This window comes from Leptosomus discolor, chromosome 7 (genome assembly GCF_034619465.1).
Source record: "Leptosomus discolor isolate bLepDis1 chromosome 7, bLepDis1.hap2, whole genome shotgun sequence".
Lineage (NCBI taxonomy): Eukaryota > Metazoa > Chordata > Aves > Leptosomiformes > Leptosomidae > Leptosomus > Leptosomus discolor.
In genome coordinates this window covers 35,945,651-36,089,829 of record NC_141397.1, presented here as the reverse complement: position 1 = coordinate 36,089,829, position 144,179 = coordinate 35,945,651, and the positions used below count along the sequence as shown (strand labels likewise).

The following is a 144,179-nucleotide window of genomic DNA, read 5'->3' as shown; positions in this document are numbered from 1 at the left end:
ATTACAGAACTGATTGACAGTGGACTATTTCCTCCTTCGACACCATAAAAGCTGCTTTGTGGTTGTTCCTGAGTCCTGCCTGTGTTGGCTTACACATGGGGTAAACAAATGTAAGATCTGTTTACAAAATAACCCCCATTCATATGAGAGACCCCCTTTAGGGACCACAAAAAGAGGCAATTGCCCTGGAGACTACTGGCAAACAGATTTCTCTGAACTACCTCGGGAAGAGGGATATCGGTATCTGCTGGTTTTAGTCGACACCTTTTCAGGGTGGCCTGAAGCCTTGCCCTGTTGCACCAACAAAGCTAGCGGAGTAGCAAAAGTCTTGTTAAAAGAAATAATACCCAGATTCGGAGTTCCATTGGGAATGTCATCAGATAGAGGACCTCATTTTATAGTAGAGGTTGTGCAGAATCTGTCTGAAGTAAAGGTAATTAAGTGGGACCTACACACCCCATGGAGACCACAATCTAGCGGCAAGGTGGAAAGAATGAATCAGAGCCTAAAGGGACAAATTAGTAAAATTTGCCAAGAAACATCACTTAAATGGTCAGAGGCTCTCCCCTTAGCCTTATTGAGAATAAGAATTCAACCAAATTATAAGGAGAAGGTGAGCCCCCATGAAATCTTATACAGAAGACCCTGCCAAATAACTGTGTTCCTGGAGACAGTCATATATTGGGAAACCATGGTATGAGGGAATACGTAACGTCTTTGGGAAGGGTACTGTCATCTTTGCATAGATTTGTTGTGTCAGCTTCCCCAGCCACCTTGGAACTTCCAGCGCATCCCTATCATCCAGGAGCCTCGGTATACATCTGGACCTGGGGCAACGAACCTCTTAAAGAAAAGTTGGAAAGGACCATTCCAAGTAACTATAGTTGCAATATGCGTTTTGTGTTGTCTTACGATTCAGTGTGTCCCACTAATTACTCAATGTTTAATTGGAATAAAAGGGAGCCTCAGACAAGGTAAGAAATCTTATTACTATAAGTAACTGTAGAGTGAGACTCCCAAGAAAATTCTTGGAAGTCTCAAAGGGGGGAATTGTTGAAAGACAGTTACAAATTTAAACAGCTTGGGCAGCTGGTGCAAATCTCAGCAATTGACTACATCCTTATTGCTGAAGCTGCCTCTTAAGTCCTTCAAATCCAGCTGACACGGGTCAATGTGGATAAGAACCGTGGCAAACAAGGTGATGAGCCAACTCATGACCATGTAAGGAAGAAAAGTCAAAAGTTCGAAGTTCAAGGAAAGTTTCTCTCCCGAAAACCACCAGAGACCGCTACCGACCGCCAAACACCCCCATAGAAGCCCCTCAGAGACTTAAGCCACATGATTCTGACTATGTAAATATAATAATGAGTTCTGGGAAACAGAACGAATATGTATCATCATTGCGGGAAATTTAATGCATCTGTATATGACAGAGTGGTACAAGCTTTAGCTGATGTAGCATACGGCAGACATGATTGGCGGAGAGATCCTCCATGTTCCTGGCGCCGAATAAGGTAATGCCTGCTCTTTAATACATCCGCGATTAAGGAGTTTTATTCCAAATTTTGGTGACACCTGCTGTGTCCCCGATGTCCCCACAGGGTCCCTGAGGCCCCACGGGATCCCTTGTGTGTCCCCATCACTCATGTGGCAGCAGACGGGATTGGCACAAGGCCACCAAGGAGCTGCACCCCCCTCCATGTCCCCCCCCATGTCCTCATGTCCTGCTGTGTCCTCATGTCCTGCCATGTCCCCACAGCATTCCCCATGTTCCCCCAGGCACTACTGCGTCAGCAGACAAAGGCTGGCACAAGGCCACAAAGGTGCTGCAGACTTCTGAGTCCATGTCCCCCACCGTGTTCTCACATCCCACTACAGCCCCACATCCCACCGTGTCCCCACAGACTCCTTGTCCCCGCAGCATTCCCCTTATCCCCACAGCATCCTGTGTCCCCGGTCACTGACGTGGCGGAGGGCAGGGGCTGCTGCAGGGCCACCGGGGTGTTGAAGAGCTCCAGGTCCACATCCTCAACCTCCATGCCTTGGCAGGTCCCTGGCACAACCACCACCCCCGGGGCCACCGCATTCCCAGGTACATCCACATGCATCATCAGCTGGTCCAAGAGGTGGGGAGGAGACAAAGGATATGGTGGGACAGGGGGACATGGTGGGGCCCATGGGTTATGGGGTGACAAGGGCTACCTTGGCTGATATCGGGGATGAGTCAGTGTAGGGAGGTGGGTTTACTTCTGCCTCAGTGGGTTTGGGGCAAGATGAAAATGCCAGTGTCACCAGCTGCAGTCTGGAAGGCTGTGGAGCATCAGTTCAGGGGTGTTCAGCTCTACCAAAGATGAGTCTTCCCCAAATGTGCTGTGATTTGGGATTTCTTTGGGTTTGTGGTGGGGCCTAAAGGGGGTGTTATCTTTTTTTCTCCGGATGGCACCCTCGTGGCCTCAGCCCCCTGTCCTGGGTGTCCCACCATGTGTGTGAGCCAAACCGGACACTGCAAATTCTGCTCAAACACAGTCCATGATCTCGCCTTGCACAGCCCTGTTCCCTGAGAGAGGTGAAGGTGTCAGGGGGACACCGGGCTGATGCGGTTTCTTGCTCTGGAGGGGGGCACCAGCAAGGACTGAGGTGCTGGGGGTTTCCCTGGGCGCCTGCAGTGCCAAGGGCTCTGGCAGTCCCGGGAGCTGAGTGTGCCAGGCGCAGGGCCAGCAACTGAGCTGGACATTCTCCAGTGGCAGGCATTTGTATGAGGGGGGCTCAGAGGGACCCCCTCCTGCCCTGCCTCTGCAGGGGGTAGGGTCCTGGCTCCCTGCATATTGGCCTTTGCCCTGCCCTCGGATGGTCTGAACCTCCTCCCAGCCCCACAGAGCTGCTCAGCCCTGCCGGCAACTCCCGTCTCCCCGTCCCGTCCCCTCCCGACTTGCTGCTCACATGGACCAGAGGCACTGGTTCAGCTGCATCTCCTGAAAGAAAGCAAAGGACCAAGAAGGCAGAGATATGGAGAGAGAGACCTCTGCAGAGTGGAGTCCTGGGAGATACATGTCTTTGGGGGAGGTTTCTCCTGTCAGGCCAACCAGGAGAAGAGATGAAACACAGAGTGGGAAGGCTCCAGTTAGCAATAGCTCAAAGAAAGCCTGTCAGATGCCCTAGCACACTCCAGAAGGCACCAGCAGGATCCCCGGCAGGCTTCCAGAGTGCCCAGGGACAGCCCCAGTGCACCACAGAAGACAGAAGGGCCACCGGCAGGATTCAGAGAATCCACTCCGGAAGGCAGCAGGGGCCTCAGCAGAGTTCGCTAAAGCCCACTGGAAGCCCTGTCACACACCAGAAGGTGGCAAGGCCCCCGGTGGTCTTCCAGAAATCCTGCCAGAATGCCAGTGCACTCCAGAAGGCAGCAGGGTCTACTGCTGGGCTTCTGGAAAGCCTGGCAGAAGCTTCAGTGCACTCCGGAAGGCTTTGGACCTTCAAAGTCAGACTTTGGGCCTTAAAAATGATGCTCTGGGCCCTTGAAATGAGTCTTTGGACCTTAAAAGGGGTGCGTGGAACTTGTAAATTGGGGATTGTACCCTAAAAGTGAGGCAGTGGGACCCAAAAAGGAGGTTTTCAATGCCAGATTCCAAGTTTTGGACTCTAAAAATGACGCTTTGAGCCCTAAAAGAGCAGTTTGGAGCATTGAAATGAAGGTTCGGACACTCAATCTTGAATCCTCAAAATGACTGGCTGGGTTCTAAAAATGATGCTTTGGAGCCTGAAAATGAGGGTTTGGACCTAAAAATCAGACTTGGGGCCCTAAAAATAATGCTCTGGGCCCTTAAGATGACTTTTTGGACCTTAAAAGCAGGGCTTGGGACTTATAAACAGGTCCACCCTTCTCCACTTCTGCTTCTTCCATGCTCATGTAGAACAAAGAAATGCAACAGTGTACAGATTCAGTAATTCACTGGCAACGGGTATACTTTAGGGAGACCTGGCAGGGGGCGTGGCCCAATGGGGCTATGAAGTCACAGAGCCCTGCTTTGATGCGCTGTGCCATGCCAGTTGTGGGCAATGCTCTGGCAGTGGCAGCGGCAGCAGCGGCAGTGGCAGCAGCGGCAGCAGCGGCAGCAGCATGGTGCAGGCACAGGGGGCCATAGTTCTCACCCGCCTTCCCGTCCTCGTCCTCCTCCTGGTGGCCCTGCAAGCCCGGGACACCCAGTCTGCTCCAAGACGAGCGCAGGGAGCAGGTGGGCAGGCAGAGGTCCAGCACCCAGCCCCAAGCAGTGTGCCATGGCATCCACCAGCAGGTCTGTTGGGGTTGAATTTTGAGCTGGGGGGAGCTCCAGGGAGTCCTTTCTCCTGACAGCTCTGTGCCTGGTTAGTGGCCACCGCAGGTGCCTGGCAGATGTTCGCAAGATGCTCCTGAGCGGACGGGAGAGAGGAGTGCTCTGGAGTGATCACGTTTGAATTGCATTCACTGTCATTCAGATCACTGAAACATTTCATGGGAGCAGCTCTGTCCTCTGTTTGTTTACAGCTGTGGCTGCAGGCAATGGTTATCCAACTTCGAGGCTGGGATCCAGGGCTGACCCACAGGGAGATCGTGTGGGTACGTCATGGCTTTTTCCTTCTTTTGCGAGCTGCCAGCTCAAAGACCAAGTGTCAGCCAGGAGCCTCTGCAGGTGTGAGAATACAGCCCTGCATGTGTGTGCCATGTCGTTATGTGCTCCCCTTGCATGCTCTGCTATTCAGTTATGGTGATGTAGATCAGAACATGGGATGGTAACTTGTTGTGGGTGTTTGGTTACCAATATGGCCAGAAGGAGGGTTTTTCCTTGGCTGGATCCCGTGCTGGATGCCAGCTGGCATCCCAAGGCGAGTAGTCAGTCTTTATTGACTCCACAGAATAAGAACTCATTTCCAACATTTTATTCATGTGACATTTACCGTCGTACTTTCTGTTAATGTCCTTGAAGAGGAAAGTCAAAAGCCTAAATAGCCTAAATAGGGAAGTATTCCCAAAAGATATCTGAAGTGCTAAAGGACATCCTGAAAGACTCGGAGAAAGCAGCACGTGGTGTGTATTTCACTCTGGCAACCGCACGACTTGGGAAGCTGAAGTTTTAGGTTCATGTATGGACATGCTGTAGCCTACACAGCAGGAAGGGATGAGTCAGAGCCTCACTGCAGTGACACTCAATTTCACACTTTGTGTGGGCTGGTGAGCCACAGAGATGGCCCAGAACAGCGTCTGCTACCAGTTGTGGTTCAAGCTGAGTCCCAGGAGCAGCTGCTGCCCCAGCTGCTGCAGGTCAGAGCTGCTTTGCGCAGACATTGGTATGCAGATGTGAGGAAGCGGCATGTGCTGAATTTGTGAATTTGCCTGGGCTGCAGGCAGGATCAATCCCCCGGCCAGGATCGGAGCAGCCTGGGCTTCGCAGCCTGGTCCAGCCCTGCTGCTCTCCTTGATCTCTGCAGACTCTTGGTGAGCAAGAAGGTCACATGCAATCTCCTGGTTTCCCAGCAGGTCAGGTTTTGCTGTCTGTGCTTTGGTAAAGTGAAAAGAGTTGCGTGCGTAATTTTTCCTCTATGAATGACACATTGTTTGGACCGGGTGCACCCCCAAAATCCCAGGCTTTGTTTCTAAACTTATTAATGTGTTTGGAGAGTATTGCCTACTGAAGGTATTGTGCTCCTGATGAGGAACGGTTACCGCTAATTAAACTGTCCTGTTTCTTTCTAAAGAGATGGACCGTGAGACTGCGCCTAAGGAGGCCTTTCAGAAGGGAAGCAGCTACACAGTGCCAGTGCCAGGGGAAGAAAGAGAGGCAATGCAAGAAAGTGGCACGCCAGGTAACTGCTGTCCCATGGTCACTCGGTGTCACCAGTCAGAATCACTGTGTGCCTGCAGGCTCTTCCCCCAGAGCTCACTCTTGCACGTCCTGTCAGCAGCCAAACTGGGAAGCGTCAAAGAAGCCAGGAGCGGCTCTCTGAGGACGACTGTCATCTCTGCTGTGTGGCTATAGCCAGCAGCATGCCAGAGAGACACGCATGGACCTCTCTGGATATGGTTAGGGATTGCTCACCTCCCACCACACGCAGTTCCCAGCAATGTAAGAACTTTGCCCTTTTGGGAATGAGGCCATCTGAGGGCTACAACCTGGCTCTGCTCTGCACTGCTCAGGGCCAGCCTTCCCCCAGTGTGCACATCAGGGCCAGGGGCAACGAGCACATGGCACCGTGGTAGCCGGGCAATAGCCTGTGGACTGGATCCTGTCTCTCAGCCTTGGGGATGTCCTGGCGGGAAGTGCTCAGATGTCCGCTTGGAAAACAGGGGCATTACTGCTCTATCCCTGCTGTGCTCTCCTTGGATGAACCGCAGGTACCCAGCACACTGCCCTGGCCTGCAGCCTGCAGGAACAGACCGGGGTAGCGCTGGTGCAGCTGCTTGCTGGCAAGTGGGCTCTTCTCACCGAGATTAAGTGAGTCTTCTTGTCCTCTGGTGCTAAGACAGCAGAGCCAGAGGCACCAACCGCTGAAAAAAAAAAAAAGTGTCTTGACCATGTGAAACACACTGTGAGATTGTCCGTAGCACAGGGCACAGTAATGTGTGGTTTTGTCTCTTCTCCTCCAGGGGCGGATGCTAGGAAAAAGGCTGAGGCTGCTGGTCATGAGGAGCTGCGCAAGTCCTATATCCCAGTGACTGCAGCAGCCTTGGGCGTGCTGCTGCCTGGGACAGTGGTATCTTGCGTAGTCATTGTCTGGCTGAGGAAGAGAGACCCGTGAGTTAGCTCTTCGCCACAGTTATTTATTGCTGCAGCTGGCTATGAAGTATTTGCAGTTGGAGTACGCTGGAGGGCCAAGGCAGCTGCTGACCGTACTCTGTGGAGATTTGTGCTGTCAGATTTTTTAACTGGCCTCTTAATTCATATCAATGAGTGGTCTTTTCTGAATGTGTTTTGTACAGAAGGACCCAGAGCAACGAAGAAACACCGGGACAGACCAATACTGACTCTGTCTGGAAAAGTGAAGATCCAACTAGAGATAAAGGCAACGCAGAGTCAGGAGAAGCAACAAGAGCGAGGGAGGTTTCCCAAGAAAATGAGATTTTCTGTGACAGCTCCGGCCCATCACCTTGGACCATTTTGGAAGACCTCACCCAGGTGTTCAGGAACGTGAGCGCAGACCCCTCAGCTCTGCCTGCGTCTCCCAGCCCCTCTCTCACACACACCTGGGTTTCTCTGGACTCACTTCATTCTAACCCCTTCTAGCGTCCCTGCTACCAGTCCCAACAGGGATACTGTACATCAGAAGATTGCGCATCTTAGAATAAATCATGAATATATGCTGGCCAAAAGAAGTGAGCCTTTGGCTGTTTTGGCTGTTTCCTTTGCAGTATAACGTGCAGAGCTGGGACCAGTGCTGGATCTGTGAGATAAGCTGTCAGAGACCTGACTTCCTGCAAGGGATCCCCTTGTCCTGGCATCAGCCTGGTTTCCCACCTGCTGCTGACAACAAGGCTTTCATCCACCAGAATGGCAATGTGCTTGTGAGAGTTGAGATTCAAAGATATCTCCTTGGGCTGCTGCCCTGACTCAGGATGGACTGGGCAGAGGGAAGGAGGTGCTTGGAAGGACAGCTGTCCAGTGCTGAGCATGTCAGGGAGGGCTGATTGCGTGGCAGAATCTGCTGGGCTAGAGCAGTCCTCCCCACCTCAGACCTTGGGGATAACAAATAGGCAGAAATTCGGATTGGGGCTGGGTGGGAGAGGAAATGGAAAGAATGTGATCTTAGTAACCAGGCTGGCATTAAAAATGGAACGGAGTACAATGAAATAATAGTAATGCTGGGAAAAGAATGAGGTTAAGGTTTGCAGACTGTCAAGAAAGGAGAGGAACACCTTTGGAACACATCCAAAGTCACCCTGGCCGAATACAGCAGATCCTGTTAAGGCCAATGTGGAGACTGACTTGTGAGGCTCTTCTCAGAGCACGTCAGATGACACAAAGGACAGACCACACAGCCTGTCTTCTCATGACTTTGCTCTGCAGTTGTGACTGAAGGGTACAAGAGCCTCGCAGCAAAGCTTATACATCGTTCCAGGCTGCCTTGCTGGGCATTACGAGCACCTCGTCCGGGTCCCCCTCCTCCTGTGTGGAGCACCCTGTGTCACCCAGTCAGCCCGGCTGCTGACCTGAGTACCTGTGCCTCCCAAACACAGCGCTGTATGTGTGCCTGCAGGCTCTTCCCCTATTGCCCGCTATTGCACATGGTGTTAGCAGCCAAACCTGAAACTCTCAGTGTAGAGAAAGTGTTCTAGAAGACGCCAAGGATGGCTCTCTGAGGACGACTGTCGCCTCCAGTGTGTGCAGGTTACCGTCACCACTGTGCCAGGGAGATGCTGGTAACCCTCTCTGGAAGCAGTGAGGTGCTCGCCTCCCACCACACCCAGTTCACAGGAATTTCAGAACTTTGCCATTTTGGGAACGTGGCCACCTGGAGACCACAGGGCCCACGGGCCCTGCCATGGCCTGGTTCACCAGCCCTGGGCCCGAGTGCTCAGCCCCAGGGACAGCTCCACACCCAGGGTCAGAGCGGCTCCTACCGCTGCCCCCAGGTCCACCAGCCCGAGCCCTGACAGCTGGTGGTTCATGTCCGTAGGCTGGGGGAAGGCAGAGTGGCCCCCTCCCCAACAGCAGGCTCCAAGCTTTAGAGCAGGCATGCTCTGGTGGGGACAGACTGAGTGACTTTGCTGTCTGCAGGCCTTCATGGGGGTCTCATGCTCATGGACAGCACCATCTCTTTTGAAAACCCTTCATAAGTGGGGATTTCTAGACAGGGAAGTTGCTTCTCCCTCCTGGTGCGAGCCCGCACCAGGGCATTGTTGTCAGAGGACTGAGTGGGCAATGCTTCTGGCTGGATGCAGCTCCCTTGGCAGATGCTTGTGCTCGTCTCTCAACCCTGAGGTCTGACTTGTTCCTTTCCCCCGCCGCCCAAGCTGTGCTGCTGGCTTTTGGGAAATGGGGGTACCGAGGGCGGATGTTTTTACCACAGCTGGGAATTTTCCATTCAACTTGTCTGGGATTTTTTTCTTCCTGGTTCTTGCAGTAATAAGTTTTTATTTAAAAAAATATGTATTTTCTCCAACGAGACTTCACCAAGGGAAGTGCAGCATGTAGCCTTGATTACTCCTTGTGTGGATTGTACTTGTCCTCAGCCAGGCACACCGCAGGTTTCAGATGAGGAATGGGACTATTCCAGGGTGAAGTGAGCAGTCAGGATCCCAAGCCTGTTTTGTTTAAGGCAGTCAGGTGAAAACATGCGGTTAGAGCTGTCTGTGTTGCTTCCCCTTTTGATTGCAGTGCTCCCCTCTAGTTCTCTGTAACACTCGCTTCTACTACTCAACTCCATCAGGTTTAAAGTTCTGTAAACTGATGCTACGCTTTGCAACTGTTTCTGCTTGATTCTTCACAAATGTGAAAACTCCCCATTCACGTCTCTCTGTTTTCTTCTCCCCGCTGTCCTGCAGAGCCATACCTGACTGCAGGGGCTGCAGAGTTTGTGTTTTTTCCCCACGGTCAGGAAAATATGGACATGAAACAGAAACAGAAAGTGATTCTGAAAAGACCCCTTTCTCTGTGCTCCTGTTCACATTCAGTTGCCTGTTGTGGGTTCTTAAATGCTGTGAGTTACTCTGAGCCTTAGGAATCCCTTGTTGTCACCCCTGTGCTCAGGAGGTGCAGAGGAGACTCTGTTTGGGCATTGCTTATGTCAGACAAGTAACCGCAGCCCTTTCTGAAAAACAGCTCATGGATGAGTTAGTTCCTAGGCCATAACAGAAGGGTCTCTGTTTGCACCTGCAAGAGCTCAGGCGCAAACCCTGTTGATGGAAAACCTCAGAAGAAAGGGAAGATGAGAGAGAGAAGAACAGATCAGTAGAGTTACGCTGCTTTACTCTGGATGGTGTCGCACTTCCTGGCATGGTGACTCTGGCTAAGGGTGCTCTCAGGATGTTTTCTAACCATTTTCAGTGCTCACCACCAGACAGATGATGGCCCTGGGGAAAGGGCGGCACCCCCTTCTTTGTGCACCCCAGGCTCTTGTCACACTGCATAACCTCCTGCACAAACAGAAATGGCCAATGGGAGACGACTTCAAGGAGGCTGGTATGGGCATGAGGCAGATCCCAGGAGCAGACTTCATTAGTGTCATCAAGGAGGTACGTAGGGAGCAGAATGGGAGTGAACTGCTGCCACTGCCATATGTCCTTGTGTGCAGAGCCTGGGTGGTTCCAGTGGTGGAAATGGTGGTGGTTCAGCAAGGGGCACTTTCTCTTGTCTTACCCTCAGAGGATGGAAAGGTGGATGGGAAAGGGAGGGGAAAGATGTGAGAAGTGGGACATCATCTAGAGCGGGTTGTGGAAGTGAGTGTACATGTTGCCTTATGAATTCCAAAGAGAGTTGCTGCTCAGTGCTGTGGCTGCCTGGATCCTGCTGCAGACACTGAGCTGATGTCACGTTTCCCAGTGTTGGTACTCTACCTTTTCCCCCACCAGTCTCATATTTATATTCCCCTTATGCTGCCTTTCAGCCCACATCAGTGCAGCACTGCTCACCCTGAGCCTCACAGAGTACACTAGTACGGAGCTGAGGAGCATGCTCAGGTCTACATCTGTTTAGCTGTGCAGGTGTGTCCTAGGTTACAGTGTAAGATGTGCCCAAAAAAGTATTCTATTACCATCTTCAGGAGCTGTTGAGACCAGGTGGGGCGGTGCTCCCTGCCTCCCCCCTCTGGACTATCTTCTGTTAATGGGCACAACAATGCCTTATCGCATGACCCATAGATAACTCCCTCCTGGACTATCTCCTGTTAATGGCCCATCAAGGAACTGCCTCAGGACTCCCTATCTCATTGTGAGATGCTCCGCCTGGGGGGGGAAGGAGCCAAGCAGTCCATGCTAAATATAAACTGAGATCTCGAACACCCTAGCAGCCTTCTTCCACTGGATTCCCAGAGGAGTTTTTCCCCCTCCCACTGGAGTTCCAGAGGACAAGAGCTACCTACCTACCACTGGACCTTCGGAGGAAGACCAGACCCTTTTACAAGATCGCTGCTTCAACAGAACTACATCCATCACTTCAGGAGGACTGCAGCCAGCATCTTATTGGACTGCTACTGCCACCCTAACAGGGTGTCAGGTTGTATTTCTGACTCTGTCAGTGTAAACCAGTGGGTTGTTTGATTTTTTCCCTGCCTTGTGTTATATATATATATATCTATTAGTAAAGAATTGTTATTCCTATTCCCCATATCTTTGCCTGAAGGCCCCTTAATTTCAAAATTATAATAATTTGGAGGGAAGGGGGTTGCATTTTCCATTTCAAGGGAGGCTTCTGCCTTCCTCAGCAGACACCTGTCTTTCAAACCAAGACAATAGGATAGAATAGAATAGATTTCTGAGCCTTGAACTGCAACAAGCTATGTCATATCGAAGTGGCTGTCAGCAAGCCCCTGCGCTGCACTGTGCGGGTCCCATTCATTCAGTGATGTGGAGGTTGGGGCAGAGTGTACACTCAGACAGCTTGCAGATGGCACAAAACTGGGAGGAGAGGCTGCTGTGCCAGAGGGTGGCGCTGGCAACCAGAGGGGCCCGGACAGGCTGGAGAAAGGGGCTGACATGAACCGCGGGCAGTTCGACAAGGGGAAGAGCTGAGCCCTGCACCTGGGGAGGAACAAGCCCTCGAGTAGGATACGCTGGGGGATGCCCAGCTGGAAAGCAGCTGTGCAGACACCGCGGTCACGGTGGACCCTAATATGACCACTTTGGAGCCAGCCAAGTGCCCTTGGGGCAGAGAAGGTGAACTGCATCCCAGACTGCCTTCAGCAAAGTGTTGGCAGCAGGTGGAGGGAGGGTGTCCTATCCCTTGGCTGTGTCCAGCTCTGGGTCCCCAGGGCAGGAGAGATGTGGCCATACTGGAGAGACACCCCGGCCAGTGCCCCCCGGGCCCCACCCACTTTCCGTTGGGCTCTGGCTGTTGGTCAGTGGGAGCCAACGGCCACCAGGTACAGCAGGATGGAGCTGAGCAGGCACTGAGCAGTGTTGGCAGGAGGCAGGGGCTGGCCCAGCAGCACTGCCCTGGCACCAGCACCCCTCTTTGAGTCCTCGCTATTGCCGGCTGATCCACGTCCTCAGTGCACAGTGAGGGTCCTCCTGTCCTGGGCAGGATGGAACAGGCCAGCTGCTGCTGTGGCTCCAGGTGGGCTCCCCTGTGGTTTGGGGACACATGGGCATGGCTGGGCCCTGCAGCAGTGGCGTTGCTCATGCCTACTGCTCTCTGCTTTGCAGGGAGGCTCTCACAGACACTGAGCTGGTGCTGAGCACAGACGTGCAGCTGACCTGGGGCCGCAAGAGGAGCGAGAGGCGCCTCCTCCTCCTCCTCCAAGAGGAACTGCTCATTGCCAAGTTGCAGTAAGACCCTGGGACCCCAGCTGCCTTTCCCCATCCCTGGCCTTGGGATCAGGGCAAGGATACCCTGGCACCAGCCCCAGCCCCAGGACCTTGGTGCTGAATGCATCAATGTCCGTCTCAATGGCAGGTGGGAGACAGGGCTCTGCTGGCGGTACCCCAAGGAGGCCACCTCCAGCTCACTGCCTGCCTCTCCTCTCTGCAGACGTGGCACCACCGTGCGCCCACAGCTCCGCCTGGCCCTGGACCAGCTGTGGGTGGTGAGCAGCAGGACGGAGGCGGCAGGGGAGGAAGAAGAAGAGAAAGGTGGCAGTGGCAAGGGCAGCAACTCCCTCGTCCTCATCTCGCCCATCGGCTCCTGCCTTGCCCCTTTTGAGTGAGTTGTGGTGCCATGTCCCACGGCAGGGCTGGGCGGTATGGGGTGGTGCTGGTCCCCATCCTCTCTGGGGTCTGTCAGCTGCAGTCAGGGCTGGCAAGGGGCAGGAGACATTCCCAACCGTGCCCACATCATCATGTGAATGGGCTCTGTCCTCTGTGCAGAGCCTGGGCGGGGAGAGGGCAGCAGACCAGCAGAGAGAGAGGGAGGCTGGGTTGGCTGGGGAGGGGAATTGAGGGGTGGGCATGCAGGCAACGGGAACAAGAGGGTTGGGGGGCATTTCTATGTCCTGCATCCCATGGTCACCTTTTGGTCACCAGAAGGGAAGGCCAAAATGTGCTCCGTGACAGAGGGAGCCAGGGCTTGGGCAGCATCTCTGTCCTGCCCCTGTGTCCTTCCCCACAGGGCAGGGCTGTGCAGGCACCTGCCTCTCCCCACGGGCTGGGGACAGCAGGGCCCGACGCTCTTTCTCCTCTCTTTCTGCAGCACACACGCGGTGAAGGAGCTGTGGGTGGGCACGCTGCTGGGGTAAGCCAGGGGGATGCTCTGGTCACAGCCAGACAGGGGAACAGAGCTCCCCAGCTGGGGAGAGGTGCCCCCACGGCTGTGGGCAGCTCTTGGGCAGACGAGGATGAGCAGGGTCGGAAAGCCTCTTCCTCCTCTGTTTGCAGCAGGGAGAGGCAGGCAGGAAGCAGGGCTGAGTGCTTGGCAGGCAGGAGCTCTGCAGGCGGCTCTGCTCTCTATTGGGCTCTGAGGCACTACCCAGGGTGAGCTTTGGGTTCCCTTTTGCCAGAGAGCTTGGGATCCCTTTTGCTGGGTGGCTTGCGGCTCACTCTTCCTCTGTCCCTTCCTGCTGCACAGGCAACCAGAGGGAGCAAAGAGAGCCTGGGTGACCTGACTGCCATCAATCCAACTCCTAGAGAAGGATCTGAGGTGCCATCATGCCATCAGTGCCGCTCTCATCTTGGCTCTGTCCCCTGAGCACTGGTTTTCCAGCCAAGCATCACAGGCATCACTCCTCACCTTCTTCCACTCCTCTCTTGAGCAGTGGAGGACATTAGGCACCAGGAGCCTGAAGAGGCTGATCAAGGGCCAGGCAAAGGTGAGAATGGCTGCCTTTCAACTGCCTCTGGCTATGCCGGAGAGCCAGGGATCTGTGGTGAGGGCAGTGAGCTTCTGCAGGTGTGTCCCATGGTGCCACTCGGGGATCTGAGAAGGTTGGGGAGCAACCAGGAATGCTGGCACATCCTTGCTGACAGCGCTGGGAGGAAACCTGCCACGGAGGGCAGAGAGCCCAGCTCTGCCACGTTCAGGCTGCTGGTGCCAGGCGACAGCTCACCGGTGGCCCTTTCCGCTGCAGGGCTGCTCACTAAGCACAGCCTGGTTCTTGCAGGATGATCCCATGCAAGGGCCTCCACTGGTCCTTTCTGGCAAGGGAGGGGGACATTGCCACTTGGCACGTGAGTTTTGGAAGAAAGGCCGCCTCCTGCAACTAGCACATCTGCTGAGGTGGGATGCTGCTGCTGCTGACCATCACCCCGAGCAAGTTGGTCCCCATTGCTCTGCTGCAGGAGGGTGCTGAGCCCTCAGGAGCACTGGTGGTGCTGCCTGCCACACCTCTGTCCTCAGAGCCAGGTGGATGTGTCCCCGCTCCTCAGTCAGAGCTGAGATGATCTCTGTTGACTTGTCCCTTGAGTGTCACCATGCAGGTCTGGCACCCCAAGGGAGGACATCACCCGGATGAGGAAAGATACCCATTGGGCAGCAGCTGCTGAGCGTGGTTCTCTGAGGACACAGAGCCTCTGCTGCTGCACACAGCTTGGAGGAGGGCAGGGTGAGGGCTGGGCCAGGCTGTCATGGTGGCACGCCGGCTCTCGGGAGCCTCCGAGCTGGAGCCACTGAGCAGGAGCTGCTGTTCCAGCTGCCCGCTCCCTGCCTGTCCTGCCGCACCGCTCAGCACCACACTGCAGGATGGGCAGGGCAGGGCAGGGCAGGGCAGGCTCGGAGAGCGTCAGCCTGGCGGTCTCCATTGATGGGCTCTTTCTCTTTCCCTTTGCAGCAGGAAGAAGCCAGAGAGGAGGAGGAGTGGTCTGCCCTGGCCCTTTGCCCTGAGGCAGACCTCGGCCACTGCCCAGGCACCAGGGCAAGCGGGCTCTGGGTGCCAGTGGGAGCTCTTTGGCCAGCCCCTAGCACACATCTGCAGGGAGGATGGCATGCTGCCCCAGCCCATCAAGGTAAGCCAGCCTGGACTGGGATGCCCCAGCCCTGTGCCTTCTCAGAGGGGCAGTGTCCCCAGCAGAGGAACCATGGAGCTCCAGGGATAGGGGATTTGGTTCTTCACCCCCAGCACACTTCTGGTCCCAAGCCCCCTCAGGGGAGCAAGGAGCTGGGTCTGGGGCGGTACTCTGGCCACTGCTGTTGCAAGGCAGCTCCTCAGTCAAGCAACTGTCCTCCTGCCTCTCCTGCAGGAGCTCCTGGATATCCTGCACCAGGAAGGACCATCGATGGAGGGGATATTCCAGAAAGCTGCCAGCGGGACAGAACTTCTAGCAGCTGAAGGAGGCCCTGGACTGTGGCTCGGACATTGACCTGGGAAGCCAGCCGGTGCTCCTGCTTGTCATCATCAAGGTGAGTACTTCTGGCCTGCAGCTGGAAGAGCTGCTGGCTGGCCTGAAGTAACCAAAGGCTCACCTGGAGCTCTCAGCATTGCAGGGCTTGCTCCGAAGCATCCCTGGCAAGCTCCTCGTGACCGACCTCTACGAGGACTGGATGCAAGCCATGGAGAAGCCCAGCAAGCAGGAGAAGGTGGAAGAGCTGAAAGTATAAGTGTAGTCAGGAGCACTGACAGCTGGCTGAGAGCCCCTGCAAAACTGCACACCACTACCTGTCTTTTGCAAGCCTGGGGGATGGCGCTGAAAACATCTGCTTTATTGATGTTGTGTTCCTGTTCCCTCAGGGTGGCTGCCAAATTGCCTGCAGGGAATCTCCTCCTTCTCAAGCGGCCGCTGTCCCTCCTTCACCATATTGGCCACAACACGCCCGCCGGCAGGATGAGCTGCAGCAGTCTGGCCATCTGTGTTGGGCCAAATCTGCTGAGCCCAGCCAACGAGGAGCTGCTCCCACTGGAGCTGCTGCTGGAGGTGACTGAGAAGGTACGCTGCATTGACCAGCCAGCTGCAGACTTTGCAACCCATCAGAGCTCGGCTGTTCGGAGGTCCCTGGCTGGCCCCTCTCTCCAACAAATGTCAGGGGGGCGGCTGCCTGGAAGAGCAGCCCCACAGCGACAGCCTTCTGTGAGGAGGCAAGGGTCAGGAGTGGGAAAGGCTGCTTGACAGCAATTTCAGGCACCTGCACTGAAAGCAAGAGTTTCATGTGTGCAGGGGAAGGCACTGGTGGAGTTTCTGATAGACAACTGGAGGAAAATCTGTGTGGAGGAGACGGCTGGCCCTATCAGTCCACCAGCCAAGGAGTTGCCAGCCCCTGCTGAGAGTTCCACAGGTATGAGCACAGAGGAAGGGCAGGCACCCACGCACATGGAGTGAGCTGCTGAGGGCTCCAGACCTGAGATGATGCTTTTCTGTCTGAAGGCTGCCCACATGGTCAGAGTGGCTGGACTAACGCAGCAAATGCTGCTTGCTGCCAGTGTTGGGCATCTGCCCTGCGCTTGCACATCAGGCAGGTGCTTTGTGAGCACTGCTCCTACCTCAGGGTCCTTTCTGGCGGGGCTGGGCATCGCATGTTGTCCTCTCAGCCCCGCTTGTCCTGTGGCCTCTGCCTCTTGGGGCATGAAGGGTTTGCTCTGCAAGATAAGCTGTAGCCTGGGGGCCTGGGCTCTGAGTTCGGCAACCTGCTGAGGGAGGTGACCTTTTGCTAATCCTTTCCCTTCGACACAGCAGACATGGCAGAAGACAGGGCATGAAGAGGGCCAAGTAGACAACTGGTGTAGGCCTTTGGGTGGGTTTTGCTCTTGCTGTTTTTTATTATCAAGAAGTAATTTTTCTGCACGTGCTTTTGTATTCCAGATCTGTCTATAGAAGAGCAAAGTGGCCCTGCAGTCAAAGCGGAACACAAGCATCATGCAAAAGATGTCCTGGATGCACACCCACCCCCCCACCCCACCCCCCACCCCCCATCTGCTCAGTGTCCTCAAAGAAGCTGGGGGAGTTAAGGCGCTGGGGTCAGAAACAGGAGAGGTATGTCACGTCCTCAAACACTGTGACAGCATGTCTGGTGTAGGAGGGTAGTTTCTGATGAGGCCAAATAGCTGCTGTGCCTTGTCCTGGCAGCAGATCTGGTGTGTGTTTGGGTTAGCCCTCCCCCAGAACTTACATACTAAGTAAAACTGGAAAGGTTGTGTCTCAGATGCATCAGGCATGTGCTTAGTCAAACCAACCCCCTGCAGAATACCGAGAAAAAGACAGAGGGGAGTAGCTGCCAACTTCAGAGGAGTTTAGCTGGGTTCCTACTTCATGTAGCTATTTGGGGTGGAGGCGGGAGGAGTGGACCATGTGAAATGTAGATGATTCCAAAGGGTCTTCTCTGGAGAGCTAAGGTGGCAATTTGGCAAACAGTTGTTTACTACACCAGGCTGTCTCTTGCCACCTGTTAGCTCTGACATCTCTGTTGTAGGCATCTTGAGCTTTGGCTCCTGTCACCCCCAAGAGTGCAGGAGGCTCCCTGGGATGCCTGGAAGAACTGGCAAGCCTTTCAGAGGAAAGAAGGTAAAACGAGCTCGCTTTGGTAAAATAAGATGTGAATCAAGTGGGTCATGGCTTTACCTATCTGATAACACTGTGGGACAGAAAGGTTTGCAGGCTCTTCCCAGGACAAGAAGAACCAAAGAAATGGAAAGAGAAAACAGGCCTGGGGAGAGGACAGCAAAAGCCAAGCAGAAAGGAAAAAGGAGGAAGATAGAACACATTTCGGGGATCAACAATTGAAAATGTCCAGGAAGTTCCCGAAGTTCAGGAAGCCCAGGTGTGTACCAGGCTCTGCTGTCCATCTCTCACAGCTCTGGGCACTGCTCTAGGTCAGCCCAGTTGTCCTGTAGTCAATGCCAGCAATAGTTATCTCTTTGGGCCATCAACAATTCCTTATAACCTCTGTTTCCCAAAGAGAGGGGATCAAGAATCGTGCCTCTTTCTGCCTTTATGGTTTTATCAGTGCTTTCTGACTCTCTCCTTGCAGATGCCAGTTCATTTTCTCTGGCTGAGCCACTGTGCCTCCTGGGCCCCGCACTTGATGTTCACAATAAAATGATCTTTTCTCTCTTCTGACTGTGTCTGCTGTACCATGGTCTGGACTGGGTAGATGTGGTGTGGTGATGAATCGTATTGGAGGAGTTTGGGATCATCCCTTCACCCAGAGTCCTTCCCAGTGGGCATCAGGGCTGAATTCAGGTCCTTTAGGAGTCAAACTGCAGCATAGAATCGCACAGAACAGCTAGGCTGGGAGGGACCTGTGGAGATGCGACTGTTCACTCAATTCCTGCTCGGATTTTGGCTGACACATAGCTCATGCTGAGGCCTGACTTCTGCTGGCAGCAGTGCCGTGAGCTCAGAGCGAGGGCAACATGCAGGCAGGGCTCAGTGGGCAGGAAGGGCTAAAGGTCCTTAAGAGCCACCATCAGCTGCAGCTTGCTGTCCCCTGCAGCCATCATCCTTGTACAGTAACTGTGTGGCAGTTTCTTCAGAACCCCCCATCTCGTGGCAATGGTACAGCTGAACTGCCATGCTGGGTGGGAGTCCTGCGGACAGGGGGTGGGGCTGACTGTGGGTGCCCCAGGCACATCTGGTGCATCCGCCAGCGCTGGTGCCATCAACGCTGCTCCTGCCCCTGCCATGCCTGCTGGTAGAGCCACGTCCCCTGGATGTTGTGGCCACAGCAGAGGAAGAGGCAACAGCAGGAGGTAGTGAGGCCTCTGACCCAGTGGGGGACCTGGAGAAGGGGAGACAGAGGGGTGAGTGGCTGCCAGGGGTGGCCCCTCTGGTACTGGTAGGGTCCCTGGTGGGGTCACCGGTGGGGTCTCCAGTGTCCCCTGATCTCACCATGACACAGAGGCTGGTGAAGTTGACACTCCTGCTGCAGCCCAGCAGGGTCCTGTCCCGGACCAGCGAGTGGTTGAGGCTGCACCAGATGATGTGTGGGGTGGGCAGGGGACCTGCCAGATAGGGACCGAGTGGGGACACTGGGGACAGGAACGGGGACAGGTGAGGACAGGAGTGGGGACAGGGCACATGTGGGTACAGCAATGGGGACAGGGTACTGTAGGGGTGGCACTAGGGACAGGGACAAGGATGGGGACAGGACACCTTTAGGGACAGTCACAGGGACAAGGCTGGGGACAATGATGGGAACAGGGATGGGGACAGGAGAGTAATGGGGATGTGACACCTGCAGGGATGACACTGAGGTGAGGGATGGGGACAGGACACCTGTGGGGACAGGGACAGGACAGTGACAGGGACAGGGACAGGCAGGGGATGGCCCATCACCTGTGTGACCTCCATGCTACCCAGCCCCAGCTAGCTGTACCCCATGGAGCAGGCCACTACCTTGGGGACAGGATGACAGCAAGGTGACATCACTGGGGACACCCTCCCAGGGTGGTGGTGACCTCACTAGCAGCAGGAGGATGGGCACAGTGTGGGCAGGGCATATCTCCCATCTCTGCAGGAGATCGTGAGTCACGTGTAAGGGAGTTTTTGGGGTGAATTTAGGGGACTTTGAGGGTTTGGGGAGACATATTGGTGAGGAAGGCAACAGTGCCGTGGCTGGTGACTATGGTGTGAATGGGCTGGTGGGAGCCAATGGGATGTGGGGCAAAGTGGGTCACGTCCAGCCACAGGTTGTACACCTGCCCCCTCTCTGCGTTTAAACATGAGGGGTCAGGGGGCTGAATCTGGGGTGTGTGTGTCCCAGTGTCCAATCCTATGCCCCCCATGAGGATCCAAAATGGCATTTTAAAGCCCCAAACCTCACGTTGGGCCTGAAAGCCTCACCTTTGGGGTCTAAAACCTCATGCACAGACCCTGTGCTGCTTTGTGCTCAAGATGCCTTGTGAAGAGGAAAGGTCCTGTCCTCTGTCAGCCCAACAAGAATTTGGCTTAGAAGATCCAAGGAAAGGGAGCAGAGGGAAACCATGTTGTGCAGCTACGTGGGTGTGGGCCACTAGTGGAGAATGGACATAACGTGTGTCCAGTTGGTCTATTGTTTACCTGTGAGATGGCATGGTATTTCCAAACGACCTTTCTTTTAATGTAGAATGAAATTCTACCCCGCAGTGTTAGATTTGTTGTGACATAGTGGAGAAAAAAACCCAACAAACAAACCAAGAATATCACACAGAAGAGCTTATATTTCAAGGTCTGGGGACTTGCGGCCAAGCTCTGTCCTTCCCAGACAGTTCTCCTCCAATGTTTTCTCCACTTCTGCCATCAACCATGCAAGGAAGTCAGTCTCAATAGATTCACAAGAAAGAAACAAGAAAAAGCATTTTTGTATTAGCAGGAAGGGCAGCATCTTGGGAGTCATTGTCATTTTGCTGTAAACATGAGAAGATGACCACCCTCCTTAGAAGACACTCCCTTTGGAAGAGCCAGAGGAAATTTCTCAGGAGACGAGCCGCCTTAACTCCTGCCTAGGTGCTGAGGTTCCCCACCTTTATGGAGCTGGGTGAGAGCCCCTCCAACCTCAACAACCGTTCTTCAGTGAAACAACAGGAACTCTGAGTTTCTAGTGTCAACTCATGTCTCCCTTGCTCTGGTCATCCTGAACAAAGAAAAGAGCCTCTGAAAAAGTCAGAGCCTCCTGCTGTGGAGAGAGAGCAAGAGGGCAAGTGGCCACCTTGCTTCAACAAGAATGCCAGAGGATAATGGGGTGTGAGGAAGGAAAACCTCCCTCCCCATGGCAGATAAGCCAGGCTGGCCACGCTCCCAGCCCTGCGCTGCATCTGGAGGTTCGTCAGACACCACTTCCAGAGCTGCTATTAGGTACGAGGTTGTGGATTAAGTCTGGTGTGCAGGGAGGGACCAGGACTGCAGGGAACTGCGGGATGAGAGTGTTAGTGCTGAGGCAAGCACTCGGGATGCACTAAGGCAGTGTGCCCCAGACTGGGAAATACTCTTTGTCCCCATCCCCTCTGGTTTCAAGCACTGACCAGAAATAGTAACTGCAGCCACAGATGATGATCTTGTGAGCCCTGAATTCAATACCATCCATGCTGATGATCACATTGCAGAGCCCCCCTTGCTGGCAAAGCTACTTAAAGACGGTGCCAGGACTCTTGTTCCACTCCATGTGTGTGGATGACTATCCAGTGGGTGCCAAGCTATTGCCCGTGTTGGAGCCCGAGGTGTTGGAGGGTGCTTCTCCCTGAGGCGCTTAGAGGCCTTGTGCTTCCCACCCAGCATCGTCTCTGAAACCCTGTCTGTCTGAATCTGCGACATCACAGGTGCGGGGGCAGCCGGGACCGGCTGTGAGCCGCTCCACAGGCAATGGGCTCTCGCTCCACGGCTGCCCTCAGTCTTCGCTTCACCACAGCCCAGATTACACTGGAGCCTGTACCTACTCCCTGTTGATGGCTGCTCTGAGCAAAACCAGCCCTGTGATTCTCCTGCAACTCTTTAATGTTCTTTAGCCTGGGTATAAAGCCCCCCAAATGGAGGCACCACCTGCCCTTGTACCAGCTCACAGATGACGAAACTGAGATGCAGGCGAGCTAATGTCAGTGATGAAGTCACACTCTGTTGCTGCCATATCTGCTGCTAATTTGGAGGGGTGGAAGGTGCCACCCACTGCCAAGGAGAGCGGGGGCACAGGGAGCCCCATCCTGACTGTTCACTGGCTTCACTCACGGCCAACTGCTTTTCCTCAGGGCCAGGATGGAGAGCACAGCAGCGGCTGGAAAGCATCAGTACCCCAAGAGCTGCAGGGGATCATGGGGGCATTGCTGAACATGGGGTCTCTGCCCGCAGGTGCCTGAGCTGGAGAAAGCCATGGTCTGCATAAAGCAGCCGGAGCACAGGATGGGGATAATCTGGTCCATCAAGGAGAAGGGGATGAAAAAGCTGCAGGTGCTGGCCCTGTTTGGCTCCAGCTGTGGTGGGGCTGGCCCAGCTGAGAGCAGGCAACGTGTCACCATATGGCCTGGTCCCTGTCTTCAGCTGCCCCGCTTCCTCAGCCCCTCCAGCTATGGCTTGGCTGCTCTCAACCCACATGCAAGGAAGCACCTTCTACACATTTTGCAGACGGAGAGGGAGAAGCCCCAGACGAGAAGGAGGACCGGGCTGTTTCTCCTGTCAAGGCCCAGGCTGGTGGCCCTCCCCGGATGGGCCTTTTTCTTCCCTCCTATGAAAGCTGTAAATATGAGATGATCCCCAAACACCTGCCCTCCACCCATGGCAAGAAGTCAGCAGGATTAAGCCATTTGCTCCTGATAAGAGCACTGGGGTGGGAGGGGTGCCGGCTGTCTCAGATGAGGACATCAGCTTCATGGCTGGCAGGAGCATCCACGTTCATGGCTGCTGTGCCCCACTGCGAGCCTGCACCCTCATGTGAGACGTGCCAGCGCTGGATCTGTACCCTGGCAGGTGGCAGCACCCTTGGCGAGCTATGGCCAAGGCAGAGTGTCCAGGTGTTAAGGAATAGAAATACTCCTTTTAATGATTACTTATAGATGAATGATGTTGTAGAAATAAGGTTCAATGGTTATTGTGATTTTGTATACAATAGAAAAATAGAAGTAGTAAGGTGTTAGACTACTGAACCTCTGTGAGAACGCAGGTGTTCAAATAATCTTACATGATGTTGCTCATTTATCCCATGTACAGCCTTTACCACGGTTGGCTAAGACCCCAGCCTAGTTAATTAGTGATAAAGACAGATGAAGATAGATTAGATGGAACTTTTAAGTTAAGTTTTAAGCTTTAAAGATCATAAGGCTGACTTCTTAGAATTTAGAAATTGTAAAGTGGAACATCTGGAAAGGGTCTGCTGGGAGTGACTGAGAAGGAGACTGTTTAAAGATAGATGACATGATGACCTCAAAATGGGCCAATAGACAATGTGATCAAGAGCAGAACCAGGACAAGAGCGATAAGGACTAGCTGACTGGTGGGAAAACTTATGGACACTTTGTTCACCAGAAGAATAAAGAATTCAAAACATCATGGGAAAATAAAGGTGGAATTTACATGATGTAATGCTTTAAAATACCTATAGAAGGAGGGCTGGGGGCTGAAGCACATTGCCATTCACTGAGGTGGTGGCCCAACTCTGAGTTGTTAATAAAGGCAAACTAGAGAAAGATCCATTTTGTCGGAAATTTAATTTTTGTCTTTAACAGCAGGGTCACAAGCAGATTTGCTGTTCTCTCGCCTTCGCTTCTGACTGCCCCATAATGCTGGGCAGGTTTGGGTGCAACAGCAGACGCTGCTCCACTTTGCACAGTGAGTTGAAGCTGTGGTTTTTACTGTTGCCAATTCTGTTTGTTTTCCATGTAGGTGTTCTCCATCTGTGGCTGCTGTTCTCCTCTGCTTCCCTCCAGCTACAACATCAGCAATTTTCTCACTGGGAATTCTTCCAGGTAAAGTTTCCCTATGAATCATCCAGCCATCCATATACAGACCCATGTTCAAGTTTTAATGTGTTTCTATTTATCCTGCTTAAAACAAAACATCTCCAGACAGAAGTGACTGGCAGGTGCGTGAAAGACCACTTTAATCTCCTTCCCCAATCAGTGCAGATATAGGAAGTGTCGTACAAACTGGAGCATACTTAACGCAATTTGTGGGAAGTCTTGGAAAGGTGCTTTCCAAAATACTGCTGTCTGTGGGAACATTCCTTATAAATTACTTTGTAAGAGAAGGATGATGAAAAATAACATTATCTCTGTAGCTGGTATTGGGGACAATTGATAGTTGAGCTTGGGGGAAGATGGTTGCTGTTTGCTGAAGCTGGTGCAGAGGAGGCCACGAAGATGATCGGGGGGGCTGCAGCACCATCCCCTGTGAGGACAGGCTGAGAGAGTTGAGGTTGGAGAGGAAAAGGCTCTGGGGAGACCTTCTAGCGGCCTTCCAGTGCTTAAAAGGGGCCTGCAGGAAAGGTGGGGAGGGACTCTTGATTGCTGAGGGACTCTTTATCAGGGAGGGCAGCAATAGGACAAGGGGTAACGGTTTCAAACAGAAAGAAGTGAGATTTAGATTAGATATGAGGAAGAAATTCTTTCCTGTGAGGGCAGTGAGGCACTGGCACAGGTTGCTCAGAGAAGCTGTGGCTGCCCCCTCCCTGGCAGGCTGGATGGAGCTGGGAGCAACCTGCTCTAGTGGAAGGTGGGGCCCATGGTAAAGGGAGTGCAACTAGAGGATCTTTAAGGTCCCTTCCAGCCCAAACCATTCTGTGATTCTATGATTAGTTTGTCTGGGTATTTTACCGGCATTTTCCAGTGTTCTGTGCTCTTGTCAGGCTCCTCTGTTGCTCCATTTTCTCAAAACCCTTATTTATCCCCATAGTTTCAGTTACGGATTTGAATGCTGTTCATTTTCACAAGACTTTTCCTTCACGCTGTGTCTGAGAACTCCTAGGCACTCTGCCTCCATATTAGACTCGAGGGGTTTGATTTTAAACACATGACTGTGCTATAAAGATGGAGAAATGTAATTGACATGAGAGGACTTGCACTTTTCTTACACCTAAGCAGGTCCAATGCCAAGAATTTTAAGACAGTTCCTTCCTAATTCTTCTGCACTCCCTCATGTTAAAACATTCTGTAATTCTACACTTGTTGGGCACCTTTGTTCCTGCTGGCAATAGCAAAAGCTGTACCACTGGGTAAAAGACTAGCCCAAAGAAAACCATTAGGAACGCGGCTTTCCTTTCTCGTTTGCTCTTAATAGATGAGTTAAGGGGAACTTTTCCAGACCGTGAGATCAAGCAAAGCTCCTGCATACATCTCATCAGAGGATGCTACTGCAAGAAGATCATGTTGCTAAAGAGGATTCTCAGTGATTCTCAGACCTCAGCAAGACTGTTCTCAGAACTCATCAAATGTAATAATCATGCAAACAATTACAAGTTTAGGTACTTATCATTTCAGTTGAGAACATGGCCTGCTTTTGACTCTAAATTGACATCATTCTCTCTCATTCTATCCAAGAAACACTGCCCTTCTTTCTTTAAAGCTTACCTGGAACGTCTCCGACCTCGATTTGCTACTAACAATTTTCATACGCTCATTAACAAGATGCTTTAATACGCTTTCTCCCTGCTAGCAGTGTCAGCCTACAAAAATATTCTTTAAAGGTGGCTTTGCTAGAGACCATTTTTAAGGCTCTAGAAACTTGTCATGATAATAAAATGCAACAATATTTTGAAATGCCTAGTAGTATTTAGCAGAATTTCAATAAAGACAGATATTCCAAATTACACAAGTAAGTAACTCACTCAGCTAAGCTCTGATACTCCCCTCTACTGGGGTCAGAGGGGTAGGGGGTGGGGGAGAGAAGGAAAAAAGAGTCCTTTTGTTTGTGTAAACTATTAGCCTTACTCCTTGGGAGTTCTCTGCCTTTGTAAACACACAGGTTTTATCAGAAATAACAGCTCCCTAAATTGATCCTTTGTTTTAAAGGTTCAAGCTAAGCTAAGAAACAGCTAAAGCGAAAAAAGAAATACGAATGGAAGGCAATGGAGTGTCATGTTAAGGCACACGAAATAGATTACACTCTATCTCAACAGCTTCCATAAAAGTACTTCCTGAAACATTTTGAATTCTAGATTGCCTCAGACGGCAATGAAATGTTGCATAATGAAGTAAGAAGGCTGCACTGTAAGTTTCTCAGCTACCATCTCTACCTCAAGTTTGGTTTCATCTTTCAGTAAGGAAAATGAATCACTTTTATAAAGTGAATTAAACCTCACAGTAACGGAAATGAATGCAACTGTTATATAGAATTACCAACTGTAACTCAAAATCTCTGAAGTGAATTTCCAGTGCCCACACAGCAAGGGGGCGCCTGGGGAGCCTGTCCAGCAGCAGGGCTGCATCTGTGGGAGAGAAGGGAGACACTAAGTATAAGGTGTTTTAAAGCAGAGGGAAAATATTGGGCAAGGAGAGCCTGACCCCAGCTCGAAGCACCCAGGCAAGGCTCTGTGCCCTGGGGGGGTTCCCCAGCACCCCTTGGTGTGGTGGTGCCTCCCTGGGTCTCCACAAACTGGTTTGCAGCAGGTGTGGGGATGCCTGGAGCTGCCTGTGTTCCCCCCAGCCAGAAAAGGGCCGAGTGTGGCACTGGCCAGGGGGACTCAGGGTCTGTGCAGGAGGGTGCTGGGTACCTGCAAGGTTTGGGGTCTCTGGGGCTGCAGCACCCACGAGGGAATGTCTCCTAGGGGGCAGGCAGGGCTGTAGCAGCATCCTCACCTCTCTCTGCCCACAGCAAGCTGACATGGGAGAGCGGGACAGATTTCCCCATCCCTGTCATCCCCCCGGTGCTGGATGACGAGACAGAGAAGCTCATCCAGGAGAAGGACGAGGAGGTGAGTGTGGGGGAGGGCTGAGCCCCCCCGATCTCCCCCCCGCCATGTCCACAGCCCCAGTGATGGCACAGGGCCACCCTTCCTGCAGCATCCCAGCAGCTGCTGCTCCTCAGACCAGGGTGAGAGGTGTTGGAGGGACATCAGAGGGTTCCCCACCTCCCCAGCCCACAGCTCGTGGTGATCCCAATCTGCTTGGGATGCTTGACCCAAACACGTTTGCAAGGGAGCTGGTGTGGCTGGGGGGTGCCAGCACCACCCCCCTGCCGATCCCTGCTCTACTCCCTTCCAGCTGCAGCAGATGCAGGAGATGCTCCAGAAGATCTGGAAACAGATGGAGGACTCACACTAGCCTCCTCCTCCTCATGCTCCATCCTGCCCCGGCCCTGCTGTGAGACTCGGTACCAGCACTGCACACAGCACCTTAAGCTTCTGCCGTGCCTTATCCAACCAGACAGCGCCCATCTCATGGGGACAGTGAGGGGACAGGGCACCCAGCCTGGGGGTTCTCCTGTCCCAGCCAGATTGCTGGCCCGGACCCCCCTCAGCTGGGGACAGCCAAGCTTCAGCTTTCCACATTTCCCCCACAGCTGCAGGGAGGGCCACCAGCCAGCCTGCTCCCCATATCTTGTCCCTGTGTCACCTCAGGCTGCCTGCTTACAGCCTTTATGCTCAGCTTGACCCTGGCTTAAGGGAAAAGGAAAGCAGGGCGGAGTGGTCCTGGCCTCCCCGAACCCTCAGCTGCCCTGCTTTGAGGGACAGGGTTGCTCTCCCCTGGCCTTGGCTGGCACAGAAGGACAGCAGCTCCTGGGGACCACAGGTGACCAAAGGGATGGAGGGGCAGTCACCATCCTGGCCAGGGTGGCCATCAGCACACAGACGCTGGGCTGCTTCCATGCCAGTACCCGTGCAGGGAGGGACTGAAGCTTGGCAGTGTCCAGCCCTGTATCCTTGGCAGGGACCCTGTCCCCATTGTGCATCATGCCTTGGGAGCACCTCGTGTGCCTGGGTGGTGGTGAGGACCGTGGCACAGAGAGCACTGGGGAACCCCGGAGAAAGTCCCTTGAATGAGGACACCTGAATCAGAGGCTGGGTCCCCAGCCTGGCCCCACCTTCATGTTGGCCCTGTAAAGCAGTAATGACTGTTCCGCACTCGCAGGGCATCCAGACCCACAGCAACAGCACCATCCCTCCCTGGCATTTTGGCCCCTGGTGCCACTTGCTTGTCTGTGGTGTCCTTGTGTATCCCCAGGATGTCCCTGTGCCTGATGCTTCCTAGCAGAGCATCACTGCCTTCTGCTGAGAGAGGGAATAGCCCTGAAGATTTCTCTTCAATCTGTTTTCTATGGTAGAAAATCTTGTTAGCATCAGATTGCTTGTTTGCTTTTCTGCTTGGATTTGCTGCTTTCTTAAGGCTGATAACTGCTTTCATAACTTCCATGAAGAGACTCTAAAATTGTGATAAAATTAGTTTTCTTTAGCTTTTAGCATGTAGGTTCAGTTCAATGTTTTTTGTAGAAGGCAGCAACGAATAGCATGCTTTAGACTGAATGAACGACTGAGATTTTCCAAAAATGTGCAGCTTTTTCTGACAGTTACTGTTCCAGTTGTTTGTGTGTGTGTGTTTGTAGAGGATTCTGACTTCTGAAGTAGGAAGATGCTTTGTGTGAAGGAAGATGTCCATGCACTCTCATTGTAAATGCGCAATTAAAGTTAGCACTAGCACTGCTACTCCAGCGACCTTTTGCTCGTAGAAGCTCTTGTGGCTGTTGCTGCTTGTACTTCCACTGGTTTTGGCAAAGAACATCCACCACTGCAATGCCAAAGCTGCTGCAAGGACTGGACATGCCGGGGACTGCGTGCCGTGGGTTGGCTGTGGAGTTGTGAGCTTCCGTGTACTGAAGCTGGCTCACTCCATCCCATCCTCCTGCCTGTGAATGCCAAAGGTGCAGAGCTGAAACAGGCCTTTCCTCACCTGCCACGTCAGCAGCTGGATAATTTCGCGCATGAGGAAGATGGCAACTGGTCCCACCTCACCAACTTCAGTCAGAGCACTGCTGAGGCAAAGGCTGCACGGGGCTTTTAGCAACCTGGTCTAGTGGAAGGTGGGTTGGAACTAGAGGGTCTTCAAGGTCCCTTCCAACACATTCTGTGATTCTATGACTCTTCATTGACGGCTGGGCGTGCAGGGGAGTTCTCTCACCAGCAACGCACACCTAACCTGTGACAGAAACTGATTATATTGGATACACAATACATAATAAACAGGTTCTCATGCATAAACATATTAATTCCTGTAACTCATTATCATCTCTCCACCTTCATCCGGTTATGCACAGTAGGTTCTTGAATTGAGTCGAAGGGCTGCTCTGCAACCACCCACAGACCCCAGACTCAAAATGTGTGACCCCCTCAACGTCCTTGAGTCAAGGACTTTGGCTCGAACTATACTTTGGTCACAATTCAAAGACTGTTAACGAAAAGTTATAAAGGAGTAATAAATCCTATTTAGAAGACATCCTTAAACAATAACATATTATTTTTGCTCTCAACCATGAACAGACTATTAGTTAATGAACATCTGTGGTCTACATGAATTGAGACTTTACAAGATATCTTAGCAGCACTGATAATATATACAATTGATTTTTATACATTTGATATCATTCACCCCTTTTATTGAAAAGAATCTATCCATCACAGATTCTTTTTCACTTTATCCCATACAACTGTTTCCAAAATTCTTGATTCATGTTTTTCTGATTCCTTTTTCCAAAGAAAAAACTACCTTTCTCTGAAACAGTTTAAAACACACCATAAACAATATAATTATTACTCCAGAAAAGAATCCTAATAAAAACCCCAACTATAAGTTTAAAGTATAAGTTTATAAGTTTACCACAGTTATTTTCCCAAGTACTGTTCATCAAATTTCTTGTGAATCTTCAGTTTCAAAGGTCTGACTTCTCCAGACTTCCAGTTTTCTGGAGGTGCCTTCTTTACTGTGGTATAATGGACTCAGGGTTCCAATCCTTGTACTTTAACAGCAGTATATGTAGTCAATAGTACTCGATATGGCCCTTTCCACTTTTCCTGCGAAGGCTCCGAAGTCCAAGTTTTAATGTAGACCAAGTCTCCACGTTGAAACGAGTATACTGGAGTGTCCAATGCTAATGGTTTAGCTAAAACTATATGCCACCGAAGGGTTACAAGAGTTTTGCCTGGGGAAATTAAATACAATTTCAAATCTATTTTTCCTTGTATATTTACCTCTCCTGGAATTACTGGTATTTGGTACAGTTTCCCATGTAATATTTCATAAGGGCTAATTTTACTCACAGATCTTGGCTGTAATCCTGATTCTTAATAGAGCTAATGGAGGGCCTGAGTCCATTTCAGAGAGGTTTCTTGGCATATCTTGCTAATCTGTCGCTTCAAAGTTTGATTCATCCTTTCCACCCTTCCACTTGACTAAGGTCTCCATGGGGTATGTAAATCCCATTTAATACCCAAAATTTCACTTAACTGCTGAACTATTTCTGCCACAAAATGCAGGCCCCAATCAGAAGACATTCTTAGTTGTACACCAAATCTTGGTATTATTTCCTTAAGTAACAGCTTAGTTACCTCTATTGCTTTGTTGGTGCGACAAGGGAAACTTCTGGCCAACCTGAAAAAGTATCAACCAGGAGATATCTATAACCATTTTGGTTTTGGTAATTCAGAGAAATCAATCTGCCAGTAGTCTCCAGGGAAATTTCCCTGCCGAGTGGCCCCTGGAGGCAGTCTTTTCTTATTCATAGGATTATTCTTTAAACAAATGGAACATTTTGCTTTTACCTACTTTACTATCCCAGTCATCCCTACACATACAATTGAATTTTGAAGACTAGAAATTATAGCCTCATTTCCCCAGTGTTTCCTTGTGTCTTTTCCTCACAATCTCAACCATTATTTGCAGTGGTACAATAACCTGTTTTGTAGGAGTTATTAACCATCCTTCCCCATTTGTGGTTGCTTTTAATAACGATGCCAGTTGTTGATCTGCCTCACTATAGTTAGGTTTCACATTTGGGAACTATTGTTAGGTTTCAAATTTGGGAGTTCTCTTTGTTTCACTGGTATCAATGCAAGGATACTTCGTTCAGCCACCTCCTTAGCAGTTTTATCAGCCAATTTATTTCCTATATTTACTGCAGCTTGTCCAAAATGGTGTACTTTACAATGCATGACTGCTACCTTCTCAGGCTTTTGGATAGTTTGCAAAATCTGGAGGATCTCTTCTTTATACTTAATGGGTGATCCTTGGACTGACAGTAGTCCCCTTTCTTTCCAAATAGCCCCATCTGTGTGCACTACCCCAAATGCATATTTTGAATCAGTTCAAACATTTACCTTCTTTCCCTCAGCTATTTTCAGAGCTTGGCTCAATGCCACCAGCTCTGCCTTTTGGGCTGACGTGTTAATGGGCAAGGCTACAGTCTCTTTTACCTGTGTAGCTGTAACCACAGGGTATACGGCCATCCGTTTTCTGCCCGTGCAAAGCTGCTGCCATCTGTAAATAACTCTAAATCATAGTCAATTAATGGTTCATCTTTCAGATCTTGTCTGCTTGAATACACATATTCAAAGGTCTGCAGACAGTTGTGATGTAAGTGTTGAGAGTCTCTTACCTCCAAGTTCAAGAACATCGCTGGGTTGATTACTGTGGTAGTTTTAAGTTCAACATCGTCCTGTTCAAACAATACAACTTGGTACTTAAGCACATGACTCAGGGGTAACCAATGCCCCCCTTTTTGTACCAGAACAGAGACCACCATATGTGGGACGTATACTGTAACTTTTTTTGTCCCATTGATAGTTTTCTGGCTTGTTGAATTAAAAGAACAATCGCAGCTACAGCACGTAAACATCCTGGCCATCCTTTGCTCACGCTATCCAGCTGCTTGGAAAAATATCCAACAGCTGTCCTCCATGTTCCCAGTTTTTGAGTCAGCACTCCCAGAGCAAGGTGCTGCCAATCATGCACAAACAATTCAAAAGGCTTAGACAAATCAGGCAACCCCAATGTGGGTGCTGACATCAAAGCCTTTTTTTAATCTTTAAAGGCTACCTGACATTCAGAGGTCCATAGTAGGTAGGTCTTATTCAACTCCTTCAGAGTTTCATAGAGGGGATTCACCAACAGTCCGTAGTTAGGGAGCCACAATCGGCACCATCTGGCCATACCCAAAAACACCCTCAGCCCTTGTACTGGCTACAGCATTTGGCAGATTGCTTCTTTTCAGCTGGCTCTCGGCCTCTGTTGTCCCTGTGAAATCTCAAACCCAAGATAAATTAGTCTCTTTCCCTACCTGGACTTTGTTCTTTGAAACTCTACATCCTCCTTGTCCCTGAAAATTTAGTAGACTTACAGTCACTTGGAAGCACTCCTCCTGAGTTTCAGGTGCCAGTAAGATGTCATCTACATATTGTGGTATCTTCCCATCAGGATTGTCTTTCTTCCATATTTCTAGTTCCTTCGCCAACTGGTTGCTGAATATTGTTGGACTGCTTTTGAACCCTTGAGGTAGCACCATCCAAGTCAGTTGTGTTTTACGTTGGGTAGTGGGGCTTTCCCACTCAAAGGCGAATATCACCTGACTATTTTTGTCTAGAGGTATGCAGAAAAAAAAGCATCCTCGAGATCGAGTACCGTGTACTGTTTATGCTTTTCTTTTAAAGACATTAACAACATATATGGGTTGGCCACTACTGGGTAAATATCTTGAATGATCTGATTTACAGCTCTTAAATCTTGAACTAACCTATATTCTTTGCCATTCTGCTTCTTTACTGGCGAGACTGGGGTATTATATTCTGACTCATGTTCTACTAACAATCCATAATTTAGAAATTTTGTTATTCATTCCTCTAACTCCTTTCTAGCTTTAAGGTGCTGCCATTCATGCACAAACAATTCAAAAGGCTTAGACAAATCAGGCAACACTAATTCAGGTGCCAATATCAAAGCCATTTTTAAATCTTTATGCATTCACACCCAGGGAGCGTGTGCGTGCACGCACGCACACACACACGCGCACACGTACGGTGCAGACACCACGGGGTGCAGAAGGAAGGTGCAAGGCACACCCAGAGGGGGTGCACACCCACACTCCAAAACACACACCTTGAACACAGAGTGCGTTGGGCAGGGCGAAAAAACACACACACACACAGAGTGCATGCAGAGGCACAACAGCCCGCAGCGGCATCGAAGGCAGAGGGCAGCAGGGGCTCAGCGGGGCTTCCAGGTACAGGGTGCAACATTTGTTCATAGTGATTTGATGGGCAAGTTGGAAATAGCCTTTTATATGCCAAACTACATTTTTTGTAATAAGGTGTCAGTGTGTTAGTTTTTGAGCACCTAGATGCCACTAAAACGTAATGAATGAAAAATTATGGGAAGTGATGTTTGTACACACACAGACACACACACATGATCTCAGACTGCACACCAACATGAACACACACACACTGACTGCACACCAACACACATGCGCACACACAGGCGCACCAGTACACACACACAGTGCTCTGACTGCACACCAATATACACACACACACTGACTGCACAACAACGTGCTTGCACACCCTCGGAGTGCACACTCACACACAGGCTGACAGCACCCCAACACACATGCGCTGCACACCAACATGTATGCATGCGCACACACAGACACTGCATGCCAAGACACACTCACATGAGTGCGCCGAGTACTGCACATGTAGTGCACATGCACGTCACTCAGAGTGGAAGGTGTGCACATGCACACACCAAGTGCACACGCACACAGCCTGCCTGCACATGCACCAAATGCCCCCACAAGCTGCACACACTCTACCCTGTGAACGCATACAGGTGGTGTGCACGCTCACAGGCTCCCCTGTACAACACTGCATGGGTATGGGGTGCATGCACAGCGTGTGTATGTAGACGTTGAATGCACCACGCATAGTGCACACGTGGTGCATGCACATGCAGAGAGCACCACCCAAAGCAATGTGCCAGCATGGGTACTTCCAGACGTGTGCAGACACACACCTGTGTGCAACCCGTGGGTCTGCTGGACTCGTCCCACTTGCACATCACTGCTTGCCGGCCGCGACTGTGACCAGACTGGCTCTTCAACAGCCAAACAGGCGCATACTGCCTGTAGCAGTTACATTCTCTGGTGTACATTTTTTTGGAAGGACCTGGTGGCAAATGGCCGCGAAAAGCACGGTGGCACTGAGCTTTGCAAAGAGGCTGTGATACCAAGCTTGCTTTTTTCCTACTAGCTGTGAGCAGACAGTGCTCAGAGGCAGGCGCCGCTGCCTGCCGCGGGGCCTGCACGCCCTCATCCCGCAAGAAGAGCGTTCAGCAGGGATCTGTCGGGGGTGTCTGATCCCAGCTTCTGCCTATCCTCCTGCTTGGAAACTCCTCATGTTTCTGACACCCCCACCTCCACCCCCCGAGAGGCCACTGTGCCCCACACCCAGAAACAGCAGCTCTGTAACATCAGACCCAGGGCCAGGGGCACCACAGGCAGCATGACTACTGCTGGCACTACATCAGCGGCTGCACTGGAGGCAACAAGATCTCGGTTCTTGCAGCTGACATGTGCTGCTGGCAGCGATGAATTTGCTCCCCCTCCTTGTTCTTTGGCTGTGTGCCGGCCTGTGTACGGCGTGTGGGACAGCTGTGGGTAAGTGCGCCAAGGCTCTGGGAGGGAGCTCTGGCAGCCCTTATGGGGTTCATGACGGGGGGGGGGGGGGGGTGGCGCTTCTCTCCCGTGGCCACAACACAGCTTCCCAAACCCCATGTGGGAGCCTCAGCTACTTTCCAGCACCCAGGCTGCTGGCACAAGTCGTAGATGAGGCTGAAGCAGAAAGAGGGGCAGGCGGACGCATGCCCCACGAGGTTCCCTGGCCCTGTCACCCATGCAGAACCTCAGGGGGAGGGAAGACGGCTGACCTTCAACCTCAACAGCAGCAAAGCCATTGAGCAGCACACTCATGAGTTTCTTCTTACAGAGGGACCTGCGGGCTCCAGCCCATGGCATCTCACTATGGCACGCTGTGTGTTGTGGGTGGCACAGGTGCCCAGCCAGGGGCCTGGCCCTGGATCGTCAGCATCCAGAACCACTCGAAAACGGGCACAGGCTACATGTGCGGAGGGGCCTTCATCAGCCCGCAGTGGGTCCTCACAGCAGCCCACTGCTTCATCGAGGCCAGGTAAGGAGAACTAGGGAAGGGGGCTATCCCTACAGCACCAGTAGACGCCCTGTCCACAGCACCATGAGCTGCTACCATCCCAGTGCCTTGTAGTATGCCTAGTGCCTGGGCAATGGTGAGCCCAGCTGAGATACTGCTCCGGAGAAGGCTGGGCTCATGCCACCGCTTCCTAGCAGCCTCCAGCTCCACGTTCCTTGTGCTCAAGGCATGCTAGGGCAGTGGCACCCTCTGTAGTGCTGCTTTCCTCCCTGCCTTGTGAAGCAGAAGGCAGGGAACCGCTGGGCTGCTGCAGCATGTGGCTCTGCTCCCTCTGACCCCTCTCTCCATCTGCCTTCCAGGCACATCACCATGTGACTCAGCTGGGCCCTGAGGCCCAAGTGCACAATATTAAGCAGCTGATGGTTCATGAATGCTACAGTAACGTCACAGACAGGAACGACATCACCTTGCTGGAACTGGACCAGCCTTTCCAGTGCGGCTACTATGTACAGCTCGCCTGCGTGCCCAATGCCTTGCTGAGAGCGTCAGAGCTGAAGACCTGCTACATCAGTGGCTCGGGTGCCACCACGGCAAGATGTGAGTTCCCAAACAGTACTCATCCTGAGGGCAAGCTCGGCACACTGGGGAGGCAGGCTGGGCTTCCTGGCAGCAGCAGGAGAGAAAGCCAAAGTCAGGCTGCGGGGACATACGCCCATGGAGAGATGTGCCCGAGTCATTAGCTAAAGTGAGACAGAAGGGCAAGCCCGGCACAAGCCTCTGCAGGGGCAAAGGCAAGCCCTAGGGAAGGGCTTCACCCAGACAGGGGAGGAGAACTGGCAACAGAAGGGCTGCTGGCTGTTAATTCCTTTCTGTGCTCACAGCTGGAGGATTGACTGCTGTCCTGCAGGAGGCCCAGGTCTGCCTCATTGATGTCAAGCTCTGCAACAGCAGCCAGTGGTATAGAGGGGCCAACCACATCCACAACGTGTGTGCCAGCTGTCCACAGGGTGGCATCGACATCTGCCAGGTAGGAGCATGCTCCACGCCAGCCCCCAGCAGCACAGGCAGCCCTGTCACCAGCGCCCAAACGTGCCCCGGCACGTGCTGCGCCTGGCAGTCGCCCTCCCGCTGCTGGGTCCCCACCGCTGTCGGGGCTCACCTCCCCTTCCCCGTCTACAGGCCCTTGCCCAGCACTCCCCTTGTCCCAGAGCCCTGGCACTCTGCCCAGAAAGGCCACCCAGTGCTCTTGCCCCAGCCCAGAGGTCCGGATCCCGGTCCTGGAATGCCCCTCTTCCACACATCCAGGATCAGTGGGCAGAGATGAGAGAGCGCCCTACCTTGCAGGCTCACCAGCCCCTCCTGGACAAGGTCCTGCAGGCACCAGCACCTGAGCAGAGCCTTTCTGGGCAGTGGGTACAGCTCTGGCAGGTGCCGGGAGAGGAAAAGAGGCTAGCCACAGTGCTAACAGGGGCCACCCAACAACCCAGTAACGCTCTCTCTCTCCTCTGCTCTGCTGCAGGGTGACAGCAGTGGTCGTCTTGCCTGCAAAGACAACACTGACTACTTCTGGCTCGTGGGGGTGACCAGCTGGGGGAAAGGCTGCATGAGAAACAAGCGGCCTGGAGTCTACACCTCCATGCAGCACTTTTACGACTGGATCCTGGCACAGATGGGACTGCGCCCAGCAGTAAGGGCTGCTCCAACGCCACAGCCAGTCTTTACCTCAACCACTGTGCAGAGGCCAAGGCCAATGCCAACACAATCAGGCAGGTCTACACCCTGTTTGTTTCCACTCCAGAAGCTGGTGGAATTCTTTAAACTGCTGCAGGAGCTCCTGCAGTTCCTATGGGGGAAAAAAGGCTTGAGCAGCAGGAGGAACAGGATCCAGTGCAGGCTGCAGTCTAACATGGCCCTTTCCATCTGGGGCAATGCCTGCTGAACCAAAGGCAGCCTCAGTGCCAGAGGCCTGCTCTGTCCTGCCCACACTCCTCTCAGTGCACACACTTGCTGCATTCGACTTAATTCTTGAAATAAAGTCACCATTTTTCACAGCTAACCATGCTTCAGCCCAATTCAGTCTCCTGTGCAAGGCAAGAACTTCCATGCTCGGCACCTGAGGAAGGATGCTGCGGGCAGACAAGTCAGGCACAAAGGGGAAGCGTCAAACCAAAGGGCTGAAATGGTGCCTGGACAGAGGGGAGGGTGCTTGGAGCCCCCGTGGGATAGAGAAAACAGGCCTGTCGAGGCTAGCAAGAGGACAGGAGAAAATGATGTGCCACGCAGACAGCTTTGGGGACATGCATTAAGGCACACAAGCCAATGCTTAGGGCCTGGCATAATCCTTAGCTCACAGAACAGACTGTGAGAAACTCCTGAGCGTGGCAAGAGAACTAGGTGCCCATAGCAAACCGGGTGAGAAGCTGACGGGAGTTACAGTGCCATGAGGAAGAGCCGGATTTCACGGGCAGCTCAGGGGGATTGATGTGCGAGGTGGCAACTCCTCACAGGCAAGTGACAGAAGAGTTGGGGTCATTCTGCGGAGAGGAATCTGGCAGGGACACCGGTACCCAGGAAACCACATCAGAAGTCCATGGCAACCCAGCTAATGGCACCTGAAACAAAATCAGTTCACAGACGTGACAAATCTGGAAGCAAGGGGGAAAAATAACCTCCTTTTTTTGGGAGGAGACAAGGGCAGAGCAAGGGGGGAGTCAAGGAAGATGAAGCGGATGTATAAGCCTGGACAACAGAGGGAAGGGGAAGATCGAGGAGTCAGTCACACATACACACATAAGCAAAGAAAGTGCTGGTTGCTTTGTTTGACTGAGCCATGTGCCTAGTCACCACAGTGCGTCCTATCTTCTTTTTGAGAGCGCTTACAAATCCTTTGGTGTGCGGTCCTGCTCTGTACCCAGTCGGTAGTGGGTCCAGAGGCCAGGCTGCTAGCAAAGGCAGAAGGGCACAGAGGTCATGAGGACACAGCAGTGGCAAACAGCGAGTGTCTCGGGCCAGCTACTGGTGCGAGCGCTGTGCACATGTGCAATTCACTGGTGAACTTGAAGCTGGACTAGCTCACGAGCAGGAAGAGCCACAGAGCCAGAAAGACCCCAGGTATGGTCTGCAATTGCTGGCTAATTAGCTTGACATTCAGCCACGACTTTTAATTGAACTTAATTCCCATGCTAATATTGAAGGGATCCCTGAACAAGCCGTGCTTGCGAAGCTAGGGAGTGATGTGTGTGCATGTTTCACCTCTGAACATCAGTCCACATCAGCTGGCGAGGAAGACAAGGACAGGGCTGCGCTTTTTGGGTTAAGTGGGTGCTGGCAAAAGTACTGCTCTGTTGAGGTTAATCTGCTTCACCATTCGTGCCAGCAAAGTATGAGGGCATGATCCTGAATGTGATCTGGCTCTTTAGAAGCCAAACTAAGCCTCTTGTACTTGACACAGGAAGTGCAGTCACATCTCTTGGACTGAGACGGGAGAAACCACCTGGGAATGAGCATCCTCCCTATTCAGCTCCAAGTGGCAAACCTGGGAGCAATGGGGAAAAAATAACTGGGGGCAGGTCCCTTGTTTGGGAGGAGACAAGGGCATAGCAAAGGGAGAGTCATGGAAGATGAGTGGGACGTATAAGCATCGAGGATGAAGGAGGTACTTAAAAACCAGACCTTTCTGAGGAGTGGTTTCTGTTCATTGGTCTTGTTCAAAAATTTTTTGTCAATAAACTACCGAAAGCATAAATGAATTTCAGTAACAGGGAGCACTGTGTCCTTGGAGCGCACCTGTTCCTGCTCTCACCAGAGTGCTAGAGCAGAACATTCTCCTACTAGAGTTCATGTTAGAAAAAGAAGAAGAGGTGGTGGTTGTTGTTATTATTATCATCATCGTCTCTTTTCATACCAAGCCTGAGGATGGATTAAGGAAAGTGATGGGAAATAATCACCTTTTTTTCCAGTGGAAATAAGGACAACATGTGAAAATCATGGGAAATCAAACCAAACCAAACCAAACCAACAAGCATTTGTAATCTGAATTAGGAAAAAAAGGCTTTTATTGAAAAAATATGTAAAAGAAAAATAAGTATCATGTATCAACAAATCTGTCTAAATTAAATGCTGTGTACAAAACAGAAGTTACCAACAAGTAAAATGTTACACGTGCTTGGTTCCCTTCCCCTTAGTTTTACTAGTTTTGCTTCTGCCTCAAAATTTCCAAGTGATTACTGCTCCCAATTTCAAAGTTAAACAAGTATTTTCTGTAAACGTTTGGTTTATAAATACAGGAAGAAACATGTATTTGGGGATCCTGATATTCAGGCAGATGTGCCAATAAGGAATCAGCTGCCAGTGGGAAAAAACCAAACACGAGAGAAAAATGCAGGGGATTCATTGTAAATAAAGCAAACGCTACAGATCTATTTAAATGTATTTATTTGTATGCATTATTCAAAAGTCCTTCTGACTAGTTTAATAATTTAGAATCAGTAGTATTCCTAAAAACTTTACCAAATATTTACAGTGAATAAAAAATTAATCAATTAACAAGTTGGTCATGCTCTACAGGACCTTTCCTGCAGTGCTGCCATTGCGTTGTCTCTACACATCTCTGCTGTTTTGTCATTTTGACAAAATTTCAGCGAAGACATTCTAGCGTTGGTGTTTATAAACCACCTCATTAATGGGCTGGGATTGAATCTCTCCAGCCATCCACGTCATCAGATATGATAACAGTAACAACTCAGACATGGAAGATCCTTGCTAAACCATTGGCATTTTTATTCCCGCCCCCCCCCCGAAGCGCTGAAGTCCTAACTCACCAATTCTTCTGACTTTCTGGTCACTGATCAGTGGGAATTCGCGAACCAACATCAGAGATAAGAACATTATTCAATTATTCAACTGCTGGTGGAAAAGGATAACTTCCACCAAAAGTGGATCAGATTTAGGGGAAAAAAAAAAAAAAAGGGAGAACAGCTCTATGGGGTGATTTCAGGAGAACAGAGCAAGCAGTCCAGGCTCTGGGGCTCCTTTCCAAGCGGGTCGGTGGGAGCCCTGGCTGGTGGCAGCTGCTGCACTCTCCCCTCTTCTGCAGCCCACGCCCTCCCGGCCCTGGCGTTTGCTCCCCCAGCAGCTCCCGGAGCCTCGGCCCTGGCCTCCCGCTCTTCCCCAGGCTTCTCTGGCTGCCCAGAACTGCAGCCTGCAGCGGGACTTGGCTCCCACGCCCGTTCCCGGCTTGCTGTCCCAGGCAAGGCCGGCACCATGCCTGGGCTTCAGCTGTGGATTCCGCTGCCCTTTCCGAGGTGGGGCGAGACATGAGTCCTCCGGCCAAAGTCGGGGAAGCCACGCTTGGCATTGCTCCTCAGGGCTGGCTTTTGGATGTCCGGGGCTCCCCCGGGACCGCTGCGGGCAGGCTTGGGGCTGCCACTGCTGCCCACTCTGCCCTCCCCGGGCATTGGCAGGGCAGATGGACACCGGCCAGCAGGGCTGCCCGGTTGTGGTCCAACACTGAAAGGATTAGATCCGTATGTAATATGTAATGTAGATAGTCTTGCTTGTTAGGTTGTTAGGTCAGTGCTGGGTCAGCCTGCACTTTGTAATGCCATAGCAAAATCATTCTGCGTACATCAACAAAGCCTGTTGCAATCTTCCCCAGTAGCTGCCAGGGTGTTCCTCTGGCCTCTGTCTACATTCCTGTACTTTAGTTCAATTTACTCTTATCTCCTCACAAGCTCTAACCACATTTATGAGATCTCCAACCACTGTTCGGCAATTATCTCTTATCTGTTTGATTATTACAATCCAACCAGGACCAACCTGAGGCCAGGCAGTCCCATTTCCCCCTGCCTGTAGGGTTAATACCACACTCTTTTCAATGATCTTATATTGCTCGTTTGGATGGAACAACTCCCTCAATAACAGGTTAACATCAGCCCAGGATAGATTATATGCTGAACAAATAATGGAATATAATGATGCATGTTGACCTGCATCTTCCCTTAACCTAGGGGTTTGATTTCCCCACCACTGGCTGCATTGTCAGACGATCAGGGATAACAGTAGAAACCACAGGGTAAAGCCCAGCAGAAGCAGTGGGGACAGGAGAGGCAACTTGGGGGGAATCAACAAGTGATGCGGAGGGAGAAGTACAGGGTGGTGTAGAGACCGGCTCTGCAGGCACCTCGGTTAAATTACTCACAATTGCTGCAGCTAAAGTTCTTCCTTGAGGTTTTTATACTCCTTTTCAACCATCCTCTTTATGGTGGTCATATACTCAATTATCCCACATACATACCATACAATAATCCATTTGCTAAGGTTTTTCATTTTCCAACATTTTCCAGAGCATAGCCACCTTTTTAAATTTGAAGGATCCTTTGCGGGGCCATACCTCCACTCCTCTAAGTGCTGGTCAATCTTTCCAACACAATGCTATTGCTCATTTTTTCGATAGACTTGCAGTGCCACCTATTTTCCTCCAGTTTTCTAGCACCTCAGCTGACGGTATCCCCTTCTCTATGCTGGTTATTTTTTTTATGCCAAATTCATGCACCTTACACTGATCAGGCTGTGCACACCTCTCCTAGCGCACCTCCAAGATGGCACTTGAACCCACTCAGACCCAGAATACCTAGAAATTTGTAGTGGAACTTTAACACTCATTGGTCAGTGCCTGCTGTGCCCAAAGCTCCTAGGTAAACTCACCCGGTGCCAGCAGTTGGACGTTTGGAAAAGAGAGGGTCCAGCGGTGGTTGCCTATAGTCCCACATGGGTCGCTGAACTGTTGTGGAAATTGCATGTGCCAGCCACAATAGCAGGGTTCGACTCCAGGTTTCTGCTGAATCAATAAGCTGAAGAGACATTCTTCTACAAAGTCCATTTTATTAATAGTACTACAGCTCAAGCTGGGTGCCTCTGGAGAGAGACCTCAAAAAAAAAAGAAATCCCTGGGCAAATATATCCTTACAGTCTGAATTCCCCACCCCCCATGTGACAGTTCAGACCAATAGTAATATTATGGTCTGAGGTCTTCACATTCTTTATTGGGTCCCTTCATCGTCTCAAGGCGGGCCATTTCCTTTCTTATTGCTAAGGTTGCAGCTTCTGTGGATGAATGTAGCTTCCATATCTTCTGGCTTGAACTGTCTCCGGGGCCTTCTTTTGCCTGACTTGGTAAAAGTTCAACAGGCAAGGTAAAAGTTCAACATACCAAGGTAAAAGTCCACACCTTACAGCCTAAGGCTTCAGCAAATTTAGCTGCTAGTGCTAAGCAAAGCAAACCAAGTTTCACTTCAATCTGATTTTAAGTAATCGCATAATTAAATCTAAAGTTCTACAGTAAACTATTTTAATACCCAACAATGGATAAATGCTCTGGCAAAGGAATAAATAATATGGTCTCTGATATAGAAGGGATGGAGATAAGAGCAACCCAAGGACTAAAGAGCTATGAGCTGTGGAAGGTAAAGAGTTTAGGGCCAACTGCAGAATTGCCCTTGCTTTGTCAGCTCTACTGCCACGGCGTCTGGAGCAGGGAAACTGTAATTAAAAACAAAAAAGCATCATACTGGAATAAAGTAATGTGATCAACTGGGGCCAGCAGCTAATGGAATCAAAGCAGGCAGGGAAATGAGGGACCAAAACAATCAAAGACTAAAGAGCGGAGTAGCTTCTGTCTAGAAGCATTTCCCCAAAACTGAACTGAGAGAAGGTGGCCCCAAACCCTAACTAAGTGACGCACAAGTACCTGTGCCTACAACATTAAGCTTCTCCTTTCCATACTTATATTTGCTGACAATTTTGTGGAATAAGTTCTTTTTCTGAGACTAGAATGAACCTACAGACAATATAATTTTAATTAGTAGTTATAAAAATGGTACAACTGTTGCAGTATGTACTATATAACCTCCCCTTCCACTAATACAGGGCACGATTTCATGGGGAAAGTAGTGACTATTGTAGGCTCTGCGCTTCAGGGAATCTACTTGGATAAATGTACAGAAACGCAGAAAGCTGAAGAGGTATGTAAAGGACAGCTTACAAACCTCTGTAACTTCCATCAGTAGTTACGTGTTGAACCTGCATAACTCATACCTTGAGTTAGAATAGGCTGTTGTAAAGTACTGAATAAAACGTCAGTTTTCACTATTGGCACAATCAGCGATTCCGTGTAAAGAATAGGTTGGTGCGCGTATCAACATGTTTTATAAAATTTCCCGATAGGATGAGACAATGCTGATACTTCTGAGTATTTTGATTTTCTTTAATACCGAGAGCCCTGGGCTCACAGTCAAATGACATTCTGGAGGAGGCCAAGGGATAGATTTGTAAGAAATTACCTTATAAAGAAAACAGAGTTATTTAACTAACAGCTTAACATTTAATAACTGTTAAGATGCATTTGCCATAATTTCATCCTCTGGATGTATACACGGTATTACTTTCTACATTCTCCTAGGAATACATAGCAGAGCTGGGATTAGGAGCAATCTTTGCCAGAATCCTACTCTGTTGCTGAACTGTAAGCAGTATCCTTCTTGAGATCCTTTACTCTCTTTCTCTTTTTTTCCTTTCCTCTTTATCCTGTATCTCCAGAGAAGGTAGGAAGAGGCAGGAAAGAGTAGCAGGTTGTCATGTAACTCAAGATGACATCTAACTGTGCTTACAAACACAAGTGAATTTAATTTGAATGTTTCTCTTCCCCCGCCCCCAGCAACTTGTCAGTACTTGACTGTGCTACCTGATTGGAAATACATAGACATTTTTGTGGGAAGCCCTTGAAAATACCTGACCTTAATTTTAAATTGTCACCTGAAGGGAAAAGGGAAGTTAATCGACTGAGCTTCTGAAGATCCATTGTTCATACAGCTTGGACTTCCCATGCAAAGCAAGTTTCCCTTTTTGTTTGGTCTTACTGTGGATGACTTTGTTTAATACAGCATTGGGGCGACCCGGCATAGATCACTGTATTTGCTTACCTGCGCAAACTCTCCTACTCCTAGCTTTACAGAGTGGGGAAACAGTTTTAGGAAACACTGTGTTTCATGTAGTTCACGGAGTACTGATGAAAAAGTCTATTTGCCTTTAGAGAACTGCTATCAAGTCTGCTCCCAGAGTAAGCTTTGATTGCCATTGTATCTTCCAAAAATGGTTAATATTTTCAGTCTTGTGGAAGAGAGCATCAGTCGAAATGTCTACTGTTCTGTTCCAAGTTGTCTTCAAAGCTGTGTTGGAACGCCTGTGGCTTATTCAAACCTGGTATCTCTAGAATAGATGAGCGTTTGAGATGTTGAAATGGACTTAGCAAAGCCAACTGCCCTTTTTCTCCCGGCTTTCTTTTTTCTTCGTCTTGGTGTTCAGACTTGTCCCTGGTGGTTTTTAAAATAATAAAGTATGAAGCCAGATGGCCCCACTGATATCAACGGAAAAGGCTCCAAGGGAGCAATTAGCTTGAAAAGGTGGTGGGAGAAGTCTAGCAATGATGTATTGTGAAAGTAATTGTTATGAAGCTGCTGTTATCAACGTGTGCGAGTAGAAAAACAACACCAAGAAAAACAATCAGGCCTCTGAAATAAAACAAAGAAAACGGAAACTGCTTACCCAGGAGGATTTGAAATGTTGCCTATAGTTGGCTGAACTTGAAGTCAACTATAATTTTGAGAGATGGAACAGGAATGCCTTTAAGGGAGACCCAAACCCTGGCTTCTCTAGAAAGTCTGACCTGGTGTTAGGATTGGGGAGGCTGTTGCTATTAAGATGGAAATGAAGATGAATTGTAAAAGTCTGAGTGTTTGGAGAGCTCACTGGTTTTGGAAAATATCAACTAGAACATGTTTCTAGAAGATCTGCAGGAAATCAGGATTTCTCCTGTCTTTAGGAGACAAATTTAGTTAAACACATAATGTACTCCTTATTTCTACAACGTCTTTCAAAGGCAACCTATTGGAATCACTGTCTGAATAACGACAACATAAACTGACTTGATTAAATCTCCCACACCCCTTTAATGTCAACATGGCTCCCCTTCATTTAAACATTGACCAACATCCGGACACACAACCAAGTAAGTTAATATTAGCATTCAAAATGGTATCAAGGTTGAACACAAACATCGGCTTTGGCATTTACAATGTTTTGATGGCACAACTTTAAAAGTAACATCATTATCAGTATCTCATGTGGGAGATCAGCGTAGTTGCAGAAGGAAGAACTGGCACATCAAAATTTGGAATTTCAGAAGCACCAAAATTCCTGTCAAGGACCACCAGGAACAGATTTGATCACAGAATGCTTGGCACTGGCTCAGTGTGGCTTCACATCAGAAATACTGTTTAGCAGAGAAAAAAAAGTCTTCTGAGAATTTGGCAGCAAACCTAACAAGTCTGCCTGTGCAAACAATATCTGCCAGGGCATTTCTCTTTGAATACATGCTTTTTTCCTTTTTAGTGAAAGACAGGATAAATCTCTATTTCCTACAGCTCTTCTAGAAATACAGGTAGCAAACCAAATAAGAACAAACTCTTAGGCTAACACATTATTTTCCTTTGTGGGGGTTCTGTCTTTGTGGGATCCATCACCTTTGCCTTCCTTCCCTCTTATTTCCATCCATGAATTCTCACTGAACTTTGTTATCTCTGGCCTCCTTTCAAAATTTAGGTGAAATAAGCCAAGCTGAATTCAAGAGTTACAAAAGAACGTGGCAATTAAAACCTGCCCTGACAGATAGCACACTCATTTAAGTTTCTTTTACTTTGTTGTCCAAAAATTAAGCAACCCTTACATCCTAGAATCAGCCAACTTATCTCCTAAAGGCTCTAGTCTTCAAGGCATTTCATCACTAAATTTTTGCAACAGAATTACTGTTAATTAGACAAACATATGTATTTTTAAAATTTGGTAAAAAAGAAAAAATGAAAAATTTTCCCAATCTTAGTTTGAAATGTTTGAACTCTTAAGCTCTTCTTTGGTTGGTGCACAAGTGATACTACCAGTGGAAAAGTGGACAGTATCAAAAGTGTTTACAGAGCTTGGGGCAGTAGTCAAGTGCATGGGGAGGGCCCAGCTGGTATTCTCCTCAATCCTGCTGGTCATGGAAAGGCAACTGGAAAGCAACTAAAAGCAAGCAGAGATCTGACGTGCACTCTGGAGGTCTCCAAAATGCACCAAACAGCATGTGCAGGCACCCAGGTTTCAGTGACAGACCTTTGGAGGTCCACTGGCTACACATAAAGCACTGGAAGTGCCCCAGACAAAGCAGGTAGGACACAGAGGCTTCATTGCCCAAACCTATCGCTTGACCCGTAATGGTGTACCAGTAAGTTCTGCTATGCATCATGCATAACCTAACAACGTTTTTTGGTGTGCTCCAGGCATATCTGGGAGCTGTCTCAGGTGCATCAGGAGCCTATCAGGGTCTTTCTGTGCTCCCCACTGCTCTGAGTGCTTCTGAGGTGAACCAGGGCTTTTGCGTGATGTTTTGTGCACACCAGACTCTCCAAGTGCCCTCTGGTATGCCCACAGGAGCCTCTGTCAGTCTTGCCTTGTACCTAAGGGCCCTTGGAGAGCCTTTAGTGGGTCCCAGGTGCCTTTGAGTGCCTATCTCCAAAGAGAATCTTTACCATTACTCTTGCCCTAAGCCACCCACAGTCGTCTATGAAAGCCTGCTGACAGCCCTGCACCACAGCCCTCTGAGTACCTTTTAATGTGGCCCAGGAGAAGCCAAGAGCCATTTGGAGTGCATAGGGGGCATCCGATTACATTCCTCTTCTCCCCAGGGGTCTGAGAACACCTTTTCATGCACTTCTTGACACGCTGTGCAAATCTAGCACCTTCAGATGCCTTCTGGTCTGTCCACAAGGCCTCCATGTCTTTTGTGGCACCTACAGGCCCCTGGAGTGCCTTTGGTGGGCCCCAGGGTACCTCTGAGTGCCTATATATAAGCCGAAGCCTAACCCTACACCCACACCCAGTAGTCTATGGGTGCCTTCTAGTACGCAGCGTGACATTCCAGGAAGAGCCTTTCAGTATGCCCCAGCATACCGAAATGTGTTCCCCCTGTTGCATCATTGAACTACAGGGAATAGTAACAGCTGCTTTCAGCTTTCGCTGTTTCTACCTTTGTTTTGCCTTGCCTAAAAGCACCGGTCCTGAGCCTAGTCAGGTATTTGGGCCTTGCATCACTACTGTCCCCATCTGAGCAAGAGATGTTGATTGTGTTATGTCTAAATAAAGTCCTTCTTTTCAGAGTAGAACAGTCTTCTGATACCCAAACACACACTTCAGGTCTTAGACAACATTTACAAAACTAAACAGAGTGTCTGAAAAAGAGCAGAAATCTGACAGAAGGCTTCTGCTGAGCATCTGAACTAAAATTTTTTCAACCACTTCAAATGAAAAACACTTAAGAGCTCATTCCATTCAGAAAAGCAGATTTTATTTTAAACAGCAGCACATACATACAACAGTTTCAAAATATACATATTTGAAAACAAAAGACTGCACTCTGTTAACCAACTTGCTGTGGGTTATCAATTGTTACAGTTACATTTGCAACTAGGCAGAGTAACTGCATCAGAGCCTTTCTATGAGCAGGATACTCTTAGGTCTCACTGGTGTAATTGTGCAATACACTGGAACTGCTGGTAGCTCATGAAAAAAACCAATGAAAACCCACAACTTGTCAATTTACTGTCATCTGGAGGCTTCAGCTACCTGACTAAATATTTTCAATCAGGAAATGTTATTTAAAACAAATGTGGCAAATCATGAACTTCAGGGAAACACTTTATGCACAGAATATACAAACTTGAGTGGTTGTACACATTTCTGAAGCTTCCTGAACCAGGACTAATCCCAACAGAAGCAACATAGCAGCACTTTGGTAAGGGAGGATGCCAACTTTTCCTAAAACCTTTTGCTTTTGTTGATTTTTATCTTTGTTCTGCATTTAAATAAAAGTTGCTTACATTTCTGTATGCTTTAAAATACCATTGCATTACCATTTCTTCTCTTGTGTTTCACCACAGTTTAACAAGTGTCAGAATATGCTACATATAAATATCCTAACCCAGCCACCATTTATTAAGTCACTACAGAAATATTTTCTACATAAATCTATCTTTTTAAAATATAATTTAAATATAAATTTTTAATAGCAAAACCAGAACACATCATCAGAAGATTCAGCTTACACATGATTTTCAATGTGCTAGCACTCTTAATGAAGCTGCTCCAATTATGGCAAATAACATTGTTTTCTTTTGGGTTGTGTTTGGTTGGAGGGGGCGGGGTGGGGTGTGTGCAGGGCACAAGGGGCAGCAGGGAGGGGTTTGAACAAAATGTGCAAACAGGTTAAGAATAAATTGTGATCACTTCACGTCCACTGCCCCGGACCAGTAGGACTCTATCCAGACCTTCTGTCAGAACTTCCAAAAACTCCATGTCTGAAATATCATTAAGTCAAGGAATTTAGTCAGGAAAGAAACAAAATAGCTACTAGTCTCTCTTAAAAAAAAAACAACCCTCACATATAATGCAAAAATCAATGTTCAACAATTTCATCAAGGGGTTTTCCTGTGTCACCCTTTACTGTCCCATTATGCCATCCACTTGCTTGCTCGCTCTAGTGGAAGCGAAGCATAATTTGGGGGAATTTCTAGTTCTGCCCTACTCACCTAGAGAAAAGAAAAATAGAGATTTTAACATTAAGTCCAAAATCAAGGAATGCTTTACATCAATTCAATAACACACACCCCCCTCCTTCACCCCCATTAACATTGCTTAAAACTCTGTGGAATGAAAAGTCGTTTCTTTAAAGGCAAACTCAGCGCTTACCATGGTTACTAATGGTCACCCCAACAAGCAGACAATGGCACAATCACAACAATTGAACTCCTAGTTTCAAGAAATATGGAATCAATATAGCAGAGGATACAGTTTTCATCCCCTTTTCTGTTTTTAGGAGGTCCAGGCATATTCAGGAGAACTAGCTGAGCATGCTGTGATTTATTAAGCACTACTCCATTGAGCTTCACAGCGGTGTGCATTCTTCTCACATTTGACTGATTCCTAGCATGCAAATAAACATTTTTTAAGTATTGTCACGTCACGATATTTACGTATTTGAATTCTGCGTTATGGATTTGAATTTACAAATTTAATCTATACGCACATAAAACAAGCTGTTTTCATGGGCACTAGTATTTGTACACATTCAAAATAAAGTTGTGAAAATGCAACACACAGGTTTAAAAGACCTTTTTTCCTTTGAAAAGAACGTTTAACTCTGAAATTCAAGCAATTCTACGCAAATTGCCAAAATGCACAAATCTTCCAATTGTCAGCTATCTTTTACAAAGATGAAGCAAAAACTTAAATTCAACAGAAATTAAGTTTAGTCAAAACCACTGAGAATCCAGTTTATCGAATTATATAAAGAAGTAACTGGATCTGTACAAGAAATTCCAAACAAAGAAATTACAGGAATGCAAAGATTACAGTATTTCTGTGGCACAGTACAAGATTTTCCTCATGCTCCCTTGCAAACATTACAAGATTACTATAACCTTGGTGAAGAAAATTCAGAAACAGCATAGAATTTATGAAAAAATTATTAGTTTCTCATGTCATAAAAGTAAGGCAGTGAGCAATGAACCGAAATTGAGCCTCTCCCTTACATTATCAATATTAACTAATGCTCTGCTTGTTGCACCCACAAATGGAATTGTCATAAATTTGTGCGCAAGAGGAAGAAACTGCCATGACTTCAGAGGCGTCTTTTCACCTCCATTAACGGCAATCAAAATTACAGCACAAACCGAAGCCCTGTTTCAGCTCAAGTAACAGTAGAAACTAATGAGGTCTTTTTCCCCAAAAGAAAAGCGTTTAGGAGGCCAAAATTTACAAAAGGAAATGCATAACTTTGTTCTGTTACCAGAGGCCGTTTCAGGGGACTACAACACTTAATCCTAGAACCTTCCAGCAACATGAGGCCACTCTCAGATTATATAAATAAGCATGGAGCTGAGAACAGCAGCCAGATACAGGTTCATTCAAATGCAGGGGACCAAGGAAGATGGAGAATGCTGGGAGCACACATACTACTAAGTCCTGTTTTTTTACTATGAAGGGAAAAGCCATTAACAGGACACTATCAGAAGCAGCACATCTCATGTTCTATTTTCAGCCTTGACTTTGCAGGCGCAATTAGGAGGGGAAAAAAAAAAAAAAAAAAGCATTTGGCATGAAGTTTAGTGGCCAGTGGAGACCAGCCCCGATTGCTATCAATTCTCTCTTCCCCTCCCCCTCCTTCTTATTCCCATTTCACCCACAAGACACTGACATTCCAAGCAGAGTTTATCAGTCCCTCCTGGGGGATTTTCTGTCACAGCAGCCATCTGTCCCAAGAACCAACTGCACAAAAGCCACATATGGAACAAAATAATACAGTTTTTCAGAAGCAGAACAGCAGCTTGAGAAGACCAAAGAACAACTACAAAGACAGACAAGAGTGTATAGCTGAAAAGCTGTATAAATATTGAAGTAGAAACATTGTTAAACTAAAGATAAAATGCAGGGGAAATAAGGAGGGTGTAAATTTGTGATGGAGAGGGCAAGAATGCAGCACTGAAACAAAGGCTCAAACTGACTAAAGGTACACTGGGCATGAAGTGAACAGAGGCTGACTGACTTCATCTAGCCTTCAAGCACTGGCAGAACTGAAATCATACATGGCACACAAAAGTAAACTTTCTAAGTTTTCATAAGGAGCTCAATTTGTTAAACAGACCAAACAAAGATAGCACTGGGCTCTGAAAAAAGCAGAGCAGTCACAAGTCCGTTCCACCCAAGAACAAAGAGATTTAATGTTCCATTTTTGTATGCTGTCATGCCCAACGTATATCTGAACTTATGTTATTTCTACACATGCATGGGTTGGTAGGAGGGAGGCAAGAACGGGCATTTGATGAAATGTGAACAAATTCATCCTTATTGTCCAAGTAGTTATGCCACAATTTTTCCAGAACAAAACCATATTCCCTTTTTAATGTAGTTAATTAGAAAACTAAATATTACACTGGTACAAAGGAGTACTGTCAAGTTTTATGTTCTTACAGAAACTAAAATACACACTCTGTGACTTACCTTGAATGGAAAGTTGATAATATTTAGCAGAAAACAGTAACAAGTCAAAGAGTGTTTTTCAGCGATAAATCACACTACATAAAACAAAGTACAAAAGAACACACACGCTGCAAATCATGACTCAGGAAGCACGCATGCGATGTACAAGACCAAGAACCACAGCCTACATTGCTTAAGTGAAACGAAATTTAGACTTACAGATTTCCCCATTCTCTACATGGAAGGGAAGCAAATGCACAGGAAAAAAAAGTATTTATGCCATCAGGTACATTTTTAATTCAACAATATTAATATATTGTACAGGCACACCAAGTTTGAACTGTAATTTCAAAATTTAAAACCATATATAGTAGTTTTAAAATAATAATAGTCTACATCTTGCACAATTCTGAAGTAGTAATAGGAAATATTTCCAAGGTATTAACAAAAAACTCCCCTAAGAATTAGAGCATAATGCAGCCCAGAGCAAAAACGGTGCTTTAGAGCATGAGCAAGACCATGACCAGACTTTACAGAAAGCAAACTATTTTTAAGGAGCTCAGAGCAACCCACCAAACAACTCAGAATTTTAAGGTGCTGATTTTAAGTGTACCTAACTCTGCTGTCTACAAGATAAAAGATATGTTTCCTTTAGGCATTAAAATTCACTTGACATCCACAGGTTTGCTCTGGGCATGTGCAGAAACTAGTCTAGGCCATGCTTATAACTGCATTCTTCCAGAACACAGAAGAGATGCGTGCACATGCTTGAACCACAGCATGAGGAAGCAAACAAGCTGATGTCTTTCTGTCATTGGTTTTGTGTCTACTACATCAGGCTTGACACAGGCAGCAGCTCTATCTATTAAGGGACTTCTATTTAAGAAACAGACATTAAGAAATATTTCAACAGGAAATACTTAATATAACAAGACATACATATAATCACAAATTTTATATTGCTTTGATTTACAGGTTGAGGGCTCAATGTCCATTTAAAAAAAAAAAAATCCCAAACCAAAAAACCCTCCACCCCAAAACCAAAACATAAGATGAGTGCCTTGAAAGAGTCTATCTGCTTCTTTGGTACTCTCCCCACCCTCAATAAAACACCATAAATGAGACAGGAAAATGATATGCAGTAATTTGTTAGCCACAGAAAGACAGAAAAACAGAAGTTATCATTAAGCATGTTAACATATATGCTTTCTGGTACCATCCAGCAATGTTGTTTACAGCCTGAAAGTCTGCCATATTTAAACTTCATTCACAACATTCTTGTGAATAACTTTAGTTGTTGTTGTTGCACCCAAGTCCATGCTAATTTCACAAAGATGGCATTTCAGTGCAGCACACGGACAGATCGCATCTGTATTCAACTTTAAATAAACCAGAATCTCTTAAAAACCAAAACACAGAATGACAACAAAAAACCCCAACCAAACCCCACATGCTAAAAACACAGACAATCAAATATAAAACTCCAAACACCATGTGTATACTTACGGCTTCATGTTGAAAATATCTTTAAAGCCAGACACATTTGAATCTTTGTTTTTATGTTTTTCAGCCACAAACTTTTCTTTAGTCCAGGTCATGTGCACTTTTTCTGGTGCAGCAGCCACACTTGCTTTGACTGCTGGAGCTGAGCGCAAGGCAGTGTTTCTGTCATGGATCAGCTGAGCCTGGCCACAAAACAAACAATCACCCCAAGATTCAGCCAAAAAGAGCACTTGTAGATTACACATTATTAAAATTTTGAAAAGGGATTTCACAGCAGTGGAACAAAAGAGTATACAGAAAAATGCACCTTACTTGGTGAACAAGTCCCACAGTGTTTTGACTTCAGCATGAAATGAAACTGCTGGTAAAAATGTAGTTGTTTGTATTTGCAGCATTACATCTGGGCTGGGAAGTTATTTTTGCAGTGAACAGGTTGAATCCAGCCTGAGGCTACTATATGAACCCCAGGGGGTTTTTGCCAGTGAGAAACTTGGAAAGCCAGAGCTCTCATTGCTCATCAGTGACACTGCCATTTCCTCAGATATAGTCCTAAACCTTGTGCATGTCACATGCCTTTAGCTGAACACCAGTGTGACTCTCATGAGCCCAGCAGCACAACATTCGACTGGCTGAACTGAAGGCTAGCTGCGTTCTGTTAAGATTATTTGTGCACGCAAGTGCATTTTACACTGCAGAAGCCAATCCACCTGATCATGAAGGGGCCTTCTCCTCCCTTAAAATAGGAGAAACTCAAATCACAACTTCCAGAACACAGTATTATTGTTCACGCATGCATATGCACTTCTGTGTTGCCCATTTCTCATTCCCCTTGCTTCTCTTGAGGAAAGAAGGAAGAAACATTTAAACACGTTATCCACTTACTTGCTTTCGCTCATAATAGTTTGTCCATAGGCTTCTGTATTTCCACCAAAAGCAACACAAATACAATTTTAAGAGTCTAAGGTACTGTAAGTGAATTGGTATGGGGGGAGGATTGTTTTTGCATTTCAGGTGGGTTGTTGGGGTTTTTTTTTGGTGTGTGGAGACTTTTTGGTTGGTTTGTTTGGTTTTTTGGGGGTGGGAGTCTTTTCGGGGTTTGTTTGTTTGTTTCCTTGTGGTTTTGTTGTGGTTTTTTTTTTTTTTTTTTCTTTAAGATCTTTAGCATTATGAAGTCTCTTTAGAGACTTGTTAAATCATGAGTTGATTTGGAGACCTCAATTATTCGTGTTAGTGATAGTCATGTCCCTCCAGAAGAATCAATTTAATTCTGGTCACACTCAAAAGCATGAATAAATTCAAAGCAGACGAGAAAACCACTTTCTATCTCTGAGCAGCAATTCCTCTAGTGGTTCACAAACTGTAATTGTAGCTGTTTTTAAGTGCGCAAGAGCGTCTGCAGTTTTCCTAAATTATTTCCCTAGTCCCTATCCTTGAGGATTCCCAAATCCTAGACTTTAATTCTGACGTTCACATAAATATCTATTAATGTGATAGTCTTCATATCTCCCCAGAAGATTAAATCACGAGTCAAGACTACGAATCAGAAGTTCCTGTGATCATAGTTGTATCACAAGAATGCAAAAAGCTAAATACATGCAGACACTATACGTGCAGTACCCAATAAACTAACATTTCAAACTAACAGCTGTAGGATGCTTTCAGTACAACTATGCTTCAATGGAAGAGGGTTCACCATTTTTAGAAAGACAGTGAGGCCAAGAGAAACTCTAGACCTATAGCATATATTTCTAAAAATGCAAAGACACCAAAACCACATTTTTGTTAGTGCTATTTTGATACCAAATTAACTACATGGAATACAACACGTTCTTCTCATACTTCAAGAAGAAAGGGAAACACGAAGGTATACAGCATTTCTACAAACTAGGCTACATGTATGTGGACATGAGCAACACTTCAAGTGCACACTAAACCCATTGATTACATGCAAACAGTAGTAATGATGTTTACGGGTTAATAATGGCTTGTCAACAAGCATAGAAATCTCCTTTAAAAGCCCTAGTGTATCTATATAGTCTCCAAGAAGCTTAAGTACTTCAATATAGGAACTATAAAGGAAGCAAACGCTTTATGAAAGCATCGAAGATGCTTATTAATGAAACATCCACAATTAAGATCTTTTAAGAGACAGAAGAAGGGAAATATCTTTGCTTCTGGCTCTTAAGAAAAACAGGCACTCTCAGAAACATAAGTGTTTCTTTTCTGGAAAATAAGTGTAAAGGAAACCAGGATGTAGTTCATGTTGCAGAAGCATCACTTAGAGAAAAAATACAGGGCAAGATAATGAATTTAGAAAAATAATAAAATGAAGATTTATGAAGAACCATTCCTTAACAACGAATGCTCAAGATGTTCATCTGTAGTTCAGTTTGCAGTAGTGGCACTTCAAGTGTTGCAATGGGGAAATATATCTAGCCAGTACTACACCCAACTACCTCCTCCTCTCGATAATCGTTAGTCAGCAGTGCCTGTGCATCTTGGCCAAGGGACTGTGGACTGGAGTAGCTTTTTCTTCTGATTGAGCCTCGAGACTCATCAGTGATACTCTGAATCTGGGACAAAAAGGTTACCAATGACAAAAAAAAGACGTACAGAAAAAAGCAGATGATTACATTATTCAAAATAAAACTTGTCTCCATTTCAATAGATGAGATTTGATATCGTAGTTACAAACTTGGTTTGTTTTCACAAACATGCCATTTGTTCATATGTACTATGGGGCTCTTTCTGAAATGTTCAGCAGTTAGTTACGAAGGCTATTTACAGAGATTTGTGAAAATATGAAGTGAATTGGATCCTTTAATCTACATGAGATCCTCAAATATTCACTTGTTTGGAGGGTCATATCCCTTCATATATGTGCGGATTCAGATGAACTGATTTTATTCAGTTACAATCAAAAGTATGAAAAAAATTTAAGCAGATGAGAAAGCTGCTTTCTCACTCTAACCACCGATTTATTTCCCAGTGATTCCCATTGTACTCCTCACCTACATGCACCTGCATTTCTGCCAATCTTACCTAACAGCAGTGATCTGCACAACAGCACTTGCACTGCACAACTCAACCCAAAATGTGGGCTGTGGGACAGACTGCCTTATCACAGCTCCAACAATATCTCTGCCTGGCCCAATGGTGATCAGTCAGGACCAGGCAGAGAAGGAAGCCAACCAAGGGCAGCAAGGAAGTGAATGAGGCTCTACATTTTCTTTTATCTTTGCAGTGTTACTGTCAAAGTCAAATAAATGTTTGGCAGTTGCATCTAGGTCTGCATATCTTACACTTTGCAGTCATGTGTTATATTTAAACTTGAATAGAAGCAAATCAAGCAGTTTCCTCAAAAAAGGAAACAAAAATCCAATGAGTCCCCATGCCCCCGTTGCACAAGAAAACATAGGGGCAAGATCAAATAAAGTTCCATTTAAAAAACTGACAGAAGAGGGAAGGGTGAGGGTGATTCCTCAGGGAAAAGAGCATGCCTGCGAGTCAAACAGCAAAAGAATGCTGTACAAAACGAAACTCTCCTCTTTGTGAAGGTTTGAGCCTTGTTTGAAGAGGTACAAGCACAAAAGTGAGATTAAAATGCTAATTTTGGTGGTAACAGGAAACAAAACTACAAGCACCATTCAAAGCTGAAATGTCAGGGTTATATTTTAATGTCTGGGACAGATAATGAGAACAAAAGCAACACAAATTTGAACTGGTGATACTAATGAAAGAAACATTTTGGAGGTCATCATAAAACTGGAGGGGATGACTCAGCTCATTTAAGAGAGGATGATCAGATTAAGAAAGGGCCTGGCACACTGAGTGTATATACTCAACTTGTAACTCCAGAGGAAGTGAAGGGCTAACTAATGAACATTTTCTGATGAAAATACAAAATAATAAACTAGATGAAGATACCCTAATCAGAAACAACAAGCAGATATGGCTTCTTTTCTTGGACAAGGCAGGAAATAAGTAGTAGATGTTCCTGGAATTATCAAGGAATTTACTTCAGACCATGAAATAAATTCAATGTTTTTTTGAACATCTCAGATTTTACCCTGCCTGATATGTAGGAACAAACTGAAACCATAATGATGATGGTTACATTCAAATAAAAGTGAGTAATAATAATAATAATAATAATAATAAACATAATAATAAACCCAACAAAAACACAAACATATACGTGGGGGAGGAGAAGAAAGAAATGAAAGCTTCCAAACAAACACCACCAAAGTAGTACAGATTCCAACCAACTCAGAGCTGAGAATAAATTCTTTTGTCTCCGGTACAATTTATATGCCATGGACTACATAGCCTTACGTCCTTGGGCTACTTGTAAAGCATTCATGAGAAAGTTAAATCCTTAAAAGGCTACTGTAGATTGATTACTGGAAAACTACTAGTGTTCAATAAACAAATGAGAAAACATTAAAAACACTGAGTAAGGAGTACAGGAGAGCTTGGTTTTTTACTGGAAAGATGTAGGCAAGCTCAGGTCAAAAGAACACTACTGTGATGCAGATGAGAATAAAGAGTATTTACAGCAGCACATTGTTGTAGCAATACAAGGCATCTTTAGGAACCCTAAAAAAATCCTGTGAAATGGAAAAAAGAATAAGGAGAGATAGAAAAAAGGAAACTGCATAGACTTGTAAGATTAACACCAAAAAGGCTTAGCCATAAAATGAGTTACAGTTATCAGTAGACAAAAAAGCAACAAGAAAAAAATTCTAGTTGTTTTACAAATGAGCAGTTAAACACAGTAGAGATCTCTTACCTGGCATGGGTGGGAAATCACTATAAGTGACAGCAAAGCCAAAACATTTAATACCTTTTACATCACTAGAAAGTGTCGATAATAATGGCGTAGTTAACAGAATAAATGAGGTTGTAGAAGCACAAGCCAGAAGAAAAAAAGATTTAAAAGTTACAAATATTCACCAAAATACAGCTGCATGAAGCTTGTCACTACAACGTGCAAAATACTACCAGGGACTAGTAAGGGTAGGGGAGCAGCAAAAGTAGCACTCCCATCTGGCAATTATAGGTTAATAACCCAATTTTGGCTCCAGAAACAACAATTAATTGATATGTGAAACACTCAGAATAATGCAGAAACTAAAAAATTGTTGGTGTGAATTGAACAAGATCAAGTCACAAACAAAGCCAGTCAGCACAGCTGAATATTCATGAACCTTAGCTACTGATGTATGTCAAGTTTGGAAATGCTCTGGATAAATACATCAATTTTCTCACACTGACGCTCAAATGTTTTGCTAGTAAATACTCGCACTAATCTTAACAAGAACAGGAAAACTCTAAATATCTGTTCAAATAAAGAAGGATTTTTTTTTTTGACATTATTTTACCAAATAAGACCTGCTGCAGAGGAACTAACATAGAGTGCAGTTATAAAAGCTTTTGACTAGCTGGAAACAGATTAGAAGTCCCAGCCAAGAAATACTATTTTCAGGTTTTTCACAAAACATCTGGCCAAGCCAGAGCCCCTACCTCTCTTTCCCTTTCGTTCTTTGATAGCTGCATCTGTTTTAGCATCTGAGATCGCTGTTCCATCATAAGTGTCTTCTCATATGTGAACGCAGAAATATCGTTTTCAAGCTGCAAAAGATTGACATTAGAAACATCAGAAAAGTACACTCAAAAGAACATTTAGACAGCGTACCACATTCACTCCTGCATTCATTCACTCCTGGATGTATTTACGGCATTAGAGTAATTGATCAATCACTTCTGTCCTCAAAACTTCATCTTCAAACAGCAGTCTCACACAATGAGCTATCCTACTATACCAATATAAACACGATTTTTATCTACATTTGTGGTACTTAGGACAGACTTTCCAGTTCTCTTCCAACTAGGCCGCAGAAAAGAGAAAGGGCTGTTTAATCTGGGTCTGCATTGCTGCCTCCTGAGCATGTGCACATGCTTGTTTCCTTAAAAACTATCCAGAGCCACATAACAACACATTGTCCTTTCACCAGTGAGAAATGTTCACAAATAAAAGCATTTTTGAAGAAAGTGGCATATATTCTCACACCAGCTCACAGCTAAAACACAACAGAAAGATCTACAACAGTCGTCTGTGGTGTCACTGACTCATAATGTATCTTATCTTTTAGAGGATTCTCAGGGTTAAATGTGACCCACGTAAGGGAATAAATTGTGCTTCCTATAACTTCTTCTGCTCAAAACCCAACCAAGGCCGAGCCTTTTTTATGGCACTATTCATCTTCTTTCACCTGCACACACCACAACATTTTAGTCTTTTACATTCAGTACTCTAACCAAAACAAATAAATAAATGGATTTATCTTACTTCCTGGTTCAAAATACTAACCACATTTTTCATAAGTCTTTTTTTTTTTTTCCCCATAAGAGTTAAACGATTCTTAAAGTTTGCTTTATTGCCTATTAGCATGATAAATCTTTTCGATAAGTTTTGTTCATTCCAGGTACTGGTGGTTGTAAGAAGTTTTGAACCAGTTAACCCATCACCTTCATCCCATTTCAGAATGAGTTTAAAAGGTGGGTTTTTGTGTGTGTGTCCGTCTGTCTTTGCACATTATGCTACTCATCTTTGAGTGCTGGAAATTAAGTTTTTCCTTAGTTGCCAAAAAAAGTGGGTCTAGACAAACTACAGCTTTAGTCCTTTCTGTTCAGCAGTTTATGACCAGTATTTTAAAAGGGAAGAAAGCTATAAAATTCATTTTGTCACTATTTGACTTGGGAATCCGTAGTTACATTGTCTTGCTGTTCAGTGGCAAAGAGGCTGGCAATGCCAAAAAACAACTGACAAAACTCTTATGGGGGCCTAGGGGTTCCTTATTCCAGAGAGATATTCACACAGCAGCTGGAGAGATAGACATACTCATCCTCTCTCATCCTGTACACCATGGATTATTAGATTAAGCACATTCAGCCTTCCATATCACTGCCTGCTAAAAACCTGAAGCCTTTTCCTTCCTCTGTGAACCCTCTCTACAGACTAGTCCTCATAAATAAAGTAGGCACAGAAAAATGGCTCAACTATACTTGACAAATACTATTAAACTCGCTGCTGCATACGCTAGCGTTGTAACGAGGTAAGTTTGCTTTAAAAAAAACTTTGGCTCTTGGTGGGATTGCAATCTTTCACCTTTTTATATTTGGTCTAACATCTTAGTTTCAAAAATGCTAAATCCATTTTCCTAAGTTTAGTCCCAACTGCACCTAAAAAAAAAAAAACGTAGTAACATACCATTTCAACAACTTCCACTTCAGCATTCAGTCTAAGATGATATAAGAACATCTGAAGATCCTTCTTCATTTGAATGCTGTTATCATCCATTTGAGCAACAGTAAAGATACGCATTTTACATTTTCTCCAAACCTATCAGAGATACATTATAACAATTTATAACAGTGATTGCCGTCATCATGCATAACTATCAAGGTGAAAGATTACTTCATTAGAAACCCTTAGAACTGTTCATATTGCTAGAAAATGAAATCCCAGCCATTTTCTGTTGTCCTTGCCTTGTGTTGTCGAAGGAGAAAAGGCAGTAACATCAGCATACCACCATCATGAACAATCCACCACACATCTATGTTTCCTTCAGTAAAACGTTCTTGATTTGTTGGAAATAAGTCAATGTTTTTAGCCACCAACAGTGCTTGCTGAGCTGCTGTTGTTTCTCGTACAGTGTCTGCAAGGGAAAACAAGAGATTTGATCAAGAACTTCTAGTTTTCATTCACAGTTCTTGTTTTCAATTCAAAAGCTTAAATCCTCTCAGATTCTGCTGAGGCAAAACAGGAACATCCTGGGTTTAGTGACTAACCTGCTTAGAAGAACAACAAGAGAAGCCATGGCTGAAGAGACTGAGGGCTGAGAAAATCCTGTCCACATGAAATCAGATGTGGGGAAATACTAAATTGTCCACTGGGTGTTCAGCAACACATTTCCTCCATAAAGCAAATACATTAGTTGCACAGTTGTATTACAAATGTATAGGAGAGTCAATAAACACATACCAACAAAGTTTTTCCACGAGAAACGATTTTCTGTCTGCTTCCATGACTGTGGCCAGGCCATCAGGACTGTGTTGTGCTTCATCCCTCCTAGACCAGCTGACTGAATTAAATAGGATATTCCGTCTCTGAAACTAGGAGACACGACAATCTGGCAAAATCCTTTAGTCTTTTCGACTCCCATTAAGGCCTTAACGTTCTGCAAAAGGAAGATTACACATGGGAAATACAGTCATCAACACTCTTAACAAACACCGTAAGGAGTAACAGCACTAAGTAAGTGCAAAACATTAGCTACAAGGTACAGCCAACATCAAGTAACCGCTAATTCCAAAAAAGCGAACATGATTTTATGACAACTAAAAGCCCAAACATCCATCTCCCCAAAAGACACCACACAAAGGTTTTTCTTTAATTAATTATTAAGCCTTTACTTTCCAAAGAAGAAAGAAAGAACAAGACACAAGTAAAACCACATTGACGAAGATAAACATAGTAACACCGCTTCAGCTAAAGTAAAAAATGCTGACGGACACAGCACCATGCTTGGAATGACAAGGCCTTTCTTTTGGAATTCGAAGGGATTGGAAAAACATGATGCCAAAGACTTTATAAGAGCCCACTGAAGCTCCATAAACAATTCTGATGTTAGGAGGCTGATTCTTTATTTACTGGATCCCAACACAGAAAAATAAATGTGCAGGAGACAATAGGAATCACTGGCTGAAAAATGACAACATAAACTGACTTGATTAAATCTCCCACACCCCTTTAATGTCAACATGGCTCCCCTTCATTTAAACATTGACCAACATCCAGACACACAACCAAATAAGTTAATATTAGCATTCAAAATGGTATCAAGGTTGAACAGGAACATCAGCTTTGGCATTTACAATGTTTTGATGGCAAGACCTTAAAAATAACATGATTATCTATGACAATGATGTGGGACATAAGAGTGGTTTCAAAAGGAAGAACCAGCACATCAAAATTTTGGAAACATCAAAATTCCTGTCAAGAACCACCAGCAACAGATTTGATCACACAATGCTTGGCACTGGCTCAGTGTGGCTTCACATCGGAAGCACTGTTTTGTAGAGGGGGAAAAAAAAAAAAAAAAAAGTCTTCCGAGAATTTCACAGCAAAGCTAACAAGTCTGCCTGTGCAAACAATACCTGCCAGGGCATAGCTCTGAATATATGCTTTTTTTCCTTTTTAATAAAAGACAGGAGAAATCCTGATTTCCTGCAGATCTTCTAGAAACATGTTCTAGTTGATATTTTCCAAAACCAGTGAGCTCTCCAAACACTCAGACTTTTACAATTCATCTTCATTTCCATCTTAATAGCAACAGCCTCCCCAATCCTAACACCAGGTCAGACTTTCTAGAGAAGCCAGGGTTTGGGTCTCCCTTAAAGGCATTCCTGTTCCATCTCTCAAAATTATAGTTGACTTCAAGTTCAGCCAACTATAGGCAACATTTCAAATCCTCCTGGGTAAGCAGTTTCCGTTTTCTTTGTTTTATTTCAGAGGCCTGATTGTTTTTCTTGGTGTTGTTTTTCTACTCGCACACGTTGATAACAGCAGCTTCATAACAATTACTTTCACAATACATCATTGCTAGACTTCTCCCACCACCTTTTCAAGCTAATTGCTCCCTTGGAGCCTTTTCCGTTGATATCAGTGGGGCCATCTGGCTTCATACTTTATTATTTTAAAAACCACCAGGGACAAGTCTGAACACCAAGACGAAGAAAAAAGAAAGCCGGGAGAAAAAGGGCAGTTGGCTTTGCTAAGTCCATTTCAACATCTCAAACGCTCATCTATTCTAGAGATACCAGGTTTGAATAAGCCACAGGCGTTCCAACACAGCTTTGAAGACAACTTGGAACAGAACAGTAGACATTTCGACTGATGCTCTCTTCCACAAGACTGAAAATATTAACCATTTTTGGAAGATACAATGGCAATCAAAGCTTACTCTGGGAGCAGACTTGATAGCAGTTCTCTAAAGGCAAATAGACTTTTTCATCAGTACTCCGTGAACTACATGAAACACAGTGTTTCCTAAAACTGTTTCCCCACTCTGTAAAGCTAGGAGTAGGAGAGTTTGCGCAGGTAAGCAAATACAGTGATCTATGCCGGGTCGCCCCAATGCTGTATTAAACAAAGTCATCCACAGTAAGACCAAACAAAAAGGGAAACTTGCTTTGCATGGGAAGTCCAAGCTGTATGAACAATGGATCTTCAGAAGCTCAGTCGATTAACTTCCCTTTTCCCTTCAGGTGACAATTTAAAATTAAGGTCAGGTATTTTCAAGGGCTTCCCACAAAAATGTCTATGTATTTCCAATCAGGTAGCACAGTCAAGTACTGACAAGTTGCTGGGGGCGGGGGAAGAGAAACATTCAAATTAAATTCACTTGTGTTTGTAAGCACAGTTAGATGTCATCTTGAGTTACATGACAACCTGCTACTCTTTCCTGCCTCTTCCTACCTTCTCTGGAGATACAGGATAAAGAGGAAAGGAAAAAAAGAGAGAAAGAGAGTAAAGGATCTCAAGAAGGATGCTGCTTACAGTTCAGCAACAGAGTAGGATTCTGGCAAAGATTGCTCCTAATCCCAGCTCTGCTATGTATTCCTAGGAGAATGTAGAAAGTAATACCGTGTATACATCCAGAGGATGAAATTATGGCAAATGCATCTTAACAGTTATTAAATGTTAAGCTGTTAGTTAAATAACTCTGTTTTCTTTATAAGGTAATTTCTTACAAATCTATCCCTTGGCCTCCTCCAGAATGTCATTTGACTGTGAGCCCAGGGCTCTCGGTATTAAAGAAAATCAAAATACTCAGAAGTATCAGCATTGTCTCATCCTATCGGGAAATTTTATAAAACATGTTGATACGCGCACCAACCTATTCTTTACACGGAATCGCTGATTGTGCCAATAGTGAAAACTGACGTTTTATTCAGTACTTTACAACAGCCTGTTCTAACTCAAGGTATGAGTTATGCAGGTTCAACACGTAACTACTGATGGAAGTTACAGAGGTTTGTAAGCTGTCCTTTACATACCTCTTCAGCTTTCTGCGTTTCTGTACATTTATCCAAGTAGATTCCCTGAAGCACAGAGCCTACGATAGTTAGTCCTTTACCAGCCTTCAACTGGGAGGTGAAAGAAAGCAACCTGGGATGTTTCACCAACTGCTCACTATCCAGGTTTAACAAGACCAAAAGTTGAGGTCTGCCAAAAAAGAAAAAAGTACACACACATATTAGTAGTTAATGAAGTGCAGATTGGGTGCTTAAATGGAAATCATCCAACTATCAAGCAAGGAAGTAATAAACTGCAATAGCACCTCTTCAGGTATAGAATACTTATATGAGCCACCACACTATCATTCTGAAAAGCTATCTTAAAGAACAGTTTTACCAAGAAAATTATTCAATCATAATTATCATGCTTCCAAGGTCACCCAGTGCAACCTGCTGCTTGAAGTGGTTAAACACTGAATGCACACTAGATCGTTCACAGCTCCATCCAGTTGGATTGTGAAAGCCTCCAGACACATAGATATCACCTCTGGGTAATCTCTTCAATGCTTAATTACCCCCATCTCAATTTTTTTTTTTTTTTCTTTCTTTCTCTGTTCTTTTACATTCTCTCATTCTCCAACCATACACTGCTGGAGGGAGTCTGACTCCATCTTCTCAGTAACCTTCTTTTAGGTGTTGCATGTTTACCAGTCAGCTTTTAGGCTCCTCTTAAGCCTCCTCCAAGCTGAATAAGCATTGCTCCCTCAGCCTCTCCCCACAGGAGATATGCTCCTGTGCCCAACCATTGTCTTGGTGGTCCTCTGCTGAACTCATTCCAGTTTACCGATGTCTTTTCTAAAACAGGATGAAATATTCTAGATGTATTCTAATGAGTGCTCAACAAAGAGGAATATTATTTTCCAATATATTTACTTCTCAACATACTAGCTATGCTCCTGTTGATACAGTCCAGCATATCACTGTCAAGGCACACTGCTGGCTTACTATCTACTGGGAACCACATGTCCTTTTCACCAGAACAGGCTCCCAGCCTTGTACTGCTGCACTGGACAAACCTGTCCCAGGTACTGGACTTTGCCCTTGTCCTTCTGGATCTTCATGATGTTCTTGTCAACACACTGCTCTACCTGCCTAGGTCCCTCCAAAAGGACAGTCATACCCTTAACCATACTGACAGTATCGCAAGTTCAGTTTCAACTGCATGGTTGATGAGGATGCATCCTGTCTCCTTTAATCAATATCTGATCTGCTTACTTTTCCCAAACCAACATTTTAGTTTTCCTGTCATCACTACAAATTCGAGAAAGCAACAACGAGTTGGAGTGTACTTCCCCCTCAAAACCAGCACAGTTTAAGATGTAACAAGAAGGTTCAGTTCTAGAAATTATATTGACACCACAGAAGGATAACTCATCTAGAACTGAAGCAATGTCAGGCATTTAACAGGAATGCTCTTAGTCAACACTACATTACATCGGTGCCTCTGAGATGCCAAGTTCAGACAGAGATAAAGGCAGTGGCTCATGTATTCCATAGTAACTGCTTACGTGCATCAGTCCCATGACAAATGGTAAAATAATGCCATTACACTGAAGGGGAACAGAACATTGCATGTGCCCAGGGACACTATCACAGAGCAGTGACTACTAATTCAAGTATCACATCTAGTGACAGGTTTTTTTTGCGTGTTCCACTGATCAGAGTTCTTCTGATTTACACTACATTCATCAGAAGTGACAGTGGCAAACATTCTTTCATTTTCAATGTTAAGTAAATTTTTTGCGTTGACATTGAGCTGATTAACAGTTTAACAAGTAAAAAGAATATGTGGCAAAAATAGTACTGGACATCTAACCCCATTCACATACAAATGGACAGCAAACATGAGATTTGTTTTAATGATACCTAAGCAATTTAGAAAGTGTAACTATTAAGTGAAGCTATATAAAAAGATTGCCACAAAAAAGAAGTAAATAATGGATCCTTTGTATATTTATACAATGTATTTCCAAGGAAACATTTTGAAGAAAAACAACAACAAAACAGCTATGAAATTGCAGTATTTCTTCTACAGAGACAGTGGGACTCAATGATAACTGTTCTTTTGAATCTGAAACTCTAAATGCTCAAACATTAAAATCCTTCAGCACTTTGGAAAACTATGTCAATACCACATGAATTTAAGTTCAAGTGAGTTCGCCCATAGTCCCAACAAAGCTGATTACATGCTGACTATAAGTCACATTCTTATTGTAATAAAATAATACTACTGCAATGACACTGATGCCCTGTCCAAGTTAAAAAATTATTTTAATGGTGAATTTCACTTTGGCCATTAGCCTTACCAGCAGTATTCCCAGTAGATTTACGTATTTCAAGAACTGTGTGACCTTGGAAGGCATAGGACTTACCTCCAGTTCTTGGTGTGAGGAGGACCATCTTCAACACGAAGCAAAGCATAGCGAGCTGCATTCAGAGACAGTCCTCGGATTCCATCACCCCATTCTTTTTCCGCTCTTCAGGATGCAGAAGAGATTCAATTAAAGGGGTCCCATTTATTTATACAAATTAAGTACATTTTCTCACATGAGGAATAATGGGCATAAAAGATGAACACTTTTTTGCATGAATGCATAAAAACACTTGTCTTGCAGATTTACATCAAGAATAGAGACTACAAAGATGAAGCAGTTTCAAGTCCCTTCAAGAGAACTATTTATCAACTATTTATTAACACTTACTATGGTCTATTTTATTCATACTTCAAAAGCTTTTTTGTAATCATGAGAGCTATTTAAGTTGCTTTTAAGCACTAGAATGAATAAATGAGGGCTATTTTAAAGGAATTGTTTTAAAGCAGCAGAATGAATACATGAAATTTGACTTTGTATGGATTAGTGTTATACCTTCCCCCAAACACCACCACTACAGCTTTCTCCACTTCTGCTCCTTCCCAGCTTCTCTCCCAGGTGAGCCTAAAGCTTTATCTGCCCTCCTGACCAGCTTCAATCGCCCTACATTTTCCACTTCTTCTCCCAACACAAACCTATGCTATATGCCAAGGGACCAACCAAATAAGAATAAACAGTGACACCAACATTCTTTTCCTTTGTTGGGATTCTACTACAGCAAGAGGTCCATCGCTCTTGCTCTCCTTCCCTCTTATTTACATCCATGAATTCTCACTGAAATTTACCTGGCCTTCTTTCGAAATTTAGGTGAAATAAGTCAAGCTGAATGCAAAAGCTACTAAAGAACAACATGGCAATTAAAAGGTACCCCGACAGACAACACACTCACGTAAGTTTATTTTACTTAGTTATCCAGGAATGAAACTAAAAACTAAGGTTTTCTCCAGACAGCAGTTTTTTTGAACATCTCAGGGTGAGTTTCTCTCCACTGCCAAATCAGCCCCTTCACGTGCCAATGCAGGGAGGAAAGAAGTTAAGCTTCTGCAAAAGACTCTTTCTACAAGGCTGATGTGCTGGCTGTGTGCCAACATTTGAAGAGTCTGTATATGAATTTGGATGTACATACAATTTTACGTATGTGCATACCTACATACAGGTACACAAGTAGAACTGTAATCATCTAATCTAACTTCCTGACTAAAAGAGGCAAATCAATTTCCTTATAATTAATCCAGGAAAGCATCTAATCTGGAAACAAAGATGTAGAACTGACACCAATCTGTGTGGTAAGATCGACATGCTGGAGGGAAGGGAGGCTATCCAGAGGCATCTTGACAGGCTGGAAGCAAGCCTGTGCGAACCTCATGCAGTTCAACAAGTGCAAGGTCCTGCACCTGGGTCGGGGCAATCCCAAGCACAGATACAGGCTAGGTGATGAGTGGATGGAGAGCAGCCCTGCGGAGAAGGACTTGGGGGTGCTGGTGGGTGAAAAGCTGAACACAAGCCAGCAATGTGCACTCACAGCCCAGAAGGCAAATTGCGTCCTGGGCTGCATAAAGAGCAGCGTGGCCAGCAGGTCGAGGGAGGTGATTCTCCCCCTCTACTATGCTCTGGTGAGATCCCACCCGCAGTGCTGTGTCCAGCTCTGGGGCCCCCAGCACAAGACAGATACAGACCTGCTCAAGCAGGTCCAGAGGAGGCCACAAAGATGCTCAGGGGGCTGGAGCACCTCCCTGTGAGTACAGGCTGAGAGAGTTGGGGTTGTTCAGTCTGGAGAAGAGAAGGCTCTGGGGAGACCTTAGAGCGGCTTTCCAGTGCTTAAAGGGGGCCTGCAGGAAAGGTGGGGAGGGATGTGATAGGATGAGGGGTAACAATTTAAAGCTGAAAGAGGGGAGATATAGATTAGATATTGGGAAGAAATTCTTCCCTGTGAGGATGGTGAGGCACTGGAACAGGTTGTCCAGAAAAGCTGTGGCTCCGCCCTCCCTGGAAGTGTCCCAGGCCAGGCTGGATGAGGCTGGGAGCAACCTGGTCTAGTGGAAGGTGTCCCTGCCTGTGGCAGGGGGGGTGGAACTAGATGTTCAAGGTCCCTTCCAGCCCAAACCGTTCTGCGATTCTACAATTCTAGCCCACAAAGTGGAGCAGTTTATACCAGCTGATCCACTTAAGACCTGGGCTTAATCACTCATCAAAACAACCGACCTCACTTCAATTTACTGATCCAAGACCTCACAATTTTTCCTGACCAGAATCTTTCAGCATTGGGTACCTTTTCTTAGAAAGGGAAAACACTCCCATTACTGATCATAATCACCTCTAGTGTTTGGATGTGTTGTTTAGTTGGGGTTTTTGTAGTTGGGTTTTGGTAACTTTTTTGTGTTGCTTCTTGGGTTTGTTTAGTTTTTGTTTGGTTGTTGTTTGCTTCTGTGTTTTTGTTTTTTTTTTTTTTAAAATGAACTCAGTATGCTCTTTAAGTCTCCTGCTTGCACAGCATTTCTCACAGGTGTGGCTCTGTATGCATCCCTTGTCAAATGCACACAATGCAAAGTACGTTGGAATTTAAAGATTATCTGTTTTTTGAAGGCTTAGATAATTTTCAGTGGCAGGTCTGGATTGTTCAGTGTGATTCATTCAAAAAAGTGCTAAAGTCCACACAAAAGAGAAAAGCATTTGTGCTTTAGCACAAGCTAATAATAAGGTAAGTTTTGAAACAGTTGCTGCTTGATATTAAAAGGTAATGTTCCTGAACTATCAAAAATTCACATCATAATCTCTGCTCAAATGAAAGTTTCCCAGCCTTATTGGTTCTTATTTTGATTAGTTCTGGCTGTCGAGAAAAAATTAGAAACTGAAAGTTAAAACCCTTAACAGAGACGTGATCTTACCTTGTTTCAGGGAATACTCTTAATTCTATTACTTCAGTTGTATCTATTTTATACAAAATTGCTTTTTGCTGAATATTAAAGATATTAAATATAGAATAAATAAGATATATGGTCTTACCCTCTATATTCTATGTATTTGTATATACATCCTGCGATTAGCATGGCAATCAAAGCATAGTACCAAGAGCAAATGAACATCAAGGCAAGACATAAACTCATCCCCAGGAATGAGAGAGTCCTAAAAGAAACCATTTTTTTCCATTTTTTTAAATAGGCATGCAAATATTCTACAAGTCAATTTCTTATTTAAGTTAACTCCCAGAAAGGCCCTTCACAAAGGCCATTTCATAGCTACTACATAAATAAAACCACATTGTCCCAATTTTAGTTTATAAAAAAAAAATTACAGTCTGAACCTTTGTGTGACATAACTAATACAATTGAACTACACAGAATAATAGATTTACTACATTGACCAGTTGTGAAACTCTTATCAGTACTTCCAAGTAAGGTCCGTTTCAAACACATTGCTATCACTTAATAACTGTTGATTTGAACTTAAACTAAAAAAACAACAGTACTACACAACATTATGTTACATACAGCAAAAATAATTGACAAGTCAAATTTAATTTAAACTCATCAACTATATTCTCCATTCCATTGTGGCCTGTCTCTTAGACAGGAGCACAGGACAGTAGAAGAGAACACAGAAAATCTTTCAAAGGCTATAAAGAAAGAATGCATGTGAGCTGAAAAAGTTAAGGAAGCTTTTCCAGATTAAAGTTTATGTGCCTGGTTTACCCCCACTGTTATTCAACTTTTGTTTGGTACCTTTGGTTTGCTTCTTTAGTACCATGCAAGTATTGAGTCCAAATGCATCCAGTTTTCAACCAAAGAAATGTTTTCTCCCTGTTCTGAGGACATTAGTCTAAGTGTAGTTTGTCTAAAGAAAACCAACAGTTGCTTTTCATGCTTGGCTTAGCCAACCTAAGACTCTACTTTCACTCAAAAAATAAAGTCCCATCCCATTTCTGGCCAAGCATTCCAACACTTGCTTTAGCTAGAAGTGATTACTTAGTCACACAGCGAGTCAGTTGGCTCACTGATCTCTGGGAAGAATCTAAAAAAGAATTGCTACCAAATGGTTACAAACTCCACTGCTGCTGTGTCACAACTCTTTGCTTGTTCTTCCTCACCACGGTCCATCCCGTACCTTTTGCTACCCTCCATCTTATCCACCTGGCTTAGCTTTAAGCTACATTAAACCTCCTACTATACTTCTTCCACAATCAGATTATTCAGGGGAGGTAGAACAAGAAAAATAAAAACCACACCAAAGCAAAAACCCAAGACAACAGCACTCCCCCATCTCCCTTTTTGATGTTGCAAATACTACTAGGTGTTTGCAGTGATGGACTGGGAGACAGGCACTGATGTATTTGGAGGTTTAGATGCCAAACTAGTAATGCCTACTGAGCATATTCAAAAAGATTTTTCAGGCCTAAACCAGCGTTTCATTTTTCACTCCATTCTTTAAACAGAAAAATAAGAAGCAATTCTTACATCCTAGAATCAGGCCAGCTTATCTCCTAAAGGCTCTAGTCTTTAAGGCATTTCAGCACTAAAATTTTGCAATAGAATTACTGTTAATTAAACAAACATATGTACTTTTAACATTCAGTAAAGAAAAAAAACTTAAAAGTTTCCCAATCTTAGTTTGAAATCCTAAGCCATTAAAAAACCTAACCAAAAATACACATCCATAGTTTGTGTAATTGACCTTTACCGACTTTGTCAAGCATCTACTTGTCTATTTCAGTTATCAAATCCAATGTCCATATTATGACATACTTTAACGATATGATCACTGTTTTTAAAGAGCCAACTGACGTACAGTAAAATGAGATTTTTTCTGTACAAGTTTTGGGTTTGTATTTTTTTTTTGTAGAACTAAAATGAAAATCATATCAACCTTCCTAAACATTTTACCAGTTCTCCTTATCTATATATAAAAGGCAGATTGAAGATGGAAAAAAAATACATTCTCACAGACTCAGAAGATCTCTTGGCTTTTAAACAATAGCAAATGTCATCCCAGAGCCCCTTCCCAAACCCTCTACGTTAGCCACCTGTTTTTGTGATCACAGCTATTACTAGCCCTATTCCAAACACGTCAAAGTAAATGTTGCTGTTAGAGTATTCAGGTCATGAATTATCTTGTAACTCACTTAAGTTAGAAAGGAGATTTTGTTTTATTATTGCAAGAAAAATCAACAATTTAGGGCTACATAATTAGCTTTAACTCTTCTGAATGAAGGAATATTCCCTACCAATGGTAATACTTGAAACGAGGTCTCCAGTTGGGAGTCCGTAAAAGCGTCTGAACTGCACAAGCCAGATTTACAAACAAATAGCACATAAGGAAAAACCTGTAAAAAAAAAAAAAGAGGATTTTCCAAGAGGAAATTAACTAGAGAGATTTGCATTAAAAGCCTGAACACAATCTAAAAAGGGTAGGAACTTGTACACTGCGTTCACAGTGGCCAACAGAACACAAGACACAGATTAAATTAATACTTGTAGAATATTAGGCCTCAAAACACAGTATTAGCATAGATCCTTAAACAAATATTTCAGAGAAAATGCAGCAAACAACTGACAATCATAGTGTAATGGTTTTGGCTGGGATAGAGTTAATTTTGTTCATAGCAGCTCATATGGTGTTATGTTCTGGATTTGCGACCAAACCAGCGTTGATAACACTGGGATGTTTGAGCTGTTGCCAAGCAGTGCTCACACAGCATCAAGGACTTCTGTTTTTCTTGCTGCCCTGCCAGCAGAGTCTTGGGGAGGGGACATGGCTGACCACAACTGACCAAAGTCATATTCAATAGTCTATGACATCATGCTCAGCAGTAAGAGCTCAGGAAAAGGAGGAAGGAGGGAGACATTTGGACTTAATGGTGTTTGCTTTCCTAAGTTACACATAGTGAAGCCCTGCATTCCTAGAAATGGCTAAACATCTGCCTATCAATAGTGAAGGAATTCCTTATTTTGCTTGGATTTTGCACTGACCTTCTGCCTTACCTATTAAACTGCCTTTATCTCAATCCACGAGTTTTCTCACTTTTACCCTTCTGATTCTCTCCCCCACCACACTCAGAGGGAGTGAACAAGTGGCTGCGTGCGGCTGAGCTGCCTACTGGGGTCAACCCATGAACACATGGGATAAACTTCCAAGACCAAGTCAGTAACAAAGTTCAGTTCATACCCTAAAACATTATATTATTTTGTCTGTCTCCATCAGATGCACTTGAACTACAATAGCAGAAACTTTTATTTTAAAAACAGGTTTTTAAGTTGAACACATTTTTACTAGAATTCAAGAACTCTGTCATGGGAGAAGTTTTTTTGTGCCTATAAGTTATCTCCAGGATCAAATAGGAATAGCATGTATTATTTCAAAAAGAAAAATCATTACCAGTTAAATTCAAACTAAGATACTATTGAACTTAAAGAACACAAACCACCACATTCATACTTACATTGAAAGAATTGGTGCTACACTGTCCAATGAGGCTATCAAAATTCCTATTTCACAAATGCCAGCAGTGAGGAGCAGAGCCCAAGTTGGTTCTCCATTTGCTTTTCCATGACCAAATACCTATTTCAATTCAAGAAAACAGTAAGATTAGGGAAAGCTGTTCATTATACAGTTACGAAACATGGTACAGATTGTGAACTAAATCTAACTGGAACCAAAAATAGTCATTAGTCAAAAAGAAAATGGAGCAATCTATACTACAAAAAGCCATAAACAATTGCAAACCCCACACATGTCCAATATGAAAAATGTTTACTAAACTAAGCAATGACTACATAACATTAAAGTGCTATTGCAGTTGCTGTTGAAATAATATTCAGTAACTTAAAATCCACATCCATCAGAATTATGCTTAATTAACGAAAAGCTAATATAGTTGAGGGCAGTACTTTTTGTAACACATAACACAGGCATCAATTGAGTACTTACAAACATAAACACTGATCTTTAAAGAGGATTTAGGTAAGCCTATGATCCGGCACACAGCCCTGCCAAAAATCACGTGGCAATTTCCTTTGGGGAGAATTCTATTGAGCTATACTGGTGACAGATGGCAAATTGCTTCACCTGAAGTTCCAGCCACATTTATTCTCCTCCATGTTCCTCCACACAATTATAAAGACTGAACCCTCACTCCCACTTTACGTAATTGCTTCCTTTCCAAACATCTAGGTCCTTCACCTCACTCATTCTCCATACTGTCTTTTTTCCTTAGCTTCTTGTCATCCATCAATCTTCCTTCTCTTATACTAAAATGCCACTTTTTTTCTGTTCATGTTTCAAGTCTTCTGTTTTTGTTTTTGTTTTTTTTTTTTTCTTAAACGTCATACTCTTGCCCCTATATTAATCTCCTTGCAATCATTTCCTTAATTGTCCATGCAGCAGCTATATCATTCCAAAACTGCAGGCACTTTTAAAGTCTCAAATCCCCCTTCAAACATCCTGCTTCTCCTGGATTCCCTTTCCCTCACTTCCCAAACCACAAATTTTTTCCTTTCAATTCTTCACTTCTTTCAAATCTAACCCTGATAAGTCAGAATCATACTGTCACCCTCTCACCAAGTACCAAATTTTTACTTCAGTCAGAAGTGAGTTTTTTCATTTGTGTCTCAATACAACCAAGCATTTACAATTTATTGTGTTACAAACCCTTCCCACAAGTCAAACTCCATCAGGATTCTATCCTCCGACCCCAGCACACTTAGCATTATTTACTTAGTGTATAGACTGAGAAAAAAAGCTGGGAACAGCAGGACGAACTGCCTTTAAAGAAAAAAACACCACCAAAAAACAACACACAAAAAGAAGACCCACTGCTCCAAAGCCACTAGCATTATCTCTACCATTTTGATTTGCTTCTCAGCTGTTCCAACCATCTCCTCTAACCCATTCTCTGTGCACTCCTTCCCCCTCACACAAGTCCTCTTCTTTCTTATTTTCCCTTTCCCACATATTCTGCACACCTCCCTTCCCCTCAGATGTTCCCCCCGCTCCCCAACCCCACTCAAATTTGCCAACTAACCCATCATTCATAACAGTCCTAGGCACACCTCAGCTGAGGTATTTTCTCCTCAAGTCATACATCAATGTGTTGGCTTGTTGTAGCCTTTCCCCAAACTCAGGAACCAAACTAAGCTGCTGCTACTCTATACATAGCCCTCACTGAAGACAGATTATAGGTATCTCTGAATAGTCTTAAGTTATTCACCAAGAGTAATAGCCCATTTTTAACATAACACACTACACCAACCTCAGATGTGAGAGACTGACCTAGAGCATACACCTGATCAAGACTCCAGAGGGTAAAGTAGGGAATACTCAAACATAAGTTTGGCCACATAACTTGGGTATCAAAATAATGATATAAACCTCCCAAAGAGACACATAAAAGCAGGTGCTCCAAATCATCCTCAAGACTCTCTCCATACAGAACAGCCTATTTTCCTAAATTCAGCCCTAGCCACCTTCAGTGTCTGTGCTATCTGCAACTTCTTTCTGCGCGCTAGATTTGACAGCCATTCCCCAAACAGTCATAGCTCCTCAGACATAATCCTGTTTTATGTACTTGAACCTGTTCTTGGTACATTATCATCATGCTCTGCCAGCTATTCTTTACAATCTGAGGTAAGCTCTTAAACTCCAAACTTCACCACAGAAATCACAGCTTTGCTCTCTAGACATTATAATCTTTTGGAATTTTATTTATTTGTTTTTTAGCTCAAGTCTAATTGTCTAGTTTTTGCAGATGCAGTCCAGCAATTGTGTTAAATATCTTCCAGCAAGAGTTCTCTTATTTCCTTCTGTTTTCCAGCTCCCTTACTCACTTCCTTTGAGGAAAAATCCAATTTATTTTTAAAACATGCACAGGGATGTCAGAACAATCTTAATGTTTCGGAATCATCTTTGTTGACTTCATTTAGCTTGCAAAAATAAATAAAAATTAGAACTGTATCTCTACAATACGGGAAGTATCATGCAGTTCCACAGTCAGATTAAGCCAACTGTTCACAAGTGCAAGTTGTAAGCACAACCTGGAGCCAAGAAATTCAGTTATTAGTTGCTTCTTAGTTCATTTATTTCCATTTACAGAAGATTTGTATTCTGAGTTTTGAACCACTAACTTTTATGTTTAAGAACTAAAGTAATTAAGCTGCATTGCACAGAAATATCCAAGTTCAAATTTTATCCTACAATAACTTGACCCATTATTGTACACACTTAGAACTGAGTTCCAAATCTTTTCCTCACAGTTCTACAAGAATAACAGAAACAATACTTTTTTTGTCAAAATATAAGCCATATTTGAAGTACGGTAAAGAAAAAAAAAAAAATCTCACTTGAATGAATGGTACAATGCCATCTCTTGCAATTGCCTGCAACAGACGGGGTGCACCAGTGAGACTCTGAAGACCAGCACCACATGTTGAAAAGAACGAACCTATCACAATAACCCATGGCGAAGGCCAGGCCAGTGTACCAACGACTAGATTTCCATTAACTGCTTCTCCAAACCTTAGGGAAGGGGTGGGGGAGAGAAAAAGAAAAAAAAAGAAATCTGTAAGCATTAAAATAACTTTTACTATAGCTTCAACACCCACGTTTCAATCTTTTTGGACTACAGCACTTTTCAACAATAAACACCGTGTCACAGTACACATGGCAGGATTTCCCAGCCAATAAATTTCTCGTTGTTCTGCTGTTTTAAAGAAAACATAATTGATTCATTATAAGTGCTGCCTCTAAACAGACATGCAGCAGTTACCAGGTCTTGGCAAACTTTAGAGGATGACCAGCAAAAGTATTTACATAGCAACCCTTAGGCCCTTCCAACTGCTAGGAACTAATCCCAGATGTCTATTCTACAAGTAATACAGGTATACCCTGGGGCATAAACAGGAGATTAGCAAAACAAAGTACCAGCCTTTCCTTTTAGTAGTGTGACACTGACTTATGGGCAAGTAAAAAGAGAAACTACTAGACACACTATTTCAAGCTATCCACATACTCTGACTGTCATGCTACCTGCTGCAATTTTTAAATGGCTATGGTAAACAAAGGGGTGGAAGTCAGGAAGAAGCACTTTCATTACAATGGGAGCGTCCCATCAAATGCCACTGCCTTTTTTTGGTAAGATAATTAACTTTACATTCATTTACGGACATCTTGGGTAACCTAGAAAAAAGATTCTTCCCCTCCCTGCTTCAATCTGATGTTTTAGTTTTAAAAGCAAGTAAAATTTTTGTAGTTCACCTTAGTTTTGTTTAGTAAGCAGCCAAAAAAAAAAAAAAAAAAAGCCATTTTAAGACTATCTACACTGATAGCATAATTCCACCCCCAATATTTTCAGGCTTTTCAAAATAAACACCAGAGAAAAGAAAAGGTTACAGACTATGAAAAATTATGTGCTTTATCTCTTTTCAGACCTGCTCTTAAGTGGGGTAAAGAAACATAGTAATCAGGTTAATATAACAAGTCAGTGTTCAAATTCTTGCATATCCCCAAGCTTGGATGTATGGCTACAGACTACTTTCAGTAGATAGAAAAAGGGGAAACCGCACACTTTAAAAATACAGGAGGAACCCATAATCATGCTTCTATGATATTTATACAGCTGCACATTCATTTTTCATTCAAACTCTAATGCATGTGTTTTAATTAAACACAAGGTAGGAACAACTTGAAAAGATGGAAGACAAACTGCAAGAGGTACAACCTGCTTTTTCCCCATGGCAGATATGACAATCCGTAACAAAAAAAGCCGCCCCAAAACAGTCTTTAAACCAGATCAAAATCCATACGTTTTACTGTTACACTGGATGTCAGCCAAACAAGAACTGGCAGCAGTGTAAATGAATGAACATGGAGTCAATCTTGCTACAAGGCATCCTGCTCCAGTGACAGATCACCCACACTCACAGCTTGCAGAATTCCACATCCCCCAGTAAATTTCAAATATGTTACTTTAAAAAATGTCAGTTTATAGATATTGGCTCTGTCAATAGACAGGGACAGTTCCACTTCATTTATCTCAGATTCTGCTTCTTGAAGGGATACAGCCTGATAACCTGACCAGTTTTTGCAGCCACCTCAGTTTAAAAGATAGATTAAAACTGTAGAAAATGTCTAAGCAAAAGAACACACCACAGATATTTTCCAGAACAGCTATTAATAAATCCTATTAACATAACCCATGATCATGCATACTTCCTATAAAATTAAAAGTTGAATATGACTTACTTATCTCTTAATATCACACCTTCTATACAGGCACCGAACAACACTATACAGGAGAGATCTATTACTGAGACTGAAGGAAGATTACACTATAAATCATATGTACAGAGAGAAAAAAAAACACACAGCATTTTTCACCTAGAGATGAAACGAAAGTGTCCATGATAATGAAGAGTGCATGGGGGAGTTACTGTTTTGTTTGTTCTGGTTGGGTTTTTTTTTTTTAATTCTTCCCTCCTACAACTTTTTAGTTCATGTTCTCTAAGACTGCATTAGATGTACAGGTGATTTGTGAAGCATTGAAAGCAGCCAGTTCATACAGCATGCAGCAGAACAGACATGTTCTCATACAAATAAGCTTTTGTGTCTTCTAAGTATTGAAGGACTAAGTTCCTATTGCTGGTATTTTCCACTAGTTATGCTGAGTGTAACAACAATAGCATTATGCTTCAGCTGGCAGATCGCTAAAACCTCTATATCACTTAACTAAAAACTTCAACTGTATCTTGAAAGTTGAAGCACTAGTAGAATATAGAATATATATTTAAAAAATTTTATATGCAAATGAAATTTATATTTTAGACAAATATAAAGTAGTTCTTTTCAATTTAGATTTCATTCATTCTATATTCAGGCAACTCTAATGACTTTTCAATAAAAAAACTACACTGTTGTAACTACAGAATGCACAATAGAAAAAAAAAAAAATCACAGCATAAAGGATACAAATAAAAGACGTAGTTGAAATAGCCAAAATTGTTCCAGTAGGAATAGATTTCTGAGCATCCTTAAGATCTCCAGATCTGTTTGAACCTGCCATAATACCTTAAAGAGAGACCAAATTTATATGTCATAAAAACAATTAATATTAACTCCATGTAAATAACTAATAGAATAAGAACATTTAACTTTAAGCCTCATTTAACACATCATTACCAACAGAGCAGGCATATTGTAATCTTGCACAAATCCTCAATTTATACTTTCATTTTATTCAGAAACTTGTGTTACCACCCATTGGTGACTGAACAAATTCCAGAAAGTTCAGGAAAGAGACAGATTTAAAAACTGAAAGAATTGTTTTCCAAATATAACTTCACAATTGCTCTTTAAGTGGGAAAATATACAGGAGTTGCAAAATGTTGGGGACGCATGTTATAAACTAATGTGGATTTAGCAGTTTTAGCTACTGTGACCAAATGCACTAGCTTTCTATTAAACAGACCATACATAATAAGGTACACAAGCAAATCAATAAACTAAATAAAAATATAGAAAAAAGGGAAAGGAGCAGGCAGGAAGTACAAGAAGAATGGTTAGGAAGTCACATGTACACACCCATGTTTGACCAACAAGAGAACAAAAATATTTTCTAGCACGTATTGTGACAGGATAGAAAAATCATACAATAACTGACTAATTCTACCATCTCCTAGAATTGCCCTGACCACTGCTGGAGGCAAAACGTGGAAGCTAATATCAAGACATTCTAGTGCAAAAGCATTGTCAAACTCCATGCAATGAAACACTAACTGCAGGCTCAGATATGATGAGATGTTAAAGAGCCTGAAGTAGAGAAATGAGAGCCAAGAATACGAAGTGATGTCTCTGCCTGCTATTCTACTAGCAAACACTGCTGCAACTTCTTACCAGAGTTCTGTTCTGTTACTTGATACTACAATTGCCTGAGCTGGGACTTAAGAAAAATGTCTCTGGTTATTTCAGTCAAATGTGATGTGAGAGAAGTCATATACAACTGATCTAACCTTTAAGCTTGACAAACAAGTCTCTACCAGTTACAGTTGCAAAAAATATGAGACATTTAAACAAATCACAGGTGGTTCACGGATTGAATATTTGAAACCATCTTAACACTCAATTGTTCTCTCATGCATTTGAAGATTAAATTATTATAAAGGTATGCATCTTACTTTGGATAAGCATTTGGCAACATATGGAGCTTTTGTTTTCTTCCAGACATAGAAAATTACACTTAAACTGATTCCTTGTTTAAATCCTATAACCTCCTAAAATAACCAGCCACATCTCTCTAGCACCAGAAAGTTTTAGGTACATAAAACTTGGACACATAGACTAGAAATATCAGTGTCATCAATAAACATTTTCACACACACATACACACAATAATCTTTTTTCAGCTGTAAATACACATCCTCACTCAAGAAAAATAGTTGTATCTACTACCTGTCACAGACGGGAAATAAATCCCCACAAGCATTGTGAAGTAGGTCATGATGTCTGTAAAAACATAAGGGAGTCCACCCATTTTTGTCTCTTCTGATCCAGCAACTGATGGCTGATCTTTTTTTTCAACTATTGATCCTTTTTCTGAATAGGTACTCCACAGATTATCTGTGAAGGGGGAAAATAAGAGCCAGAGTCATCTCTCTGTTTCAGGATATTAAGTAGTGAGAATGCAATAGTCTTATGAATTAGATGGCTTTTCTTACACAAAAATCATGGTATTTCACAACATTTCCTTTTAAAGCCAAGAATGCAGCAGCAATTTGGTCAATACCAATTATAACTGGTGGACATGCCCACTATATGCCAGCAGAAATGCAGTAATGTATGGGATGCATTATACAAGATTTTATCTTCTATTAAGGAAAGATTAAGTTATAGAATTAAATACTAACATATTGGTAGACCACTTACATTGCACAGACATATCGATATATTATCAGGATGTATTGTGAAAAAAAAAATAAGGAACTATTCTAGGTTCAGGAAACCTTGGCATATATTCATCTCTCATATTTTGAGAGGCAGGTCAAAAAAAGAAATGCTACTTAGCAGTAACTTGAGTTCTTTGAGACCTGCTGTACAGAATAACCCTGAACAACAGTTCAGGACTCAGCTGTTTGTGGTAAAGGTATTCCACATAGCAACAAAAGCAGAGTAACCAGACTTCAGAAGATAACTGATAAGCAAAAAAACAAAGCAAGCAAGAGAGCAGAATGTGGCTCAAGTTCCCCAAACTAAGGAAGCTTGTTTGATGAAGACTGACAGGTCAAAGAACCAGTAGCTTCTGAGAGCTTACGTTTGTGGAAACACTGTTTGTGCCCCTTGACAAGATGGTAAGAACATTCAGCACTGATTCTTATTTTAAAAACGAGAAAAGTTGTCCTACCACGTGTGAGGAAACAAAGCAGATGCTCTCCCTCCCTGTCAAAAACTCAAAGGATTTTACACCACAGAAATAAACAGTTCCCACAGACTGCTAGGATGATGGACCTGATAGCAAGTTTTCAGCCATCCAGTACACCCTAATCCCTTAAGCACAGTATTCTAAGCCTTCACAACAGCACAAGGTTACCTGGAGCACAACAGGAGATTGACTCTGAATCTCTCTAAGTGGCCAAAGACAGGGTACTTGCAGCCAGATTTGTAACAGAAATATTGCACACAACTGGTAAGCATATATGGAAGCATGCATGAGAAACGTTAAGACAGAGCAGAACAAAGATTAAAACGAAAGTAAGTACCAATTGCTACAGTTCTATGTGTGTTAGTTCATTCAAATGAAGAGTTACAAAGTGATCTAGAGATAAGACCAAAGCCATAAAAAGAACAGTTAAGGACACAAAAGAACCATAAACTTCAGGAATTTCAGCAAAGATTTGAGAAGTGATATAAAACAAGGCATGATTTCCAAATTAGCATCCACTCCTTACAGAGCATAAAAAGAAAGTCCAAAAATCAGTTTGTCATTGCCCATCAAAAGCACGAAATACTTAATGAGGACTCGACAGCCTGTGTCCTTTATTCAATGTGACACAGAAGTGACAATGGCCTGAGCAGTCAAATGCATACAGCTCTAGTCGTGGAAGCGTGCATGCCAGCAAGCAGGTTAAATCAGCTCAGAGACTTTGTAAAATAAAAAAAAAACAACCCACACACAAAAACCAAAACACTTGCCCCTTTCATAAGATGTCACGCAGAGCTTTGATACATTAATTTCCTATGCTCATTTTCCCCAAAGTGATAATCCAATCAGACTTGAAAGCTAGGGTGAGGAAAAAGGGTCACTTTTTAGAAGAGTCCAGACATTTGTGTGGAGGTAGGTTTCCCTTCTAGGATCATTCCTGGGTTGCTGAGGCTCCTCTAGCAACATTTGGGGACACACAAACGAGATCAGGTAGAACATACCTGACACAACAATATGCTATGTTAAGCAGAGCGATGTTGATGAAAGTATTTGTAGAATTATTTCATTATTGTTAGGGCTGCGTTCATGGCCACGTTCGGTCAGCTATTTGTAGAATGATTTATTAATGTTAGGACAAGATTCATGGAAGGTGTGTAAGAGATGCATACTTACTGTACACAAGCGCCCAGTAAATGGTGTGAGGACTTTACACACGTCTCCTGAGACCCCCAGGCATGATATTCAAATATTCCTGGCCACAGCTCAAGAAACTTAAATCTGCAGAGTCTGCAGCTGCAAAGTCCTCTCACAAAGCAGAACACACGCTATCAGTGGAGAAAAACCCTCCTTGAGAAATCTTTGCCAGCCAAATTCAAGCTTATATTAGGTATCAGAAGCGTGCTTAGAAAGCAGGACAGAAGATCCATTTTATTCAGTCTTTGCATTACATGACACTAGGATAACGAAATGCACTTCTACACAGCAGTGCTAATTCACAGAAACCAGAGCACATTTTTCCAGAAGCAGAAAAATTAGTACTCAGCCTGAAACCTCCAAGAATACTGAAAGACCTGAGGTGCTAACTATGAGCTTATCCAAAAATCACATTGCTACCCAAGGACTGAAGTGTGACAAACTTAAGGCCAACTTTTTAAGAGCATTTCAGAGAGATCAGGAAACTAAAGGCTCACAAGTAGCATCTGCGTATGAACAGCTGATAGCAACAACAGCAATGGATAGAAGCAGCAAACACATGGGTGTTATCTTGGAGTTCTGACAAAACCGACACCTATTCAGTTTTGGTTTCTTTTTTTTTTTCCTTGAGTTTTGAGGAATCGCGGAAGTCTCAGCACAGCTTTCATAAAAGACAGTTGTAAGAAGTATTCAAGTTCCTTAAGCGAAATGTAAATGAAGGCAACCCACTTAACTCAGTCCACCTGCATTTCCCACATTTTTGAAAGATTCCCCACCTAAGGAATCTATAGTAGCCATGGGATAAGAGGAACACTCTTCACATGGGATAAAAAATGGTTCAAAGACAGAAAACAACAGCTAAGCGTAAATATCATTGTGTAATGCAAGAAAGGCACCAGTAAGCTTCTACAAGGATCAGTAGCAGGATGTAACCCATGCTTTCCAGTACACTCAGGCTTGAAAATAGAGCTAGTAGCAAGATGAGAAAGCTTACTGGTAATACACCTTTATTCAAAGCTGTAGAAGCAAAACCAACTGCAAAGAACTACAGAAAAAACATGTCAGACTGTGACTGAACAGAATGCCAGATTCTGTGACTGAACAGAATGCCACTGATGATATTCACTACAGGTAAGCATCGAGCAACGAACACTGGAAGATGCATCTCTCACACTGAGCTTTCAGCAGACTCTCAGTTGTTGTTACAGATCTTCGCATTCTTTGTTTGTGTACAATACAATCCATTATATGTTCAAAATGACTCATGTTCAAGTGCAAGTGGAATCCCAAGCTGCCACAACTGTATATGAATGAAAACAGAAGAAAATCTATACATTTTGTAAAACGTCTCCTGTCCAAATACTAGACTGGAAGCTAGAAAGACTGCTGTTCTCCAAAACCACCACTAACTTGCTGTATCACACATTCGATAAGCCACAGGACTTAATTTCTCAATGCATCACCTGTAAATTGGAAACAAGTTCTCCCTCAGGAGAGTTTAAGAATGTATTAATGAATAGCTTATTTCAGTAAGAGTATCTGGTACACGAAAGAGCTAAACACTTAAAGTTAGCTGTGAAAAACAGTTTCCTACTTTTTTTTTCCCCCAGATAGAACAATGGCTTTTGAAAGAGTGCTTATAAAACTCTAATGATCCCCAAATTACAGCATTTCATACTAAGCTTCTAAAACCAGATGAAAGCTTTACAGCAGGAAGCACGCTCCAGGTAGCAATCTTTCACGCAAACAGATTAGAGCTAAAGCAGCAGTAACAGGCTAGACTACTATGTTACTGAACAGTTACAGGCCAAATCAATGATGTCCAAAGAGTTTGAAATCACTGGGCTTTCCCACTTACCAGTTAGAACTCCACTCATTATTCCTGGAATCCCTTGAATTTCTGTTACATTATTGAGTCTAAAGTAGTCATCACACGTAGCATTGAGCAAAGGACTATCACAGAATAGGCGCCACAAAGTTGTAGTCTTTGTTTCATTATTACTTTCAGTAAATTTGGCACAGACATCAAAGCTGCGTTTCGACAATGTACGGTTTCCAAGGAGACAGATACTATAAACAAAATAATAAAAACAGTGATCCTTCAATATTGTGTGGTGCATTAAACCATTTCTGTCCATTGGACTTCTTAATAAAGTCATTATTCGCAGTACCCATCTTATGGCCTATACTACATCTACTAAAACGGTACCTAGTCTCTGCATATAAAACTATCATCAATACTCTTTAAAACACTGATTAAACATACTTTAAGGTATTAATAGCTATTTTGCCTTCTGATTTATTCTTTGGAAATACAATCAACTCAAGCAGCTCGGCCACTAAATAACAGATATCATGATTCATTCAGTCCTACAAGAAGGGAAATTAAGTATTACTTAATATAATGATGAGCCTGACCACGAAAATACAAAAGTAAGATTAAGCAAGTATGTCATGCTCTTTTCTAGCAAATAAATATTTTATATGGACCTCAAAAATATTAAAATCCAAATGGCAGGAAATAAGCCAGTAGGGTTAAATAGTAAAATTTTAAAACATTGGTGGAAGTAAAAATTAGAAAAAAAGAAATCATGTAGCAGGAAGCAATTAACACACTCAAACGAAAGAAAGTTAGAAAACTCAGAACAGTTTGCAAAAAATAAAATTCCTAACAGCAAAGAATATTAAGGATCTAGGCACATTTCTGTACTAAGCTACACAAAATATGTTTAGGAGATATATATTCCAGGCTTGCCTAATTAATGATATCTATTATGAAGATGGAAGAACAAACATCAAATAAAACATTTGTGTTAGGCAAGTAAGTCAAAGAAATAGTGCACATAATACTTCTGAAGGAGCTCAGTTAAGAAACTGGTAAGGAACAGTAAAACCATACCACTTGGCATTAGAACAAGCATACAAGCCAAGCAAAACATCTCCCTAGTGCAATATCCTGTTTCTGACAGCAATGAAGAGTAGATGCCTGGAGAAGAGCACAGCTCACCAGTACGGCCTCAGGGTACAGCAACACATGGAAGTTGAGCAGATTTAACAGAGAGCTGCTGCTGAAGAGATCGCCTTGCCACTTGCCTTGCTCATTTTTCTTTTTAATTGCTATTGATTTGGTGACCCTGTAGCAGCAGGGTGAGTTGATTCAGCCCACAGAAGCGGCTTCCAGTCTGATTCAACTGGGAGACCATGATGTAAACTATTTTACCATCTATCTACACAACGGCCAAACCTAACAGAGGTCAGTGATGCCAACCTAACTAAACAGCTAAGTGGAAGCTGGTGGTTTTGGTAACCAGTTCACCACTAGATCAGCTTTACCATAATATAAAACCACACTTGAGTTTCTCATTTTAAGGCAGACTGGCCAAAATACGAACAATTATATTTATTAGAAGATAGCTTTTATTTCCCCCTCCCCACCCCCAAACAATAACATATCACAGTAGCAGCCACAGATAAGGTGTCCAGGAACTTGGTAATAAAGTCTTACCTATGCTACATATCCAGAGAAACCTTTCTTTACCTATACAGGTGACTACAAGACTTAAGTATTTCCCTACTGGAAATAACAGTTCCTTAGAAATTCAAGCTTTCTCCAGAAAAATGTCAGTTTTGAACACACTTATTTTTTCAATAGAAGACTTGATATCATTTTACGGTACAATCCACAAAGACTGCTTTAATGCTCAATTTGTAACACGACCATCAACTTTTCAAAGTACTATGGAATCTGTAACAATCGCACAGCAAAGAATAACTTCGGTCCTCCATAACAGACGGCACTTCGTTATAAAAGTTACCAGGCTATTCTGTTAATGTGTTTAACAGTATCATTGTTTTCCCTCCAAACAGAAAAAGATACACAACAGTGCAACTCACAGACTGATAAATGGACAAAAGAAATAATTCTTAGTGAGCTAAGAGAGGTACAAGCCAAAGGTGTTGAGAGGCAACATGCCATGTAGGACAACAGTAAAGTTTTGTTTGTTTATTTTTTTTAACAAGAAGGTAGAAAGCCTTCACAAACCAATTTAACACTGCAATGCCTCCATTTTAAGTATGGAGAAATGGAAGTTTCAAAACTTTCTTCATGACAAAGAGTTTGTAAGTATATTTCTTTCATAACTATGGTTTACAGCTACAGTGTTTTCTTTAAGTTTTTACTTTATTCTATAGGTTTTTAGTTTAATTCTTTAGATAAAGCCACTATATTTCCTGTCAGCAAAAAACACCTTCCTGTTCCTTAGGTGTGGATGGAATAACAGCCAGTAACTTTAGGTGCCAAAGAACATTTTCCAGAATATCATGTCATATTAAAAAGACTCAGACAGTTAACTCAGAATCATAAATGAGCACATAATTGCCTAAAACATATTAAACACACTATTGAAGCCAACATGCTTGTATTTTGAAGTTTAGCTTAAAACATGAAATGGTTACAGCAGCTATTCCCTCCCCCTAGTTTTTTGTTTTGTTTTTTAAATAACTCACACTACTGAAAGATCAATTGCACTTACGGAAAGTCAGGTGGGTCAAAAGCAGTCTTAATAACGCCAGCATATATGGCAATGATGGAAAGAATCACACAGGCAAGGAAGACCAGTGCAAGTTTGTTGACATACTTTACTCCCACAAAAACTACTATGGCCATCAGAATGATAATACACGTTCCATAAACTCTCATGTTGTTCAGCATAGCCTCTGTTTCTTCACCAACTTCTTCTGCTTTAAATATAGCAGCACTTGGAGAAATGTAGGTCTGCAAGAGATATGGCAAACTATCACACATCTAATAACAAACATTTTATTAAGGAATAATTTACTCGAGCTTCAAAATCTAAATTTCTATTACAATATCAGTTTTCTTCTTTCACAAACCAGTTCAACCAGATGACATAGGCATTTAGAAAGCGTGGAGGTAAAAGGAAATAGGAGGTAGGGATAAAAAAAATGTAGTTTTGAGAATGAGGTACTGCTTTTGATCCAGCTTCTTCTCTCCCCTTTAAGACTTTCCACTCCTCAAATTCACTTCTCTGCCAGACAGGAAAAAAACACTCAGGATCGAGGTGGGGTGGGGGTGTGTGACCAAGGTAGGGGGGAGCTACTGACAAAAAAAAGAAAACAAACCCAAAAAATAAACCCAAAAACTAGCTCAAACCAGATATATCCTTAGATTCATTTGAAGCATTTGCCAATTAATAATTCCATTGATTGTAACAAATTATGAAGTCAAACAAAAGCACTACAAAAAAATAAAAGTGGTTTCAGTACTATAGTCCCTGCACTATATTTCATACAATTCAAACACGGATACCTTAAACATAGTACTTTGAAAAAGGCTTTATGGCAAGTTTACCTTAAATTAAGTTGCAACAGCACAATTTAAGATTTGTGTGACAAAGCTTAGACCTATGCTAAATCAGACAATTTAAACTACTGTCATTTCAAACAGGATTCTCTTACAGATCTCCATTTCATATAATTGTGTTCTGAGTTCTACCTGACAAGAAGGTGGAAGCACAGCTTATTGCACTTACACTGATAAACGCAAATGAAAAGACAAACTCTGACCTATAGTTCCGAGACATTTGTGTACTACACCATAAAGACTTCTTTATTCCTTCTTCTAACACCTTTACAAGAAAATCTCTGCTCAGCTATTAGGGGAGTACTGGTGCTTGAGACATCTCCACTCCTTCAAAACAACTGCTAAACTGACTATCCTTAAATAATCTAACTTCTAAAAGCAGGAAGAAACTTTGAGCAGGCAGCTATCCTGATACATGCAGAATCAAAATCCAAAAATAGACATACGCAATTCTTTCCTAGAAATGTCTTTACATTTAAATTAAACTAATTAATTTTAAATTAAATTTAAATCTAGTAAATTAATATTTACTAGAATGCTAGAAGAGATGAAAATTGTCACATCACCATGAAAGAAAACAAACAAAAAAAAGGCAAAATAAAGACCTGATTACAGATAGAGTATTCACATATCACTGGAAAATCCTACATTGTGATGTTGCAGAAGTATCAGTACAGTACCTCTGTATGGAGGTAGCCCAGAAGGTTTTCTTGTGTGCTTTGTTGCCCTGCTCTTCATAGCCTTGTTGGGAAAACCACAGGCAGACAACTGATCTGCCCCTCCAAGTAATCCATGTCCCAGTGGAAGAAAAACCCAATCCAATACTTGTGCCTTGTGGCTATGTTCTGAGGTCTTCTGCCAGATATGACACCCCAAGAGGCTTTTTACTTTGAATTCCATAGCTGAACCCCATACACATTTACTAGCATTACATAAAACCAGCATGACCCTTAAGCAGGGAGAACAGTGCACCAAATCCAATCCCCAACATGACATGGTGCTCGTGTTGTTAATATAGACCAGATCTCACAAGGGAGCGGTAGTGAGTGAGGACTATCTCTAATTTCAAATCCAGGCTTTTTTGAATTTATGACGTGGTCCATAGTAAGTAACAAGAAGGAGGAATTCTGAAGTACCTCCTACGCATATCTGCACAGTCTCTGATATGATGACCAATAACTGTCTGGCCCCTCCTGGATGAGGCGAAGCCACAGTAGCTGGGCCATTGCCATATAGGCAGTCTTCCACAGCATCTTTGCTGGAATATGAAATCTCAAAGTCAGTAGTCTGAAAAGGTGGAAATGTGATAGATTCTTAATTCCTGCTTCATAGGAGATACGCCCTTTTATCGGGTAGCAGCTTTCCCCTGTGCATGTGGCAGTGCCAAGCACTGTAGAAGCTGAAAAGTTTGTGAGCGATACTGGGAAAGCTTGTCTTTCATTTGGAAGAAGAAGAGTCCTCTTAGACCTTAAGAAAACATGGCTTAAAAGGGCTTATGCCATACTTACATAGAGTAAGCAGCTCTTCCAACAGAAAGGTAAAGCCACCTAGGTGTGTTGACTGCTTACTATAAAGTAGTTGCCAGATTTAAAAATCTCAATCATGATCTCAAAACTAGAACAGTAAAATGGAAAATTAATTCCAGTAGACAGAAAGCAAGTGGAAGTTCCCCTGAAGAGCTCACTAAAAGATTCAGGTCTCAAAGGCATGCAGCTTGGGAAAAATGAAACAAGATATTTGGGGCCTACAGAAAAGGTGGGGAGGGACTCTTTAGCAGGGAGCGTAGTGATAGGATGAGGTGTAACAGTTTCAAACTGAAAGAGGGGAGATTTAGATTAGATATGAGGAAGAAGTTCTTCACCATGAGGGTGGTGAGGCACCGGCACAGGTTGCCCAGAGAAGCTGTGGCTGCCCCCTCCCTGGCAGTGTTCAAGGCCAGGCTGGATGGGGCTGGGAGCGACCTGCTCTAGTGGAAGGTGTCCCTGCCCATGGCAGAGGAGCTGGAACTAGATCATCTTCAAGGTCCCTTCCAACCCAAACCATGCTACGATTCCATATATTGAGAAGTTGCAGCAAGATCACAAAAAAAAAAAGTGTTGAAAAGACAAAGAAACAAAAGATGGGTAATACCATGAAAGCCACAGACTTGATAAAACTTAGGGTCACAAGGAAAAGAATCAAAATCATCTTGTGTTAGATGAAAGGAAAAAAATGAGTTAGAATTTATTCAGAGCTGAAAAGGGAGACTCCAAAGCAAAAAAGATAAACTGACTCTCAAGATAGAATCTTTAGGTGTTCAATTCCAAGTCTAAGGTGACCTAAAGCAAGTGCTCTGTGCATTTTTGTTTTGAAAAGGATATGAGGACATACAACACAAAAGCAGCATAATACACAGACCAAACTTTCTGTAAGTTTGCTGTGGCGCACCATGAACATATGCAAACAAACGTTTATAAAGAACAACTTAATTCCTTCACAGTTGTAAATAAACTGTTTGGGTTTTTTTTAAAAAAAAAAACTAAAATAGCTGACTTGGCATCACTAAACCCAAATGACATTTCAAGAGGCCCTGAGAATTAGAGTCTTAAATCTGCAGTCTAACATGACATTTCACTAAACACTGCACTATTTCTTGTGGCATTTTGTCATTTTTGATACAAAAGTTGTAGTTTTAAGCTGGTACAAAAATCACTGAATTAAATCTTAACATCTCACCAAACTCCGCCTGTTGATTCAGTGGTTTTTTTCCCCCACAAAATCTACTGGAATATTTCCTATTTATTTTTCATCTCCAGTTTATATCTCCAGTTTGGTCCCATACCTTTAGTTTTGGAGTTTTAGGTATGTCTTACTAAAATTAATATACTTTTCCTTGCAACTCTGTAGGTGCACAGTAGCACAGGCATAATTTATGGGACATTTGGTATTCAGAACATGTATGAAAAGGTGACAACAGATATATTGCATCTGGTACAAATGAGTAAATGTCAGTTACCAAATTCCATTTGGTGCCTACTTTAAGTAGAATAAACTTACATGAAACCACTTTTAAGTTATTATCGTATTGCTGATCAGAATTTCTTTAACTTTTTCAAATAGTCACAAGTAGACTAAGAATAAATACTGACATACTGGAAATATAGTATCAAAATATTAAAAATCACCAAACTAGAGCACATTTTAGGCCAAGCAAATTCCTCAGGCTCCTGAAACAGCCCAAATACATTTAATCTTAAAGAGAAACTAGTACTTACCAATAAAATTTCAATGGTACCAAGAATGTACATTGCTCCTGCAAAGGTCGTACCCAAGTAGAAACAAAGTCCCACTGCTCCACCAAACTCTGGCCCTAAAGATCTTGAAATCATGTAGTAAGAACCACCAGCTGTAAATTCAACCAAAAAAAAAAAAAAAAAGAGACTCCAGACCTTCAGATTAAGGATAGCAGTAGAGAACAAAACTTTGAATCATTCAATCAACATAACCAGGACAACTGCTGCATACATCTCTACTGAGATGTTCATACCAAAACTGTATTCAATGTCTGTACCAACTAGGCAGTTAGAATGTGCATTTCAAAGTGAACATCCCCATCTGCATTTTCCAGGGAACAGAAAACAAACACTAAGGAAAAAACAGGAAAATCCACAAGTTAAAAAAAAAATCTAAAAGTAAATTAGTGAAAGGATATACAGGTTTAAACAGATGTGAATCAATCTTTAGTTTCTAACCTCAAGCTGTTCACAATCAAACAATACACTGCCAGAATAATTTCTTTGAGATAGGGACAATATAGAATTTCTCACTAATACGCATTCTTTTCTGTTTCTGTACATGAAACCATTACCACTTTCACTACAGATACTTTTTTCAGTACCATTTAAAAGTGTTAAGTAGGAACTACTTCTTCTTGTCTACCCATATACTACTCACTTTGCCACTAAATTTCTCAATTTTTCTTACTCACATTTCCCATATACACGCATCATCTTTCTTTAAGTCACAAGCTACCCACCCTATTTCCACTGTACCACTTCCTTTTCAATAAGGCTGTAAGTTTCATGTTCTTTATCCAGACTTTCCCCCAACCCCCTCAAGGCATGCTCCTCCTGGCTCCCTCTGCATCTTCTCTTAAATTCATGATGTTTGTCCCACTTATGACAGAGAAAGAAAGAGGAGAGAGAGAACAGAAGTCGTCTATTTTAAATAAACATACACCAGCCTTGTATAAAATTAGTCTGCAAATAAGAAATATACTTCTAATCAAAGGGCAGAGTCTGCAACTGCTTTTCAATACGAAGAAATGAGAAACTAACAAAAAATTGGACACATCAATTCTTTTACAAAAAAAATTATGATGCATCAGGAATTCTTTTACTAAATATAACACTCTTGCATACAACTGCAAGAGACAAGATCCTGTTGCTCAGAAGGTCTCTTTCAGTCCCAGCTTCCTATCTGCGCTTTCTGCCTCCTCCATATATCCCAGCAGAAGCAGCATTTCCATAAGAAACTGGCACCATCAAAAAAATGAAAATGCAGACCTGCCTATGTGTAAGAATTGCCAACTTCAAAGATTTCTGGGGCACTCGGACATTAAGCAAAACGTTTACAATGAACTTAAAAAAACACGAGGGGGAAAAAAGAGCAGAACATTAGTTATCTGCACAACAATTAGAATAACTACATTTCACTTTAAGTATTTGAAACAAAGTTTTCTATTGTGTTTATATTTCATACATGGTACTGTATCCATGAAATGTAATTATTCTACACCCTGCCCAAGTTATAGTGTTTACATTTGCCCAACTTCTACATCAGTTCTGGAAACCCTTACTGAGCTGGAGAAGCTCTGCAAGCGAGGAATTATTTTAAACTTTATTAGGTAAACTGTTCAGACACTGGTATTATCAATCAATGTGTCGATAAACTGAAAAGGATAAGAGCATCAAAGGCTAACTGCATCTAAAAAATTGTCTTCATAATTGAAGAGAAATAAGTTCATCCATTTATCCTGAAAATTTACGGAGATGAGCATAACCTAGAGAACTTATATAGAAAAAGATTTCTGCCAGCAGACTGGCCATTATTCTTGCAGAAAACAACAAAACTAGTTCCAGTGTTTAGACATGGAGTGTAGGCAAATTCGGGGGGGGAAGGCAGCCTTATTTGTAAATTTGTAAAGAAATCTGCTTTGCATGAAGACCTGTCTCCATTAGTTTAAATTATAACATCTTATCTTTCATTCAAACAGAATCAAACAATTGCTGACAAATGTGCTACAGTTCATAATTCCCAGAGGGTCCAGTCAAAAGATTGCATCCCACCTTAAAAAGTTATTTATAAATCAGTTAGAAGAAAATATGCACTTGACAGAAAAGCATTACTTCTGATATCTCAGACTACAGTAGTTTCTTATGCCAGCTTTAAGCTTCCATCATTTGGCCATTCACAATTTAAGATAAAACTCTTCATTACCTGGAACTACACCATTTGTTGCTATTGCACTCATTGAAATGGCAGTTAGCATAGTCTGTGGAAAGATGAAATAGAGAAAATTTAAAATACTGGAAGTTTTTTGAAAGATGGGGCAAGACACTGATCAAATGAAACTACGATTTTTTAAGTTTTTTTGGGGGTGGTTTTTTTGTTTGGTTTTGGTTGGGGCTTTGTTTGGGTTTTTGTTGTTGTTGTTGTTGTTTGGCTGTTTTATTTTATTTTTTTAGTAAGATGTTGCAGCAACCAAAACCAATCATATCTTTTGTTAGGGATATCCATGTAAATTAAGTACTAAATTTTTCAGTAAAAGATTCGGTTAATTTAGACGTCCGAGAGTCTTTTAAAAGACCTGTAAGAATACAGACCACCGAATATACTTAAAAGATAATGTTTGTTACTCCAATTGAATAACAGTGATAAACTGATCAAGTGCCATTGTTATCACAGTGTCCTCTATTAGTGTCTCACATTCAGAATTATTAATTTATGGATATAAAGTTGTGGATTGATTTGTAGTGTATATTTCAGTTTGTTCTGAAGTTTTGAAAAGCAGAACAGCTCAGATCTCAATGTAGATCATTAAATAGTCACTAAAACCTGATCTAATAAAATCCATATAATACTTTGAACAAAAGCTTGCTGTGATCAACTCAAAAGAAACTCCACACAGGCTAGAATGACACATGACACTCAGCGCATACATACATACACACACACACGCTATCTACCTATACCCCATGTGTCTCAGTTGCACTGATACTTAACCATTATGGAGAAATCTTTCTCTGCTACTCATATATTAGAAGGCAGCAGTACTCTTATAACAGAAGGTTTGGCTGGTAGTAAAGAAGGTGGTTAACTTACACAAGCACAACACATGAACACGATGATGAAAGACTCAAGAACTCCAGCTGTACCCACAATCCATGTTAAACGTAGGAAAAGGATGACTCCCAAGATGTTTTGCAAGCAGGGCAGGTACACACCAATAAAAGTGCCCATACGTGGAACCTGGAAATGAAGTCAGAACATTAATTCCTTTGCACTAAACAATTTATGTCCATGAACACTTCCTTCCGCAAACATCACAAATGCTCCACAAACAAATGCCAAGTGAAACTGAATGGTAGATCCAGGGTGTCCAGCTTTGTAAATATTCATAGGCTGTTTATGCAGAAAGATTCCTGAAGACAGAAAACTACTTGTGATAGCAAACCCTATTGTTCCACAGGAGTTAAGATGTAACCTTGAAAGGGGCAGGATGCCCCTTTATCTCTTTATCACAAACCTTTACAAACTTTCTTCCGAAATACCAAACTATGATTGAAGAGAAATTACTGCCATAATCAAAATACCAAATACACTCTGCAAAAAGTTGATCATCAATTGCCCTGCAGCTGGCCCACAAAATGATATTCAACATTGTATATTCGTTTGTACTTTTGATACGCTGGTCATGGGTCAAGGCACACAAAGCATTCAGGGTCATCTTTAAAGTTCCAGCCTTCTACACTTAGGAAGAAATCAGGCCTTGAAACACTCAACTTGGAAGCAACAGTTACATACAGCAGGTTTCCAGATACAGAAGCTCTTAAAACACAACTCAGGCTGCGAAAACCAGCAATCCATTTAAATATGCAGGCATTGGTGCTTTACAAGTTAAGAAAATTATTAAGAAAAGACTAAGTTTCCAAGTACTTATAAGGAACCATGGAATGCAGTTTTGACTATAATCAATGCTACTGTCTCAATTATGCCATTAAAAATGGTATTCTGCCAGGCTACTACTTAATCAGCACTTTATTTCAGACGTGGAACTGAAAAATGCATAGAATTTGTGTTTTCAGGCCACCAGATGGTGCTTAGAGGTGAAGTGCAAGCGAGGACACAGCACTCATTTGCTTAGGCAGTTCCAGCAGTACTAACTCTACTGCTTTAACAAAATCCTCTGCACAGAGGACAGGCATCACAAAAGAGTGTTGAGTTGATCAGTGTTGGTTTCCTCATATCTCAAGCTGTATCTTCAAATGAGAAGAAACAAATACAGAACAAGCACAATGAGACAAACAAAAAACCCACCCCCCAAACAAATGCAGGATAAGCAAAAAGCTAAAACAAACAGCCAGACTTTATTCCTCACCCTTGCCCATTGTCCTGGTACCAACTTCCTACACTAGTCAAGCCCCAATGCAAGCAGTTCTACTGCAAATATTCAGGGGCCATTCCATAAATCTCCCTTCCAGTCAAGCGAGCTCCAATTCTAACCTCACTTTCAAGCACCTTTTCATCTCTGTTTTTTTCTGCTATGCGCCCATTTCCTTTTATTCATTCTCAGGTGCTTCTCGTCTTTTCTCCATAGCTTAGCACACAAACTCAGCAGCAGCACCACTTCTACACAAAGATAGTGGCTCCCAGTACTCTTCTTTTCCCAGTATCTACCCTAAATTTCAGTCACCATGCTCAACCAGTTCCAGATCATCATCCCTCCTTGCCCGGGAGTTTTTGTACACTGTCAGGTCACGTGTTTTTGATCCAACCTTTCGCCTTCTGAAACAGCTCCCTGGTGACAGAGGGATCAATCCAACATCTCATAGCAGATTCCCACTGTTGCATATGTTCCATTTCTACAGAGGCCTAGAGAGGCTCTTTGGGTATCCAGTAGACAACCCTTGAAGAATTCAGTTGCTGTCTTCTAGCAAGTGAGTTTAGGGATGTGCCAAACAGAGTCTTTGCATTTCCTTCCCCCCATCCCACAGATAAGTATCATATTTTTGAGGTATGCATCAAGATGTTTTCTTGAATGTGTCCATTAAGTTTTAAAAATACTCTGACACAAACAGGCGAGCTACTCAAAAACAAACAAGAGAGGTACTCGAAAATTGCTACCATGTTAACAGGAACAAGTATGCTTATGGATTTAAAAGAGTGACCTGTTCCATGTCAAGCTTTCCTTAAATTTCAACTTTATCCAACAAAAATGTATTCATAAACCAGCTGAAAAAAAAAACATACTGCATCCTCACTAGACGTTGACAGAAGGTGCTGATGCTTACACAAGGACAGAAGAAAGAAGAAAACAAAGGAAGAGAAAACTAGGTGCACTGTGTTTTAGGTTCTACCTTTGCACACATTTTATCTAGGGTTTTTATAGCAAGGTCTTGCTAAAAACACGCTAACAAGGACACTGAATTAATACAAGTCCTACTGCAAATGCTTTAATTTTAAATAGACTATTACAAATCTCACTCCTGTTTTTATGCGTCCGCATATTTTCAAGTTGAAAAATGCTCCTCTTTGTGGCTAGCTTTGTCTCAATAACTTATGAAAAGTTTAAATACCTTGACTTCCTTTCGCTTGCTGTCTTCATCTGCTTCATGTTCCACCACACCTTGAGTTAGATTAGTGTAGTTTGCTAGTTTATTAAGAAGAGATGACACCATGGGATTACTATCCATTTCTTCCTGTTGGGATTTTAAGAATATCGCATTTATTAAACAGGTTTTTTTAAATCCATTATTTTATGATACGACTTCAAACACATACTCAACAGGTCACCCCTGATTCACCCAAATCCAAAAGTTAGCATAACAAGATACCAGTCAGCTTTCAATCAACGAGAGTTCTAAATCTTTCTAGAAGTTTAACACTACATGGCTATCTTGCAACATTTCTTTCAATTTTTTTAAATTTTTTTTTTTACATTATCTTACAATATACAGCTTGTACAGCTGGAATACAAGGGAAATCTAGAGAAGGGCCATTGTTAATTATAAAAATCTATTCCTATGTCAATACAGTTTTTAGGGGATTGTACTGGCAGGGTCAAGTCATCATGGTGTTTTTCCAGCATGTTGCTTCTGTCTAGAGAGTGGCCTCAAACGATTCTCTCTAGCACCAAGATGCCCAAGGATACTACTGTTGCAGTCTTCTACATTTTATCTTAAGCCATGCATACTACTTCCAAAGTATTCATTTGTTGAAAACACAGGCACATACACATATCATATGTAGTATTACTTGACACAGAAGTCAGACCACCATTCTTTAGCCAATTATCTGCTACAAAACAAAAACATGCTAAAACAAACAATAAAATCCAGGAGAAGCACATGCAATAGGAGGATTCCAAGAAAAATCAGAACCAGAGAATTCAATCAAGTACGCAAAATCAAATATTGGAAGGAAGACAAGAGATCAGGATTGCAAACAGAAAGCCAAGAGCTAAGGCATCTCTGCCTGAGGCATTAGGTCATGATAATCATGGTTATAATAGGCAAACGTCTTTGTAACAGTTTATAAAAAAAATTCAAACACAAGACAGCTGAAAACATGAGAAGAATAAGATTTTAAGAAACATACTATGAAACACATATACTACCAAAAAAGATTCACCACTACAACAGCAACGGTGACGAAGTCACTAGAAGGCTTTTGAGGCAACACTGTAACAGCATCATCTACAATCTGAGAGGTGTAGAAGATAGTCATGTTACACCATCAGCTGAGGATTTAATGTCAGCCACTATTCAAATAACTGATGCAAACACATATTCAAATGAGATTAGGGACCGAATGCAATTTAATCAACACTGAGGAATAAAACAGCTAATTTGAACAACAGGAAGTTTTGGACATTGCTTTATGGAACAGAGCTTGAAGGAGAGAAATTCAGCTGACAGAACTCCTCTACCATGGTTTCTGTCAAAAGTTTGTAGGAAATTCCATACATGGCAAACAGACAATTAATGACCAACATTACTTTCATCCTTAGCACAGTCTTCTCTAAGACTGAGTGAAAAATAGTAAAGATAGATTATTTGGGTCATGCACAAAGAGGGAACTGAAAGATCATATCCTCTGTGCAAAGACACTTGAAAGGAAGAAGAGAGCAGCATAAGAGGATGACGAAAAATAGTGGGTAGAATGCAACAGGAAGATGGCAAAGCAAACAGTGTTGGAAGGATCTTGTTTACTGTTAACAGCAAGCATCAAAGCAAGACCAGTCGATGTTGCTAGAGCAGAACTTAGGTTAAACTTCACTAAAAGTACTATTTCATTGCAGAAGTGGCACTTGAATGTACCACATCTCACACTTTTTTTCCTGTAAATGATTGCCATCATTCAGTGAATTAAACAGGTATTGAACTTGTACTATAAATTAGATGTTTATATTAGAAAGTAGATATGGTATGCTCTACACTGTAATTGGATAATATAACTAAGTCATGGCCTATATCACAGCTCGTTTTATAGTTCTGCTGCTTTAAGAGAAGCCTCTGTTTCCCCTGTTCAACATAATATATTTGCTAATCCTTTTAAAACTGGATACTGCTTTGTTAAAACCACTAGATTTAGCTTTCAGCAGCTTCCTCTAACAAGAATTTCTAGATCCTAGCTCAAAAATTCGAAATGCAGGAAGGTTTATTTCATGTCTTCACATCAATGCATATCAGAATTTACTGTTCCTGTCCACACAGATAAACTAAAATACAGAAAGAAAAAAATTTAGCACTTTTTTTTTTAAATTACTGAAATGGAACATTAGCAGGAACCAAATAGTGAAGAGTTACCAAAATGGATTTTTCCTCCTACTAAATTTCAAGAGAGAAAAAAAACAGGGGCTTGCTTGTTTTCATCTCACTATCAGAGCCTCAACTGAAGGTGAAATACGTTTTCAGGGTATTCAACTTACCTCAAAGAGAGCCATATTCTTTCCTTCATACATGTTTCCTCTGTCCATCTCTGCACTGTTAATAAACGGACTACTTTCCCTGGCAACACCATCCCCTGGTGGAAAAGCACAACAATTAGAAACAAAAGGAAAAAAACCAGGTGTACTATAAAAGGAATAGTCAAAAGATGCTGGTTTAAGAACTGATTCTAGATAACTCTGGAGGTGGCTGCCAAACACTGCATATTTGTCCTAGAGACATGGACTCAAAGTCCACGTTTAAGGAAATTGTTTACTTCAACAGTCTGGTCTTTTTACAGTGTTCTGCCTCTTAACTATTACTTACCATTCTTTAATACCTATACTGATCTCTCCCCTCTCCCCTGTCCCATTCTTTTAGTTTACTTAAAAGCACTTGATAACAGCACTTCACAAAAACCTTCTGGGCAGCAACATCAACAGAAAAAGCCCAACCTACCTCTTCATTACTTTACTGACACCCTCAAAAAATTCCAGTAGTTGAGGCAGGAATTCATGAAAAAACAATATAAAAGGAATAATTTTGTAAACGTTGTGAGGACTCTTCCATGACACACTATGTTTATTCCATTCCTTACCAAAACACTTATCTCAGTAAGCTATAGCTCCTGACCTGCTCTGGCACACCTCAAAAAATACACCATCCCTTTCACTGCCTTCCAGCCCACACAATACAAAAGCTATTACATGCCAATGCTGTCACAACACTGGCAGTTCCAAGTAGTCTCAAATCCTTGCCTATGCCCTTTGCCTGCGCTTTTGCCCTTATATTCACAAGTTACAGCAACAGCACCTACACAGCCTCTTCACTACAGAAGTAAGAAACAGCTAGAGAACAAGTTCTACTCTTTTCCCAGTGTCCTCCACTCAGCCCTCTCCAGGAGGCCTCCTCACATGAAGTCCCACAACAAAGCTCCTGCAAACACTGACACCACGCCTCAGCACAAAGTATTATGTTGGTTTTAATAAAGACAGAAACATATCTCAGACCCTCAAGCAGGAGAGTGACTGCATTCCAGTCTACCACTCCCCATAGCTCCCTTGTCCAATAGACTCCCCATACTCAACTATACTTACTGGTATCATGACATAGAAGCCGCATACTATCACAAGAGACTCAAAAGACAGCTATTGTTCATTAAGGCTCTAGAATTAATTCCATTATCCAGAGAACTGTTGATAAATTAATCCACAACTACTATTCTTATCAAATGTATCTCTTTCTATCCATATCCTCCAGCTTTCATCTTTCTGTTTCTCTACAGTTTATAATCAGTCCCCCATTGCTTCAAGTCTTACAGACTGGCTAGGTCCCCCTCCTCCAACAACGCTAAATGCAAGGCCAGCAGAAGGAGCACTGTGAACACAAAACAATCTCCCTCGTGGACTAGTACCTTCACAGTGCATGGGACATGCTGGTTTGGCATAAGAGTGTCTGAGAAATTGACATTTATCTTTTAATCGTCTCCATCGTACTCACAGAAAAGTTCAGTTAGCTTTTCCACAGACAACAAAAAGCAAAATGAAAATACATGCTGATTCCTCTCATCATCTTGCTAAAGCGTACAAGCACTAGAACTTCTTAGCTAAGAAACTGCAATTTCTTCCCAAGATTTTTGGAACATCGTTTTTCTTTTAGCTCCATTCCTTGAAATAACATTATTTTTGCCGCCACCCCCCCCTTTTTTTTTATTTTTTTACAAAAGTTTTTACAAAGCTTTTTAAAGACAAATTCCCAAGGTAAAATAATAAAAAAAAAAAGCTGATGGATATTTGTCTCTGTGACCACATTTCTATTGACTTTCTCACCTATCGACAGCTGGTAGCTGTACTGATTAGCTAAATATTAATAGCCTCTTCAGGGTACTTCCAACCTCTTCAGAAAGGATTACTTCTTCAAAAAGTGAGTAAGTGGGGAATTTCAAGTATTGTTTTGCCTTCATATAGAGTGTAATGTGACTACTTCAGTGGGTATCATTAGACTAATAAAATATCAGAAGTAGCCAAACAAATAATGTGAATCAGTATTCACCATTCCAAGGTTAAAGAATATAGTTTTGTCTTACTAGTTCTGGAGGTAAAAATCAGCATCTTAGCACTGTACATGAAGTATTTTAAGTTGTAGGCAGGAGAATAGTGAAGTCTTCCTTTATATGGCTGTGTTTCTAAACAGTTACTTGGCTTTTCTCCAATAGGAAAATGCTCAGAGCACAATGTCTCTAACAAACAAGTCTTGTCAAATGAACCTAACAGACTTCACATGAGAAAACACAACTGAGGTTTCCTAACTTCAAATACTTTTTCAGTGTTTCCAACCAATATTCTGCCTATTTGCAATGGGTCTGCCTGAGATGCAGCCCTCACTGTGCTGTGCAGTGGTAGCTAGATAACACACCAGTGTTTTGACTACAGCTGAGCCGGGCTCACACAGCACCAAGGCTGTTTCCCCAACACTTCCCCAGTAGCTGGGGGTGGGTAAAATCTTGGGAAGGGATATAACCAGGACAGCTGACCCAGACTGTCCAAAGGGATATTCCATACCACATGAAGTCTGCTCAGCAATATAAGCTGGGGAAAACAGGAAGAAGGGAGGGACATTTGTTTCACGTTTGTCGCCTGGAGCAACTGCTACGCGTACTGGAGCCCTACTTCCCAGAAAACTGCTGGACATCACCTGCTGACGGGAAGTAGAGAATAAGATCTTTTGTTTTGCTTTTGCTTCCATGCGCGGCCATTTGCTTCATTAAACTGTCTTTATCTGACCCACATGCCTGTTGTTATTTTTTCTCTCCCCTGTCCAGCTGAGGGGGTGAGAGTGATAAAGTGGCTTTGGTGGGTACCTGTCATCTGGCCAGGGCCAGACCATCACACTGTTTTAAAGCTTTCTAATGTTAGTCTTCAAAATAGCTTGTCACTACCAGATTCTATATTTCTCCTGTTTCTTTAACACAGTTGTCTTTTTGCATTTTGTGAATGTTTGGTACAGCATTTTTATAGTACTTGACATGATCAGCATTCTCTATTTTAGCTCTATTTGAAAGTAGATCAATGCTGAAAAAGAGACCACAAATGTACTGACAAGTACTCTCTCATCTGTAGTTTGTTGACCAGTCCTACAATTATGAACACCTTTAAACAAGCTCCTTCAACACTGCTGTCAACAGAATCATATTGACTGTAAATTAAAATACAACACCTTTGGGAATATGCTTATTTCATATACTTAGAAATACAGTATGCCTTACAAACATGTAACTTAAATTAAGATGTATTACACCATCCAGTAGAAAGAACTAGTTTTAGGACCTCAACACACAGTTAACAGCTATGGTGAGGCTAACAAAACAAGCTACTATCCCAATCTTTAGCTCATCCATTCTTCAAAAGAAGGGATTAAACAGAAAACCAGAACTAAAAAAAGACAGGATTTACAATTTTCACAAATGCTGCAAATACCACCTCTCGTGCATCAAGCAGAATGGAGCAAATAGGTTTTTCCATTTCAGTTGTTGCCACTGAAGTAATAAAGAATATAGAAATAGGTACTTCATTCCACTAGGAAGTCTTTTTAGTGGGGAAAAAGAAAAAGCCATTTACAGCTTTCTATTTTAACCCTATTCCCTTGAATTCTAAGGGAAAGCTTAAAGATAATCAAACCATAGAATCATTTAGGTTGGAAGAGATCCTTAAGATGATTGACTCCAACTGTTAACCCAGCACTGCCAAGTCCACCACTAAACCACGTCTCTAAGCACCGCATCTACATGTCTTTTAAATACCTCCTGGGATGGTGACTCAACCACTCTCCTGAGCAGCCTGTTTCAGTGCTTGACAAGTAAATCACCTTTCCCTCGGGCTTCTTTGAAAGTGTGTCAACTCAAACTCTTGTCAGGTGTGGAAGCAAGTTAAACACACAATAAAAATAGCTTCCAACATAATTTAAGACACTCCTTGAAGCTGCACATGTCTTCTGGAATCAAATTAAAGTTTCTGCAATTAAAGCCCTCCAAAAATCAATACTTACTGTTGCTTGATTTCTGAAAGTAATTCAAGTTACGAGGGTTTACAGCAAAACATCTTAAAACTGGACTACATTAGTAGTCCATCTGGGCCAGTATTTCATCTTGGACCACCACTGCTATTAAAAGATCCATAAGAAAGGCAAAATAAACAACAACAAAAAAATCTTCTATGAGCTTGATTATGGTATAATGTTTCCTTTGTGTTATGACACACAGAAAAAAACCCACACCTGTTGATGCGACATTCTATTCCACCCAGCATAAGGTGAAAATAGCTCTAAAATAAATCCAGTTCCTTCCCCAACTATATACTTTAAAAATTGTTGTTATTACTACTATTTTTAGCCTGGTATGAAGTGTTCACATACCAAGTACAACTCTGTGCTTACTGACAGACCAGTAGACAAACTAAAGCCATAGCTAACGTACCTTTCCTAGAAACAATCTGCTATTTTCTGTGTTGACAGAACATGCATAAGTTCCTAATCTTGATTTCTACAGACGAGTTTAGCTACACTTACGTGGAAGTTAAAATGCAGTATGTTGCAGCTCTTTGCTACATGAGATATACAGCTGCAAGCAGAGATGGTAGGAGACACGTCTCAAGTTTGAGGGGTAGTACTTGGAACGTTCATGCAGACGATCACAGTGTGCACCCCCATACACCCAGCCCCCCAGTTGCCAATGCAGCGTAACCCACACAAGTTATCACAAACTGTCCTGGAGTTGTGCTAGCCTCAAGTTTACAACAGCCAATGTCATTACCCAATTTCTCATTAACATTTCCACACACCAAACTAAACTTACATCAGAAATATGTCTGCATATCACAATTCAAAGTGTTGGTCACAGAGACAAGACAGCACTTTGTTCAAATTCGTATTCCTCTGAAGTTTCAGAGCAGTGATCCTCACAAACATTGACAGGTAGAATACTTTCAGGTACGTTACTAGTTTAAAGTTTCTAAGCTGATCCCAACTGGTCCATTTTACATAGCATAAGAACAACAAAACTATATAGTGTAAGACAGTATCACTTAAACAGGCTGAAGCTACCTTTGCCATTGTGGTGGTTTGGTGTCTGGCGGGGTTTTGGCATGGTTTTGGCAGTGGGGGAGGGGGCTACAGAGGTAGGTCCTGTAAGGGACTTCAAGAAGCTCCTCCTGCTCCAATTTTGGACCTGCCTCTGGGCAAGGCCAGACCAATGGTGCCTCTGTGAATAACTATTTAAGAGTGAAAGAAACCATTGATTGTGTCTATTTATTCTGTTTGTGTCAGTGAGAGAAGGGGAATGAGAGAGAGACAGCCATGCGGACAGCCAGGTCAGTAAGGAAGGAGAGGGGAGCTGTGCCGGTGCAAAGGTTCCCCTGCTGCCCATGGTGGGGTGGCAGCTGAGCCCCTGCAGCCCACGGAGACCAGCGGTGGCCCAGAGGTTGGCCTGCAGCCTGTGGAGGGCCCCAGGCTGGAGGAGCAGGGACCGGGCCCAAAGCAGATCGCGACTCTGGCCGCGCTGGAGCAGCCCGTTGTGTGGAGAGCTGCAGCCCCATGGGAAAGGACTCACATTGGGGCAGTTGGTGGAGGGGCAGTTGGTGAAGGACTGTCTGCTGTGAGAGGGACCCCGTGGTGGGGCAGGGGAGGTGCAGCAAGGACCTCTGTCTCTGAGGACAGAGGAGCAATGGAGACATCTTGTGCTGGACTGACTGCAACCCCCATTCTCTGCCCCCCTGCGCTGCTGGGGGGGGAAAAGGGAGCAGAGCTGAGCCCAGGAAGACCGGAGGGGTGGGGGGAAGGCGTGTTGTGTACCTCATTCTCCTTGATGGTGGTGGTTGTTTTGTATTAAATGTGTGTTATCCTGAAGTTGAGTCTGTCTTTTGCTCACGACCATAACTGGTGAGTGAGCCCTCCCTGTCCTTTGTCTCAACCCTCAAGCCCTTTTGGTTGTATTTTCTCCTTCCTACCCCTCAGGGGACAGGGCAGGGGTGAGTGAGCAGCTGAGTGGTGCTTTTGGAGCCAGCTGGGTGGGTTCAAACTATGACAGCCATGAAAGAAGCGGCCCTCTCATTCCCCTGTCACACTTGCTATTCACCCATTTCTGTCCCCGTATCGCACTTTTCCTCACACAAACAGAACTATTCATTATAAACTCAGAGTTGTTTTGCTTTGTTTTTTATTCTTGCTACTACTTTTAACCCAGATGACTCTGTGGGTTCACTACACAAATGCTTGCGCTGTCTCTAGAGACACCACCAGCATAGGAATGAGCAGCCAGTGTAAGCAAAACCACTTCCTTATCATTGATGCCAACGTTACTAGATCATAGCACTACAGTGGTTGGGTTTCCTCCTCCCTGCACCCCCAGGCCCCAGTCAAAAGAACTAGAGTAGGAAAAAAAAAAACGTTACAGGTGTCTTGTCTTTGGGAAAGTGGCAGAGCAGGGCTTGAGGTAGAAGGAGGAAATGCTCATTTAAGTCATCCTAAACTTGCACTAGGATGCCTATTCAAAAGATTAAGGACAAAAACATTAGACCACCTAATCTGATTTCCTGCTCTTCCACAGGTTGCAGAATTTCATTTCTGCATCAGGCTCTGTAACTTTGAAAAAAAAAACATACTGAAATTTGACCAGTGGATCTCTTAGTGTTTTCAGAAATGAAACAAGCAAATAAGCTTATCTATTTATCTTTATAAAGATTAAGGGTTTTTTAATTACTGTAAAAACATCAAACAAATTGTTCCTTATTTCTATTTAAAGTTGGTTCTTTTCAAACTTCTAGTTATAACATCCTGGTACACCTTCCAAATTTAACCACTCACACTTAGTATTTTCTATCTGTGAAGGTAACTGTACTTACCAAATCACTTCAAGCTTCTTTTTGAAAAACTAAAACAGTCAAGTTCATAAGATTTTCTTAACCTTTAATCATTTTTGTGGCAACTGTCTCTTCAGTGTTTAAGTTACGCAAAATTAAAAAAAATTCAAACTTTAAAAATCAAATAGACTTTAACACCAGTCTCAATCATTCTATTTACAGAAGTATAATCATTACCTCCCTACTCCAAGGATCAGGCTAGCCCTCTTTACCACAGCATTAAACCAAGCTCATACTGTTCTATTCCAGTCTGACCCCTAAATCCTTTCCAGATTCACTGCTTCCTTGCTGTCCCACACTACATCTGTCATTATTGTTCATATTCAAGAAATGTTCCCATTTGCCTTTGTATTCAAACATATTTTGTCCAAAAGACAAGTGTCTATGTCTCCTGCCATGCTATAAGAGTTTAACACCTATTTGAAAAATAAAAGCAGAAGAATACAGGTGGTGTTCAAAGAAGAGATAGTGATCTAAAACTTTTGAACCACACAGCCTCAAATAATGTAGCTTGGCTATGATAAGGTATAACAGTTCTCCAAACAACTACGTATGCAAAAATCAAAGAGTTTTCCCATTACAAATTTTTAACTTTATATGCTGGTAGATCAGAATGCAGCTGAAGAATAACACTCCACAGAAAAAGCTAATCTTTCATAGTTTCCGAAGGGCAACTCTTAATCACAGTCCATGTACCTTGAAGTAGGTTCTGGTTAGCCAAATACAGATGAAAAATAACAGTTTTTAACAAAAACTATGGTAACATTTTCATTAAGTTGGTATTGGTCCCATTAAGAACAAACCACTACAAACTGAGAAGATACTGTTTGCACAAGGGTAAACAAGCATTTAGTGCTAATGTAAACAGACTCTTTAAGGTAAAAATACATAAAGTTTATAGTCACTAAAACTGACTTGTAGAACTGTCACGTCCAAGAAAGCTGCTTGTGGCAAAAACTGTAATTCTATCTTCTCTATCATGCATATTTGTTTCCTGTATGTCCAAATTTTTGATTGGCAGGCAACTAAAGAAAACTCAGGCAGCCTTAAAAACTTAATTTCTTACTAATCCTAACAAAAAAATACATAGAAGTATTCTTGAGAGCTCTAACAAACTCAAATTTTCAAAAGCCACCAGCTTGTTTTAATTCAAATTATGAAAAGGCATCAATAACCTTGTTTGAACACATCTTGCATCCGAATTTTTGCATCATATGGGTTTAAGAACTCAGTGCAATGCACTTCAAACCTGCAGGTTACTGTTTTTAGTAAAGTGTCTAAATAATTTTACTACATAACCAATTTCTTGCATTATTTTTATCAATGACTAGCATAATTTATATAAGTTATCTTGAAAAGCAGAACAAGGTATACTTAAGCGTCTTGTAAACCCCTTTACGTAATGGAGGACTCTAATACTACATCCATCACTCACCTTATCAACATCACTAAGTTTTAGTTTTCTTTTACTCAGCCTACAATTATAATCAAGCACAGGCTACTTCTAATGAAAATGCGCTGCAAAACCTCTTTATAAATACTTCATAATATAGCTGGAAGTACAGAACCTGTTATTTCAGTAAAAGAGTAATTAGAACCACAGTATTGTCTTTTAAACAGACTCACTTGGATTTGGCCCACCTTCTTCATAATCTTGTTCACTCATGATTAAAGGAAAAATCAAGTCATTCCCCTCTGCTGATTCTTCACGTATCAAGAACTGAAACAGGAAACTGACAGTTGCTTCCTCCCAGCTTTGTGTAAGACCTCAAATCCTGTTTCTTACTAGTATTGGATTAATCCTGAAACAAGTCCTTAAGGCTTCATGCAGTGTGAAGCATACACATGACACAGCCAGACTACATGACAGTCACAGAACTCCCTGAAGAGAATTAAGCTGGAGGATTTCCATCAGCAATAAACACCACGCTTAGCGAAATCGGCAGGATTAAGTTACTAAAACATCCCATGTCTTTGTCTAATAATTAAATGTATTTAAGTTTTCTTTCCATCAAATAAATACACTTTAAAATACTTCCACTGAGCAGATCAGTAGTACTAACCTATTCCAAAGGCCTATTTAAAAAGGCAATTTCATGCATCAAGTACATATTAGCAGATCTTAAGCAAGTTAACCATAAGCATAGTTGCTAAACATTGATTTTATGTAGAAAGAGCATGCATTAATTGTACTTAAGACGTAGCAGATAAAAAACACTTTATAATTTCAAAATACTTCTTTTTAAAAAGAGTGCTTGCAGAGTAATGAGAATTATATTTTAAAGGGGTCATCTTTAATACTGGCTGCATCATTTGTTAATTCTCTTTCAAATTAGATATATCACTGTTCTCTATTTCATGCATTAATCTATTTCATACATTCTACAGCAGCCTTAATCAACTTCATACAAACTGTTTCAATTCTATTAAATGGATGATATTGCTTAGAACAGACAAGTTCCTGTGGCCAAATCATCAAGTCACATCTGAAATCTCATTTTCTCTGGGATCCTAACACCTATGCCACAGGCATGGTCAACTATAGAAAGGCTGAGAGGGTTGAAGGCTCCTTCCAAACCCATTTCCCAAAGTTACTCCTTCCTAGAATCAGCTCTGGTGCTCAGTAGGCCCTTAAAACAGCTGCTGTAACTCACTGATGCTGCAAAAAGCCTGCCTCCTGTACCTCCTCAATTTTATCCCCCCACCCTGGGACTGCCTCTTGTGCCACTAGTAAAGTGGCTTGTGCAAGTCCTCAACAGATGTTCCACAAAGGAGAAAGGCCAGCAGAGGGACAGAGATAGGACTGGCCACTAGCCAGTGGCAGCAAGCTGTCAGGTTGTTTATCTTTACATCCTGGTAAGTTTTATCAGGACAGTTCTACAGGTAATGAAGTGAACTTCTGACATATCTTCAAGGATGTTCTAAACTTTCCTTTCTGAAGCTAGAAGATAAATATGTAAGCTTTCTATTCTTCAAGATTGGAATTAATCTGCCAAAATGTTTAATTCTCTTCAAAAAGTAATCTTGCAGGAAGTTACATTTAATTTCTAAAAGTTTCAAACTTGTGTGTCCCTTGTTAGAAGACAAGAAACAGAAGTTTTTCATTTCTTCTTCCAGAAAGAGAGAGGATTATTTTTTTTCTCCCAGAAGATACACATGAGTTTAAAAAACAATTTTTGCAAAGCAGTGACCACTCAACATCTCGCCTCCCATCTCACAGAATGATCTCCTAAACAGGTTGAATGCTACTTATTTTTGGTTGCTATGAGTTAGCTAAAGGACACAGGTAATTAAGGTACCTAATTAAGAATGCTAGCTGTTGAAATCAGGAAGCAAATAATAAATACCATCCAACTGACAGTCATTATTAAGCCATACTTTCCTATAGCTGTCATTCAAGAGCAAAGTTATTCAGGGACCATCTTTAAGTTTGTATACTGCTAACTGTTCACTTTAAAAATAAGTAGGTAACACTTTTGATACCTGCGACAGATGCACTTGACCCCCCCACCCTTAACCAAACCAGCAGCAGTTTGGTACAGGCTCCAAAGGAGGCAAAGGCCTGAGCCATAGCCGGGCCAAGACCTCCTCTAGGAAACCCACACAGGAGCAGAAGGAACAAAGACAGTTGTGGGCACAAGGAGTGTTGTGCATACCTTTCTCATTGCATGCAACGTGATCACAAGCCAACCACTTTAACCCATAAATATGATATGACAGCCTATGTGAGCCACCTTGGAGCTCTCCCTGCTAGGCAGCATGGCAGGAATCTTCAGCAACAAGGTCTGTAACCAATAGCATGTCGGTGGATAAGCCCAATTTGAATTCTCCCTGGACAGCAACCGGACCGCACACCAGGCAACTCTCCCCTTGATCAGGAGCACTTCTCCATGTTGAGATACTAGTCATTTAACTTAAATAAGCAAGTTTTAAATAGAATTAATCTCTTAACAGTTATAGCTAGATTTGATGAAGCCTTAGGCTGCAAGCTGTAAATTTCCACTTAGGTTTACTGAACATGCACCTACTTAGCCAAAACAGGGCCCCCAGAACCCACACAAACCTGAAGATAAGGAGGCTTCAAGGCCACAATCATCAACAGCAGGTGCAACTAGACCAGATAACAGCCTGTTCTGAGACAGCAAAGTCATTCAACAAGGAGCCAGAAGGTGTCAGACCAGAATAATTTTTCAGTCCAGACCCAAATATTACTATTGGACCCAGCTTTCACAGGAGGGGCAGGTGAATAGTCTGTAAGGGTAAAAATCACCCAGTGATTTCTGTGTTTGGTTGGCTCCTCCTTTCTTTTTTAGGACTCCTTTCCAGAGGTGACCCTGCTGTACCACTCTATTAAATTCGCGCAGACGAAAGATAAGTGAATTGGGAAGCATGCTGAAACTTTGAAATCTCAGCTAAATGATATGAAGGACTGACTGAACACACAATCGCTTAGACATAAACACATATAATCCTTTAGACATAAACCACTGGCAAGTCTGGGATTAGGAGTGGATCCAGCCATGCCTAGACTCCTCTCTAAGAAGGAGTTTAGAAAGCAAGGGGTCTACCCTGAACATCGTGACTCAAAGGGAAGGTCTCCCTTACCTTTTCACATCTCTGATCTCTGTGCAAATCATTCCAAATCAATTCGAACCCGATTTTCCCTTGTACAGTTCCTCCATGTAGTAAGTAAGAGTGAACCTTGACATCGAACTCAATGTTAAGTCGTCCTTTTACAAATTCTTTAGGTGATCTAAAATGCTCATCCACAACAATGCTCTAAAACTCAAGGATGGCAATTTTGAAAGTTGAGAAGTTGCCAAACAAACAGTTATACCTCTTGTAAAGCAGGGTCAAGGCAGCATAGCAAGAACCTAGTGCATCAAAACTTTGTTCAATTTTGCAACTACTTGAAAGTTTGCACATGAAATCAGAGAGACTGCAGCTTTCCTAGACTTCCTGTGGTGGGTTGATCTTGGCTAGCCACTGGGTGCCCATCAAGCTGCTCTATTACTCCCCCTCCTCAACAGCACAGGGGGAAAAAATTATTTAAAAGCTTGTGGGTTGAGAAAAGGACAGAGAGATCACTCAGCAATTACTGTCACAGAGCAAAACAGACTCAACCTGGGGAAATTAATTTAATTTCTTTTTGATTAATGATCTACAAACACCTTCCCACCACCTCTCCCTTCTTCCCAGGCTCAACATCACTCCCAACTTCTCTACCTCCTCCCCCCAAGCAGCACAGAGGGTCAGGGAACAGGGGTTGTGGTCAGTTCATTACACACTGTCTCTGCTGCTCCTTCCTCCTCACACTCTTCCCCTGCTCCAGCGTGGGGTCCCACCTGTGCGAGACAGTCCTTCATGACCTTCTCCAATATGGGGTCCTTCCTATGGGCTGCAGTCCTCAAGAACTGCTCTGGAATAGGTCCTTTCCATGGCGTGCAGTCCTTCAGGAACAGACTGCTCCAGCACGGGTCTCCCTCATGGGATCACAGGTCATGCCAGCAAACCTGCTCTGGCATGGACTCCTCTCCATGGGTAAAAGTTCCTGCCAGTAGCCTGCTCCAGTGTGGGCTCTCCACGGGTCAGCTTCCTTCAGGGCACATTCACCTGTTCCGGCATGGGGTCCTCCACGAGATGCAGGGTGAACATCTGCTCCATGGCCTGCAGTGGAACAACTTGCATCCTACAGTCTGTCTTGGAGCCAGCTGGAACCAGCACTGTCAGAGATGGGGGCAGCTTCTGACATCTTCTCACACAAGCCAACCCTGCAGCCCCCATGCTACCAAAACCTCGCCACATAAATCCAATGCACTTCATCATGTATTTTTCTTCCAGCAGGGAAGGAAAAAAATGTTCACAATCGCTGTTGAGAGTGATGACACCTCCACTGAATTTGTCTTTGCTGTCACCACTGTGCCAAAGGAGCAAGGAAATATTCCAAACCTGAAGTACTCGTATTAGACTGGGGTAGAAGAAATAGAATCCTGACAGGAGAAGCTACACTATTAGCAGAATTAAAATTCTGCTGGCTATTGTCTGGACAGTTCATAAAGCCATGGCATTCAAATAATCAGTTATACAAATTATAGTGTGTACCAGAAATGCTCTTTGTTCAACTGGTACATCAAATCAAATAGGAAAAGAAATACTATCTGATTATGCAAAAAATACCACATAAGCCACACAAGGATTGTGTGGAAAAATAAAAAGATATAATCGGTGGGAGAACCCACTGAAATTGTTAGAATTCACTTAAACCAAGCAACACTTTAAGGGGGGGGAACCCTCAAGCTTTAATATTTCTACTCAGATTCTGAAAATAAGTCCCCTGTGATAACATCCTATAGCCCGTTGGTCTAGAGAGCAAATAAAAATAGCGCCAATTGTTTCATTCCCCATGCTTTAATATCTATTTTTATGTAAAGCAACAACATAGTTCAAAGATGCAGGAAAAATTAATCAGGTCGGTGCTGCCAGAAGTGGTGGTTTTCTTCATTGGGGAGGAGGTGGAACAATGCTGTTGTTCTGCAGTGAGCTGATTCAAGAAAATAAAGCCTCTTAAAATAACTTTTTAAAAACAACTGGTTTTCTGCTATAGCTAGTTTCCTGACAGTTTGGCTCCCTAAAACAGCTCAGAAGCAGTAGCACTGGAGGGAATAGAAATACTTTTTTTCCCCAGCAACAGCTAGTAAGACCTGCTATGCAGTAGCAACTATTTCCCTTACCAAAGCAGCCTTTACAATGCTTACCTGTGAGCTTTTAACACAATAGCAGTCATCTTAAAAGATAAGAAGACATTATGCACAAATTTGTTCCGAAAAACAGTAAAAACCAATTACCCCAGAAGACCTTTACTCACCATATTCTGATGGCTGCAAAAGTATTATCACCAAAAGAAAAGTCAGCAATAAGAGATCAAAAAATCTCAGTAATAATATTTTTATTACAGATCAGAGAGCTTAAAATTTTGAGGGTTCATATCACTACATTCAATGCAGTCTTCTCCTGGAACATTCTACTTTAAAGTTGTTTTATGACTAGAATTATTTACATTCAGCTCTTCAGCAATAAGTACAGTAAGGGAATGTTGGCACTTCATTCACATGAAATTAACACAAGTGAGTAAAAATAATAATTTGCTGTCCATTTCAAGCATTAAGATCCTCTCCTTCACAAAAAAGGTCAGAACTACAACAGTCTAAAATAAATGTTTAAACAGCTACAAAATGCTAAGTGACCACTTACTCCACAGTGAAGTTATTTAGTTTATTGTCCTTAACTCTGCCTCCTTTATTGGTCCCATTTCCCTTGGAGCTATCAATAGCCAACAGAAACCCTACATCCACAACAATACACGTCGTTACATTAAACAGTGAAAGGATCAATTGGTAGAGCTGGGCATACATTAGGAGTTGACCTAGACAGCCAATACCCCTCTAGAGCAAAGAAAATCCCAGTATGTAACTCCCACGCCTGTGATCAAATGTCAGGTATGTGTTTATCTGCAACAGGAATAACATTTTCTGTTCCAACATCGTATTTATTATACATTGGGGTGGCGGAGGAGGACAACCAATATGGCTTCTGTAAAGGGAGATTCTGTCTCGCATGCCCGGAAGAGTTCTTTGAAAGAATCAACAAGCACATGGATAATGGAAACTTGCTTTATACAGTCTGCCAAGATCTCCAAAAGACTTCTGATGGAGTCCTTCTCTGAACATACTTAAAGAAATAAAGCAGCCATAAAATAAAGAGAAGATATTAGATAACCCACCTGTAAAGGAGTAAGAAAATAGAAGACAAATATGATCTACTCTCAGAGGTGGGGATGGTCATTGAAGTTCTGCTGGGACACATGCTGTTCCACACATTAATAAAAGACAGCAACAAAATAAAAACCAGGAGGTCACCAGAGATGTGACAGTTTGAAACTATTTCAAGTTAAGATAGCCAAGGCACAGGCCAACTGTGGAGAGCTGCAGATCTCCAAGACTAAATTAATGTTAAACAAACAGGCAAAGTTTGATGTAGAAATTTAAAAGTAGATACATACACAAAGGAAAACAATCCTAGACCAGCTGGGCTCCAACCGATAGTTACCTCTCATGAACGAAATACTTCAGTCACAATTGTTTCATAAAAACATCGGTTCAATAATAATTTTTCAAACAGGAACAAAAAGGGGAAAAAGCCCATGTTAGACAAAGGTATAAAAATAAATAAACAAAAAAATCAAGTTGTGAACAAACAGGTTTTGGGTGTTTTGTTTTGTTTTTTTAAAAAAATGCGCAATTCTGGAACTTCCCCCATTTCAAAATGAACGGAAGTGGAAAAAGTTCAGAGAAATACAAAAAGTAGAACAGTAAGTACGGAATAGCTTGATGTAAGGAATGACTAAGTAAGTGTCTTCAGTTTGGAAAAAGCTAATAGGGTTAAGATAGGACAAGGTTTATAAAAATCTTGAGTGATCTGGAGAAGGACCTAACAAATACTAGTGTGATTTGATGTCTTTAACCTGATGACTGGATCAGAAAACAAACAAGAGGCAATTTGCCTTCGAGTAGCACATCTTACTGCCAGTTTGAGGTGCCAAAAACATACGTTAATTCCTGACTGCGCAAGAGAATAGAACAAAAGTTTGCCAAGTGTATTTAGACTACAAACAAACTTAGACCTTAATCTAAACTCAGCAAAAAATGAGAAACTAATGTGGAAAACGGTATCATATTTGCCAACCCATGCTCCCATGCATATCCCTAAACCCAAGCCTTTAGCCAGTACTGGAAATGCTGTGCACACTACTGGCAAAGCACATGAACAGGGCAGAGGGATAACTAACCTGTGGAGTTTAAAAAAAAAAAAAAAAAAAGACATCAGTTTGCATTTTTTCAGGGTACAGAAAACTGGACTGGGATGAAGGGGAACATGTAACACTATTTTTCTGTACATTAAGTTCTGAACTACAGACTGGTTCTGTGTTTGAGCAAAAGCTGACTGAAAAGACACTAAACATCTCAGTGAAATTAGCCTGTCTTCCCTCCATTGCAAATACATATGTATATATACACACACACCTGCCTCAACTATTCCCCTGTTTTCGAAGAATCAGCATTTTACAGAAATTCACAGCATTCATGCTTCCTTAGTTATGTAACAAATTCTTGGTAGATGACCAGGTTTGTCACTGATATTCCTTGTATTTGAGGGTCTTCAATTTAAAAAGGTTTTGTAGGAGTTAAAGTGGTTTCTAAACAAGACATTGCTGTAGCTAGGTAAATAATACAATGAGATGCTAAAAGTACTAGTTATGCTTTGAAACACCTCACAAGCAGAGTTGCTAATGAAACAGAGATTTGACCAACCTTACAAAGTTTTGATAAGTCTATCTAATAGAGAGACTATGGATATGTGTGAAGAAATACAAAAAACCCAACACAAATCAAAGCCAGAATTTCTCATAAAACTTCATCCGTTAAGGCGTACAACAGACTCCTGTCTCCTTCTCTGCTTCAACCAGTTACTATTTCCTGACGACCCTTCCCTCGTAGAGTATCATAAGCACATTAAAAGACACAGGCACATATGCTTTCTGCTACTTTGTGCATATTTGAGTCAGCATGCTCTGACCCTCAACTATATCATTCAATCCAAGCATTAATTTCCACTCTACCTCCCTGCTTTTCCCAAGTACTACTTCAGCCAGTGCTGTAATCCAGCCAAATAGCCACTCATCCAAGCCTTCCCCTCTATCACACCGGTGAGGGTGTCACATAAGGAGAAAATACAAAGCTACAGAATTTCAGATTATGATGTGAAGAGTGTAGAGCAAGAACATCCCAGCCTACTCCATTATCACATGGATAAGTATCAGACAAGAATGCCTGAAAGGGGATAAATGCACAGAACAATTGGCAAGTGCCTTGCTAACAAGATAGCAGAACTACTTTACTGGCTAAACAGCATACAGCCTGCTTGCCTCCCAAAAACAGTGTTGTGGGCTTGGTGGGGGTTTTTTGTCAGTTTTTTGTTTGTTTGTTTAAAAAAGGTATTAGTGCAATCAAGGAAATTCCAGAACAACTACTTGGTTTTTAAGCCAGACAATTCAAATCAAAACTGATATAATTCTATGTTCCTGAACAATTGAAGCAAAATTATATGCTGAGCTACACAGGCTAACGGTGAGCCAAAGAGGAAGTTCCCATTCTCCCTTGTTTTTTTTTTTTTACTTACATCTCCACTCCCAGCTTTACCTCCCCTCCCACTTTGACACAACTTTAGTCACACTCAGACTTTTTGCAGTACTCTCTCACCTCAGCTCTAAAACAGGGGAAAGCATGTTTTTCCCTCCGCAGGAGCTTAGTTTTCTGCCAGTTTAGCATGTTGCATCAGCCCAGTGAAGTGTCTGATGAACACCAAGGTCAAGTGCAGGAAAGAGGAAGGGAACCCAGGGGTGTGGAGGAGGGCAAGGAAGGAAATGTTTTACTCCCTAGCCTTTTTCTCAAGGCAAGCACCTCTTCTCCAAGCAGCAGGCTTTTAGATGGGCTTAACTACAACAGCTTTTCACTGTAGTAATTGTTTATAATTCTTTAAAGTTTTCAGAAGAATGAGTCAAGGGGAATTATTTGATTACACAGCATTAACTTAATTTTATGCATTACAGGTTTACATACCACAAACATCCGTATAATACACAAGGCAACATTAAGCATGTCGTTCACTTCCCAAACTTCTGTACCTGGGCACAGATTTTCAGTGTTTTCCTCTCTACTCCCTATTTTACAGGCATATTAACAGGAAAAGACATACATAAATACATCTGCTCAAGTGATCTAGATCCAGAACAGCAGATCATTTAAATGTACTTTGCAAGTGTAACTGCTAGTCCACACAAATTCTACTTAACTGCATGAAGATCTGTTTAGGTTTTTTCAGTCGCAACCCTAAACGTCAGAAATACACCACTCCAAGAGTGCCAGTTCCACTCTTCCCCTGGACCTCTCAGGATTTCCAAATGCCTCCAGATGCTTCATATATACACATGGTCTAACAACTTCTAACTATGCCTGTATCTTCAGTATTTTGAGATGCCACCTGACCAAACACCATGCTTTTCTGACTAGCTCTTCTACCACGAGGAAAACTGCCCAGACAGATCAATGCTGTAGTGCTGTCACTCGTCCACTACAGGAAAGAAACCATTGTCACCCATCCACTACAGGAAAGAAACCGTTGCCACAGTTTATACTATTCCAGTTTTTCTATTTCATTTTGTTTGGAAAAAACTGTCTCAGTTATTAGAACACTTGCTCATGGCTTGAACACACCAAAGCAAATGCAACTACATGTAGTATATATCTCTTACAGGTAGGTAGGGGGAGAAAGCTCCACGAGAAAACAACCCAACTTTGTCAGTTTGGTGTTTCACTGGATCATCTTCCTAAAGAATCTCTATGCAAAGAGAAATTAAAATCATGTAAATATGTAAGTTTGTCAAGTATTTGTTTTCATCTCTCTACATTCACATCCCACATCTCATGTCATCAGCCTTATTCATCCATGACCTATACCACAAAAAGGAGAAGCTGCCATTATGAGGAACTGCCTTTTACAAAACCCTATCTTTTCACCTATGACCCTCTAACATCTAAAAAAAAAAAAAAAAAATTAAGAGCGAGTATTGATTGTAACACAGCGTTCAAACTGACGTGCAAGACCCAACAAGCTCTCGCAGCGGGGGCAGCGATTCAAGCACCATACTTGGTGCTGCCGCTGGAACACGCTGCAGAAAGAGGAAGTATTACGGACTCCTGAGCTAAGGGAAGCTCGGGTTACTGCCTCCCCAGCAGCGCCCCATCACCCCCGTCAGCAGCGCGCCCGTCCCCGCCGCCGCCCGCAGCCAAGCGCCCCCCAAGCCGCAGGGGCGGCTGCCCCCGCCGGCCCCTCCCCGCCCGCGCCCCAGCCACTCGGGCCCGACCCCGCTCCCACAGGCGGCCCTGGGCGCGAAGCCCGGCAGGAGGCGAGGCCCCGACCCCAGCCACCAGGTAGCCGACGCCCGCTTAGCCCACGGCACGGCCGCTCGCAGCACATGGCTGGGCAAACACCCGGAGCAAGCCGGGTACGACCATGCTCTTCGCCACCGCCCGACTCGTCTCTCCTGCCTCTGCCTACTGGGCTCCAGCAGGACTTCGCTTTTCGACAGAGCTTAACGGTTGGGCGGGATGATCTTAAAGGTCTTTTCCGACCCAACCGATTCTACGATTCCGAGATTTTTCCGCCTGCCCGCTGAACGCCCCGCGGCACCGGTCCCTGCCGCTCCCCATCGCGAGCGAGGGCAGCCCGCCCGCCCCGGGCTGCCCCGCTCCCACGGCCGCCCGGCAGCGCTTCCTCCTTTCGGCCGGCGGCGACGGCTGACGGGAACAAAGAGAAACCAGCCCTCGGCCATCCCCGGCGCCAGGCTCCCGCCCTCTCCCGGGGCGCACTCCTCCACCTAGACAGGTAGCCCCAGCACAGCCCGCTACTGGGAGGCGGCCGGCCCCTCCGCAGGCTCCGTGGGCCCTCCGGCGGGCAGCCCGGCAACCCCGCTCCCCGACACACAAAGCGCCGGCGCTGCCTTCGGGCACTACCCTCCAGCATCTCCCCGCTTCCCCGGCTCTCACCAGAGCCCCGGTCCCTCTCGTCGTCCTCGTCGTCTTCCTCCTCCTCTTCCTCCTGCCGCTGCCCATCCTGCTCCACCGGTCCCCGCTCCTCGCCCTGCGCCTCCACCGGCACCACGGTGAAGCTAGTCGGCATGGCGCACACGTCCCCGGGACCCGCTAGCGCCTCCTCCGCGGGCAGCGGGCACGATGAACCCGGCACCGCCACCTCACTCACGTGAGAGCCATTTCCTCAGGCGGCGGGGGGCGGTGGCTCGGCGCCGGCCCCCGCCCCGTCCCGCCCCCTCCCGGCTGACGGCGCTGCGGCCTCCGCGCTGCGGGGAGCGGCGGGGGCCTGGGGGCGCGAGCGGCGGCTGCTCGGGGCTGGGGCTGGGGCTGGGGCTGAGGCTGGGACTGGGACTGGGACTGGGACTGGGACTGGCTGGGGTTCACATACCCGCCACTTACCAGCTGGGAACAGAGGCCGGTCGGTGGGAAGCTTTGCTCTCCCGCGTAGAGGGAGAGGAGTGCCAGGGCGTTGGCGGGAAGTGTCCGCCGTGAGTCGGGCTAATGCCATTGGGGGGGGGGGGGGAAGCCCGAGAAGGGTGTGTCCGTGTGTCTGAACGTGGGAGAGCCACCCTGGCTTGTTTGTTGGGGTTCAGCTACGGCTGGTGGGCACAAAAAACGCTTCCTCTCTTTCTCAGACCTTGCCTTGCAGATATCCTTCCAGGACCGGGACCACCAGGCTGTTGCTCCTCAGATCCCAGCAGGCAGAAACTGTCTTCTAAAGGCAACCAGAGCTAGACCATAGAGCCCTGATCCTCCAGGTCTCTAAAGGGATGGCAGCATTCAGAAGGCCTGAGCAGGAGCTTTGCAGGTCACCTTTTGGACAAGTGGAGGAGCAAGTCCAGTGTGTGCCTTGGGACTACCAGGAGATGAAGATGGTTCCCAGAAATCTGCTGTCTTACATAGCAGTCATGGGTTGCAGGGGTCAGCTGAAGGCCCCATGAGTCAGTTTGCAGTCAGCATGTAAGCTCTGACCTGGAGTGAAGTAGATTCCATGAATTGGTGGATGGGCAGTATATCAAATTAAATATTAATGGTGTAGCACTAGTGAGGAGCTGTAGTTCTTGGTTGCCTTAAACTTCCTTCCCAGAGAAGGCTGTAGCATCTCCACTCCTAGAGCAGAGAAAACAGACTTGGAAGCCAAGGGCCTTTCTCTTATCTCCTGCTGTTCTACCTTCCCAGCAAAGTGCTAGAATAGAGCAGAAAGACTCCGTTCATGTCAGTCTGTACCTATGCATTTTGGAAGAGGGCTTTGGTGGGTTTGTACGTCCCTTACCTCAGCAGGATGGAAGATGACTACCTGACGCTACAGTCTGTCCCACAGCATAGAGGCCTTCAAGGAGGCCTTGACCATCAAAGGTGGCAGTGGAGTGGCAGATGTGGTGGTGGTAGAGCAGCAAGAAAAGGAGAGGGAGAGAGGCACAGTAACATTTTGATATCTGGTATGGGCTTCCAGGTCCACCCCCATTCAAACCATGGTGTAACTAAAGTATGAAAAAAAGAGTTTCTGTGTTGGGGATGTGTCTCTTCATCCTCCTCATCTTTTTCCAAGCTTAAGACAGTGGCTAGAATGGTGTCTTTGCTAGTGATAGCAGATTTCCAATATGTTAACGATGTTACCTGCAGAGGCAGGGATATTTTGGGGAACTTTTAATGTTAAAGCTAGTTTTGTCATGGTACAGACTATTATCAGTGATTTTGTCATGGTACAGACTATTATCAGTTATTATCATCAGTCGCTGAGGGGAGTTGCTCCAGAGCCGACCTAGTCCGCACCGGAGCGGGAGATTTCAGCGCACAGCGGCTTTTCCTGAGGGAAGGAGACGCCAGGGCAGCGGAGAGGCCTGCCTGGAGCCGGCAGCTCTCGCGGGAGATGCAGCCAAGATCTGGGCGTTGCCAGAGCAATGCTGCCCTCTCTGACACCTATAAAAAGCGGCCTGGGGAGCACTAGTGGCCAGGAGCGCTGCGAACAGAGCGTGGCACATCAGCCAGAGCGTGGTGCGGCAGTTTGTGCAGCATTTTGCACGGCAGTTTGTGCAGGAAGGGTGCTGACGCTGCCAGTGCCATGGCAGTCGGAGCAGTTGGTGGTGCAGGCAGCTATGCTGGCAGCCCTGGCAAGACCTGTTTGAAGAAACGTGGCGACCCAGACAGAGGCCCCAGGTAAACATGCAGGTGTCCAGGTCACAGGCTGCAGGGAATGCCACAGCCTCTCACTGGTAGCAGGGGGCAGCCATGAGTACGGCTGTGTGCGATGTGAGCAGGTAGACGATCTGCTCAGCCGAGTGGCACAGCTGCAAGATGAAGCTGAAAGGTTATAAGGTGAAATAAAAAGGCTTAGGAGCATTAGCATGGCTGAAATGGAGATAGACTGGTGGAACCAGGCTCTGCTCTCCCTGCAATGGAAATGGGAGCACCCAGCAGATACCACCCAGGATAAAGGGGCCCCTGTATCCTGCCCCTGTCAGGGGGAAGACAGCAGCCTAAATGAGAGGTGAGTGGAGGCAAGTTCATGGCCATAACAGAAGATGAGTACCCTCCTTGCCTGCCTCACCTCCCCAGGTACTTCTGAGAATCAGATATGAGGCCCTGCTGGAGGACGGCCAGTCTAATGAGGATGTGAATGATAGACAACCTATACCGGAGATCTCACCACAGTCAGATAGGCCTTCCAGCTGTATAACAACCTCCTCCACAAGGAAGAAAAGAGTTATAGTTGTTGGAGACTCACTCCTAAAGGGAACAGAGGGCCCAATATGTCGGGTTGACCCTCATCATAGGGAAGTCTTTAGTCTTCCTGGAGCTCAAATTAGGGACATCACTAGGAAACTCCCCAGCCTAGTGCGGTCATCACACTACTACCCGCTACTGGTCTTCCAGGCAGGAGGGGAGGAAGCTGCATCCCACAGTCCAAGGGGAATGAAGAAAGACTTCAGGGCCTTGGGACAATTATTGAAAGAGTTTGGTGCACAAGTTATTTTCTCTTCCCTCCTTCCAGTTGCAGGTGATGATACGGGAAGCAATAGAAGGATCCAGGCCGTAAATACCTGGCTCCAAGACTGGTGCTACAGGCAGGGTTTTGGGTTCTTTGGTAATGGCTGGTTTTATAAAACACCAGACCCGATGCTAATACATGGGAAGGGCTTATCTTGTAGAAGGAAAAGGGTTCTAGGGCAACAATTAGCAGGGCTCGTACATAGAGCTTTAAACTAGATTTAAAGGGGGATGGGGTTGTAGCTGGGTTTGCACCGGTGAGGCAGCGTTCTAGTATTAATGAGGACCAGAAGGCCTCCCATCTCCCTAGAGCGAAGTCAGTGTGCTCAGCTCGCTCCTGAAATGCCTGTATACCAATGCACGCAGCATGGGGAATAAACAGGAGGAGTTAGAAATCTGTGTGTGGACAAGGGATTGTGATCTGGTGTCAGATACAGAGACATGGTGGGACAGCTCACATGACTGGAATGTGGTCATGGATGGCTATGTCCTTTTCAGGAAAGACAGGCCAACAAGGCGAGGAGGTGGAGTTACTCTTTATGTGAGAGAGCAACTAGAATGTAAGGAGTTCTGTCCAGGGGTGGATGAGAAGCGGGTTGAGAGTTTGTGGGTGAGAATCAAGGGGCAGGCTAGCATGGGAGATACTGTTGTGGGTGTCTATTACAAGCCACCTGATCAGGATGAGGAAGTTAATGAGGCCTTCTACAGGCAGCTGACAGCAGCCTCTCAATCACAGGCGCTGGTAGTCATGGGGGGGTTTAACTACCCAGATATTTGCTGGAAGGCCTACACAGCTAGCCATTCATAGTCCAAGAGGTTCCTCCAGTGCATCGATGACAAATTCTTGATGCAAATGGTGGATGAGCCAACTAGGAGAGGGTCACTGCTAGATCTTATTCTCACAAACAAGCAGGGTCTGGTTGAAGCGGTGAAGGTTGAAGGCAGCCTTGACTGCAGCGATCTTGAGATGGTGGAGTTCAGGATCTTGTGCGGTAGGAACAGAATACCAATCAAGATCACAACCTTGGACAGCAGGGCCAACTTTGGCCTTTTCAAGCAATTGCTAGGGGAAATTCCATGGGACAGAGTACTAGAAGGTAAAGGGGCCCAAGAGAGTCTGTTTATATTCAAGGATCACTTTTTCCAAGCTCAAGATCGCAGCATCCCAGTGGGTAGGAAATCAAGAAAGGGAGCCAGGAGACCTGCATGATTAAACAGGGAACTGGTGGGCAAACTCAGGTGGAAGAAGAGAGTCTATAGATCCTGGAAGGAGGGGATGGCCACTTGGGAGGAATGTAAGACTGTTGTCAGAAGATGTAGGGAGGCAACTAGGAAAGCTAAGGCCTCCTTGGAGTTAAGGCTTGCAAGGGAGGTCAAGGACAACAGAAAGGGCTTCTTCCAATACATTGCAAACAAAACTAAGACTAGAGGCAATGTAGGCCCACTGCTGAATGAGGAGGGTGCCCTGGTGACAGAGGACACAAAGAAGGCAGAGCTACTGAATGCCTTCTTTGCCTCTGTCTGTACTGCTGGAGACTGTCCTCAGGAGTTCCAGACACCTGAGGCCCCAGAGGAAGTCAGGATAAAGGAGGAGTTTGACTTGTTTGATGAGGACTGGGTTAGGGATCAATTAAGGAAGCTGGACATACATAAATCCATGGGCCCTGATGGGATGCACCCGCAGGTGCTGAGGGAGCTGGTGGAAGTCATTGCTAGACCACTCTTCATCAACTTTGCTAAGTCATGGGGAACAGGTGAGGTGCCTGAGGACTGGAGGAAAGCAAATGTCACTCCAGTCTTCAAAAAGGGCAAGAAGGAGGACTCAAGTAGCTACAGACTGATCAGCCTCACCTCCATCCCTGGAAAAGTGATGGAACAACTTATCCTTGGCACTGTCTCTATGCATATCAAGGATAAGAGGGTCATTAGGAGCAGTCAGCATGGCTTGACCAAGGGGAAGTCATGTTTGACCAACCTGATAGCCTTTTATGAAGACATAACCAGGTGGATAGATGATGGTAGTGCAGTGGATGTGGTTTATCTTGATTTCAGTAAAGCATTCGACACCGTCTCACACAGCATCATCACAGCTAAACTGAGGAAGTGTGGTCTAGATGATAGGGTAGTGAGGTGAATTGTGAATTGGTTGAAGGAAAGAAGTCAGAGAGTTGTGATCAATGGGACAGGGTCTAGTTGGAGGCCTGTATCTAGTGGAGTCCCTCAGGGGTCAGTACTGGGACCAGTAATATTCAACATATTCATCAATGACCTGGATGAGTGCACTGTCAGCAAGTTTGCTGATGACACAAAACTGGAAGGAGTGGCTGACACACCAGAAGGCTGTGCTGCCATTCAGTGAGACCTGGACAGGCTGGAGAGCTGGGTGGGGAGATATTTGATGAAATACAACAAGGGCAAGTGTGGAGTCTTGCATCTGGGAAAGAACAACCCCATGTGCAAGTCTAGGTTGGGGACTAAGCTGTTAGAGAGTAGCGTAGAGGAAAGGGACCTGGGGGTCCTAGTGGGCAGCAGGATGACCATGAGCCAGCAATGTGCCCTTGTGGCCAAGAAGGCCAAGGGCATCCTGGCTTGTACTGGAAGGGGTGTGGTCAGTAGGTCGAGGGATGTTCTTCTCCCCCTCTACTCTACCCTGGTGAGACTGCATCTGGAATAGTGTGACCAGTTCTGGGCCCCTCAGTTCAAGAAGGACAGGGAACTGCTTGAAATAGTCCAGGGCAGAGCCACAAAGATGATGAAGGGGGTGGAACATCTCCCTTACGAGGAAAGGCTGAGGGAGCTGGGTTTCTTTAGCTTGGAGAAGAGGAGACTGAGGGGTGACCCCATTAGTGTTTATAAATACATAAAGGGCGAGTGTCAGGAGGATGGAGCCGGGCTCTTCTCGGTGATGGCAAATGATAGGACAAGGGGCAGCACATGCAAGCTGGAGCATAGGAGGTTCCATATTAAGATAAGGAAAAACTTTTTCACTGTGAGGGTGACAGAGCACTGGGACAGGCTGCCCAGAGAGGTTGTGGAGTCTCCTTCTCTGGAGACTTTCAAAACCCGCCTGGATGCTTTCCTGTGTGACCTACTCTAGGTGGTCCTGCTCTGGCGGGGGGGTTGGACTAGATGATCTTTCAAGGTCCCTTCCAACCCCTAACATTCTGTGATTCTGTGTAATGGTACTAAGGAACTAGATACAATGATAAATTAGAGTAGTAAATGTAATTTTAAAACATATACAAAAAATAACAATTCCCTCTTCAAAACAAGGGCTGAACAGCATGCGATGTATAAGGCATGGGATCACATATGAGCATTGAGAAGAAAATTTTAAGTAGCTGGTAATTTTTTAAGCACCATCCATTTGGTGCCTGTTGAAACTCATGTATGATGAAGATGAAAACTGTATCATACAGTATCATACTGCATGCACAAAAGGTTGAGTGGGGAGAAATAAGGACTGCAGCCTTCAATTTTACTTCAACCTGATAGAAATTTTTTGTCTAAAACAGGTAAGAGCCAAAGAAAGAAGCTTTGGACCAAACAACCTTTGAATGAACAGAAGCAGCACTTCCTCTTCCAGCTCTCTTCTGTTTCCTCTGTCGCAACCATGGAGAGCCATCTGATGAAAAATAGGTGCGGTTCAGTGGAGCAAGGATGCTAAGTTCATATGGGGTTGTGGGTTGTCCCCCATGACAGGGACACCCTGTAATCTGAGAGCTGTGATTTGTGAGCCTCTTGAAAGTTTTTGCACACCAAGAACCTGAGACTGGGAAAAGTAACTCACTTCTTATGTTGCTCTGTTGTAATTTTCCTTTAAATAGCATGAGGTAAATAGTGTTGTGATATATGCCAGGTTTAACAACAGACTGCTCTGATGTTCCCCTTCTAGGAATAAGAAATAAAAAAAAGAGCAGAAGTAGAATTAAGTAAGATTAAGACATTGTATAGATCTGTGTCTAAAAAGCACAATGTGGGAATCATAACATCACATGAGTATTTTGCTAAAAAAAAAAAGAAAAAGCTTTCAGTTTGTGATGCTCACTGAAAACACAGAGCTCTGGACCATTGCCATCTTTCTGTTTGGCAAGATAGGAATGCAGCAGGTGTACCACCAGTTCCACCAGATATGTCCAGATGGACCTCTAGAAGGCATTCCTCTTGTTGGCAAAAATGGATTTGGGGGGTGAATATTCTACTGAGTGCTCAAGCCCCACCCCACCCCCCCCAAAAAAAAATAATAAAGAGAACAACAGAACATGTGAAGAGATGTGAAAGTGTAGTGAAGCTAGTTTACATACTGAGAACAGAAAAACGATTAAATGAATGTTAACGATTAATTTGTTACGATTTAAAGTAAGACTTCTGCCTAAGGAAATTAATGACTTCACTAAGACACCACTACATTTTAAAAATTGGTGTTATTGAAAGATTAGAAATAAATCAACAGAGATAAAAAAATAGTTATTGTCACAGGAAAAAAAGTAAAATCAGAAATAGCAAAGAAGGAAAGAAAAATGCTTCATACATCCGGATCATAGTCTATGTGACCGACAATAAAAATCTTACAAAAATTACACAGTTTCAAGGCATCAGGACTAATGCACTTTATATACATGAAACTGAAAATAAGTAGCCAGTGGCTTCTCAGACTCAGGAATGTTAAATTTTTAGAAATCTTGAAAAATTGGGAAAATTCCAAAAGTGAATAATTGTCCTTCTCAATATTGAGTCATTAATACCTAAAAAGAGGAAGAAAGAGCGACTGAGGAAAGTTGAGCTAACTGACTCAATGATAAGTTTGTTTTGAGGAAAGATGATTGTGATATATAAATTTTGGGGGACAAGATAACATATCTGAACAGTTGAAGTTGTTCTAGTGTTACAGCCCACATGAAAGTAGCCAAGGCATTTGATTTGGTACCAGCTGAAATTTGGTTGGAAATTTCTATGGAATTAACTCCATATATTTCAAAACCTCTTCCTGACAGATTTTACGGTGTTAGCAGAGGTAGAAAGGTAACAGAACATAAGACAGGGGAGCAAGGAAGATCAGGATTTGCTCTGACACATTTTTCATCAGCCATTTAGATTTTTTAGTGAAGTCTGTGGGTGACAATGATTGCGATAGTAAGTAATGGGGGGAAATGTTTGTAATCTGAATTGAACAGATAAAGGCATTATAATGCAGCCCTAAGTACATCTAGGGATCAGGTCTGCAAGAAGGGAACATTTGCCTTGGGGAGCGGTAACTCCAAAAAGGATATAGTGTAACCCAGGTGGAGTGTGACACCTTCCTGGTCTGACCTTTGCCAGACCTTCCTGACTCTTAAAATATTTCTGCTCATGCTGTGACCAAAATGCAAGCCAGCTACACTGTCCTTTTTATTTCCTGCGTACAAACAAGTGTCTCCCAAAGTCCCATGCACCATGCCAAGTTCTAAGACTTAGTTTGTTGACTGTTTGTCTCCCCTCAAGGAGAGGAGAGGGCGTCACAGCCTGCCATCACCTGATTCCTTACAGTCTGTTATCACTGTCATCTAGAACATAGTTCAGGTTAGCACATCACAATGGACTCCATCAACTTCCGTGAGAGCCAGAGAGTTTCCATTGCTCAAGTGCTCCTGCCTAGGGCATTTTTGCAGAGATGCTGCAGTAGCTTTTCACATCTGTGGTGGTCCTTAAAACACACCTGAGGCAGAGTATCAGATTGTGTCTCTAACTTGCATTCAGAGCACATGGAAATGGAAGCCTATGAAAACCTGATGAAATTGGTCATTGCCAACATAGCAAATGCAAGTAGTGAACAGTCACTTTTTAGGCAGGCTGAACAAGACCATGGTGGTGACAATCACACTGTTCTGTGGAAACAGAATATTCTGCAGCAGCAGCTCCAGAAATCATGTATGACCTCTCTGTTATGAAAGAAGTTGGCTGCTGCCTTCCAGGGTCAGAGCATGCTGATAGAAGAGCACGTACTGGTATGAAGGTGGAATGCTACTGAAGTGTGCCATCTGGCAACAGGCTGATTCCTCATTCTTTCTAGATAATAAAAACATTGATGGAGGACATTCTGGAGGATCCTTTCCTGGAATGATTTAGGAAGCCGTATCCACCACAGCATGAAGCATGTTAGGATACCATCACAAAAACCTGGGTATGTGTAATTATTGAATGGTATTTGCAAAACTAGCGGCAAGTATTTTTACCTATAAAAGGCTCAGAACACAAATGGATTCAACAACTCTTCCTCCATTCAGAAGGTACATGAATCTTAACTGACCGAAGGCTGGGGAAATTAGGGGTGTCACATATGGTTACAATGGCAGCACGCTTACTGAGTAATGTATATGCCAGCGCATGTGCTGGCATCACATGGGTTTCTAACAAGAATGAAATTTGCTTTGTAATCCTTTAATGAGTCTCTTTGCATTAAATGCACATACATATCTTGATTCTACTTAAGGCAGAGCAATGCTGTTGTCTCACAGGCAGGCTTTGCACGACATAATTTCATCTTTCAGTATAATCTTGTGGCTTCTGTAATGAGAGCAAAACTCAAGAGTTTTATTGATTTGATAAAGCTTTCCATGGCTGAACTTTGTAGAAATCCTCAGACTGAGTGGGGCCACTTTATCCTGTCATTAGTTTACATGGTGATAGTTTATGGTGCTTTTTAGTCCATGAGGCTGGGTAGACTCCTAAGGTGCTGTCACAGACAGCAGCATTTCTTAAACTTGTGGCCTCAGTTTACTGTGTGAAAACCTGCATATTGTCTAGTCTGTTGAAAAGATCAGATGGATAAGCAGCAAAGCGAAATGGTGTATATTTTGCTGGCTTAGCCCATGCAGTGTTTTTCACATGGACCTCTCTGACACTGGAGCCTGGAATAGGGAATCTGCAATTCTAGACAGTAGCTGAAACTGGTCAACAGAGAAAGTTTCCAGAGTGCAAGACATAGCAGGCAGGCAAGGAGAAGCCATTAGCTGAGAAACTCCCCAAAGGGGAGATCTCCCCATAAGGGGATCTGATTATCCCAAGGATCAATACCAATAGTTATTAGAAGTTATGGAAGAAATAGATGCAAAGAAACCACATGATGTGTTTTAACTCCAGGAATGCTATATAAAGTGGCCAAATTGTGCAGCAGGATTGTTGCAAAGGTTGCACTAGCCAAATTTCTTTTGAGACTTCAGATTAATTTGTTCCAACCAGCAGAGCTGAAATTCTTCTATTTGGAGAGTGATCTTATTCTAGCTTAGTATCTTCGTTTATGAAGAAACATAGCAAAGACAGCTATTGCTTCCATCCTTCTCCATCCTTACTGATATATAAAACTTGCTGTCAGGACCCTTAGTGCACTAATGGACCTTAATTGCCCAGACCAGCCGCACCTGAGACAATTCCACCTGCACACCCTCTGTCCCTGGGCTGAGGGGCTCCATTTAACTTCAGTGGAACCAGTTGCCAGATGGTGAAGCTTCTGCCCTGCTAGCCTTGTTACTGTGCTTGGCTTCTTTCCCAAAGGGAGCCAACAGTCCTGAATGTTCCTTGATGCTTGTCTGGATGAAGCGCTGAGTGACTTGATCTACCCTTGAAGTTTGCCCTTTGTGTAAGAGGCTGCACTAAATGACCTCCAGAGGTCCTTTGCAAACTACTTCCTTCTGATTCCGTGGAAAGGCAACATTAGCTAGGCACAACAGAATTTGCTTTTTACAAAATGGAAAAATAGAAGGGAACTAGAAAGCTTGGTATATTACCTGTTGCCTTCACCCTCTACATCTGCTCTCTCCCTTCTACTTTTCCCTTTCCTTGTCAGTATTGTGTGGTGTGGGAACATCATGAGACCTTGCTCCTGTGGTTTGCCATGCCATATAGCAAACACTAAAGGAATATTAATTGCAACAGTTCCCATCTTTTCTGGTGATAAACCAGAATGAGAGCCATCTGCCCTTACGAAAAAGGCCTGTGTTATGGTGCATACAACAGCACTGCTGTCTTAGAGCTCTCTGAGCTCTAATTTCTGCTCATTCCTGTTGAATTGTTTAGTATCACTTGCAGAATTAACTTTCCCATCCTTTCCCTCTCTGTGCTTTCTTTAACGATATCTCACAGAGCAAACACAGTGTCTCCTCAGCCTGTGTCATTGCACTTTTCATACTATTGTTTGTACTTCTATCTATTCTTGAGGTAGCTTTTCTTCTTAAGAGAAGCTAATGCATGCAGTGCATCTTGAAATTTTTACTCTCTTTGCTGCAACTCTGTGAAGTTGTTAACAGTTGTTGATTCATGCTCAGCTTGCATGGCTCAGTGGGTTGGGACATTGATGCCTCCTTGGACAGTTAAGCTTCTACAACCATTACTGTGCAAAGGTATAATTTCTTGGTTTTGTTTAATTTCAGAAATGAAAGGCACAAAGCTATGGTTTTACATCTTTTAGATTGTTTGGCATGCCACTTTGACATGTTTGCAAGCAGGTACAGATAGGGTGTTTTTGAGAGGATGCCAAAATTCCTAATGGAAAGTTGGTTTTCTTTGACCTCTGCATTAAATGTTGATCCGTCCACATAGCGCTTGTTCTTTCAAAAGAAGCAGTTCAATTCATTATAGCACTAGAATGATTTTGTTCCTTGTCCACTTGATGTACTGTTGCACGTATACCTTGAGCGGAGAGATTGTGGTGTGGAAAAGATGACCAAACTGCAGAGATGCACCCTTTGAATATGCATAGTAGATTTTCCTGACTGCACAGTATGTGCCAGCTGGAGCTAGTTTTGTTAGTTACAGAAGTGGTGAAATAAACTACTCTTACAGACTGAAAAACCTGCCGTGCAAACCTCTCTGCAGGATGAAGGTAGGAATGCCAACTTGTTTGCTCAGTACACCTGCACACCTTTAACATGCACCTGTCTCTCTGTCATTGCTAAACCACGGCACTGGAGTAGGGAAAACTTCATTCATCAGGGAAGTATTTAAAGCAGTTGTGCCTTATGAACTCATCCTCTGCCAAAACGAATAGCCTCTCTGCCCTGTCGATGACGCTTGCTAGCAGGCACAGCGATACTGCCTTGCAACATTAGCATTGCAGGTTAATCATTGCGAAGGTTTAAATGAATTGTGAAACGAGTTTTGTAATGCCCACCCAGTAAGTGTGGAGAATATAGTGGCATATTAGAAAAATTTTGTAAAGAGTTGCCTAAAGAGCAATGCTTTGTCAAATGAATGGCCAGTAAAAGCGTTAAAAGTTAATGTTACCTTTGCTTTAATGCTGCTTTGCTCTAACTTTGTTTTAGTATTCTGCTGACACAGAGTACTTGGCATTAAAAAAAAAATAACCCTGCATAATCCAATTGCATTGCTTTTCTTCTGAAGTGAAGCTATGCTCAACTCAATGCGGGGAGTCCCTTCTGCTCAGTGAGAACCCCTCATCGCTGAGCAGCAGTGCTGTCTGGTTCCCTGGTACGTGTTCCCTCAGCAGAGTGAGTTCGCAGCTGGGCAGTACTATGGTTTCAGTACAAAGGGTAGGGAGTAGCTTCTTGCACGCTCATTAAGGATATTGTTTTGAGATATGGGAATAGCACAGTTGAATCCCCTCAGGCAAGAAATGTTTAGAATCCACCCAGAGGAGTACTCTAAATAACAGGTTATGATGCTAAAAGTAGGCACTTCTTCTGTTTTTAATTAACTGACTTTTGACTGTTATATGCCATATTCTTCAGTCTGTCTGCTGGATGAGGCCACTCAGAGGATGGGCAAAATTAGGTCTTTCTTTACTTTGAGTTGCAGTGAATCTCTGCAAAGAGGCGGATTCTTCATGTGTGAAGGTGCTCAATACCAGCATTAAGGAAATTTTGCAAATTGAAAATCAGATATTGATTGAATCAGGCAAGGCACTTACAGCATTAGCAGGGAGGTATGTCTTCTCTATTGCCATCTTGGACACAAGGACCTGAACTTCTCCCATGTGTTGTATTAAATGCCAACATGGAATATGGCCTTAATGTAGTTCATTATTGTTTTTAATTTGCTCTTTAAAAGATTGGAGCCTTTGTCAGAATCAGCTGGTGGCAATTTTCCTTCTCCCTCCTTAAATTATGCCAATTTACTTTTTTTAAGAAAAATAATATCAAGGATTCATCTTAGTTGAACATTCTCTTGTAACTTGTCCTTCACTATCACCTGAGAATATTTCACCTATATAGAGACTTAACAGGTGTGGTTAGTAAATCTAAACACAGTAAATCTACCCCTTTTACATCTTCTGTAGAAGGTGACTAGACGGTTAAAAAAAACCCCAAATTGCTTCCAAAATTAAAATCCCCAGATGTTAGTTACAGTTTATCTTTCTTCCTTTTAATTTTCCTATGCTTCTCTGTTAACAGCTATGATAAGGTCAAGTTGAAAACACACACAAACAGAACTGTAAATATATCTCTTGGCTTATAAGGAGGTTCTGCTAGGTTCACCTCTTTGTGTTCCAACTAGGGGCAGAGCTTCCTAGCATTTTTCCTCAGGTGCTGTCTTTCTTTCCGTTATTGGAGCTCTGTAAAACAAAGATGGAGACAGAAGTTCTATGAACTGTAGTAACAAACTGCCCAATTATTGCTCAATAAAGAGAGCAAATGTCTTTTATGTAACAGGAAAGCTAGCCAACTTAATGAGCTTGCAAACTGAGAGAAAACAGCTGATCTAAAGGAGGCCTTTCTATAACCTATTGCAATGGCTACAATTACAGCTTCAAATTTGATTATTGACTAAAATTATAATACATCTTGTCATGCTGAAATCATAATTAACATAATTTTATTTCCTTTGTATAATTGTGTTCAACTAAACACATATAAAAACTTGTATCTGTATTAGATTTACTGTTTTTTAAAAATCGTAATTTTCATAATAGTTGAGAATACGTAGTCTCTGTGGATCTTTTTTTTTTTTTTTTTATCATGACTCAGCGTCCCCATATTGTTGTATGCTATCATTCAGTGAAGCACAGTTGGACACTAGCTGTCAGAATAGCCTGAGGAAGTAAAACATGATTAAACAGCACTTTTCCAGCCAAGAACTAAGTGGAATTTTTCACCCAAGTTTGGTGGCACGGAGGCAGCTGGTGCTGAAATGACATTTTGGTGACCAAAGAGCATGGAAACAGGAGCCACGTTTTAGAAGAGATTTTTTAATTATTTTTTTTCCCCCAAATCTAACTAATTCAGTGACAAACATAGCCGTGGTGGATCCCAGGAAAACAGGCTAGGTTGTGCCTCCTGTATGGACTTTGATCACATTATCTAGAGACTGTGTGCTGCAAGCTAACTCACTAAGACATGCTAGTTGCTTTTAGAAAAGCTGTTTACATCTCTACCACAACCTGTTCTCACAGCTTTTCTTTAGAGATAGGCTCTCAGCATCAGCCAGTTTTGTCTGACAGGAATAAATGCCTATGCCATAATGCAAAGGCATAGACCCGAGTTGCACCATCATTTGGGACACTAAGCCTTGAGCTGTTTCCTAAATGGAAGCTCAGGACACTGTATGAAAGGGCTGGGGGCTGAGTGAAGCCTTGTAACTCTTTCATGAAATATCACCTGGTTTGCAGCCAAGAAGATGGCCTCAGCCAAGGAAATGATGCTTAATTTTGAACTTGCAAGTTTTACACCTTTTTTAAGTTTTGAACAATTGTAGCATAAACAGGAGGGCATTGTTTTCCCTAGCTGGGCAGCTCACATGGCAGTGGTTTTCTGAAGTCAGACTGAGTAAGCCATGGATACAGAGTCTGGTCCCTCAGCACATACAGCCAGGAGAGTTCCAGGTCATTAGTTATACAATCACTACCTGGACAACCTTGCCTTGTCTTTCCCATCCCTGAGTATCTTTCTTCATCCAGTCCAACATCTTTCTTTCAGGTGTTATGATCAAGCTGCCATCTCTTATGCAACTCTGCTGTCCTTATGTTTTGAGAAGACTGCTGAGAACAGTTCGTTCTGTCACCAAGGCAAAGGGAATCCATTCCCCACTTCCCATCGCAGGCAGGTGTTCAGCCATCTCCAGGAAAGCAGGGCTCCATCACACCTGTCACTTGAGAAGACAGACTCCGTGACTCTAAGTGCCCTCCCCTTCCTTCTTCTTTTCCCCCAGCTGAGCACGACACCATATGGTCTGGGATATCCCTTTGGTCACTGGGGTCAGCTGTTCCAGCTGCGTCCCCTCCCAACCTCTTGTGCACCCCCAGCCTGCTCGCTGGTGGGGTGGGGTGAGGAGCAGAAAGGTAACAGAAGTGTTACATGAAGTTGTGGTGGGGCTTAAAAATAGGTTTTTGATGTGGCAATAGTGGTGTGTGGCAGAAGACAAAGAAGTGTTGCAATCAGAATTCAAACTGCAGGACTTGCTGCTGCATATTTAAACAAGTGCAGAAGACTCACGGAAGCGTTCGTTCCAGGAAACGAAGAAAATGGCTCAGAGTAAGACAGAGTATTTTCTATTAATAAGAACATGAGTTGGCTGGAATACAGTATGAGACTAGTTTTGCAGGTAGATAATATAGGATACTAAAGAGCAATTAATCTAGTAGAGAGTCACTGACTGGATGCCAGAACCAGATGAAGAGCTATTGGCTCAATCCTGGGGGAAATCAAAGGCTTCTGAAGCACATCGATCTGGGCAAAATCCAGTAAATTCCCCTGTAAGCATGAACTTCATGGTTTTAAAAATCTGTACAGCTATCCCTATTCCTACTACTTTTCCTTTTCTTTGAAGTCTGTAGCCATTTTTGCACAGAACAAGAAGGTATCATCTTGATTTATGCTTCCATCTACCTAGTGATCTTTTTTTTTTTGTTTGATTTGGGAACAGTTTCTTTACCAATTATTTTAAAACATCTAGAACCAGATTCATTTTATGTGAGCTGGAGGGATGCATGGGAAGCACAGTGAAAGGGACTTTAGATTTTATGTGATCTAATCCAATATATATGTCCAGAGAGCTATCTCAGTCAGGTCTTCCTGGTGGAGATACAGCCTATACTGGCAAAAGAATACTTTGGCTGGCAATTGCTTAGGACAGCATCCTAAATAGAACAGGTCATACAGGCAGAATATACTTTCTTTTAGCTGGTTATACCTTTATGTAGGAATGTGATGGGGGGAATCACATCTCTGACAAAGGGTGTCAAAATTTAAAGCGATAATGTAGTTAAAACTTTTATGTTAAGATCTTAAAATTCTGTAGAGATGTATAGTGTTCTTGTGAGTAGCACTTTCCACTATTTGAGCTCATCACTCTGCTACATACAAAGTATTTAACTGCAGAGAATAAATGTCTTAAGTCACTCTCACCCTAGAGATTCTCTTGCCTGTAAGAATACATTTTTCCTTTTAGTATTAAGAGCTTAAATATATAAAATGACAGTTACTGTAGGATTGTACCTGATCTCTCTATATATGTATATAGTTTATGAAGTGTGTGTATACTGTATAAAGTGTGTAAAGATACATATATATACTTATATACAGCCTGCTATAGGAATCTCATTATAATTCCTACAGGATTAGAACAAGTAGTCCGAATACCTCCTTAGCCAGAGCTGATTGTTCATCCTGTCAAAGCCAGGGAAATAGGCAGCAAGTCATGTCAGAGAAAGGCATCAGAAATTGCTCAATTAGCTCAGAAACTGCTGCAAGATCCCCCTTTAAACACAGCCTTTGTGAAGAAGACCTGTCCTCACAATTGGATGAGAGAAAAATGGAACATAGGTGGAATAAACTGCCCACAAGAAAGGTTACGTGGGAAGAGACTGGGAGGAACCAATTGCCATAATTGTATACAATGGGTTTGGGCTGGAATGAACAAAGATGGGTGATTCCTGTCTGGTTGAGAGAACAGGAAACCTGGAAAATCCAGGGAACAGATGCAGCCTTGATCTAAGGGAGGGCAGGGAAGAGAAGGAGAAGAGTTGCAGCTGTGACTATCCCATGGTCCCTCCGGAGTTCAGTGCAGGGTTACACCTATGCCTTTCCTCCGGTGCTCCTGAAACATATAGATTCCACCACTTTTTTGCAAGGCTAAAAGCTTTTTATCAGCTCTCCTCAGTGTCATTTGACCCATAGTCACATCTCAAGCTCCGCATCTTGTTTCTTTATGTGACATCTTTACAAGGCTGAATTTTAACCAAAACCAAACAGTAGAGGTGATCCATACAGTGTGGCTGCAACTGGAGGGGTTCACTGCCCACATCCACTGGTGTGACCCGCCACTTCTTTCTGCTAGTATATGCTCTGCTCCTATCTGTTTCTAGCTCAGTCCACTGCATGCCACTGTTCCATCACAGCTCAACACAGACATACCACTCTCTTTGTAGTCAGGGCCAGCCCTGTACCGTGTTTGCTGTTTCTATTTAACTTGCCCACAGCCAGAACCCCGCTCCTTTACCAGGTGAGACTAGGTTACTGTCATTGGAACATGCCAGCTTCACCAAATGTGTTCCTGGCCCTAACTGAAAAATCGTATCTCTGTCCATGTTGGTTTGTTTCGTTTCATTTGGTCTCCTCTGGCTGGGCTTCATCCACGTGTCTGGCTCATGTCTGACCTCATTCTAGCTTCTGGAGCAAGTTAGTATGCGGCCATCCTCTTCATTCTTAAACCACTGAACTGTATACCCCTTCCCCATCCTTCCTTACTGACTGCTATGTGACGCTGTTGCAAGCCACAGCATTATAGACAATCCACAGATTTTACTGCTCAGTTGATGAAATATTAGCAGTAATAATAGTAATCTAAGAGGGTGGTCCCCCTAACCTTGAAAGCATAGTGGAACACCAACAAGTTAGAACATGCTATGTTCTATGCATGCCTATGCCCTAGTCTCAGAAGGCCACCAAGAAATCCCCAAGCAAGCCCTGCCCCATGCAAAGAGGCTAATCCTGCAGGTCTGACCAAGATACCTGTGTACCCTGACCCACACTGCCAGGATGACCGTGGCAGTTCCTGGGGCAGCATTTGGGCTTTGCACTGTGCTGCAAGATACAGGCAACATCACACACTAAAATGGAAAAACAGAACAAAAATGCTGACTTCAGGAGAATGTGTAGGTGGGGACCGTCAGTGTGGGCAATTTGGTGCTGGCTAAGTTGTCTGCAAGCTTCTTAGCAGACTAGAAGCTGGGGGTGGGGGGAGTAGGCAGCATGCTATTGTGGCTCTGCTGCTAACGTCGTGGCAAAAATGTCATTTCAGACACATATCCCTGTTTTCTGCATACACTTTATGTCATCAAAAACATAGCCCTTCCCTGCCTCTAGATTTCTGAACACAGGCATGAAGCACAGGTGCTTGTTTAGATTACAGAGCTGTCCATAGCACATTCCGCTCTTCCAGCCTTTACAATGCTTTCCATGCAGGCTTTGCATTTCTCACAAAAAAAAATCATAGCCAAATAAACAAATTGGTTTTTAATAGCCAGGGCCTTGTGCTTCTGCAAACATTCCCAGACCTGCACATCAGTCTGCAGCTGGGGCACCTTCTGTTGCATATCCATGCTAACTGCACCATCATGTGAGAAGCAGAGCTGGCAGTATGTGCAGTTACAGATGTGATTACAGCATGTGTGACAAATACAGCACCAACATTTCTTGCCCTAAATAACTTTCTGAGATCCTTAACACTGTGATAAGTTTGATCATGTAAAAGGAGGAAGGAGGTCTTGGGATATCTTTGGTGATCATTTGGCTTTAAAATACTGCAGAATTTTTCCCCCCAGATAGAAAGATGGTGCATATATAACACGCAGCAGGTCTTCAGGCAAGGCGATCTTGCCCAGTATGACCTTCCTGTGCATTGACCACCCCAGTTTGTGAGGCAGCACTTTTGCACCAACTAAGGACAGGGAGCTACTGGAGTCCAGTGGAGGGCTACAAAGATGATGAGGGGTCTGGAACATCTCTCCTATGAGGAAAGGCTGAGAGACCTGGGGCTCTCTAGCCTGGAGAAGACTGAGAGGGGACCTTATCAATGCTTAGAAATATCTCAAGGGCGGGTGTCAAGAGGATGGGGCCAGGCTCTTCTCAGTGGTGCCCAGCAACAGGACAAGGGGCAATGGGTACAAACCGGAGCACAGGAAGTTCTGCCTGAACATGAAGAGGAACTTCTTTACTCTGAGGGTGGCAGAGCACTGGAACAGGCTGCCCAGGGAGGTTGTGGAGTCTCCTTCTCTGGAGACATTCAAAACTCATCTGGACACGTTCCTGTGTGACCTGCTCTAGGCTAACCTTGTTTAGCAGGGGAGTTCAACCAGATGATCTCCACAGGTCCCTTCCAACTCCTACCATTCTGTGATTCTGTGATCTGTCAGATCCCTCACTGTTCTAAGTCCTTTGAAACTCTCAGCAAAACAAAGGTTATTGTTACCATTATTTAGACCAATTAAATAGTACCACTTTTTGTCTATGATTTTAGAAAAGTGTATATACTGTAGGGTTCTGTGTCCTATGCTCCCAACGGCTTTCATAGTAATGGAAATTACTATTACTTGGAAATTACTTTTCCGAGAGGAAAGTCTGATCAAAACCACAGCTCTTATGTACTCTGTAGGAGAGTACTGATGCAGTCTAAAATTCTGCTTTCATATTGCTTAAATTAATAGTGGGAGAACAGAAAGGGTTGTGCTTTCAAATGCCCCCTCAGAACTTGGCTGTGCTGCTAGTGGCCCCTCCTGGCAGACATCCGCATTGTGAATGTGCTCCCAACGGGCACAGCCCCTTGCCCTATCGGGTAAGTGCAGTATCAAGATGTCCCTTCCAGGTCATCTGCATCTGCCCTAGCAGGACACATGTCCACTGCCCAGCAGACTCAGAAAAGCAGTTTTCACTTGGGGGGCTTGTGGTTGCCACAAATGCCCTCTAGCAAGGTGCTCATAATAGTACAGGAATTGTTCAGCTTTACTACTAAGCAGTCTTTGTTGTAACAGTGTTTTCTGTTTTGCCAGGCCAAAAATGATCTGCAACACCAGCACTTTTATGCCTTCCATCTTGCCTGCTACTCCTCTGTACCCAATAACAACCATGGTCTTCAGCTCTGCAAAACCCCCGCTGGGTTTTTTGGTAGGTCTTTCAGCCATAGCTGTGGTTTCTAAGACCGTGTGTCTGTAGGCTGCATTCCAAAGCCTGGGTTTTGCTGCTACAACAGTAATCATGGTCTAACAGTCCAGTCTTTATTTCATTCTTAGTCTTCTGCTTTTCGTTTGCAACATCAGCCTAAGGATAAGGAAATGCAAGCTTCTAACCCAGTTATTATTAGTCTTACAAGTTGCTGTAAGCTCCCTCACAGCTGTGGGTGAAGGGTGCTTCCCCACCACCCACATTCTCTGAGTGAAACTTACCTTGAAATTCCATTCACACCCCGGCTCATGGGGTCTTTTACAAGTAGCCCTTCGGGCTCAGACTGCCCACAGGTGTTTCATAAGGACTTGTGTGCAACATATGGTTCTCCTTCTGCCACAGTCTGGCCTTTTCAGCCCTGAGAAGGCTCAGGCCACTGTAGCAGCATGTACTCCACCTAGCGTTACTACCCTTGGCACCAAAACGCATTCGCAGGGTCGATAGTCGAGTTCAACTGCCTCTCTTCTCTCATTCCAGTACTAAGAGTGAGGAATTTGTCCTGGGGCTCCCTGTGTATTCAAACAATACAGCTGTCTTTTCTGCTGGCAGGAATCTGCTGCCCTGTGAATGTCAGAAGTCCAGCCACAATCCTTCCTACTATGCTGCGCAGCAAATGGAAAGTCATTAGGACAATGACAATGTGTGACATGAGTAGTCTTTTGAATTTGTTCATTCTAGCATTGGGCTCATCGGCTTTGAAGACTGCCTAAGCTGTTGAGCAACCACTGTGCCTGGCCTTAGAACTTGAATCTCAATAGATTGAAATCACATGGGGTCTAGCAGTAGTACTCAAAATGTTAAGTTAATATATTTTGTAAGCCATGTTCTACAACCACAAGAATGCATTGCCAAAGTTGCTGAGCCAAAGAAACAGTATGTCACAAAGCATAACAGAGTCCATTCTGTCACCTCCCACTGCTCTGCAAGGATAGAACGGAATGGAATTTATACCTGCAGTTAGAGGACAAGCAGTGATCAACCAGAATTCACTGGTCCCTTTAATATTTATTGGTCTGAAAGATAACAAAACTTCCCCTCTAAATGGCAAATTGTCATAGAACAGAGTGATTTTTTTTCCTGCCCCTTGATAGGCTGTAACTCCACGCTATTACCTGGCACCCTGTCTACCTTAAAACCAGGAAGCCTTCTGGTACTCAACCCAACAAGCACGTTGTGCACTACCTCCTGGGCTAATCTGTCAGGAGAACTCGATGCCCACTGCAAAATGAACTTCTCAAATCTCCTGAGCCTTCAGTGTATTGGCAGTCCCTCTGCGACTTTGCTCACCCTTCAAAGCATGCCCAACTCTTGTTGAGGGTCAACCCCACATTTGGCAGGGGAGGGAGGTTTCACCAGTGCTGCCTTTTGAAAGTGTAACAAACATAAAGAGCCTGGAAGAATAGATCTTCTCAATCTTCCCCATCCCCCCGTTGCCTACCATGCAAAACTTACTCACCTGTGACCTTCGATGTAATCATGAACTTCAGGCATAACCATCCTGTTTCTCCTTTGATGTTCCACGTTTGCCTAAATCTCCCATTCTTATTTCAAGCCATTTTGTTCCTCAGTGTGCCACCAGAATGGTCTGCCCACGCTTTCCAAATGCCTGGGCCAGTTTCACTTGCTTTCAAAGAGTGTTGCTGGTTGCTGTCCAGGTTGCAACATGCTTAGGAATACTGTTGAGTGCATGTGTCCCCTTCCTCATTTTGCCTTGCTCAGCTGCTATCTTTTCCCATCACTGTGAGACCATTTCCACTCATGTCTTATTCCAGAGCCTGATTTTCTGCCCTTTTAGCAGAAAATGCCTGAGCAATATTTTCTACATTTAGTGAGTACCTCATGACCCTAAGGCGTGCTAGAAGACTCTCCACACCTGGCCTGCTGGCGTGATGTTGCTTTTGTTTCCCACCACATACGCCATCTCCCTGCTTTCTTTCTCCCATATCTCAGCCAAGCCTGCTGGTTCCTGGCTGTCTTATGCCCTTAGACCTGTCCTTGGGAAGCCAAGCTCAATAGCACAAGGCATATGGCTCCAGGCCAGTTTCCAGTGTCATTCACCTACAATGGTAGATATGTGCTACCTTAATTTCTTTAAAGCATAAAGAAAGAAATTCTCCCCATACTCTTCCAGTGTTCTCCATCTGTTTGGCACCCTTATGACAACAGACTGCCAGACATATACAATTTTCCAGGAACTCTGGCATGAAAATCCCCAGCCATTCATTACCTGAGTCTGTGCCTTTTTCTCTCTCCTGCCCAATCTGCTTTTCCTAAACCTCCTCCTGTCATGGATTCGTATGGGGCCACACTCCCACTTTGCACCTAGAATGGCCAAACCTCCCATCTAGTAACAATTTGGGCGTTTAGTACCTAGAGAGGGGAAAAATCATTATGGACTTGGCTGGAGACTGAAGTTGAACTGAACAACCAAACAGGAATTGGTAACTGACTGAAGCCAGTGGGCTATGGAGTAAATCCAAAATTGTGCTCTTCAGGTGTGACCTTGGTGGGAAAAAGGGACAGTTTAGCTCTGAATGTGCATAATTCTGAAGTAGTTTTTATTGATATTAATTTCTTTCACATTAGTATTTTCAATTTGTAGACCTGGGTAATGTTTTGAAAAATATTTTACAAGGTGTCTATTTTTAGCTTATATTCACTTGAAGATCTGCTACTACTCAGCTGATTCGTTCAAGTATTCTTTGCAAACCCTTTTGCTTCTGAAAACAAAACTTTTCTGTAATGATATAGTTGGTAAGATGTCCATTCCGCAGAATCAACTGACTTTGCTTTAGTAAGTTTTTGCTGATAGAAGCTGTTTGGCCATTAAAAGTATTTGCATCATTAAGGAATTACTTAAAGAATGCTTTATTAATGTCAGAGTAACAAGAGCTCTCTCTTCAAGGGTGGCAAGAAAAAGCATATGCCTTTCTAATTTAATTTTAATTTTAGACAATCTTTGATGCAAAAGAAATCTGTTATGAAGCACTGAAATATTTTTTCTCATCCACTTAAATCTCCTGTTAAAAAAATCTGTCACTCTTAATGTTATTGTCCCAAAAATTAATATCTAAATTTAACTATAACCATCTTTGAATCTGCAAACACTGTAGTAACTGAAGGATTACAGCCTTATCACAAGTGAGTTACAAAATTGCACATACAGCTTAGGTATGCTCCCAGCACTCACTAGCTCCTTTGTCCTCTAGAGAAGCTTCTCATGGAATCCCTCCCAACAGAGCTCTGAGTGAGCTGAAGTTTGCTCTTCTAAAATCCAAAACCTTTGTTGTAGTACTAACCTTCCGCGTACTCAGCAGGATCTCAAGCTCCACAATACTGTGATCATTGCAGCCAAGACTATCGCTAACCAAGATGAGTCCAGCAGCGCATCATTCCTGGTTGGCACATCTAACACTTGCGTGAGGAAGCAGTCCTCTGCACATTCCAGGCATTTGATGGATGACATGTGAGCTGCTGTATTGTTCTTCCAACAAATGTCTGGGTAGTTGAAGTCACCCACAAGAACCAGGTTCTGTGCTTAAGTGACCCAAATATTGCACCATTTGCCTTACCCTCTTGGCTTGGAGGTCAGTAGCAGATGCCTACTGTAAGATCCCCCTTGGAGACCACTCTGATCTTGACCCAGAGGCATTCCATAGGGCTTCCACAATTGCTGTAATTGACTTCTATACGTTCAAGGTTCTCCTTAACATAGACTCCTCCACCTCTTCTTCCTTGCCTGGCTTTATGAAACAGCCTATAGCCATCCATTGTGATCCTCCAGTCACGTGAGTTGTGCCACCGCGTTTCAGTTATTCCCATGGTATCATAGCTTTGTGACTGGGCATGGAGCCCCAGTTCCTCCTGTTTGTTCCCCAGGCTGTGTACGCTGGTACACATACACTTGAGGGTGGCTAGTCTTCTGGTTGTCATCTTGGGAGGCAGCCAAGGAACATTTATCACTGCTCTGGTTGGCCTGGCTTATTCCCCAGTTGGTTGCAAAGGCGTGAGCATTGCCACTTGGACCCCGCCCCAAAAGTCCTTCGGTTTAAAGCCGGCCTCACCAAGCCTCAGCTATTTCTTCGTAAATACATTACTTAGTAAGTACTAAGATGTCAGGTAATAGATAAGATGTAGCACTCCTTAAATGCCTAATAAAGTTACCAGAAATACACCTTAAATAAAAATTCGTTAATGAGTTATTTCATTGATATTTCAGTGGCATCAATCCACTACCTGTTTAATCACTGCCTACTTCAACAGAATATAATTAGAATTGAATAAACATTTGACTGAAGCTGCTGAATTGTCCTTCCTAAGCAGTCACATAGACAAAATACTTAATTAGAAACTTTTGCACCTATTTCTTTGAGACCAAGATACTGACTTTAAACACCAGCATACATCAGTACTTATTCCAGGAGTTACTGCGCTGACCGAAGAATTTAATTAATGCTTCCTGAAACAGCATTTAACAACATCTGTTAAGAGGTTTGTAACTTAGTGGGTAAGCAGTAAATTCTGCAATTCCTTAAATTGCTTGCTTAAATAAAGATAAGCTTTCTAGATGTCTTGAATGGACAGAATGGACCTTCCTGGCTGTAGTGCTTGATAGGCAACAATCCAACACATCCCACTACTCCATTTTCACCACAGTGTTTTATTTTCTAGAACTTAAGATTTACAAAAAATGCTCCCTAGTAAAACATGGAAGCTTGCCCAAGCATGTTTTGAAAGAGACAGCCCTTTGGTTCCTACCTACTATATAAAAACCATTCTATTAAGATGAGTTTTGCTTTACAGTGGTCATGATTTTTAGTTTAGTTTCTTACAGGTCCTTACAAATGAAGCCCTCTAGTCCTCCGTAAATTTCCCACACTTCAAGGGAATAAATGTGGACACAGCAAGAAGACTGGACGTTGGAATAAGCATGCATCAGATCCAGTAGAAAGCTGAATCATTTACTAGGTGGCAGTTCCTGGACATGATTTCACAGGAAGTTGTGAGGGGCAAGCAAAGCAGATCACCACACAACAGACACATTTTGGCCTTCCTTCCTCTCACTGAAAAGGGTTCCAGTGGCTTATATGATGGTGGAGCCTAAACCAATCTACAGAGGATTACCTGAAACACTGGAAAGGTGCTATGCCTTGGTCTGTGCTCTGCAAAAGATTTTTTCAGTGGCAAAAAGCATTTTCTATTGTGAAAGAGGCCTGTATTTTCCACAGAAGTGTAAAATTGGACACCTTGACTTAAAAAAAAAAAAAATACAGTGCCGGAAACAGTAGCTCACAGGGTGGCAGAACAAGACCTAAGTCTAGACTTTAGAAGGGCACCTCACCATCCCACAGCCCTACTCTAGAAGGAAGCAAAGCACATTCAGCAGCAGATTTCGCCCACTGAACATAAAGGCACACTCACCTATCCTGTGGCTGGAAGCTGAAAGGACCCACATGTTGCTACCTGCAGCAAGGTCCTGTTAACATCAAAGGATGCCCAGGATCCTTCGGGAACCTGGTTCCTCCCAGGATATCAGCAACATGGTCTCCTTCCCTCTGTTCATGAAGCTGCACTACTTCCTCCAAAATATCCTGAGATGACAAAGACCAAGAAACCTGGTCTAGAGCTCAGAGGCATCCAAAATACAGCCAAGATACTCTTTCTAATATCTCTGGCATTCTGGTCCATGGTTAAGTAACAGGTGTATAGACATAAAAACGTGCACATCAACTATCTTAGGGGTTCAACATCTTAGTAAAGGACAAGAAGAGCATTTGTCGAGTAGCAAGGCTTCTGCTGCGAATTCAGCATCTACAAAGTCTAAAACACTCAAAACCCAACATTATTTGAACAGTACTCTCTATCTAAGCATATTTTTTTTTAGCCTAGTAGGGGACTGTTGGGACCATGTCATGAACAACTATTTCCAAACATGGACAAGATAAGTGAACAGAAAGCAAATCTGATTTCTGTCTTCTGCTGCCATTTGCACACCCTGATAACGATGACACGTTTGGTCAACTTCTAGTCAATGACAGTCCAGAACAGAAGTGCAAGTATTTTTTTTCAGGCAGAGATTTCCAATTAAGATCTATTTTACAATGCTTATATATCTGCAACATGCCATATTCATCCTCCAAAATACCCTGAAAATAAAGTCCAAACTTACTGACAGTTGAGGTAGCAAGACAAAAGGTTTTCATCAGCTGTCTTTCAAGAACTCTTCAATCTCAGATAATTTCTTGAGTTTCTTTGCACCACCTTGTACTCCATCAGAAATATCAGGTCAGGCCACTGTAATTTTTTGCCACTATTCTTCATTTTTGTGGCTTTTGCTGTTGGAGATGTATTACTTGGCATTATAAAAGTTTCAGGAGGAAGCAGTTCAAATCATTTCAGACTTCTGATGTTCACACTTCTTTTTGAGTCTGCCTGCCACCTACTGAACTGTGCTGGCAAAGTTTTCACCACCACCCTCCATAACATTTGTCATCCTGAATTTGTTAAACCTAACACCCACAGGGACTTTTAATC

The 144,179-nt window shown here is 43.7% G+C and overlaps 2 protein-coding genes across 3 annotated transcripts; one reads left to right on the top strand and one right to left on the bottom strand.

The window, feature by feature from the left end:
* Positions 1-33,999: 33,999 nt before the first annotated feature.
* On the top strand, positions 34,000-36,525 carry LOC147415102 (acrosin-like). The gene is given in 6 exon segments (XM_086468546.1): positions 34,000-34,030; positions 34,033-34,078; positions 34,407-34,647; positions 34,967-35,183; positions 35,468-35,613; positions 36,106-36,525. Coding segments are annotated over 6 exon segments (1,092 nt in total). The 5' UTR covers positions 34,000-34,008.
* An 11,290-nt stretch (positions 36,526-47,815) lies between these two features.
* Positions 47,816-117,598, bottom strand: LOC104341011 (solute carrier family 12 member 7). 2 transcript variants are annotated; one of them, XM_086468461.1, is made up of 26 exons: positions 117,466-117,598; positions 97,895-97,989; positions 95,541-95,663; positions 93,067-93,213; positions 92,182-92,236; positions 89,958-90,088; positions 85,853-86,094; positions 83,179-83,390; positions 79,160-79,327; positions 77,681-77,779; positions 76,958-77,015; positions 75,058-75,232; positions 72,162-72,280; positions 70,947-71,045; positions 68,732-68,851; positions 65,729-65,833; positions 63,336-63,504; positions 60,259-60,454; positions 59,763-59,932; positions 59,485-59,616; positions 57,738-57,845; positions 54,668-54,784; positions 52,215-52,393; positions 50,928-50,942; positions 48,520-48,653; positions 47,816-48,028 (listed from the first exon to the last, which is right to left on the bottom strand). In XM_086468461.1, the coding sequence occupies exons 1-26, from the start codon at positions 117,596-117,598 to the stop codon at positions 47,937-47,939; spliced, it is 3,393 nt and encodes a 1,130-aa protein (XP_086324587.1). In that variant the 3' UTR covers positions 47,816-47,936. The 2 variants fall into 2 exon arrangements, with proteins under 2 accessions (XP_086324587.1, XP_086324588.1); XM_086468462.1 differs by lacking the exons at positions 50,928-50,942; positions 54,668-54,784.
* Between the last annotated feature and the right edge of the window lie 26,581 nt (positions 117,599-144,179).

What these genes read in the sequence shown, in the direction of transcription:
- LOC104341011 (XM_086468461.1), bottom strand. Translation starts at nt 117,598, where the DNA reads ATGCCGACTAGCTTCACCGTGGTGCCGGTGGAGGCGCAGGGCGAGGAG. An exon ending in CTCGTGGAAAAACTTTGTTG is followed by an intron (nt 59,933 to 60,258) that starts GTATGTGTTTAT and finishes TTTCCCTTGCAG; the next exon opens with ACACTGTACGAGAAACAACA. An exon ending in CAGAAAAGGGGATGAAAACT is followed by an intron (nt 48,029 to 48,519) that starts GTATCCTCTGCT and finishes ATGATATTTCAG; the next exon opens with ACATGGAGTTTTTGGAAGTT.